The sequence below is a fragment of the Photinus pyralis genome, unplaced genomic scaffold, assembly GCF_008802855.1.
Source record: "Photinus pyralis isolate 1611_PpyrPB1 unplaced genomic scaffold, Ppyr1.3 Ppyr1.4_LG1, whole genome shotgun sequence".
Lineage (NCBI taxonomy): Eukaryota > Metazoa > Arthropoda > Insecta > Coleoptera > Lampyridae > Photinus > Photinus pyralis.
In genome coordinates, this window is record NW_022170249.1 from 66,490,193 (window position 1) to 66,611,584 (window position 121,392).

Sequence of the window (121,392 nt, forward strand, 5' to 3'; positions counted from 1 at the left end):
CACTACAAATTACTTGTTCGATTTCTCTGTACTGCTTCTACCAATCCAAAGGTAAAAGCACGACTATGAAATGTATACTTGAAAACGTTTCAAATTGACAAGGTTCTTCATTTTCTTAAGACATACTTGAATTAAATTTCAAATCACTTAGAAGCAGATTCAGGATATTTTGTCATTCTTTTTATGCCAGTAAAAATTCAATGTGTTCAAAATTCGTTAATCTTATCTCTGATGCAAACGATCTTCATCCTGGGAATTTATTTATCCGCGGCCTTTGGTTGTTCTTGATTCTATAAGTAGAAATATTTTTCGAAGCGATTTAACCGATTCAACCCCTTGGTGAAAAATTTTAAAAAAAAATTTTTAAAAGTTTTTTTCCCGGGAAAAAACTTTTTTACCAGCATTATCCATTCTATAAGTGGTTGACGATACGAGTAGATTCAGGTGGAATTGAATTGGATTTCGTACAAGTAACTTGGCATCTTTTTGGAAAATTTGTATTTGAGTGTTGACAATAAAAAATTAAAAGCGGTTTGATTTTTTCGAAAATAAATAATCAACTACTGATGAATTTTCGGTTCAAATCTCAAGGTCCATCCAGCGCCTGCTAGATCAATTAAAAACACACAGGTAGAAACGTTACAGCGAAAGTATATACATAGGTAAGGTAAGTACTCGTAGTCAGTGTTGAATTGTACAAAAATTAGATCCCGTGTGCAAATAAGTGAAGCAATATTATGCGTACATCAAAATACTCGGAAAAACGTGTAGAATACGAATTTCTATGGGGCGCATCTCGCAAAGGTCGCAGAGGGGTGGAAACTACCCTCAAACCGTCCTTTTCAATATATTATTAAATAATTGCATTTTGTGGGTTAAATTGACTAATGGTTACTTCAGATAATAAAAAATACAGTGTTTTACTAAAAAATTAATATTAGGAAGACCCATCACTACCTGAAGGGTTGTAATTTTTAATAGTGTATGTATAATTTTGCTTAAATATAATTTGACGTCAAGTTTGATATTAATGTTAATTTTGTTTATGTTCTGTAATAGTACTTACTACTAAGAAGTATAAGATAGGGGTTGCAACCCCCTTTACCTAAGTACTAGAAAATTGTTTGTAGATTCATAATAATATAAACACCTAATAGGTTTAATATATAAAAAATATAAATTACTTACCCTAAATTACCCGTAACGCGTTCAAAAATAGGTGGGCATTTTCTGGGACAATCGTTATCTTCGCCTTTTGTAAATAGTGGTTTCAGCATCTACCTTTCTGACCTATCTGAGCAGTTTTCAAATAAAATGTTAAAAAAATATGCTTCATATTCAGAAATACACGTTATTTTTAATAATTATGTTATAGGCTCGCTTAACTCATCGGCAAGAACCAGAAGGCAAAATGGTACAGACCCTATAACGTTACCATGTTGACGAAAAACCGATATAAAATACAACCATTAAAAAGCTTTTGTCTCACACCTTCACAAAAGACGATGTAACTCGGTATTTTTCAAAAAATCTTATTGCTTTAGGGAATAGGTGTAATAAAAAGATCGTTTGTTCTTATAAAAATACGGTGCTTTGTACTGTGATATGAGGCGATATGAACCACTTAAAGAGTTCACACTAAGAAGTCGATACCAGAATGATTCTTCGTTCTTTAGATGCATCTGAAAGGGGAGCAAAGGCAGTAAGAACTCTTTCGCCAGATACCGATGTTTTGTTATTGGCTGTAAGACGAGCTCCATGTTTATATGTATTGGTTCTAGCCAGAGCAGTCGTGAAATGCCTTTACAACCAATGTAGGAAGCTCTTGGTCCACTCAAAGCTGCAGCACTTCCAGGTCTTCATGCCCTTTCAGGATCAGATGTAACAGGGGGTTTTAAGGGCAAAGCTAAAATTAGTTTTTGGAAAAAGTTCTTAGAAGAAACTTCATCTACACTTCAGGCATTGGATTCTTTAGGTAAAAACGAAACACTAAGTGACTCTGATTTTGAGCAGATCGAGGCTTTTGTCTGTTCTTTATATTCAGCATCAAAAAAATATTTTAAAAGTCCAGCAGAACTAAGATGGTGGTTGTTTGCACAAAGTCAAGTTTCCACTGATCATAATATGCTTCCAACTCAAGCAGCGTTAAAATCGGCAATACAAAGATGTCACTACCAATGTATTGAATGGAATCGGGATACACAGACTCAGCCCGTTGAGTGAATATTTAATTACTCAATGCTCAGCCGAATTTACCGCCACCAACGGAATACGGTTGGAAATTAGAAAACGAAAAATTTGAACCCATTATGTATACTCTTCCTTGCGCACCCGAAGAACTACTAAATGTTTTAAAATGTTCTTGTAAAAAAAATAATTGTACTCGAAGGTGCAAATGTTTAACCCAAAAAAATGGGTTGTACGGAAATGTGCGAATGTGAGGCTGATCCCGAATTCTGTTCAAACATTGAAATAGATAAAAAAACTACTGATTCTGACGATGCATTGGTTAGCAATTTCGATAACGAGTAATAAATCCATTTTTAGAATAAAAATAGCTGTAAATGGCAACTTTGTTACGTTAAAACTATGCAAATATAATATAAATATAAAGCATTCTTTTCTTCTTTTATCCATCCCTTTCTTCTTTCTCTCTTCAGCCACCCTCTATTGGTACCCCTTATAGACAATCTAGCAGACAAATACATTTTATAAAATAGTTTCGGCTATTTTCCATCATTATTTTTATATAGGGGCTGTTTAAAGTTGTTTAAGGGTAGTTTTCTCCATTCCGCCACTTCTTAGAGGTACGCCCCTTAAGAGATACAATCGAATAAATACATTTTGAAAAATATTTATAAGTAGCAACATTTATTTTTCGATAGGGGTTGTTTAAGGGTAGTTTTCTCCCTTCCGGTACTCCTTACAGGTTTGCTCCACACAGATTCAAGCAAATACATACATTTGGAAAATATTTTTAGCTATTTTTTTTATCGTAACATGTATTTTTGTATAGGGGTTGTTTTCTCCTTTCGGCCAGCCCTGAGAGGTACGCCCCATGGATATCCGTAATCTACACATTTTTACGGATATATTGCATGATATTGCTTCACAAAGTTGCACACGGAATACCAATTGAAGACTGACTATCGCGACTTGTCCTATATTAATGACGAATATAATGTTATTTTGGTATAAACTTCTCACGATTATTACCTAAGCAATTCACTAATTTACTCGACTTATTTTATCTGCTTACATGGCGTAGTGGAGTGGCTGCTTGACTACGACAGTGAGGGTCTCTGGTTCGAATCCCGGCTCGGACTGTGTAAGTGTATTAGCAGACTTAAAAAATTAAGGGCGAAGTAAAATGAAATCAAAAAAAGTAAGTAAGTGTTGTCACAAACTTAAACCATTTTAATATTTTATTGATGTATGTCTCCATTGTAATTACTTTTCTTAATTGGATTGATAGGTATGAAATAAGTAATTAAAGTTTTTCCTAAGGGTATCGATTTCGCTACATTTATTATAGCATTTTCGGACCTTTGCTGTAATATAAGTACATATGAATCATATATAGGTACTTATATTACAGCAAAGGTCCGAAGATGCTATAATAAATGTAGCTAAACCGATAACCTCAAGAAAAAACTTTAATTACTTATTTCATACCTATCAATCCAACCATTTTAATACTCCCCAGGATACTCCCGAATTAATATGTATAGAACAAAATTATTTCATATACGTAATTTGAGTTGACTGGCGTCGAAAATTTAGTTGAATATTTGTTACAAAGTTGTTTTATCGTCACTAGCCTAACGTTAACCTGACTAATTAAGTTTGACCATTGAATAAAAGTGTTTTTATTCAATGGTTTGACTTAGTAGCTAACTATTTCTCTAACATCGAAAAGTGTTTGGGAAGCATTGTTTGTCGCTTTTTATAACATTAAATAATTATAATATGGAGAAGTAAGTAGTGAACAAGTTCTAGATAATAGTTTCTGGATTCTCTACGGGCATTCACATTTAGCAGTTCCTAATGTACCTAAACATGCACGCAAATGTGTTTTTAGATAATTATCATGTTACTTTTATATTTGATGCTGTAAATAACAATTTTGACGAACTGTGTCTAAACAAACAACATGGACAATCCATCACGTTTGTGTTTACATCACACTTTTGTGTTTGACACAGTTTAAAAAGAAATTGATCTGTACCTCACTCACCTTGAAGACCTGCCTGCATAAGAAGTTCTCTCTAACAGGAAGTAATCTAAAAACGTGAACAATTATAAAAAATCACTTATTTAAGGATATAGTCAGTACTTGGCCATTTCTGAAAGCTGAAGTCTGCCATCTTTATTCGAGTCAAATACTTGAAGCTATAACACATTAAAAGTTAAGTGAACTTTTCTGTACTACGACACTTAATTACCATAGTATCTGTGTACTCAATTAGTTTATCTTCGGAAACGTCGTTAATCTTCTTGGCTTCTTTAAGTAAATCTCGCAAAAAGTTCTATAAATAAATTTTCAATTAAACAAAGGCGACGTGAAGAAACGGCTGCCTTTAAACTTACCTTCAACTCATCAGCCTCTATGTACCCACTCCCATCAGTATCGTATTCTCTCCAAATCTGAAATTAATAAGTAATATAGCCAACTTCGTTTAATTGCACTGTTACTTTCATGAACTCAACGCTCGATTCCAATGGATTATCAAATCGGAAAAGGAGTAAGAAGTTCTCTTCCATCGGTAACAACTGGGCAAGCTGTAATTATAACAATATAAGTAAAACAATACAAAACAGCAACAGATACTTCACCTCCCTTATATCTATCTTTCCATCTTGATTGTCATCGTACGCTTCCATAAAGCAAGCTTTCAGTTCAGTTAGCATTTCATCAGATACGGCCTGGAAACATTCATTATAAGACGCAGTCATTTGGCAAAAAGTGGTACTATTACACCAATAGCTATTGATGCAATCTGTCTCAACCTTCAGTGTTCATTCAAGGAGTCTCATTTCCGTAATTACATATATAAGGTGCAATCAACAAATATCGATGAATATCCCCATATATTTCAAGACAAAATAAGGGAAGTAGGGGTGGGATCTTGCATATTGTGACCTAATCTATCTACCTTGAAATGGTAAAATGACCTCAAGTGGTTCATATTCATTGGTTGTTTTTCATCGTGTATCTCATCATGAGCATTACGGGTTTACTTACTTGAAAATGGTAGAATACTAGGTATATGATCCAAGTCTACTAAAGACACCAATACAGTGTTTCCATTTCTTTTTAATTACTTTAAATTAAATCCTTTATAGAAAATTGATAACGGGTTAGACAGAATAATTAACCAAATCTTATTTTTGTTTAGGAAAACTGTTTGAGTTACTTTGAATAACACCTGAAGGGAAACTGGAGATACAAGTTTAATGACAACAATATTGCTACAGTACAAGAAAACGATATAAAATAGGAAAGGTAGAGGAAGCAATAATAAAGCTGAAAAAGAAAATTTCACCGAGATAGTCGCGAAAATGCTGAAAACATAAGAAAACCGGTGGAGAAAGTACCGTTTTTTCTAGGTTTTCCAGCGTTATCGCGACTATGCCTACGGAATTTCCTTTTTGCGTGCTGCGTTGACTTTAATGACAATACTAAAGTTAAGGAAAATACTTATTTCACTTGCGTAAGTAAATAAACACAAACCTCGGGTGCGATATCAGTCATATTTGCACTAGAAACAAACTCTCTCAAAAATCCATCCAATTCCGATCCCTCAATGTATCCATTTCCTGCAATACAGAGAAGCGTTCCTTTTAGAATTAAAGTGCTTTTCACTGTTGCTATGTTAAACGGAAACTATCTAGCATTATTAATATGGGAGATTATTGTTTAGGTGTCCTGAAATAAATTGTATATGACATTTTAAGATCCAAAAAAGTACTCCACTTGTTTTCCTAGAAAGTTACATCTTTCAAAGTCGCCGTGGCGTAAAGGAATTCATCACAAGAATCATTTTTTAGCGCATTTCCACAAAAAAAAAATGCGCTATTGTGGCCACTTTGTCCGTCCGTCCGTCCGTCCGCTAACTTTGCGACGCTACTAGTTTTTTTATCTTAAGAGCTATTGTTCTACTTTTTTCGCTATTTGGTTCGTTATGGTGTCTAGTCTTGTACCAAGGAAGGAATTTTTTCTGTACCGCTTACAAAAAAGTTATTGTAAAAAAAACAAAAAACCGTTTTTTACATGTTCCATAATTTTACACTTTTGCCGTTTATTAACGATCCTAGAGATCGTTTATAAATTTGCATTGCTATCTGTCGCCTGCCGGTTGGTCTCTCCGTCTGTTCCTTTGTCTGTCTGTCCATCTATCTGTCCGTGTGAACGATAACTTTGTTTAGAAATGTTCGATCGCTTTTACATCTCCGTTAGTTATGAAACTGAATTGCATGAAATTCAATATGGGCATAGATTTAGCCATATAATACGCAATGCCAAAAGTTGGATCGAATCGATTCAAAATTCACAGTGCCCTTTTCGCATCTCGACCATTTTATAAACCGAATTGCAAACTTTTTTACTTATAAAAGTATTTGAATGAAATTTGATACATAGGCACTTGGAATAAAGGAAAATCAAACGCCAATTTCAAAATTTGGATTTGCGCATGCGCAGTGCCAACTTTTTTATTTATGGAAGAATTTAAACGAAATTTGATACATAGGCACTTGGGATAAAGGAAAATCAAAAGCCAATTTCAAAATTTGGTTTTGCGCATGCGCAGTGCCAACTTTTTTATTTATGGAAGAATTTAAACGAAATTTGATACAGAAGCACTTCGAATAAAGGAAAATCAAACGCCAATTTCAAAATTTTATTTTGCGCATGCGCCGTGCCAACTTTTTTATCTATGGAACTATTTAAGTGAAATTTGATACTTAGGCGCTTGGAACAAAGGAAAATCTTAGGTTTGCGCATGCGCAGTTCCAACTTTCTTATTTAGAAAAGCATTGAAATGAAATTCTTCTCATAAACTGAAATTGAAGTAGCACGTCAACAATGGATTGCCCATGTGCAACGCTATCTTTCCTATTTGTGGCCGGATTTTTACGATTTTAACAGAAGTTGCATCTTACAAATGGGAAATGAATGCAAGTGGAAATGCGCTTTATGTAAATCGTTTACGATTACTTTTTAACTTGTTAATAAATATCTCCTGCTCAAAATGTCATGGGAAATTCAACGATGTTTTTCAACCTACCAGGAAATTGTGAAAAAATCATTGAACTCTCATGATATTTTGTTTTGTTATATATATAGATATTAAAAAATAGGTGGAAATGGCAGGGATGCAGTCTGACTGCTTTTGAAATCGGCTTAGGTATATTGTTCAAGGTTTCGACGTTCATCAGTATAACATTTAAATGAATAAGAAGTAATTAATTAATTTTAACTTATTACTATGGAAAATTTGGGAAAAATAGCTTAAAAAATCAAAGTTAGAGATGTAATTGTGTCTCTAAGAATCGAAGGATGTGTACAGGGCTAGTACACAGGTAATAAAGAAAAACATTACCTTGTTTGTAGAACCGTTAAGCAAACTGGTATCTCTCAGGGAGGGAGTGTTTCCAAATAAGCTAAAAATTCCAGTGGTTACGCCATTATATAAGAGCGGTGACAGGGATGGTCCCAAAAATTATAGGGCGATCTCTATATTACCTATATTCAAGTTTCAAGTTTTTCAACTAGTCATGTTTAGGAAAATTTCTATTTTGAACAAAGACAGATCTTTGATGAAAGCTAATTTGGGTTTAGAAAAAACAAAAGTACCATGGATGCAGTTATTAGCTTTGTAAATTACTCTTTGAAGTGCTATGAAAATGGTCAATACTCCATATTTGAAAAATCCCGCCGTTAAACTTTTAAATGAACAAGTGGGAGATTGTCCGCCGTTATTGGCTAGCGTTCGTTTTATAGTAGGTAAGTTAATTAATGTTAGTTACTTATTTTTAATGTAAACCTTTTTAGATTCAGACAACTGCGGCTGTGTGACATGCCTTAAGCGTCAATAGTTTGGCTCATCCCGGCTTTTTGTCCTTAATTATGTTTCAACGTCATTGACTACATGTTAACTTATGGACATGGGTTTCCCTAATGCGGACTAGCAGACATGGTCTTCAGCGTCCTAGTTTTTTGACTTTAACTCCGGCTTTTGCCGTTTAGTTTAATTACTATTGTTAATTTGTCGTCGTTTAATAAGTAATTAATTTTCCAATTTTATAATAACCGTTTAATTATTGTATTCTTGTAGTTTTTGCTTTGATAATGGTCTGCTGATAATCAAACCGAAACATATGTCAGCCATTGTACATCTTAATCTGCAACAACTGTAATACCATAGCAGAAATATAAATTTAATTGGGGAAGACAGCATCGTGTGTTCTTACTCCGTAGCCATTTGTATAGGGCTCACTCGAGCTTTTGATAACGTGGCACACGATATATTAATACAAAAATTAGTAGCTATTTATAATTTCAACACAATCAGTGTGTTAATTAAATCATATTTGGGTAACATGATGCAGGCTGTAAAAGTAAATGAGGCTCAATTCAAATTTCTCACATTCCAAAAAGATGTACCGCAGGGATCCATTCTGGGACCTTTACTATTTTTAATTTTCATAACAATTTGATAACAAGTAATTATGGTCTTCTACATATTTATTATGTATGCATGTATAATGGGTAGTATGTTTTGTAAGCTATGTGTATGCAGAATAATCGCACCGCAATATATTGCAATTTGCAAATTAAAAGAGGCCTGAAAGATCGCGTTACTTCTCATTCTAGCGATATTAGAAGTAATAATGTACTTTGCTCGTTTGCTATATTTGTTACAGACGGACAGAAGGACAGGAGCTCGTGTGTCACTGTCAGGAGTTCGCGAGTTTTCATGTACACCGACGGACAGACTCTTCCTTTCTATGTATATTACGAACGGTTTCGAATTTTCCAATTCTCTTTTCAGTAATAGGTCAACGGACTAAGTGATTAAATTTTGGTCATTTGGACTTTCTGTCCGCCCGTCTGTGTACAGGGTATTCTAAATTGCAGGTTTTAGATGTTTTTCGGTGATATTTTGAGAAATAAAAGTGATGCGGACAATGTCAACTTATCAAGAAATATAGAAGGATCCTCAGTATTATAGTATGAACCGGGTATACTTGGGTAAATAAATTCATGTGAAAAAGATAATTTTGGATACATTTTGTTCTGAAACTTGTGATCTAGACCACAGAGAGGAGTTATATTGAATTGTTACACATATAAGAGTCATGGGGAATAATCTATCGAAAGTCCTAACTCGATACATGACCTAGGGAATGAAATATGTTGATTTCTATTATTTTGAGCCCACAGTTTTTCCTGTTTCCGAGTCACTCGAAGTCCATTTGTTCTTATTGAGCCAGTTTCCTGAAAATCAATAGCGTCTTATCTTAATGCCCAAAGTACCCGTACGCCAAATTTCGACTTTTAAAAAGAGTTATAGCGCATACGGACGGACGGACAACAATACAAAACTATAAAGGCTCTGAGGACCCTTAATAAAGTATATTTTGTAATTATAACGCAATTCAGTGGAATACTACAGGAAGAACATTTCAATTTAGCGTCAGTACGATACTTAAGTATATGATTAATTGAAAGAGAAATGCATTGCAATATTAGGAACATCTACTTACCATCCCTATCATAGTGACTCCACACCTCCATGAATTGATTGGCTGACAACTTCTTCAACTCCTTAGACTCAGGATCGCGATACTGTTTCATAAAGTTCGTTGCCTTTTCTAAATTTAGTCTTTTGTTTTGATGATCCGAATCCATGGACATGATGAGGTAGATATTCTGAAATTAAAGAACGCTGTTACTTTCTTGTAAGACAAAATGTTCTGAGTTTTATTAGTCATCGCTAAAGGCGTTCAGATACATAAAAGGTCCCGATCAGAAGGTACTTGCACCTTATTTTCTGTAATAATATCACAAGAGAGTGAGCATAAGTTGAAAATAATTTAACAGGTTTTAGAAAACTTGTTGCCAGGCAATAGTCACGAGAGCCCGAAGGGGTCAACGAAAGGAATTAATTTCTACCAACCATAGCACTCCTCCTCGACCTCTTATTCTAATGCACAATTTATACTTGTTTATGTCTTACTATCGGCCCTCGAGCTTTTTAACTCGTCTCCGTCGAGAATATAAACATCACTTTATGCCCTTAATACATATACATTTAATTTTATTTAACATAATTGATTCCCCACCGAAGGGAATGGAGTGCAAGATGTATTCGTGGAGTTTTTTTTTTTAATTTCTTTCCAATAAAGAGAGTTTACAGGTTTGCGAAAATGTAGGCGTTTGTAACAAACAACTACCTGCTAAAATGTCACGAGTTTGGGACATCCATGGCATGGCATTCTCCTAGTTTATAGTACTGGTATTTTTGCGAGCGGTCTTGCTTATTGCATTATTGGTTTCGCACCTTGCGATTCTTCGTGGGATTGATTCCACTATTTGAGGTATTGTGTACCAAACGACCTGCAATTCATATCAGACTAATAACAGCACATGATAGTTAATTGGTTCCGGTGATTTGCGATTTGCAATATTCTAAAATGAAAAAGCCATCTTCTAGCAAGCTAAAAATTTGAGCTCTCTTGTTACTATAGTGGGTTTTATCACAAAACTTTAAAGTGAATGAATGTTGTCCCCATTGGAAGTTGTGGCCCGGTAGTAATTCTAAACAGCAGGACCTACGATGAGCAGGACATAGCTCAGTTGAACGGGAACCACGCGATTATTAAAAATTTATGATTTTATGAATTATGATTACATGAGTAATAGCAAATACAATAGTGATTCGTATTCAATTCCTTATTATTTGTTTTAAATAAACAAAAAGTGTACGTATAATCTGAGAAAAATATGTCTCTGTGTTATCGATGGTTAAAAACTAATAGAAATATACTAATACAACAGTTAACATTCAACGTAGGTATCTACTTATTATACTAATTGATCATACTTCCTTCATTATACTAATTATTGGCACAACATAGGTTTACGTAATTTATTAATTTAAATTCAAACAATTATTTCGTTATGTATTATTATTGTAAATTACAGGTACGTGAACAGGCAATGAATTTGGGCAATATATTTAAAAAAAATCCTTGGACGGTAATTAGATAGGCAATTTAACATATTCGGCTTGACATTTTTGTTTAATTAAGCGTTTCGTTTACTTATACTTTTTACGGGCGTAAAGTTATCGTTTCGAGAAAACGAAAACGTACCTACCTTACTTTCAAATAGCGGGTTTTGATAAATGTTTCATATTCCCGCGAGTATTCCCGCAAATCAAAGCGTTCGTGAAGTATCAGAAACGTCAAACTTAACATTTAGGCACAGAATAAGACCTTCACAGAACAGAAACATAAATGGCGCTAAATTGTCACTGATTACAGCGTTTCCCGTGGTTGTACGGAGAACTATTTATCTCAGACTCAAATCTCGTTACAGGAAATATTTTTACCGTCGATTTTATACGTACACAGGTTTTCCACATGTCAATTTTGACTTTTGAAAGATTTAAAATATGAACAAGTTATGTGACCGTAAAAAGTGTTGTGTGGCGGATTGTAACAATAAAATATCAAAAAGGCATCGTTTCCCACATTTTGAAACAGGTTGTTTTGTGCTTGAAACGCGAAGAGGGTTGAAATGTGCTGTTATTTCTTTCCTATTTATGCAAGGTAAGTAACAGGTACAAATTGACGCAGAATTATTACCAACTGTACCTATAGGCGCAAAAGGGTGTAGACTTGAGTTTTATATTCATATAGATGTAGATACTTATATTGTAATTCGTTTTAGATAATTCAACAACTTCCACTCTCGCTTCTCAAGTAACCAGTAAGCACCACGATCAAGTTAACATTTGTTGTCGAAAACTTGTGTGACAATTTGCTGAAACGGTTTTATCACCTCTTGGAACAAAAAATTTAGTTCTAAAGATATTTTTTAACAAACATTTAGTCCAAACAGCAATTAAAACCAAATATTTCGTAGGACAACTAGTTACGTAAGGATCTTTTTGCAAAGTGTTCACTTCTACAAAGCGTAAGTTGCACTTACTTCTGAGTTTTATATGTAATTTGTAAACATGTAATTTAAGATGTCTGTGTTAAATAATGTAATGTGATTGTATCTAAATATACTTGCAATTTAACAACTGTGTATTCTTTATCTATATTTGTGATTTAGATCGAATTGGGGAAATTATGGATTTAGAAGCTGGTCACCAGATGGCGCTACTCTGATTTTGATGCTTTAGTTCACAGTACACCCACCAGGGTACGCCAAAATACCATACAAATTTGTAACATTGCTGTTTCTATTCTGAGAAGGCCGTATTCTGTGCATTTAGGTTATCTGCCGAAAAACGTTATTTTGCGTTATTTAGTATGACGTTTTTGTGCTAAACTTTTGAGAAACGAAAAACATGTACTTTTTTTGGTTTGCACCTCGGTTTGACCATATGACTCGGCAACGGAGCGGTACCGCCACATCCTGCAAGTATTATTGCATCGGGTATTTTGCTAAGAGCGATATCCCAATTGTAAATCGAGACGATCCAAAAATCCAAGTAAACTCAAAAATTTCTTAAATGCACACATAGGTATAGAAAGTATGATTCCATAAACTTGCTTTTTTAGCCAAAAGGACTTCACGTTTCAGCTTGTTCTGCAGTGTGTATTTAAGCGGCAGTGTCGTTGCTGTAGCGCAGTTGCCCTGTATCAAAGTACAGAACTGCCTATGTTCCCTAAATCATATACGGTGTCTAATATACGATAGGTATTCTTATTGCAAAGATATATTGGTGATCGGAATTGCATGCAATAGTCCGTAGTCGTCCATGTTGCATCACAGACTGAAGAATCAATGTATTCTGTCAGAGAGTTCTTTAGTCCCAATTGTCGACATTATCAAAGAAAAAATGTAATTAGAAAAATTAATTTAGCATACATAACAACAATATATTACAGCAAATAAATTTAGCTAGATGATCACATAAAATTAGCCTATAATTTAATCACGCAACAGTAACGGGTAATAAAAATTGTGATTACCTTGCACTTAATTTTCATACCTAATTGTGTATTAAATTTAAATTGAATTCCATTTCCGGTAAAATCTGTGTTAAATCCCTATATATAGGGCGAATCTCATTTCATTCCAGTTGTATTCTACGTGAACAGCACAATGAAGTACGTTATCATAGTATGTTCCTGCTTAATATCGATGTCACAACAAATCGTAAGTACACTAATCCATGGTAAAATGAACACTTTTCATTGCAAAACTTAATCATTAAAGACGGATCAAGACGCGAATCCGGAGTTTTTTCAGAAAGTGGTGGAAAGTGCCGATGAGTGTGTCAAACTCAACAATCTCCAAAGCGACGACTTGGAAGATATATTCAGCGACAGTTCAGAGATCAGCGATGATATAAAATGCTATGTAAAATGTATCCTGGAAAAAACTGGAATCATGAATGCCGATGGTGAAATTGACGATGTTGCTTTAAAGGTCTCGTTGCCGCTTACTTACGCCGATAGCAAAAAAGACCAGATCGTGGAGAAGTGTGCAAAGCAGACAACTGATGATCTTTGCGAAGCAGCTTTTAATTTAGCAAAATGCTGTGAAGACTTCCAATAACCTTGTAAACTGGATATTCGCTCTTATTAAAAAAAACCCAATGTACTAATTGTCAAAGATTGAATAAATAAGCAAATAAAAAGACATGCACCTAGGGACTTGAAATAGATTTTTATAGCTCCAAGTAATAAATAAACTAAACAAATATAGAAATCGAGCTCCTGGGTATAGCTATAGCATGTGCAAAACCAAATTTTAAACCTGACGTTAGTTGTACCATTATTTAAAGTGTACATGCATGAAATTTCATTTAATTGCTTGCATAAATAAGAAAGTTGGCACTGCACATCCTGCACAAAACCAAATTTGGAAAATGGCGCTACATTTGCTTTTATTCCAAGTGGCTATGTATCAAATTTCATTTAAATCCCTCTATAAATAAGAAAGTTGGCACTGCGCATGCGCAAAACGAAATTTTGAAACTGGCGTTATATTTGCTTTTATTCCAAGTGGCTATGCATCAAATTTCATTTAAATACCTTCATAAATAAGAAAGTTTGCAATCCGGTTTGTAAATGGTCGAGATGCGAACAAGGCACTGTGAATGTTGATCGATTAGGTGCAATTTTTGGAATTTCGATTTATATGGCTAAAGCTATACACATTTTGAATTTCATGCAATTCGATTCATAACTCGCGGAGATGTCAAAAGGGCCTTCCTTACTTTTTGGGCTACATTGCCAATTCACGAACTCCGATCTACAAATTTGATAAAGAATCCGCCTACATCATCCTAATCGATCCATTCGTTTGAGTTATCGTGATAACGGACGGACAGACGGACAGACACCACAAAATTAAACTCGCTAGGAGCTCGTTAATAATGCGTTCAGTAATTTGTAAAATGCCAAGGTCCATAGTTTTTAATGTAGCATGCCGATGATTCTTTCATGTTGCCGCTCTGTTATTATTTATTATTCAATAGAAAAATCCGCAACGTTTTCAATTAACATTTCCGCACAGTCGTTTTACTCAAGAGTCTTAATTATTGTTATAGATTTTACCGCAAAAATGTTTACTACATAAAACAAAATTCATTTAAATTTGGCCTTAAAATTGAAATTGATGCTGAGTACCGGAGTACAAAAATAGTGTAGGTACTCAACTTCGTTTCAGGTAACAAACTGACGCCTTGGTGTTAAACGTACTTATCTACGTTTACTGTGTTTGTTATAAAAAAACAAAACTTTTAGTAGGGGCAATCAACCTTATATGAAACCAAAAAGGACGCGTGCAATTTGCTTTCGTACGCATATCTCCACTAAATGAAAGTCCGAATTTACGCGTCGACTTCCGCCAGTGAAGCTTAACACATTTTTACAGCTTTTATTTCAGTAACACCGTTACATTTAAACCCGACTTTTGGGGTATTCGTACTGCTAAAGCTGTTTCAGAAAGAAAGTATACCTAGTAAGTGAATAAAGAATGTGCTTTTTATTATTACTAGGATATACAGAATGCTGCTATGCGAAATCATTTCAAAATCACTATATTAATGTTCCCACAAATCTTCCCTACCCCGAACGCCGCCACCGTCTCGCAAGGATCTCCTGCGCGAATCTCCCTTACATTTTTCGATATGAGCGCTAGCCTTCGCTTGATCAAATCCGGAGGGAATTTGCTCTTTTATTCCGTTTTCCTGAATTTCACCCCCGTCATCTCTATTACACCCAATGTTATGTAGATACATTTGAGAACACATTTCGCCTCTCGACTGCCACTAAGTTCTCCTTAATTAAGCATCTTAATTACATCATCTTCTTTCGCCTTGGATTCTATTAAGCAATCATCCGTAATTGATTCGATTTTATCCAATAATGCCGGATTTAAAACCTTAACGCTCTTTAAGAAGACTTTAAATCCATCTTTTTTTTAAATAATTGCAATAAAGACTATTAGGTACCTGTTGCTTGGAAAAGACGACTAAACAGAGGAAAATGATTAAGAGATCATATTGCACTTATGATACAAATACATACAGGGTGACAATTTGAAAACTTACCACCCCCCATATCTTAGTAAATAAACGAGATATTTAAAAAAATCAAAATCCGTTTCGGTAATTCGGAAGGGGAATCACAATGACATAGTTGGCGACGCACACCCCCTGCGCCCTAGCCACCCCAACTTTTAAATCTTAAATAGTGACTCCCCATGTGTGATACGTCGTTGGAAAGCTCTGAAAAAATGCTTTCCAACCATACCAAATAGTATTACATTTAGGTTAGTAATTATCGTGCAAATCAAAAAATAAACATGGAAAATCGTATTTAACTTGAACTTCCAAAGCCGACTCGACAGCAACTCATTTTTGATCGCCAGTTATAATCTATTCTCAAACTCTTGGCGAACCTTTTGGTATGGTTGCAAAGCATTTTGTCAGAGCTTTCCAACGACGTATCACACATGGGGGGTCACTATTTAAGATTTAAAAGTGGGGGTGGCTGGGGCGCAGGGGGTTGGAGGGGGTGCGTCGCCAACTATGTCATTGTGATTCCCCCTCCGAATTACCGAAACGGATTTTGATTTTTTTTAATATCTCGTTTATTTACTAAGATATGAGGGATGGTAAGTTTTCAAATTGTCACCCTGTATATTTTGTCCTGTTTCCTATGTTAAAACAATATCTTTCAAAACCATCTCCACACACTTGATCAACTTTGAGAAGCAGTCACTGATGGACTTGGAAGAATTATATCTAAAATGCTAGAACAAGTGTTGGATAATATGAAGCGCAGAGCGAAATGTTGTCGTTAAAATAATGGTGGACGTTTTGAGCATTTTTTACAATACATAGTTTTCATTCTCATACTTTACCTGTTCAGGTGTTATACAAGGTTATTTTAACTTAGGGTTTATTATACAATATATACATACAATGGTTCACATTATTACAAAATGAAGGTGACTACGTAACACAAATTTTTAATTGCCCAGTCGATTGATTATTGTTATCTTTTTAATAAAAATTACGTTACAGTTACTATAATGATAACAAATCCCATTTCGTATGCATGTTGGTCAATTAGGTACTTGTAGCCATATTTATAAGGCATGTCCAGAGTGCTTGAGATTGGATAACATAATCTTGTAAAACGTTATCTAAATTTGTTTCAGCATATAATAATATTCATCATTAATGCGTTGGTACATCACAGTACTTTCAACTCAGAACTAGGTAAAGTGGTTCGTGTTATCTCTCTTCCCTCCAATTTGTTGGAAACCTATTCTTTTAATTATTTACTACAGACTCCACGGGGGAAAGTGATTCACTCTTATATAAGTCTTAATTTTAATAAATAACTAAGGATACGACTAGTGGCGTAGCGTAGCTCGTTGGCGCCCTGGGCGCGATTAAGGTTTGCCGCCCTATACTTTAGGAGCTGGTGAACAGTTTGAGTTCCCCTATAGTTGATTTAAAAAAAGAGTTCAAATTCTTATTCTATCCTAGATTTCAGTACTTTTAAAACGAGCGATTGTTTAGAGGTTCACCTTTTGACATTATGTCTATAAGCTTTCGTTTGATACCTATATGATCAATGTACCAGATGAACAACACACCCTACAATAAAGACAGACAGCCGGAAAACAGCGCACTTTTTCAAGTTTTTTGTAATACGGTAAAAAGGTTATACCCAACACTGATTGTAGTATTGAGAACAGAAGTTTAAACTTTTGTGTGTATGCCTACCAGAAGTCTCTTTGTCATGTAGGTATTTCCGCCTCAGTTTTTGTCAGCTAAAGCATCTTCAAGTCCGTCGTCGATGGTCATCGTCGTTGCTTACAAAATCACAATTTAAATGTATTTTCAAAAGCGCCCCAGGATATTATTGGCTGGTATGACGCTGCCGCCCCTACTAAAGTGGCGCCCGCACAGTGGAACGGTTTAGTGTAAGGTCAGAGACATGAGGATAAAATTCTGTTTACATTTTTACTACCTAACTCGCAGAAATATTTAGAAAAAAGACCAATTATTATTATCTTATTGTAATTTTTGAGATTTTAGTAGATATCCTAAATCGTAAAATGTTTGCTACAAGTGCAGCTATTACAAATTTCAGTGCAGTGATTTAAACAATTAAAACTAAAAAAAAGAGAACCAAATTTGTCACTAAACTTTGCTACAGATTGCAATTTATAGTGATTAGGGTCCTAGAAAAATTGATATAGATAAATTATGAAACCTACCAAATTAGTTAATATTATATATTATATGTATACATACTTTTCTACTATTAATGTTTCCATGCTATTAATTTAAGTTTTAAGTAATAATATTTAATGTAAACATATAAATATTTTGTAAAATATTGCAATGTCTCGGTGTCTTCATATAGCCGTTCCACTGCGGCCCGGGGCGAATCGCCCCTCCGCCCCTCTACGCTACGCCACTGGATACGACGTTTACACTGAATGTGATTATTATATAAAATCCTAGTGGATGGCATTAATTGTATTTCAACACAAACGCTGCTGCATTTTTTTAGTTATTCTTTGCTTTTAGGTGAAGAGTATAAAATCAATAAGTTTCTATTAGTAATAAATTAATAACGTTCCATAGTCTTTGTCGATCATCAGGGACGTAAATAAATTAACAAGACCCTTATTACAACTTTATCGACGGCTTATAGGTACTATGTTTAATCCCAGATATAACAAGGTAAACTCTTTAGCCACTACGTTTTGCAAACAGCCAAGTGTTTCTACTAGAAATGCCTAATTGTTTTCCCTACACAACATTCAGATCTCGGAGTTCTTTAGTAACGGATAAATGTTAAATCGGAAATAGGAAAAATGTGCTAATGTGGGGCGCCCCAGCCTACTATTAACGAAAAACGGAATAACACTACATTTAGAAAATTAAAACGAAACGAAACTAGCAAGGTGTATTCAACAAGTTGAGATCGGACTTATGATAGGGGACACAAAACTGAAAAGGAAATTTACTTAATAGCACGCGAACTGCCTACTAATTTCATATGACCAAGACCACTGCACAATTCGTTCCACTATGCTATGCCATTCTAATTTAAAGGTCAAGTTTTGTCACTGCGAACGCCCTTTAATCTCTATCGACACTCAATGCTTTTCATATACCACGAAACATATTATTTCAGTCCAATAAAAGGGATTTACTAACACAGATAGTAGATGATATGCAAACTTAGCATTAGTATTACAAAAAGACCAAAAACTCAACTATTACATACAATTACACTAATTGTAAGAGTATCGACCAACGTGTTATGTATAAACATTTCATAGTTCATTGTCCCAGTATTGATTGATTGTTTAAAGTAAGGGCACACGAAATATCTAATATAAATCACCAAATAAATATTCAGTAAATTCAAGACCACTAGGTTGCAGAGGAGACGATTTGTTATAGTGCGTGAAACATTCAATTTCATCTAACATGTTTAAAACATTTGTCAAGTGTAATGTGTCACCATAATTAAGTGTACATTGGTAATACATAGATAGTATCTTTAAACGATTAATTTGTGTCGCATCACAGATTGATCAAGAGCAGCGTTCCATATTTACCATACTTAGGACATTTACTATAACTAGGCATACATCGTAATATCAGTATTTATATAAAGGCATAAGCAATGGCAGTATCAAATCATAAAGAAATAGTTTCTGGATGAAACCAAACGGTTCAATTACTCGTGAGACCCTAGTGACGGCGTATCCTTGCGGCTCAAGATTGAATTCCAATCAAATCAACGTACAATTAGAAGAATTACAACATCCATCGAAATGCTTTACAGAAGTCTAAGAGCTTTCCAAAGTAAAATATCGGGATAAGATAATATGAATCCTCTGCCAACCCGCTTTTCTGTGGGAGAAGGGAAAGATTTACTATAGGCTTAGGTACAGATGAAGTTTCGTTTTATATTTCTAATGACAATACGCCTAGGTACCTGCTATGTTTTCTATTCGGTATCTATCTATTAATTTTGAAATTTCCATTAGAGAAAAACACAAAAATGTATTGCAACTGAAACACTATAAAAAATAAATGAGCTATGAAACAATCAAAAAAGCATATAAATAAAGCAGGGCGGATTCAGAACCAAACTTCATACCCATAACGTCAATTACTTTTATATACTTACCTATGTAGAGAGAATGGCTTTCAATGGTTAGGTATTTGCTATAAAAATACAATAATATCCTTGGAACTGCTCTCATAATATAAAAAGATTGCATGAAATGGTAAGTTACTGGGAATTGCACCCGGTAATTATACATTGTGTAAGATAAAGTTGAATTAAATTCGTCTATAATAACCATTGCATATGAATTACAAATAGAAGAACCGTGTAAACTAAATTGGAGCAGTTCACGTCCGTTTTATTATCTGTAATCACTTGACAGAGACATATAGAAAATAAGTATCCATCGCTTGACAGTGATCGAAATTTACGGGTAACCAAAGATACAGTAGGAAATGAATTAAAGTTGGATGTGCACAGGTTACTATTATTATTGTCATCATTTCTTTAGCAACTATCTTCGCAAATATAAATATTAAAATGTAGGATTGATCTAAAGCTGGCCGATACAAGAATCAAGCTCATATTTTACACACAAAACTTACATGGGATGACCCGGATTTCTCGGTCAACGAAAATACAGCGCGTAGGTTAGCGTAAAAACGACGCACTAAAGCTCAGAAAGCGTCCTCAACCTGGCGAACTGAAGCCAATGTGGCGCTTGCGTGAGCTTATGTGAAAAAGGTGTGTTCGATTGCGTACTGTAATAATAGAGACATCTTTTAATAAAAAATACTAATTCTAGGAAGCCATGTTTTCATGGAACTAACAATTTATATTAGGGCATCATATACCTACGAATTTCTATAGGCAAAAGAAGCTTGCAGAAGCTTTTTCAGTTATGCTCAATCAATACTGAATTGTGTCGATTTACATTTCGTGCACCGCATATACTGAATATACCTGAATGCTGCGTTAATAGGGGGTCAGTGAATGTCATATCCAACTATACCTACAAGTTGTTAAAAATGCTTGCGATACTAATTACCTTATCTAATAGTATACCTAGTATAAGCATTGAAGTTATAAATTCAATGGTATAAGTATAAGATAATCTGTGATACAGAGCTTTTATTTCGAAACGAACAACCAATTAGTTATAATTATTATTAGTTTAAAAAAGCCAAAAATTACAAAAATACGTTCATTGAAATAGCTAGGTAGAAATTTAACGGAATGTTTACCTTAGTCCTTAGTTCAGTTCGTTTTAAAATGAAATCTCTGCATGTAATGTTATGCACTGCATGCAGTTTTTAATCTTCATTATGCTATGGGGATCTCGTAAACCTAATATGTAGATACAAAGTCGCTTAAATGGACAACGATATACAGAATTTTATCCTGATTAATTTTCCTTTTCAAAGTTTCTTGTAGCTCTACAAATAACAAAGTTATGGCCCAAAAATCGAAAAATGTCATTTTTTAAAATGCGCTGGCATTTATATATTTTCAAAGATATTAAGAAATAATTGTAGCAAACCATTAGTCACTTTTTCTCGGCTTTTTGGTGGTGGTACATTAAAATTGTTACGACTCGTGGGTTTCGAGTAAATCATATCAATTTTTTATTTCTTATGGATGCCATATTGGATTTTTACGTCACTCGTTAATGAAAAAAATTACATCGGCGATAATAAACACATTGTATTTGTGAATAAAGATTTTACTCTACCAACATAATCTCGGCCAAAAAGAGATGACATAAAATTGACGTTGAGTGAGAAATTTGTTATTCAATGGTTCTAGTCTAGGCGATAAAGACATCTAACTGGACATTTTGGGGTGGACAAGAAAAATGGTGGAATATGTTCAGTTAGGTGTCAGAAACAACATATTAAAAATCCCACCCCCCAAACCCTGTGCTAAAGGCGCCAGCCACCCCACCACCCCCAGAGACCGTGTTTTCGCCCTTTTTGGCTGATATCTCGCGATTTATGAGGTCTAAGTAGATGAAATTTTTTTGCTGAAAATATTTCTCGTGAAATTTCATACAAGGTAGATACTGAGAAGTTAGCCTAGGTCTTACCTCTTAGCCTAGAAAATTCATAACAGGAGGCGAAAATCATCAATTTTCATGTTTTTTTGGGTTTTTTTGCAAATATATCGCGACCTTTAGGGCTGCATAATCATCGTCACAAAGTAACTTGCAAATTTCAATAATCCGCCGGTCACTATAGTTTTGCCCAAGACCTTTATTTCTCTGTGTTATTCCTGTAAATAGTTTCCGTAATCAGTGAACTTGACATCAGTTGATAACCGTGTACGCAGAAAATTTTGTCAGTAGTAATGACGTAGGTTGGGTAATAATAAATAATTAAATATAGTGAAGAATATAAATCTAGATTTTAACGCATTTTCCTAAATAGGCGGAGGAACTGTTTTGGGACACCCTGTTCGTTCACACATACGTCGGTTCTCCAAAGTACTGGACAGCGCTATCGATCAACATTTTTGCTAAGGATTTTGTACCAGGCTTCGGTCAATTTATACTGGAAAATGCTAATAAACTGAAACGTTAGTAGGTAATAGCACAGATTAGTATTTTACTTTTTTATTACTCATTTATGCTTACAATCTGTCCGTTCGGACAATAAGTAATTGATGTGTTAATTTAAATATACATTAAGGAGATAACTTCCAATGAAATTGTGATCGAAAAGTAGTGCGGACAATTTGAATTTTCCGTAAAACTAAACATTTATAACGTTGGTAACATACCAAATGTCATTTATGTAAAAGTAGTGGTGGATGAATTTAATCACTAATGCATACATAAACTACCTTCTAAACATGTTTGCCAATTCCTTAAGTAAAAAATATTAAAAACTTAAAGCGCCCAATTTAAACTGTCTGCAGTTCTTTTTGATCACCCGATATAGAAAATACGCTAGGCCAAAAATATACATTTACTTTATCATTTTATTCTTAAAAATTAATTTCACGTCGGAAATTAAGGTAAAAGTTCCACTTTATCTTGATTCTGTGCATATAGAAAGGAAAATTTGTCAGATTTAACAAAATTCCCGTAGCGTAAAAATGCAAAAAGGTATTGTACAACACAAAATACAAATAATATTACGCAGATAACAGTTACAATTGTTAACATAATACTTAGCCTATTCACATCTTGCATCATATTGGTATTTACACTCATTTCACTATCGTTGGTGAGGTGATCATCAAAAATGTCTTCAATAATTGGATCTTGTGAAATTATGCTTAAAAAGTTTTCAAACGACAGGTTATCGTAAGAGTCCAATTCTTGTCGAGAACACGCAACTCCATGCAGATTTGGAACGTCGAAGTATCTGGACGGATAACTAAAAGTCATTCGTTTTCGATTTATTAGCTTATACATTTGTAACAAATTTGAGCAAGTCCAAAAGTTATCATTAATGACTAAAGTGTATAATCCAAAGTGATGATCCATTATTTGTTTTAAGTTGAACTTGTGAAGCCTTGTGTCACTAACGTCCAATGAGGACAGCTTTCCTAACGGCAATAAATGCGAGTCCTCGATTGTTTGGAAGTAGTTGTGCGATATATTTAATTTTGTTAGGCTGCTCAAACCAGTAAATGTACTTCTTGATAAGGTCGTTAAACGATTTTGGGATAGATCTAACTGTTCAAGTGATCTTGTGTTGCCGAATATTCCATATGGTATATCCATTAAAAGATTATTCGCAATGTTCAAAACACGTAAGCTTGACAATCCCCTAAATGAATCCCTGTATAACTGTGAAATAGAATTTCGCTCCAAAGATAAATGCCAAAGATAATTTAACTGCGCAAAAGTGTCGTTTTCTATGACCGTCAACATATTTTTTTGCAAATGCAAGATGCGTAGAGTATTATCCTCCTTTGAGAACTTAAACGTGTTTGGTTTAATCAAAGTTAAGAAATTATTAGATAAGTCCAGCGATTGTTTATTGGGGGACCATTGTCTACCTGTCCAAATTACGACTCCGTCTAAAGCACTCACTTCAAGTTCTTTAATTCCATTTGATGATAAATTTAACATGGAGACTTTTAGCCCGTTTAACATGGAGGTAAGGTCTGTGACATGATTTTGGGATAAATCTAATAAAGTCACATTAGTTTTATCAAACACTCCCGCAACCAGCCTTGATATTTTATTATTCCTAAGATTAATTTCGTCAAGCTGTGAAAAATTGCTAAAGACCTTTTTGCCTATGTAATTAATCTCATTATTATCAAAGATAAATTTATGAGTAGTGTTTGTAAACGATTTAAAAGCGTCCTCTTGGATTTTCTTCACGTGGCTGTAGCTTAAATTAAACGTCGCTCCCCGAAAATTTGAAGGGATAAAGTTACCATCTAACACGGGAATGTTGCATTTCAAACAAGTAATGCTGTTGATGTTTGCTTTTGAAGTTGGAAAATGGTCTGTAATATCCTCACATACCCAATTCACTGAACCATAAAGGGGGTACATAGGACGAGCCCCGTCACTACACGACTGTGAATAGCATACAGTGATTAAACACGCGCACGCACAAAAACAAAACCAAACCTTAAACCACATAATTGACGTGTTGTCTTCGCAGGGAACTATTATCTTCTACTAACAAGGCTATTCGCTCATCGCGGGTTATTAATGAAACTGATAAGCATATCAATAAATATTTATTTTCGTGACGAGTTAAATTAGTGGCAACTGAAAAATAATTTATAATTGCTATTATTTCTAATCTAATCCATTTTACCAACATTTCGTCCATTCTCAAGATATCTCGTGTTAACGGAGGGTGGACAAGCAAACAGACGCAGGAAACACGATTTCATTTTTGTTCCGCGTTAATCGCTCTGTATCGTACCAAAGCTTGTTAGTTTCACTGTACTTTACTTACAGGTAATAAATTTTGTTATTATTATTGTTTATAATCAATTTTGGTTTGTAGTTTAAACAGCAGATTAGAATTGACTTTCTTTCGTTTTTAAGAATAGGTATTCCTTGTTATTTTGTAGCAAGTGGGGAACATATTTTTCTATGTGAAACTGAACAAAAAACGTTGACTTCCAGGAAAGTTCAAATTCACAATGTACGCGTCCCCCAAGGAAAATTCACCCACGGGAACTATACCACACCGTCACGTGCTACCAGGAGGTATGAGGTATAGTCACTAGTCACTACTACTATGTCATCGACATCGTTACCATGCCGACTTTCTTAATAACTATTTCAAGAGTTTTCTTAAAATCAATCCCTTGCTTCTAATTTTACAATCAAATATTTTCGCGGGAAATAATTTTTCAGGGACAAATCGTGCAGGAGATGAATTTAGACTTGGGAGTGGGGTTTCTTTGTAACGAATAATGCATTTCAACATTTCAATTTCTATAGCTAATTACTGGAGTAAAATCATGACGTGTGTATAAATACATCATAACTACTATACGTCGTAAGTGAAATTTAAAACGTCAAAGTTTCTGTAAGTATGTTTGTAGGACATGTAATTTTGCTGTGCATTTTTCTGTCAAAAGGCGATTGTGTGAATAACTATCCATATATGATGGCGATCTACCAACGGGTCAAGGAAGTGGAGATTATGGTCTGTGGTGGGACTTTAATTAAACCAAAATGGGTTTTGACATCCAACACGTGTTACAAAAAATTAAGTGTTTATGCTAATGGTAGTTGGCCCTTTATGGTCGCAAGAGTCCATAATTTGGCAGCCGTTTCTGTATCGCCCAAAAGAGAGATAAATATGGTAATATCACACTCGGAATACAAAGATGTGAACTACACCGTCGCAAATGATATCGCTTTAATGGCCACCGATACAGAGTTTCTAGTCAACTCTTACATCTTTCCAATAACATTAGCTAGCACCCATTTAATTTCAGACAGTAACTGTTCATTCGTCTACTGGAACGTGTCTATGCCGTACCGGTTCAACCGTGAAGCTGCACCCTTAGTAAAGGTTCGTGTGCTTGTTAAAGATATAAACAATTGTAAGCAATGGTTTAATTACACCCTGGTTTACTCGTACGGGCAAATCTGTGCACAGCTATCGCATGGTGTAATACCAAAGCAACACTCCGGGGGACCCTTGGTATGCAATAACACTCAAGTTGGTTTATTTTCTTCTCAACAAGAAAGCAATGGAGAAACATTCTTGATATTCACTGAACTTCAGCCTTACCGCAAATTCATCTCCGACGTGATTCCTGCTTTGAGACTTTCTGAAATGGAAGAGGGCGCTACCAAGAGGAAATTTTCTGTAATGTTCAATCCAGCAAATTCATGCTGGGCTTTACATGAAACCATTTTGCTAACTCTTGTAATTTCGCTTTCTAACAACCTGCAACATGCGTAGAAGTGCTACTTATTATAATTCTATTAAGATGTAGAAGAACAAGGTATATTCAGTAAATATTCTCAAAAACTATTTCTTTACTGGACGGAGAAGCTAAGAGTCAGTGTCTGATTGCTCTACTCCCATAGAGATCGATTTAGGCTCGTCTATGACCTTTCACGCAATGCTACCAGTTGACTATGTAACTACTGCTCCGATGCTCAGCTTAAGTAACAAAGTTTCGTAGCATTTATGAAAAATTCACGTAGCATTTATTTCGTAGTCCGTCTCCGCCCTAGAGAAACACTACACTTAGTTAATTTATTCCTGATTTATTTTTTATTATATATAATTAATGTAGGAAGAACGATTTACATCTAAAGGATCGACTGCCACAAAAAGGTATTAAGGCAGCTTTGAAAATACAAATCACAGAAAACCACACATTACACACACACACTCCACACCCACACATAATTTTTATTATTGTATGACTGTAGAATGGACACGACTAAGTCCGTGATTTGATTTTGGTATTAATTAACGTAGTCGCTGGTGATAAAAAGACCCTAGTTCGATCTTTCCAAAACTACCAACTATGGATAACCACAATGCATTAAAAACATATAGGTAGGTACCTACACCGGTCGCACTTGAGGAAGAGACGAAGTTGGAATCAGTACCTATACATCTACTATTACTGCAAACTCAAATTTATAGAAGCACCTTGACAAAAAAATCAATTTATGAAAAATGCGCATACCAATCTATTCATGTCATACAAACCCTTCAACATGTTAGTCTATGACCACCTGTGACCAAAATAATTCTCAACTGCGAATATACACCAACAGAGAATTTTGATTAACAAACTAACTTTATGTTAAAGAATCATAATTTGAGATTCTCATGAAAATATCGAATGAATACAAAATAATCTTGACATATCCGCCCCTTGCCAGTGGTAACTGCCCTGCAGCATATTAACGTTACTGACCCTGGCCTCTTTGGTAAATGGTCACATATTTTTCTTTCGCTTCACACGTTAGCACAATAAAAAAAAATAATAAAATAAATAAATAAATAAATACTCTTAAAGGGTACCCCATATTTGTTTATTGGGTATATCCATTCTCTTGTGATGCTCGAAATGAGGTAAAATGATAAACCGGAGCGAAAGTTCACAAAACCTTCCCTATATAAAGTTTGAATTTAGTAACAGACAATGACGTATATTAAAGACGACATGTTGCGGCTACAAGTCATCAGGCCCTAAAATGTAAGGTTTTAAACAATTTGAATTAACCTATGCCGACGAAACTCACGCACGAATGAGTCGACCGAAAACTGTATAAAATCGAACCCAAAAACATACAAGCTACCTACTTCTGTAACCTTTTAACTTGTATGTTTTTGAGTGCTACTTTGTACCGTTTTCGGTCGATCCTTCCGTTTATGAGTAATATTTAAATCAATATTTTCATTTCAGATTCGATGCAAAATAGTACTTTCTTCTATGTAGGCGACCTGATTGGTGCAGTGGTAGAAAAATATATACCTATATCTACGACACACTCGAAAAACAAATCATATATTTTTGCATACACGATATACACAGTTAAGAGAAAAACAACTATTAGAATAATTATACATCTCATTATATACTCATTACAGTAAAAGTTCACCGGAACCAAACTATTTGCAATACTGGAATACACTAATAAAATTTCTAAACTGCTATAACATTACAACTGTAAAATACTTGTAGTTATCAATATCAGGCTTAAAATAATTCGGTTACTGTTGCTTGAGCTTTCCGATGATTTGGTAGTTGCTGAAGGAGTGGTTGACACTTCATTAGGACCAGGCAGGATGGGTTTAATGGTACTATTGACCTCGAAAGATGTAAACTTGATATACTTCGGATAATTTTCAATAGCTAATCCATACAATAAGCTCTTGCAAAATAAGGGGCTTCCTAAATTGTAGGTGGTCTTGCTCGATTTAATAGCGGTAAAGGTTACTTTGTCCACATGGGCATCAGTTATGTTTTCAACGAATAGGCCACCTCCAGGCAATTTGGATACGTATGTGCAATTGGTCAACCTGGATAGATTTTGAGTCGAAGAAATGTTGACCAACTTCCCAAGAAACGGAGTAGCGCTGTATATGTGCGCAACTTCTCTTGAATAGTGATTGGAGGAGACTGCAATTCTCTTCACTTGATATTTATTCAAAGGATTTGCTACACTCTCTAAAAATAATTGGGAGTAATTTCCTAGAAAATCACTGGCGTTTCTTAAGAAAGAATCTACAGTAATCGCTCTCTTCACAGTTATAGCCACTTGTCTCGCTACAAAGACTCCTAAAGCTTCCTCCTTATTGAGCGATTTATATATATCATCCACAATATCGGCAAACTGTTGACGTTTTAAGAAAGTAGTAAGTGATATATTAAATTGTTTGAAGAAACTAATTGATTTGTTACTTGTAATTCCAGCATCGATAACGAAATTTTGCAGTTTCGTGGAGTTTACTTTACTCAAGTTCTGTAAAATCTTGTTCAGCGGTATACAGCTTATTATTTCGGTAAAATTTTTTCTTGTTATATTCAAAATTGCATTGACATTATTTAAAGAGTAGTTACCCTTAGATAAAATTGTAAGGCGGTTCTTATCGTTTCCATAAGCCACAGCTGCCATAAAGTCGGGTAGACTGACATTAATCGCTTTTAAGGAACTTTGCACCATTTCTTCTGGAGCCGTCAGACTGTTTACAAACTTGTTGTAAATTTCAGAAAAAGTCATATCAAATAATTGAAAGTAGTATAAGGTAGACTTCACTGTCATGTTACATTTCATAACAGCTTCGTACAGGCGAGTGTCATTTAAATTGAGACTTTCGCTGCCCTTTGCTAAAACATTGGTAGACAGCTTGGATAATTCAGCTGCATCCGTTACATCAGCTAACGTCACAGAACAATTACTTATTGGGCAGATAGTTTCATTCAGGGCCAGTTTTGTGAAAAATTCCATAAGCAATTCCGTTTTCAAGTAAAACTTTAAACTGGCGACGCATGCGTATTCGTCGAGCGGTGATAATAGCTGCCGTTCCATTATTTGAAGATGCGCTACTCTCTCGATTGTAAGAAAAAGTATCAAAAAGCGGTTGATCATCCTGACAATCATCTAAAAATAAATGTAATGTTAAGAGTCAATGAGGATAACTTATTCAGCACAGATAAAACAAAAAATTATTTAATTCATGCTGATTTTAACTAAATGTACCTACACTAGTAGAAAATCAACTAAACTGCATTTGTGAAAACAAGGTAAGTGAACACAGCATGGTAAAATGGCACTTCTGAATTGATATTAAAATTTTTAATGATGTAAATAGATACGCAGAAAAATAAAGGGGTTCTTTTAGTCTGATGTAGGTACCCCACTTTTTATCATTTTCTTACATCATAATTCTAATATTCCGCGATTACTTAAATAATATTTAAGCGCATCAGAAGTTTCTTAAATAACAAAACTGCAACAATTGGTCGTTTTTCCAAAGAAATTGATTATAAAACCTGACCACTGGGAAATAATTTTATTGTAGTAATTTTTTTAATTTACAAGAAAACTACAAACATTTGGGATCTGAACGATGACATTTTTAACACTTTTTAAAGATAAAGTAGGTATTTTCTGAATAGTAAATATGATTTTAACACAGCTTTCAATTTAACGGCAAAATGCCGTGCAACTTATTTTTCTTATGCATAAAAATGGCTGGGACTATTCAGTCGCTGTACCATTACGTATCATTATTAACAATCGACGTTTGACAGCAACTATCATGTTTTTTCTAAGGCATTCTGTTTCAAATTCAAATTTTAGTCGAAACAAATTAAAAAACCATAGTTGTCCAGTAAAATTTATTAATTATGACAGTCAAATGAGCTGACGTTGAACTATCATAGTACAACTGGCCCTATTTCGTATAAACGTGACAGTCTTTGGGCTCTAAGACCGGTATTACACTATCAGAGATTGGATAAAATATGTTTTATAAAAGATTAACAAATTAATATTTTATCAAATGTAATCGTCTGTTATTACTTCTTGTAAAATATATTTTGATATGTATATATAAAAGAAGTAATATTACACTGTCAAATATTATATAAAATATATCTTATAAAAGATCTTTGTCAAATATCTTTTATAGTCTAATACCGGCCTAATTAAAATTAGTTAACAAAGATAACGCGGTCCATTTTAATACTGGCGGGGTGGCGGTCTAAAATCTGCAAAGGATTTGCTGAACACAACATAAAAACCGCATTTCTATATGAATTGTTACAGAGAAAATGCATGTACGAACGAAAAAATTGCTGTTAATAATTGTTTGTGGGTTTTTCTGGTCTCTGTTAAACCTCTCTATATCTGATAGGTAACCTACTATATGAGGCATTTGCTTGCAGGTATGTGTCGGACAAGAAAAATCGGTTCCAAACGCTGCAACAGCAGATGAACTTTACACATAATACACACACAGGAGACAAAAATTGGGTGGGACCGATTTGCAAAAATGTTACCAAAATTCTTGCACAACTAAACGTGGATGTGAAACAAAATTCCGGTCTGTACGAAATTGAACTTTTACATCCTGCTTACGTGGTAGAAAAAACCAAAAAATCGTATAGCAATTACAATTGTGGCCAAACACACATTTCTTCGCTGCTAGTGGTTACTTGAATTTTGAATTTGGGATTATACCAACGCAAATAATTTCATTTTAGGTCACACTATTTGAGCAAGTGTAGTTAAGTTTCTAATGCAACGACAAAAGAACAAGTAATAGATGTATTAGTCTTTCCCAAACTTTATTTGTCTACATCCCAAATACGAGATGAGTCCATCTCTACACTTCTACAGAAAGATGGCTAAAAATAGATTAATTATTTACTAAGAAATGATAATGTAACCAGTGCAAATAGGTACGTTCACTGTTTTTTTTACTATCTTTAGAAAAGACTATTTTAACAAGTGCTTTCGCATTTATTAACAATGACAATAATCAATATTACTACGAACATTGTACATACCTTAAATAAGCGATCGCCTTTTTTATTATATGCCAACCGATATAGACACGTAGAACCACTTGCTACATGCGGAGATACACGAATGATATTTAGATTTTGATTAAGGTGTACTTTGTACTAATTTACAATTTTATGATCTGTAAACATTCATCCTGCTTGGTAGCAAACAATGTTATTGTTAGTTTATCTACATACATTATCCATTTTTTTTCTTTTTTAGGAAAGAGATGACACGCCCTATTCATTTCAGCATGTAAATTTTGCACTGAAAGCATATAAAAATTTGAATGGTATAGAGAATCAAACAAGTTAAAAAGTAATCGTAAACGATTTACATAAAGCGCATTTCCACTTGCATTCATTTCCCATTTGTAAGATGCAACTTCTGTTAAAATCGTAAAAATCCGCCCACAAATATGAAAGATAGCGTTGCACATGGGCAATCCATTGTTGACGTGCTACTTCAATTTCAGTTTATGAGAAGAATTTCATTTCAATGCTTTCTAAATAAGAAAGTTGGAACTGCGCATGCGCAAACCTAAATTTTAAAACTAATGTTAGATTTTCCTTTGTTCCAAGCGCCTAAGTATCAAATTTCACTTAAATAGTTCCATAGATAAAAAAGTTGGCACGGCGCATGCGCAAAATAAAATTTTGAAATTGGCGTTTGATTTTCCTTTATCCCAAGTGCCTATGTATCAAATTTCGTTTAAATTCTTCCATAAATAAAAAAGTTGGCACTGCGCATGCGCAAAACCAAATTTTGAAATTGGCGTTTGATTTTCCTTTATTCAAGTGCCTATGTATCAAATTTCGTTTAAATTCTTCCATAAATAAAAAAGTTGGCACTGCGCATGCGCAAAACCAAATTTTGAAATTGGCGTTTGATTTTCCTTTATCCCAAGTGCCTATGTATCAAATTTCGTTTAAATTCTTCCATAAATAAAAAAGTTGGCACTGCGCATGCGCAAAACCAAATTTTGAAATTGGCGTTTGATTTTCCTTTATTCGAAGTGCTTCTGTATCAAATTTCGTTTAAATTCTTCCATAAATAAAAAAGTTGGCACTGCGCATGCGCAAAACCAAATTTTGAAATTGGCGTTTGATTTTCCTTTATTCCAAGTGCCTATGTATCAAATTTCATTCAAATACTTTTATAAGTAAAAAAGTTTGCAATTCGGTTTATAAATGGTCGAGATGCGAAAAGGGCACTGTGAATTTTGAATCGATTCGATTCAACTTTTGGCATTGCGTATTATATGGTTAAAGCTATGCCCATATTGAATTTCATGCAATTCAGTTCATAACTAACGGAGATGTAAAAGCGATCGAACATTTCTAAACAAAGTTATCGTTCACACGGACAGATCGATGGACAGACAGACAAAGGAACAGACGGAGAGACCAACCGGCAGGCGACAGATAGCAATGCAAAATTATAAACGATCTCTAGGATCGTTAATAAACGGCAAAAGTGTAAAATTATGGAACATGTAAAAAACGGTTTTTTTTTTTTTTTACAATAACTTTTTTTGTAAGCGGTACAGAAAAAATTCCTTCCTTGGTACAAGACTCGACACCATAACGAACCAAATAGCGAAAAAAGTAGAACAATAGCTCTTAAGATAAAAAACTAGTAGCGTCGCAAAGTTAGCGGACGGACGGACGGACGGACAAAGTGGCCACAATAGCGCATTTTTTTTTTATTTTTGTGGAAATGCGCTAAAAAAGATTCTAATAAATCGATGGCCCAAAACGTGGTTTTCAATTTCCATGCCAATATTATTATTAAAATCAATTCGATTCTTGAAATGAATACAAAATCACTAAAACGAAGAATTAGAAGAGGGGATGACGAAAGGTCCGGCAGCACGACGGGCGCTAAAACCTATTTTCACTTCGCTTCCAGAGCCAATCATTCAACTCGGTCTCGATTTTAGATATAGGTATAAACTCAAGAGCTTTATACATACAGTGCAACTCCGACTCATTAAATCTAGTGGTAAATAGTTCTGCTAAATGCTGTTTTGGTGCTATACTGCTTTCTTTCGCACGTTTTCTTCCCCTTACAACACAACGATAGGCAGTGCTGCGCCATTTACCATTCATACGGCAAAACCCCGGAGTGACACAAGAAGTTTAAATTTTGCTTTTATTTTGCAATATTAGACACTACTGCAACAGAGCTGAGCAGAATACTTTCAAAAAGTATTTGAATACTAAGTACTTTAACGTCCAGCACAAGCGAATACTAGATACAAATACATTGAAAAGTATTCAAATACTTTAGAATGTATTCGAATACTTTGAAAAGTATTTCATTAACTTACTTTGAAAAGTGTTCGAATACAGTAAAAAGTATTCAAATAGTTGTCACTCAAATAAGTACATTAAAAATTTAAAATAGTATACTAGATAAAAGTCTGAATACTACTTAAAAAATCCAGTTATACTTTGTATGGGGTTAGCTTTTTTCTATTTCTATTGTTATATACAAATTTAAGGGGAGTAAAAGCGTATTATTATTATTATATAGGAGGTACCTACCAGGACCTTTCTTATACCAGTTATATCCTTAAGAATACGTGTACCAGTTTTCAAAGCGTCGTGCACATGATACGTACGCCTTTCTGAAATTAATCCTAGCGATTTTGATATCCTTTTTGTCCATCCGTCTGTCCGTGTGCATGATAGTTTGTTTAGAAAGGTGCGATCGCTTTGAAAATTGGTACACATGGTCTTAAGGATATAAGGTAGGTCCCTATTGTTTTTAAGTTACGTAGACTATCGAGTCAAAACTCCAGGATCGTTCGGTATTCAGTTGTATCGGATTTTTATATTTAATTTTGTGACAATGGAAACTTTCCCTAAACATTTCTAAATTGTCCTCAAATATTTGAATAACTTAAAAGTACTGCCTTTTTTTGAGGCCGGAAAAAAATTGTCTGAGATCAACCGGGAAAAAAACATTTTCTTATAGAATTTGACCCGTAGAATCAATAATTTCAAACAGTTTGAAGATTGGGCTACTAGATCAAAAGTTACAGCCCTTTGAATTTTTTTTCGAAATTTGTTTTTTGTCTTTGTCGTTTATATTGAGAGGTGTAATCGAAAAAGTACGAATTGTTTTGGATTCTACGCATCCACATTAATAAGAAAAAGTGTTTTCCCGAGTAATTTTGGTGTAGTCGATTTTTGGTAAAAAAGGAAGGTTACACACTGCATTTTTTTGAGGCCCGAAAAAAAATTGTTTCAGATCGAACCAAAAAAAAAATTTTCTTATTGAATGTCGCCTGTAGAATCCACAATTTCACACAGTTCCAAGATTGGGCTACTAGTTCAAAAGTTACGGCCCTTTGAATTTTCGTTCGAAATTGGTTTCTAGTCTATAACTTTTTATTGAGAAGTCTGATCGAAAAAGTACTAATTGAAGTGTTTTCGCGAGAAATTTTGGAGTAGTCGATTTTTGGTAAAATGGGAAAGTTAAGTATTCAAATATTATGCGATGTATTCGAATACTTTACGAAGTATCCAAATGCTTTGCGAAGTATTCAAATACTAAATATTTGTGATAGTATTAGTGTTACAAATCCAAATACTGCTTCCATAAAAGTATTTAATTACAAAGTATTTGAATACTAAAAAGTGTTTACAAAATCGCCCAGCTCTGTACTGCAATCACCTCGGATGAAAGTGATTTGGTCAGCTCGTTGGGTTTCTATACAACATTTATGCATTAGAACCCAAAGCAACCCAAATATTGACCATTGTGTGAATATTGGAGAACCTTTAACCCATAATCAGTGTAAAAACATTGATGGAGTAGACGATATCCAGGAAATTTAAGAAACAGTCAACACCAAAGGACGTTCTCGATTTCATTTTAGAATCAGACTTGGAAGAAGCGTTACCTAATTTGTAGATTGCTTTACGGACCTTTCTACCGCTGATAGTAGTAGGATGTCTCAAGAGAAACAAGCTTTTCAAAGCTTAATAATAATAATATCACAACCCATTAGTATTCAACCTAAACGCAAAAACCTAAACAGCACTTTTGACTCACAACATGACCCACGACATACTGTAATATCTCCAGTTCCACCTTTAACCCAAGCAACCACACAAATACAACTGCTTGAACCAAGAAACAGAATAAATACAAGTAACGCAACATACGCCCAATAAAGTTACACGTCGTAGCACACCTAAAAAACACAAAACTCTTTCTTCTCATAAACACACCACGTTATCACAACCTACTCGTATTCAACCCAAACGTAAAGCCAAACAAACCCAATAAACAACGCCACTTACTTAAATTGCTAATTTTGCAGGATTTTTTTTTGTTAGCGTTGGCTGTTGTGGCCATCAATTTTGGTAAGTATGAATTACATAGTACTATTCCTATATTTCCTTAATGTGTTTTATTATTATTATTATTATTATTTGATTTTCTCGGTCTTGCCGGTTCTAATCCTAGTCAATTATTATTATTGTAACGGAAATGCTCCAGAATTCTCTGGAATTTTCTACGCGTATTCGAGAATGTACTGGACTTACATTGCTTGCGTGTATAAATGGTTGCGGACCGAACATCGCGGCAGTCTACTACCGAACGAGTACGTAAACATCGAGCACGAAAAGATAAATTGCGAAGTGTGAGTGATATAAATAATCGATATAAATTTGTGAGTGATATAAATAATCGATATAAATTGTACGGATTTTATAGTGTTTTAGTTCTGTTTAATAAATATTGATATAAATCGAACCCGAATTTATAAATAACGTTACATTGGTGTCAGGTGTGGAATTAATTAAATTAATTAAAAGTAAGATTAAATTAAGTGCTTCTGCTTGTGTATGCCTGTAACAAGATCTGCTGCAGCTAAAATGGAAGAAACGATGCTCAATTTGCTCCAGCAAATCCAAAATGGTCAACAGGTGTTGCAACGAGAAAATGAAGAAAATTCTAGAAATATTCAAGAGAAGTTCGAGAAGTTGGAAGAAAATTCTAGAAAGATTAATGAAGAAAATTCTAGAAATTTTGCAGAGAAGTTCGAGAAAATGGAAGAAAATTCTAGAAAGATTAATGAAGAAAATTCTAGAAATATTCAAGAGAAGTTCGAGAAAATGGAAGAAAATTCTAGAAAGATTATCGAAGAAGTCTCTAAATCAATTGAAGAAAAAGTTGAAGATAGAATTACGGAAGTTTCCAAAACATTTAAAGCAACATTCGTTGAGATTGAGCACAAGTATGAAGAGCTGCGCGAGCAATTCTTGCGACTGACTACGGAAGAGCGTACTAGTAGTGCCCCAGATGAATTACTGATGGACCGTCTTCTTGAGGTGCCACAGCCTACTCATTACAAGAAGGTTGACCCAGAAACAAATACAAGAGTAGAAGGCGACGTTCAGCAAGCCCGAGTAAAGCCACCTACTTTTGATGGTAAGATTCCTTGGACCACGTACGTTCGACAGTTGGAAGCAGCGGCTGCGGCAAATAAATGGACTCTTCAAGACAAAACTACAGCCCTGATTCTTGCGCTGAGAGGAGATGCTCTGGATGTGTTGCGGACCATCCCCGAGGATCAACAGAACTTCCAACAAATAGTAGCGCGACTCGAAATGCGATATGGCGATAGACACCTTCAGCAAGTTTACTATGCCCAAGTCAAGAACCGAATGCAGAAACCTGGAGAAAGTTTGCAGGAACTTGAAGCGGACATCGCTAGACTGATTCGATTGGCATACCCTACGGCACCGGAGAGCTTTCTTGATCAACTGGCTGTACAAACATTTATCGATGCCGTTCGTGATGGAGATGCCCAGCAGGCTTTGAGACTGGCTAGGCACGACAAAATAGAGAAAGCTTTGGCCCATGCGTTAGAATTCGAAGCCGCCAAGAAAGCTAGTCATGGAAGTGCGCGAGTACGTATGGTGGAACCTCGCAGTGACAGCCGGGTAAGAACAATCGAAGAGGAAGGTGGCTCTGGAAGTTTTGAAGAAAAGGTCAGTAAAGAAGTGGAAGAAAAGGTCAGTAAAGTAATGGAAGAAAAGATCAATAAAGCAATACAGTCACTGGCAAAGAAACGTGAACCACGGCGAGATTGGACACGTTCGCCGCAACTGCCAAAAACCATTGCAGCAGTCGGAAAATTAAGAAAGGTCGACAGGAAGGGGCTATCCCCGACCTGCAGAAACAAAGCCCCGATCTTCACTGTAAACATTTCGTCGTCTGGAAAAGTTCACAATAATGCAGACGCTTTGTCAAGAAGACCGTGCAAGGACAACTGCACACATTGTTCTAAAATAGAAGACAAGATTGGCCATCTGCGACGAACAACTGTAGAGAGTGAGGAATGGAAGCCAAGCGAAATCAAAACGGCCCAAGAAAACGACCCAAGTATAAAAACTGTTCTGAATTGGATGCGCCACGGACAAAGACCAGGCTGGCAAGACATTAGTGCCACAAGTCCTGAAGTAAAGAGTTATTGGGGCCAATGGAATAGCCTGACTCTGAAAGACAACCTGTTGTATAGGACCCTTGAAAGTGAAGATGGCACCGAATCGACGCTGCAATTAGTAGTACCTAGAAGCAAAGTGTCGGAAGTATTGCGAAAATTGCATGACGGCGCTTCCGGAGGACACTTTGGTATTACGAAAACGTTGCAAAGGGTACGTGAGCGATTCTATTGGGTCAACCGTAAAGAAGATGTCCGGCGATGGTGTCAAAAATGCGAGTTATGTGCTACTGGAAACGGACCAGTTTCCAAGAAGAAGGCACCCATGAGGCAGTATAACGTTGGTAGTCCGATGGAACGAGTTGCTATCGATATCGCAGGACCGTTTCCCGAGACAGATGGCGGAAATAAATATATCCTAGTGGCTATGGATTATTTCACAAAGTGGACTGAAGCTTACGCCATTCCAAACCAAGAGGCAGCAACAGTTGCAGAAGTGTTGGTAAAGGAGTTCTTTACACGTTTTGGTGTTCCTATAGAAATCCATTCAGACCAAGGAAGGAACTTTGAATCGGCTTTGTTCCAAGATGTTTGTCGATTGGTAGGAGCCAATAAAACCAGAACAACACCTTTGCATCCTCAGTCAGATGGAATGGTGGAGAGAATGAATCGAACGATGGGTAAATATCTTTCAAAAGTCGTGGCAGAACATCAGAAAAATTGGGACCAGTACCTCCACTGTTCCTTATGGCATATCGATCAGCCGTCAACGAGACCACGGGTCAGACTCCTGCCTGCCTTATGTTGGGTCGTGAACTACGCCTTCCATGTGATCTCGAGTTTGGGCGTAAACCCCATGAAGAATATGTCGCAGGTGAAAATTATGTTGACCAACTAAAGGCCAAGATGAACGATATTCACGACTTGGCTAGAAGTCATATTCAGATTGCCAGCGATCGCATGAAAAATCAATACAACCTCCGCTCGGTCAATGAAACTTTTGAAGCTGGAGAGCTGGTATGGCTGCACAATCCACAGAGACGAAGGGGTCTTTCTCCCAAGCTACAAAGACAATGGGAAGGTCCGTATGAGGTGATCAAGAAAATAAATGACGTGATATATCGTATCAGAATGAACCACCGAAAACCGAAAGTTGTCCACATTAATCGACTCGCACGATATGCCGGATCCAACAACAACGAAGAAGTTACAGGTATTCGAGAAGAGGAACGCAGCTTTGGGATCAAGCCAAACTTTAACGATTTTATGTCAAATTACGCCCAGCGGAAGAAAGCTCGATTTGGCGTTACTCAGTAAATTTGTCAAAATATTTTTGAGCTTCCGGTTAACGTTTCCATCGCCCATTGTGTCGCCGAAGACCTTCGCATGGGTAGAGGTATAGCTTCCGTATTCCGGAAAAGATTTGGAAGAATAGACGAGTTGATAAAGCAAAGACCACGAGTGGGTAAAGTACTGCGCTTGGAAGATAGTCAACGCTCTTTGTTCTACTTGATGGTTTCAAAGAAAACGTCAGAAGGCAAACCCACCTATGAAAACCTCTGGTCTGCTTTAAAAAACTTGAAGAAACTCATGGCATACTATGACATAAATAGCTTGGCGATCCCGAAGATTGGATGTGGTTTAGATGGGTTGGACTGGAAGATAGTGCGAACCATGATCGAAGTGATTTTTAGAAACACTAGCGTTCGAATTACAGTATGCTGCTTCAACCCACAGGGACGACCCTCCGCAAAACTGTGGACTGTTACTTTTTCAAGAAAGGTGTTTGTCGAGCAGGCTCTGACTGCAGATTCCGACACGAGGCATTAAAAAGTAATACTAACGCAGTTTCTGAACGAGACGTCCAGAATTAAGAAGGGGGCAGTGTAACGGAAATGCTCCAGAATTCTCTGGAATTTTCTACGCGTATTCGAGAATGTACTGGACTTACATTGCTTGCGTGTATAAATGGTTGCGGACCGAACATCGCGGCAGTCTACTACGGAACGAGTACGTATGAAACATCGAGCGCGAAAATCTGAAATAAATTGCGAAGTGTGTGTGATATAATAATCGATATAAATTGTACGGTTTTTATAGTGTTTTAGTTTTGTTTAATAAATATTGATATAAATCGAACCCGAATTTATAAATAACGTTACATTATTATTATTATTTTTTTTTTTTTTTGGACAGATGGGGAAATGCATTACGCACACTCCAGATGGAGGTCTGGAGTAGTGTGGGACTCTCCCATTATTTGGGCATACCCACTAAAACCCCACCTGAGGCTTCGGCTTCTAAGGCCATTTGCCGATCTATCTCCTACTTATAGCAGCTAAGATATCACAGTTTTAAGATGCATACCTACTAGTTACATATATATCACAGATTTTCAGCTCAAACGTACAGTCACAGGACATATTACAAACATTTTATCACAGTTTACTTATCACATTTATGGTGCTTAGAAATCGCAGTACTTCTGAGCATTTATGTACAGTGCTAAAATTTTCTTCCCATATGTCACTTATTTGATAGAAGTTACGCGCATCTTGGTATTCTGGACAAACACAAACTATATGTTCCGGTGTTAGGTTTACATCACACCTTACGCAATGAGGACGATCTTCACCGGCCAACAAAAAACCATGTGTCAAGGCAGTATGGCCAAGCCGGAGCCTATATAGTTTTATCAAAGCGGAACGATTCGTATTAATAAGAAACAGTGGTCCTAGGCTGGGCTTGACCCTCTTCAAGAATGTGTCAGATGTCCTCCACTGGTCACTCCAACGGTCATTTATTTGAGCTTTTACAAGCCTGCCTCGAACTATTTTAGACAAATCTGCAAAATTTGCTTCATGGAGTTCTAAGTGTCTCAGTTCTTCTCTAGCTCATTCTCCTATCGTTCTACATCTATTTAGACGAGCATTTGTGATCTCATTTGTAAGCAAGTGATGGTTCGGGTGACTGTTATCTAGTGAGACTTTAAGATAATAGTTTACCAGAATCTGCTTTCGGCGAAGAGTTAAAGGAAGAATGTTTGCTTCCACGTGAAGTGAGGCGACAGGAGTTGTTGGGTATGCTCCAAGAGAATACCTTATTGCAAGGTTCTGGATTTTATCTAGTGCTCCTAATAAAGTGTTGTTACCGCATGTGAGGTAGGCAGGGCTACCATAATCAATTTTTGATAGAATCAATGCTCTATATATGTTAAGTAGAGTCTTAGCATACGCACCCCATTTATTATGAGCTAAAACCCTGATTATGTTCAGCAACCTCCTACTTGTGGTAACAATGTTTTGCAGGTGTATTATTATTATACATATATACAAACGACGTACAGACAAACACTAATCGTTACTTGATTTTAATCCGTGCGATTAGTTAACCAGGCTAGACCTGAGTTCTCACAAGAAATACCGACCATAATAATAATAATAATAATAATATGAGTGTGTGAATTTTTATTTTTATTATATTTATTTTATTTTTTTAGGACCCTACATAACTTCACCAGACACAGACACAGACACTGATCGTTACTTGATTTTAATCCGTGCGATTAGTTAACCAGGCTAGACCTGAGTTCTCACAAGAAACACCGACCATAATAATAGTTTATTGCCATGAATAAATTCCTTTACATTGGCATTGTCATGAATGTAGAATATGTAGAAAAAAAGACAAACTAAAAACATAAAAAGGACAAACGTTATACATTGAGGAAAATAAGTTATTATTGTATTCTATCTGAAAGGCCCTTTTCTTAAGAACTCCCGACTGTCTTGAATTAGATTGAACATGAAATTGCTACATTTTCTAATTACAAATAAAGATCACAATTTATCATTCAATTTCTAGCGCACTCATACAACTCGCACACATTTCCTTGCGTCGATTATTCTTTAAAACAGCCTTACTATTTGTAGAATAATTACACTAACCACAAATTAAACAATTAGGTAGGTACCTATTTTTCGATGTGTCGTGCTTTAATAACTAATGATTTAAGTTTTTTTCCTGTTTGTGACATACCTAATCGCACAAACTGCGCGTATCATCCTTGAATGTGGCATGTTTTAAGATATGTCGCTATTTAAGTTAGGCTTATCGTCAGTAGGTATTTATAGGCACTGATCATTCATTTTGAGAAGACCGTGTGTTAATACGTAACACTTTAAGCGAACGCTATTTTAATTGTAGCATAATTACACTGATAACAGCTGAAGTTATTCAAAGCGAAGTGTGTCAAAGAATGACGTAGGTACCTATAATACACTCACAGAGGATAGATGCTTGAACAGTTGGTTGGGATAATTACGTCACGCGCGCCGATTAGCGTTTAATATCATGTGACAAATGGGGTTTTTCTCTAATTTTATTTTTATTAAAATATAATAGTTTCTCATGTAAATTAACAAATAATGTTATTTTGCGGAATCCTGGCACCTTACTCTATTTCATGAAACAGAAATGTATTTATTCTTTTTCCACTGTCATGTACCCTTTCTTTCTTGTGTAGGCCACTACTGCCAATGCCAAATCAACTAATTACTTGACGTCGCTCAAAATACTACGAAATTGTAAAGGTGTCTGAGGCAGTAATAGTGCACATTTTTGTATGTGCGCTTTTGAATGCACATACATAAATAAACGCGACCAAAAAACGTCCATCTGTAGCAGCCCATAGACAATTAGCCTATAACCCATATGTAACCATCTTTAGAAATATATTTTGTGGGAAATTCATCAGTTATGATCACCTAGTATATTTTAGAAGAAATAAATACCCCTGAGGAATATGCAACTCATAATACGCTGTTGCAATAGTGATATTTCTGCGCATCAAATCTGTTTATTTTCCTGTTTATAAATATTCAAACCTTTATTAAACGCATCATAATTTTGACTTTTATTTAATGTATATTAAATTTAAAATTCTAGTGAGGAATATCGTTAGGTAGATTTGCCACTGGGAGCGCTTCCTTGGCTGCTGCGCACACCCACGTAGTAGGTTGGCAGAGAACAACTGTCAACGTATGTAAATGTCATCCACCCCCTTCAATATCTTTCCTTTGCAATAATAATTTAAAGTACAGATTAAAATGAGCACTAAAAGTGAAAAAGATAAAAGTAAACAAATACAAGAAAAGTGTCAGTCAGTAATAAACGCGTTATTAAAAGACGAGGACAACAAATACTGCGTGGATTGTGATTCAAAAGGTGATTGATTTTTACATTTCTTTAAACAATTCGTCACCCCTTTTTCTTATTTATATTTTCTTTGTAGGTCCGAGATGGGCGTCATGGAATTTGGGTGTATTTCTATGTATACGTTGTGCCGGAATTCACAGAAATCTAGGAGTCCATATTTCAAAAGTGAAATCGGTTAATTTAGATTCATGGACACCCGAGCAGGTTGTTTCGTTACAACAAATGGGAAATTCTCGAGCGAGAGCCGTCTATGAAGCTAATTTGCCCGACAATTTTCGAAGACCTCAAACTGATTCAAGCCTAGAATCGTTTATACGGGCAAAATACGAACATAAAAAGTACATTGCTCGCGAATGGGTGCCTCCACCACTACCGAAAGTGAATTGGGAAAAAGAGATTGATGAAGAAATTGAGAGACAAAAACGAAAAAAGAAAACTTCTTTAGAAAAGAAACAATCAAACATGGTTGAAGTACCTCAGTTACCCAAACCAAAAGCTGTGAGTCCTAAACCAACACGTCAATCAAACGCCAACACTGAATCTAAAGATTCGGACATATTTAGTTTGCAGAATGGAGAAGACTCCTTTAGTGGATTTGTTTCTGCCGCAACTAATGAAGAACCTAAAAAACCAGAAGCTGACACTTTGAAAAGCGAAGAGGAAAGCTTCTTCAACCAAACAGCACCTTCAGAGAAAGAAAGAGCAAAGTTGACTAAAGATAATATTTTGGCTTTGTATGGTAATGCGCCATCTCTTAATAATTTTCCTTCAACCTATCAAAATCAAACAAATTTTGGTAATAATCCAAATTTTCAGAATTATACAGGGTATCAGCAAACACCAGTACAACCACAGAACAGTTTACAGCAATTTCCGGGTAACAATCAGTTTCCTGGGCCAATGTATCAATCACCACGTGGGCAGTTCATATCCAATAGCCAATTTACAACTGCTCCTTTACAACCCCAACCAAATATGCAATTCGCGTCATTGCCTAATAATTTTTATTCACAGAATGGTGCACAATTTTATCCTAATTCTAACAATACACAGCCTCAAAGAGTTCCTATTAATCAATTTCCATCACATAATCCTGGATTTGTCCCACAAAATTCTGTAGCAAATCCCTTTTTTAATAATCAAGGAATAAGTATGCAACAACAATTTTCAAGCCTTTCACTTAATAACAAAACAGGTAATTCAGGTACAACTGTAGCTACAAATATATGGCAGTAAACTAAATTTGCGCTCTTAAATAGTTGATATTATATGCTAGCTGTGTCCAGTTTTGTTTGGCATAATAAGGAACTGAGTTGTTCAAAAATCTTATTTGCAAACTTGGTGTGTACAAGTGACTATGAAATTGTAACTTGAACTTTTTTGTTATAGATGGGTGTTGCAATTAGTGTAAATTTACAAAATTTTGTAGTTAGCTTAATAAATTTCTTAAACTGTTTAGCATTATGGTTTTTAGTTATTTCTAAGATAAAATCTATACATTTAGAGCAGATCTCTTCATCTTATAGGTTAATGAAAACACCACCGCTAAATTATTTACTTTTCATAGTTAAGGATTAATTTTTTAAATAAATTTAAATGTGGCATGCAATTTAGAATCATCTACTGTATTTTATCTATAGAATGAGTTAGCTGGTACTGATTGAAAATAGGCAACATAGGTGAATTAAATGTACATCTGAAGTAAACAAAAAGTAATTGTATTTTATCATATTGTGCGCTTTATTTTGATAAAAATATGTAAATTATATGCGTAACCTCAGTGTATCATCTGCCAATGTTGGCAGTAAGTAAGTGATACTTCAATATAATCTATTTCAAAATGTTTTACCTGGTTAATGAATTTATTTGAAAAATTCTATAAGGTACCAGATTTTGTTAAAATAAGAACAAAATTGCATTTTTCTTTATTCTTGCATTTATTAAAAAATAAACATTATGCAGTAAATTATCTCTCTTGATAATGTGGCACTCTGAAGAACTACCTACTTCCCAAGGGATAAGTACTAGAGTAAATGTAACGTTTCATCTTACGAAAAAACGTTACATAAACTTTTTCAAGCCCATTCAGAGTTTGTTGATTCTTTGCAATTCGCATAAAAGTGGTATTTTGGCAAAAGCTGTTCATTTTTTTATGTAGTAATGAGAATTAAACAATTTATAATTCATAATACAAGTTCATTGTAGAATAGACAAAATTGACTATTTATGTTATTTATAGAGCAGGTATACAGTTTTAAGCATTTATTGTGGGTTATAATGATTTCTTTGTTTATTTGCTGTAGATTATGTGCAAAAATTTGACTACATTTGTAAATAATGCTAACGGATAATCTACAACCATGAACAATATTACACAAAACTCGTTTCTTGCTCTGCTACTTTATAGACCAAATATCAATATCAACAAATAAGATTTTTTTTTGGAAATTTATTTGAAATATACAACAAAGATTACCTTTAAATAAATACATTTCTGATCAATCTCGTAAAATGAGATGTGTTGTAACTACTTTCCACACTCGACCTGGCAATTGCTAAATCTTGAAGACCTGAAGTTTTCCTGGTGAGAATATCAATATGCAAAACATTTACCTATTACAATTCACAATTATAACAAACACTTGAAATAATCTGTAATCAGCAAAGGACTGTCTGAGAAGCAATGGGGTGAATAAACGTGATCTTATTTTACTATATACGTCTCCGTTTGATTCCAGAATTTCCTACAGAAATAGGACTAGACTTTCCACTGTTATTTCCATCGTCAGGTTTTAAACTCCCTCTAGTTGACCTTTTAGCAGATCTCCCTCTTTCCTCACCTTTCAATTTTCCACTTTTTGACGTCTCATCCTTAGACATAGAAGTACTTCTACCTTTATTACTTTTTTGCGGTTTATCAGATTTTGATTCTTTTCGAGAAGATGAAGAACTTCTACTATCTTTACTATCTCTTCTTTGATGTACCTCTTTTACGCTACCAGTTGGGGTTCTGTCATCCCTCTTGAAATCTTTCACATTTTTAGATGGTTCGCACCCCTTCTGCACATTTTTTGTTTCTTCTACTTTCATTTCTATCAGTGTAGCAAAATCACAGTCGGGTAATTCAAAGTCGATATTGGAATTTGGAAAAGGTACGATGTCACTTTCATCTAATGCTTCCAGGTTATACATTGTTTCCAAATGCGACCATATTACCTTGCCCATGATTTCTTTGTCTACTTTTTCTTGAAATTTATCGAAAATTGCCAGCATTTGGAAAAATTTATTCACACCTAAAAAAACATTGAAACTTTCACATTTTACTGCCATAGGTACTACCTGTTGGTTTATGCCCTATCATAGACTCTAATAAACTACACTCATTTTGAACATTCCAATCAAATTCTTCCATTAATGTAATTTAATATTAAAATAAAAGTTTATAACCTCAATGTCCTTGATAACAAATATTTCTGCTCTTCCTGGTGGAAGTTCCCACACTTGCAGATGTGTTCCACACTGACTCCCTGTACTGCGCAAACGCAAGCGCGCTAAAATTTGAATTTGCCACCGTTTGTTTGGTTTATAATACCAGTTCCTGCTGACTTCCATATTACAAACCAAATGTCGCTGTATTTTCGGAAAGAATATGTTCTTCTTCTCGAATTAAAGCCTTCGGTCACTACTGTGAATTCCAGTTAAATACATTATAGCGCCAACTTGAAAGCAAACCTCTACTTTATCTATCAGTCATGATCCTTGTAGTCTGGTTTTTGTGATTCGTTCAGCACCGGACTCTCTCTTTACCATAGGTCATTACAGGGCCGTACGCAGGGGCACGCCAGGGCAGGCTGAGCCTGCCCTGAAAAGTTGTAAGCCTGCCCTAGCCAGATTTCCGAATTTCTCATTGGAGTTTACGAGTCTGCTAAAAATATATAATAACACAGAAAATTATTACTATTGACGATGTTGCGGTTATCAATTAAACGAACATATCTATGTATAACATGTTTTTTAAAACCTGCAACGCTGCAATGTCTATTGGTATAGAATTGCGATATATCAACATCTCAAATGGCCGAGGGTGTCTCGTGAAGTCGGTGGTTTATTACAAATATTTGGTGAAGCTTTGATCTTTTAGCGCATTTTCCAACGAAGGCAAACGTATCTCATATTGTAAACACTAGATGTGCGCATGCGCATTCTGTGCAGTCCCAACTTCATTATTTATGAAAATATTTCTTCGAAATTTTAACCATAGATGCTTCTAGTAAAGAAAAACATATCACATGTTGTAAAAATCGAAAACTACAAATGTCATTTACAAAGGCAAACTGCAAAATGACATTTTTTTTCTGATGAAAATCTCTGAAAAATTTTAACCATAGACGCTTCGATTAAAAACAAACATATCGCATATATTAAATGTGTGCATGCGCGAACTGCATATACGAGGACGATTGAGAAAAGTTAATCTGGTGATTAAAAATTTTTTTTTAATTTAAAAAAACCCAATGCAAAGTACTAAGTACTTTATTTTGTCGTATTTTTTTCAAGCATGATATTAAATATAAAACGTAGAGGATTGGGATTGCTTACCTTGGTAGAACAAGTGTTTAAAAATAAGTGACATTTGATACCTATTATCGTCTGTGCTGTTTGATGAGCACTAAATTGGTTTCAGGGTACATTTAATGTAGTAGTAGGTCAGTTTGAGAAATTTAGGTTTCATTTTAGATGATTATTGTAATTGTTTTTTAAAAAAATTGCCACGTGTGTTCACAAACGTAGTAAATTTTGAATTTTTTGTTAATTTAGGTCAGCCGAGTGGTTATTTGCAAAATAAAAATTTGAAAAAGTGCTTATGAAAATAAAGCCAGTATTTTTTTTAGTTATTGTGGCCTGTAAGTCATTTTCAGGGACAAATAACAGGGCGACAGTCTCGTTTATTTTTATATTTTTTATTTTATTTATTGCCCCTCTTGTTCTGGGCCCTCAACAGGCTTTCGCCCAAATGTCAAAATGTGGAACATTGCTTACATTTTAGATTTCAGTCTGGGGGCATATTCTCGATATCATTGGAACAAGTTTGTATACGCTTGTAACGCAATTTTGACGTAATCTTGAACCAGTGCCATAGTAATCACACGTTTATTCCAAAAATGGTATAAATGTATGCTTCTTTTGTCATCGTTCAGGAATAGGCCGCCTGTCCTGAATGTTTGTGAGCCTGTCCTGATTATACAGTCTGGCTACGGCCCTGTAGGTCAATGTTGGTCTGTAACGTTATTGCTGTAAGTAAATGTCATTAACTCTTTCTAATTAACTATTACAGTACTTACCGAAGCAGTTTCCTAATATCGCCTTTGGCATATTCTATGACCATGCACTCCAAATGTAGATAACAACAAAATTCATCTTGATAACATGGCATTTTCATATACCTACTACATATAATAGGTAAGCTAAATTATCTTCAATTATAACGTTTGGCGGTTATGTGTATATTATTTACCCCTTACACTTGACAGCTGTACACAAATTCAAATTTTAGCGCGCTTGCGTTTGCGCAGTACAGGGAGTCAGTGTGGAACACATCTGCAAGTAAGTTCCCACAGCCGCCACTTGATAGTCATCGACTTCGAATCGGTGTATCATTATTTATACAGTGCAACAATTCTACATTTATTACTAATATATACTCGACTATTTTTTATACATCATGCGAATAATTCACAGATTCAGACCATATAGAAAAGATATGATCTTTGCTTTGTATGTAGATATTAAGACACCACAGACTCGCGGCTTTTAAATTGAAAGTAAAAATCAGTGATGTTTCATTTAAAAAATCATAAACTAGAAGGTACCCCACATATAACAATACAATTCTGTAAGTAGGTACTTCCCGTCAATTTTCCACCGTCATGCCATGGAATGTCTGCTATAAAACAAATCAAATTCTATCAAAAAGTATTAGATATATTTAGAACAACAATTCAACATAAAGAAAGGCCAAATTACTAAAACCGGTTTCCTAATATAACAAATTACAATAACTGTTCGAATAAGTCACCATTAACTGCAGGACAGTACCCAAGTCGATCATAATAGTTATTTATGTATTAAGGGCATAATAGAAAATTCCATGGCATCGCAGATTATTGAAAAAGATGCGGGTTTTATTTTTCCAATTTTCCGTCTTTATATGAAAAAAATTGAAAACTAATACGGTTGATTGGCGTAAAAAATTTTTTTCTACAAAAAACTTTAATACATTTTTGCTCTAAAATAATTTGGGGAGCCAATAATTGCATGTTATGAATTTTATTGAAATCCCTACGATGCGTTACGCAAGTCACCACCCTGTATACGTCGCTGTAATAACCAAGTTTTGCATCATTTTCTTTTTTTTATATTTACTTTCCCGGTATCGTCCAACAGAATGACCACTACCGCCGCTATATTTTTTTTCGAGATAGTTGATACTGCCATGGCACCGCACGAATGAAAATCGTTCCCTAAACTACCAATTGCAACGACTGATTGATGTTCACATCGTTCATGTTTGTGGAACTACTAACCAATTGATTGCACAGATTGTTTGTCCAATCTGCAGTACAACTTGTCGTACGACAGGTTGCATAGTGTGTGGGCCTAAGCCCAGTGAGTGCGTTTATATCTGGCACCGAAAGCTGGGACACAGAGGCAGCGATGCTATATGAGTTCAGGGATTTTGAGGTGTGTATTAATAATAATAATAATATTAAATGCCTTTATTTCATTACCTTGCATAAATATATAAATTAAAATAAGCTGAAAATGTAAAACAAAAATTTTAATTATAGTATATTAAGTATGGAGAACGGTAAGGGATTTTTACCGTTCGAAGACAATTGTTTGGAGGAGGAGCGAAGCGACGACTCCAATTATTGTCTGAGAACGGTAACCCTTAACGTTCGACGTGCTTATAACATTTTTTGCGCGATCGAAATTAAATTTATGCAACCAATATAAATATTCACTATAGTTATTAACGTCATAAGGCCGATATGTAGCAAATAACGGACGTGGTTGAAGTTTGTAAACCGAGGCGTCAGCCGAGGTTTATATTCAACCCAGTCCGTTATTTGCGTATCGGCCGTGTGTCGTTCAAGATTTTTCGTCATCCCATCATCTGGAAATTATATATTTTGACTTCCATAAAGATCCATCTTTTCGTAATAGTTAAATATAATAATTATCTTGATCATGGTATGCTTATGGTCACATGTTAGCGGTTGTCATGGACGCAACTACTTAAAAGTAAACAATTCATTAAAAACGCGTGCTGAGAAGCTGTATGACGTTTTTCCAAAAATATGCGCGAAATTGAAGGAAATATCAATATTCCTCCAGACGTATTAGCAGATTCCATGGCTGCAAGTGTCGATTTGCTACCAGAAAAAAGAGGGAGCGATATCATAAAGAATATGAAGATTTCAAGTAATGGCTTAAGATTATTAAGAGGATCCATTTAGTAAATGAAGACATGTTATTAGCGTACGTAAAGGGAAAATCGGAAATGTAATCGCCCAATTCATAATGGACCAAAGTTTCGAAGCGATTAAAAATCACCAAACAACTATTTCAAAGTTCCGATGAAAACGCTAAAATTACAACATCCATAGCCACAGGATCCTTCATAAAGTGTAATATTCACAGGTGCTATGGTCCTCAAGTTTCCTACGATGGTCTACAGATTTCTAGCAATAACTGTCACTTTAATTTTCATATCCATTATAATAAGTAGTTATATTTCTATAAAGCATTGTTCCTTAACGGCCGCATATGCGTCCGTTATTTTTTAACGGACGCCGTCCGTTACGAATGACATTTCACTTGTCAAATGAGTTGAGTTAAATTGAAATAACAGTATGGGATGACGAAAAGAAATTAACGAGCAGAATAAATCGAAATGATCGAAGTGGTATGGTGTATATCACTAGGTAACCAGTTTATTTGTCAAAATTGAAGTTAATAATTTCATAAAAATGTGCATGTGTCTGATGTAGTTTACTAGCTTTGAACTTCCTTTATGACTTTATGAGCGTCTTGCTATAGGAAACAACAGCACAAATTGTACGTTTAATGCATGATACTATAATAATCAGATATGCTCATGCGCACGCGAGCGCATCTATAATGACGTCACTGGGTGACAAACGAATTACTGGTAACATGATAATAGTATCATGCCATAATGACAGCTTGACAGTAGCGATTTGCGTGTCGTTCTATTTGAAAGTAAGCGACATGGTGTATTGTGCGGTGATGAGTTGTACAAATAATTCCAACAGAAACAGCTATACTTTTAATTTAAATTGTCGGTATTTTCGTTTTCCTAGACTGACACATATTTGTGATGAATGGGTGCGTGTTTGCAACAAAAAACGTAAATTTAAAGTCGAAAATTCTAGAATTTGTTCTGAACATTTTGTGGAAAGTGATTATCGTTTAAAAGAAAAGCTACAAAATTACCCACGGCATTTATGGTGTTTAAAAAATGATGCCATTCCTTCTGTAAATTTACCAAAATTAAATGAAAGTGAAGATGAAAGCTTGGATACATGCAAGTATCAGGATGAACGGTCTCAAGACTCGTCTCAAGATCAAATAGCTTCAGAAAGTAAGATTTCTACAATGGAAGAAAGGTAATGAAATTCTTGCTCTAATATATCCCTACTTATAAAATTTCTCGTATATATTTTTAGTTCCCAACATTCTTGCAAAGATTGTATTACATTTAAAAGTGCCATTTTAAAACAAAACGTAGAATTAGAGCTGATTAAGAAGAAACTAACAAAAGTTGAAGAAGAATCTGAAGCATTAAAGAGTAGGCTTGCCCAAAAAACTGCAGAATTACAATTAATGGACAACAATTTTCTAAATCAAAACAAAGAATTGGAAATGGTCAATGCAAAACTAATTAAAGCTGAACGCGAATCGGAAACTGATAGACGTATGCTTGCAAAGAAAACCGCAGAATTGCAATTAGTGGAAAAAATTTTTACGAATGGTCAACTACGAAAACTAAAATCCACAAGTAGTCGCATATTATGGAGAGTAGAAGACATTGCTTCTTCAATATCCTTATTCTCAGCAGGACCACGCTCTTATCGTTTATTGAGAAAAAGAGGTTATCCACTCCCAGGGCTTTCTACATTAAGGCGGTGGGCAGAGAAAATTGACGTCAAGCCAGGTATTTTATAGCAATTGTAAAATTTAGTACATGGTTTTATAACTAAATATTCTAAACATTGAAATAATCTCTTTTAGGTATCTTAACTATAATACTAAGGCTAATGGAAAATAATTCTCTATCCAAAATGGACAAAGCTTGCGTTGTGCTGTTTGATGAAATGAAAATTCAAGCTGGTTTCGAGTACGAAAGAAAAAGTGATACAACATTAAGCCCATCAAAATATGTTCAAGTAATTATGGCTCGAGGTCTATTTGGAAACTGGAAGCAACCGATATTTTATGATTTCGACTGCAAGATAACTAAAGAACTACTATTCGAAATTATTAAAAATCTTGAGCACATTGGTTATCCAGTGTATGCGATAAACTCAGATCTAGGAGGTAGCAACAGGGGTCTTTGGACATCGCTAAATATTTCAGAAAATAAGACGTGGTTTGAAAATCCAGCAACGAAAAAAAATATTTATGTATTTGCGGACGCGCCTCATATGATAAAACTTTTAAGGAATCATTTCATTGATACAGGTTTCCTGTTGAATGGCAAAATTGTTAACACAAAACCTATTGTAGAACTTTTGGAAAACAACAAAAATTTAGACTTACGCATTTCTCATAAAATCGATGAGAGTTTTTTAACAGTCAAAGGTCCACAACGGCAAAAGGTAAAATTAGCAACGAAATTGTTTTCACACACCATAGCAAAAGCCGTTGAAAGATTAGGTTCTTTAGGTTTAAGTCGAAGTGATAGCTTTTTAGAATGCTCACACTTACTCAAAATTACAAATGATTGGTTTGATGTGTTTAATTCAAAAGTTCCCGAATGTGATTCTCGAAATAGAATGAAGGCTTATGGTTTGTCCTTGTATGATCAAAACAAAATTATAGATGACATGTCGAATACAATGCTTAGCTTAAGAAAAATTGATTCTAAAGCATTATTGCCTTTTCAAAAAGGTATTATAATAGGGAATACGTCATTAAAATTATTGCTTAATGATCTTAAGACAGATTTCAATGCAAAATATTTATTAACTTACCGCTTAAACCAAGATCCGTTAGAAGGTTTTTTTTCAATAGTTAGATCAATTGGTGGTCTCTACGACCATCCCACTGCTTTACAATTTAAATATCGATTAAGGAATTACGTTTTAGGACGAAATGATGAAATCATTTCTAACTCTTCAAATGTAGAACAGGCAGTAGATGCACCAAATATTATAATTGAGAACCTACATACATTAAAAAATATTTGTGACGATATAGATAATGTAAAAACAGTTACTGGGCAAATGTTAAGTACATTAAAAGTAAATGTAGATAGGTACGACGAAGGTACAACAGATGAAATTTCTTCAGTAGATGAGCTGACTCAACTGCAATGTGACGGATTAGAAAACTTAGCGGGATATGTAGTTTTCAAATTAAGAAAAAAGGAGACTCTGGGATTCATTCCAGATTCCAGCGATTGTTCATCTTCGTGGCTTAACCACGTGTCTGAAGGCGGTTTAATGAAACCCACAAATAACTTTCTTGAAAATTGTAGGCAGCTAAATGCGATTTTTGATGCAATAAATGGAAATTCTTTAAAAATTCAAATTAATTATATAAAAAACTTAATAGAACATTCTGAAAATGTAGATGTTAGTCTTGATGCCAAAAAACTGTTTTTTAGGTGTAAATTGTATTTTAGAATTCGAAAATTAAATCGTTATATTAAAGAACAGTCAAATACGAGGAAAAGAAAGTTTGTAAAAATTGTTAAATAATGTTGTTACTAGTCTGGCCCCTCTAGATTACATAAGCAACTAAAATGTACGTATTTTACAACCCTCGATATTAAAGGCTAAGTTATGACCTCCTCGTGTATGCATTTTATGGTCTTCGTTAAGGATAATTTAATTTGAATTGTAATAAAGTATAATTTATGATAATTTGTTATTATTCTTTGCCAAGTCTCATCGCTCAATAACTTACACTTCTCACTTGGAATGGTCATCTTGGAGAAATTAGTCATAAGAGCTACCTCTAAAGTGTGCACTAAAACGAACTATCCAAAACGTTTATAGTAAAGTAACATGAAAAACAGCACATCAAATAAAGACAGTGAATATTCGAAGTGCATTTGAAGGAAACGAAGTGAGTTATTGAATGAGATAATGTGGTAGAAAGAGAAAAAACAAAAACGAATAACCAATGCGTTTTGTAAACCGTATGAATTTGAACTCTCATTTGACTAACATAGTTCTTCCGTATATTTGTTTGACAGTTGTGATTTTTAATCGTTTACCTGTCACGCACTTTTAAATCATCGGTTACGCACTTTTCAATCAGTTCTTTTCAGAACTAATCCGTCACTTACGTGTATCCTATTAATCACTTTAATCACTCTCTACGAATTCCCATGTCTGCAAAGGATAAAACTTTGCATACACAAGCATAACAGCTTGTGATAAACTTAGTGCAATATTATGAGAAGGAGAAAGAAAACGGTGGTCCATTGATACCCGTATCTGCTGTTCAAGAAGTAAGTGTGATTATATATACTTATATTTTCATTTAGTACAAACACAAAATTATAGCGAGTGGCCAACGCTTTGGGTATATCTGAGATGACGGTGCGAAGCATCAAGACAAGAGCGGCATCTAACCCTGTTTTGGAAAGCCCGGGTAAGAAACGGCCCCGCAAGAGAGCCAAATCTGATGATTTACCAGAAACGTGTAAAATTGGTATTAGAAATACGTTAAACAATAATGTATGCACAAAGTGAGTACATCTGAATATATATCTCTTTTGCATGTCTTGACATACATTTTATTACAGAAAAACATGTCACAGTTGCATCTTTAAATGCTCAAATTCGTAATAGTCATATATTACTGAGTTATAGAAGTCTTCATCGTGCAATCTTGTCGCTAGGATTCAAGTTCAAAAAAGACTCTCATCGTAGAGCTTTATTGGAAGATAGCAACATAGCCGAAATTCGAATTAAATAAACCAAAATCGACTAACGATACTTTCTGCGATTTGACAGTTTTGCGCCTTCAAATAAACATCAAATAAATGACAGCTGTCGCCATCTCGAAGTATATTTTCTAATCAAGTTGACATTATTACGGAAGTAATTTGACTCATATTTTTCATATTAAACCATACGATTGTGAACTATGACGTACCGGCAATCTCTAATGGCGAGGATAGTAGTGGCGATGTTCAGCATTGGGAGACAGTTCCTCTTGATATTCATGAGAAGATGCATCGAATTCCGTTCCCAAAGATTTCTGGAAGCAAATCGACAAAGGGTGATGGATCTCGTCCACACGGACATATGTGGTTCGATGCGAACTGTAACACTTGGCGGAAGGTGCTACTTTCTGACGTTTATAGATAACTTCAGCAAGTATACAGTCGTTACTCGTTTACATCCTGAAGCGAAAGTTAGAAACTTAACACGTTAGCGAATACGTCGAGATGGTCAACATCAAATTCGGTAAGAAACCGAAAAAACTTCGTTCAGGTAACCGAGGTGAGTACAGTGAGGAAAATTGTAAACGATTTTTTAAAGAAAATGGAATTGTCAGTCAGTTCAACGCGCTGTATTCACCACAAAAAAATGGCATTGCAGAATGTAAAAACCGGTAGGTATCTACTAGGAGTAAAGATGGCTCGGCATATGTTAATCTAGGCCGGACTCGATGACCGGTTCTCGCCTCTGGGGTGAATAATAATGTATTTATTTGTCCAACAGACAAAAAATCCCAATAATAGGACAAAGAAAGATAATGTTCATCGTGCTCACCAAAAACTTTTAGTCGGGTCCATAACATTGTTTTTGCTTATCTAAGTTGAATCTTCATTGAAAGTTTAATGGATTTTGGTAAAAAGTGATTGCCGATCTCTATATTTTCTCCATGAAAGGTTGGAATTTCGTGTGATTCGTTTGGGGTTTTGCTGTTCCCTGGTGATAGGTCGCTTCAGGACCATGCTGCTTAATCGCAGTCCTTAATCGATATCAGGAAGGTGCCCTGCTGCCACTTTCTTGGTCAAGTGACGTAGAGGTTGGCACCTTCAGAACACCTTAAGTAAATAGGGTTAAGTAGTGTTCTTTGGTTTCACGGTTTGCCAAATTTTCTTCAAAAAGTTACGGCCTCGGTCTGAAATAAAATGTCGCGGTGCTAAATTGCGGTGCCTATTTGTTGCAGGGTCGGTAGCTTTGGCGGCCACACAGGTAACGTACCTACATTTTTTTAGAAAATTTTTAATCCTCAATATAACGTCCGAGGTGGTAAAAAAGTTGTAACTCCTTGTCAATATTTGCCGTTATCATAGTGTAAGAATTACATTCTTATGGTAAAGCTATAGGTACAATAATTATGCAGATACTCAAAGGTCGAGAACATAAGGAATTTACTACAACCTACAACCTCATAGCATTGAATACAATTGAAAACGTTGCAAATGAAGCGATCGCCGAGTTACTTAGTTCGAATAAAAGTAAGAAAATCATATATCGTGGCATAATGGTTCAAGAAAATATGTTACATAAAGAACGCAAATGAAATGAAGCACAGAAGCACTTATTTTATTGCTTTATATACAGCAGAAAAAGAAGCAAATTATAGGTGTGCAACATTTTCAAAAACCGCACACCTCAGAGTGGGAGATGGTAGAAAAATATTTTAATTATTTAAGAAGGTCATGCAAAACCTTTTTGATACAAAGGCAGCACCTGTATATACGGGAACTAATCGCGTCACAAGAATCTCTATAATAAAATTATGTTGACTTGTTTGCAATTGTTATTCGATGCACAGATACTATGGAACACGGGTATATGGAACAGCAATGGATATTTAGGAACCGCTTCATGGCAGAGCCATTTGAGATCCGAAATCGGCTATGCATTTACCACTCACTACCACTCATTCAAAAGGGCTATCCTATGATACCCATATTATTATGCATCAGTAAGACAATTTTGACCTTAGTGTTTATTCGAGCCTTTGAACCCGTATCAGGCATGCGATCCAGATCAAAATAGGAGGTGCACATTCTTGATCGTATGCTATACTACAAGATGGCGAAAAAAGCCAAGCCGTTTTCTTGTAGCTGGCGGACATGGATGGGACGGACCGCCAGATCAGAGTGACATAACGGAATAATGTTATAAAATACTACCCATAACCTAATAAATAGTAACACATTTTTTATTGCTTACGAATTCGTCATATTGTTCGTATCTCAGACATTGAATATGGGATTCATGTGGGCTAACCTTAAGGGTGCATGTGCAATGTGTGCATGTTTGCCTACGTGACCGCCAACAACGGTGCTGAAGATTTGCGAAAACAATGTCACGTGTAATTAATTCTCTGGTTCAGGTAGTCCCAAAGCTGGGGCGACATCTTCTAATTCCACCAATGGTATTTATTGCAACAGGCTGCTGGGTACATTTTTACCATTTCTGTATGTTATGAAAAATTTGTTTCATATGAGATGCAAAATATTAATTTTTTTATAAATCCATAAGCAGTTTATTGCTTATGTTCTCTCTTGCTTTTGTGATTTTGATAAATTCTCCTTGGTCCCTTCGTTGTGATCTCCGTAGGTCTAGCAGGGTCAAAAATACCTTTACATGAAAGTGTAATTAAATTGAGAATTCAAGACATGCTATACTTTAATAATTACTTACCTAAAAAAATCAACATTCTTGTGACTCATTTCTTTAAAAGAACGAATCCCCACATAGCATTCGATATCTTATGTATATACATTTTAAATCCACAATGTACACGGAATATCCTGTCCATCTTATGTATATACTATGTATATTCATTATAGGATAGGCATATGTATTTTATGTTCAGTATGGATATTCTGTAAATATACATTTTGGACGTGCTATGTATATACATGGGATTATATGTTATGTATATGCGTTTGGGATTTGATATATGCGTGTTCTGTATTACCGACGTTACAAACGTTAGCGTCTCATTTTCTGTGAATTACGGCGATGAAGATAGTAATGTGCTATTGCAAATACAGCTCATTTTTCTAAAATCAGGAGTGTTATTCTGCGAGTTATTAATGAGTTTGTTTGTCTAATTTTGACAGTGAAAGTAATGATTTTTATTTCGTGTGTGCATGATCTAAAGTTGCAAATATGTGTTAGTGAGATGTAAAGACTGGATAGGAATTAAATATAAGGACAGGAATGGCAGGTATGTTAGCAACCTATTTGTTATGAACTCGCGCTATTATAGTGTTGAACGAGAACACAATCAAAATGACTCAAGACTACAGTGTTAAATAAAACAATAATAATTTCTTAAGCACATTTTCCATTGTATGCTAAGAGACTTAATAAACAAAAAGCTCCATTCCGTGAAAAGGATTTATTTATGAAGGTATAGACCAGAGCTGGGCAGAACACTTTCAAAAAGTATTTGAATACTAAATACTTTTACGTCCAGCACAAGCGAATACTAGATACAGATACATTGAAAAGTATTCAAATACTTAAAAAAATAAGTATTCAAATACTTTAGAATGCATTCGAATACTATAAAAAGTATTCGAATACTTTGAAAAGTACTTATTCAAATACTTGTCACTCAAATACATTAAAAATGTAAAATAGTATACTAGATAAAAGACTTAATACTACTTAAAAAATCAAGTCATACTTTGTATGGGGTTAGCTTTTTTATATTTCTATTGTTATATACAAATTTAAGGGGAGTAAAAGTAATAATTTCAAATAGTTCCAAGATTGGGCTACTAGTTCAAAAGTTACAGCCCTTTGAATTTTCTTTCGAAATTGGTTTCTAGTCTATAACTTTTGATTGAGAAGTCTGATCGAAAAAGTACGAATTGTTTTGGATTCTACGCACCAAAATTAATATGAAAAAGTGTTTTCCCGAGAAATTTTGGTGTAGTCGATTTTTGGTAAAAAAGGAAGGTTATACACTGCCTTTTTTGAGCCCCGAAAAAAAAATTGTCTCAGAACGACCCGGAAAAAAAAATTTCTTATAGAACATGGCCTGTAGAATCCATAATTTCAAACAGTTCCAAGATTGGGCTACTAGTTCAAAAGTTACCGCCCTTTGAATTTTCTTTCGAAATTGGTTTCTATTCTATAACTTTTGATTGAGAAGTCTGATCGAAAAAGTACGAATTGATTTGGATTCTACGCACCAAAATTAAAAAGAAAAAGTGTTTTCTCCAGAAATTTTGGAGTAGTCGATTTTTGGTAAAAAGGGAAGGTTAAGTATTCAAATACTATGCGAAGTATTCGAATAATAAATATTTGTGAAAGTATTTGAGTTACACATACAAATACTGCTTCCATAAAGGTATTTAATTACAAAGTATTTGAATACTTTAAAGGATTTGAATACTAAAAAGTATTTACAAAATCGATTACTGCCCAGCTCTGGTATAGACCCTAGTAAACTTCCCGAATGTTAGAGGAATCTCTATAGAACATCCATTCTGAATGTATACAACATACATAGAATATCCTATTAAACATCTTTTGCATATTACAGGAATATTCATGGTATATCCAGTTGTCAGTATACCAATATACATAGCATGTCTGATGCATATACATGCATATACATAAGACATCCAAAACGTATGTACTATTTATTATGTGAAGTCTGCCAAACTTATATCCCATGCACATACATCGGACATTTGCGACATACTTTTCCACATTCTATGGATATACAATATCCCACGTGGAATGTACATGGTATATGCAATGTATATAGGTCTGCTATGTGGGTTTCTGCCTTTGAAAAAATTTACTTGACCTAAGTATATCCTTTAGATTTTCGCTTCGAAAGAGTCACCACTTTGACGATACTGCGACTAATATCATTTATTGATCGATATTATTAGTACCGTGAAGCGCTCCTTCAACATCTAAATATCAGTGCAAAACTATAGCTGTAAGAAAAGTATATAACATGCACGATATTTTTATGGTAATATCCCCTGTAATATCCTTACCTATTGTAAAATTTTGCCTTACAATAGACATACTTTTATCGTAAATACCTATTTATTTAATATACCCGCTAAATTAATCAATCGTGACGTTACCATGTTTCATAACGGTGTGGGAGATTTTAGATTTTGGAATTTTCCTAATTATACCTAGTTGTAAAACACAACGCCTAAAAATCAACATAATTAGAACAAATCTTATTGCACTGTTTCCATTTAAAATTATTATTTTTCAAAATTGGTACGTAACATGTTACGAAATTGTTTAGTTTGAGTATTTGTCAGTCTCAGGTAAATATTCATTATTTTTGCACGTCGCATGCTCACTAATAATTTTACTTTGATTGTTAAATTTCTTGATCGCAAAAATTTGCAAAAAATGGAATCATTTTCCTGGAAATTACGTAAGCATTTATACTAAATTTGATCTGCTGCATAAAGAATCTTGAATTTTAATTTTAAGTGGAATTGGGGCAATGGGATTAAGCAATGATAAGTCACAGGTGGAAAAGTTCATGACATGCTAAGAAAAAGTTTTACCAGATAAATTCGCTTCCTTTTTTTCTGTATTTGTAAACCAATCATTTACTTTTTCGAAGAATGTACATTTTTGGCGACTTTTGTATGTACCCAAAAAAAATATTGCCCCACGCTTCTGTTACAATATAAAATTCATGGTTATGTATCAAATATTAACAATATCCGATTTCTCAGTCAACAAGGATTACCTGTAGCACGACCCATTAATCTAGGCACCCATTACCGATTTGTACGCGCTTTTAGTTGAAGGAAGCAAAAAAACCACGTTTGCGAAATTATTTTATTTAAAATGAGTTAATTCTTTGAAAAACCCCGAATTGACATTTAACGATAATAATTATTGTTAATTTTTCAATACAATAATGCAGTAGACATTAATATTAGCCGTAAATATTAAGATTTCATTCCAGTTTTAAGATTCATTTTACTCGTAAATCGAATAATTCCGCCGAGATATTTTTCATTACAGCAGAGTGTGCATAAATATTGTATTTCTGCGAGTGCCTATATAATTATAGCAGGACCTAAGTATATTTTAATTTAAATTTCCTGTTTCCTCAAGTTTGACATTACCTGTAGCTGTACCGTTTCATCAAGTTATACTTTAGTGTTCTTTTTATGAAAGAACTCCCGTTTACATAACTTAAAGTGGCAAGGCAAGGCTGACGGAGCTCGAAAGAAGAAGTATCTGACAAGATACTACTTTGCTTTGTGGTAGGCAATGACCGGACCATCGTCGTACATTGAACCAAACACTTCGCCATTTCACCGGAGCGGACAAATTTAGTTCCGGGTTCCATTATCTTATATTATTTCTCTTTTAAACACATTTTTCCCTATTTTATTTACCTACCATTAATTGTTATTTATAGAAATGTACAGTTCTAGTAGTACTCATTATTAAAAATTCGTTTGCAATGGGTCATAATGAGAATATAGTTGTAAGGTCCCAATTTATCATTGCCTACTCATGCACTTACTGTTTGGTTACTTTCTTTCCTAAAAAGTAAAATGATTATAGAAACGCACAAAGTATAAATCCCTTCCAGACTCCAGTTCCGTTATTTTTGTAATTTTCATTGTTATTACTCAAGAAGTATTGTAATTTGCCATTGAGTAACTAAACAACCATAGTACCTACATTTAGAAAATTCATAGTCACGGTACAATTCTTTCACCCATTCTTATTCCTATGTAGATCAGGTTTCTTCTGCTTTTTGCATAGTACATTTTTTTTCTAAATGGAATCCCTTCGATTGTCAAATGAGCCAAATCGTTTTAAACAGAAAACAATTTTTACATTTTATGCCGGTTCATCGAAAACAAAACAGAGCTATTTTCAAAAATTGAATTTTCGAATAAGGTTCGGGTATACCAATATTACTTTCAAATGGACATTGTTTACAATAACATCCCTTTGACAATCTTTAATTTTTTTAGATGTTGTATATGGTGCTTGTGTCGATGAAAACAAAAATTCAAAGCGTACAAAATCCGTGTTTGAGGTTTATACCGCGTGATCCAAAAATCTAGCTGTATTCAAATATCTATTCTAACGTTGCTGCTAATTAAAGGATCACCACAAAAACTCATTCCAGTTGCCACGTCCGATAGTTTGGACTATCACCTATTCTCATTGCTTCGTCATCGAAACTATTAATATGAAAACATTCCGATATCTTTTTTTGCCACGTATTATAAGGTAAGTATGCGATAAGTCTGTAATAATAACAAATAGAGATGAGACCGACAGACAGACAGCCCCCCTTCCTCGAGATTTTGTTTGATTCGGATTCCTGTTGCTTCAAAACGTGTATTTCCGTCAAAGAAGTGGAGGGTCATTTTATACCCCAATGCAATACCTCCCTTACTAACGTGTGGGTGGTATAAAGAAGTCTTCCTGCTCTTTATCAAGATGGTAGTTTTTGGTCACTTGGGCGCACTCATTTTAAGTAAAGCTAATGAGGTGGTCGACTTGGAAAATCGCCGCGAGTGACGGTTTGGCCACCTCCGCTTAAGGTGCTAACTTAAATCCGTTTTCCGGCAGAACTATAAGCGGGTAGAAACTCTAATGTTGTAGGTACAAACGGGTACAAATTATGGGCATATTTTTACTTGACGTGGGCAAAGTGAGGGTGCCAACTTTATCGACCCCGGTTTGTGATCCATTTCATGTTCGAGTGGATTTATATACAGGAGGGTGCATCTAAAACGATTCACCCTCAATAATTGAGAAATGGGAAGTTTTTTGTTTCCTGACTTTTTTCATTGAAATGTGTACGTGTATAAGGTACGTGGACACAAATGTTAATTGGAAACTTTTTGAAAAAGAATGAAATTTTCGATTAATTAGATCACAAATGAAAATACTAGGTAGATGCATAAAATAAACGACTAAAAAAGACTCGTCTTTTGCTCAGTAAGCATATCACATTTGTTTTCCACCAAAACCACCTCCACTCCACGTAAATTTGAAATATCCCATAGTGTAATATTGTAAGAACGTTTTTTAAGAACAATTTACAAATTTAAGGTAGCCACCTTATTTCTATCGCTAAACGGCAATTTCTCATCCTCTTCCCAGAAACTGCACCCTTACGTAATTTGAAGGAGACCTCTTTAAAAAGCATAAATTTGATAAATTTGAAACAACCTGATGCCTCAGTATCATTTATAATAATTGTTTTATTACAATGATTTAATAATTCAGTTAAGCTTGGCCCAAATTTTTGAAACCGATACGCTGGTCGCATGGGAAGAAAGACGGACCTTCTGCGTTGATACATATTAAATTGGCTTGAGGTAGTAATTACTTAATTAGGAATTTAATACAGATAATTATTAACATAAAACCAAACGATTTACGTTGGGCTTGAGGTAAAAAAACCATATAATATATCTAAGTATAATTATTGTCTCTTTTAAAAAGTTCGTTAAATATTTTTCTAATATTTCAATATGCTATACCTAATTCCAAATCAGTTTGCGGCACGTGTCGATAGTATAAGAGGTTCCTCAATAAGCTTAATAATTGTGGAAAAACGCAAATAATTTTCGATCACTGCTTAACACTTAATTTTGTTTGTTGTGGTTTTAACATACACAAGCGCGGTTGATTCCCTATACCTTGTGTATCCTGCAGCTTGCTGACCCTCTTCCGCAATACTTTAAAATGCACAAATAATTATTTAATTAGAAAAATTACTCAAATTAGCTATAACTGGAAGGGAATGTATAAAACCGTAGGTACATCAAGTTTTGCGAAGGCCACTAAACCAGATATCGCGTAATAAATAATTTCAATTATACTAATGAGTCCTATTTACGGTTTGCCATACTTTAGTTATATATTAATTTCGTATTAAAAGATGGAAGCTTATATACTCAACAGTAAATTATACATATATAGAATTAATACAGAAAAGAAAATTAAATATTTTCCAGTTATATGACGTTAATGCTCGTTTTCCGTCAATGATAATACCTTGTGTACCTAATGGTATGTAATTGTCACTTTGACGCCAGAATGTTTAAAATTCATGATTATACATTCAAATTGCTTTTCTTAGCGTCTGTATAATTAAAGACATAAAAAACTCCTTTAACCCGTTAAGTTCACAGTCGCAATGGAAACACATTACAATTAAAGTTTAAAAACTGTAACGTATATCTTAGCAAGTAATTGCAACTTCTCGTGGTGAAAAATACCTACATAAAAAATCAGTTGAAGGTCTGCATCTACTAGGTACCTTATTAGGTACATACATACATACATAGTTCCAGTACTCATGCATTGTCTCATAGCAAATTTAAGTATTATGTTCTTAGGTTAATTATATATATTTTTTTGTTTTTCTTTTGTTTTCGTTTGTCCATACCACTTATATTTATTTACTTCACTATTGACTAATAAGGTATGAATTGAGAGGAAATGCAAGTTATATCTGAGTCCAGATTCGATCCATATTATTAGTTCCTTGGGTATACTCCAGAAAATGAAAATTTAAAAAATAGAAAAACGTGCTACCTTTCAACAAGATGGGTTTATTTCAAATTTTGATATTCGCTAAAAAATGCATACTCAAAGTGTACCCTTGTTGCGTTTGCCTCTTTCGGATAATATTCTTTGATGGCACCTCTAATCTCTATATACATTCCATGAACGATACATACATATAAGAAACCAGAGGTTGATGTTATTATACTTATACTATTTTCGAACACCGTTCATAAGAAATACGGCAAGCCAAATAAAGTAACCGCGGTGGCATATATTTCTATAGGTGGGGCTTAAGAAAAGGGAAGACCGTCGGATCAGGTTATTATTATATCTATCTATAAAATTATTAATCTACGAATCATTTTTTATTGTTCAGTTTTTATTTGTTTCTACGTACTTTTGAAAATACTTGGTAATTGTCTAATAATAATCAATAAATAACCTACACTTTTACATAACGATTTGCTATTTGTGAGACCTGTAATTTGTTTGTGCTTCAAATATTTGTTTCATTTTGTTCGCAGAACGCATATAAGATACTATTTAAAAGTGCACATAAAAGTAAAATCCATTCCCATTAAAAAAAGTTTGAAGGAAATGAACTTTTTCATAACAATTCGTATCTTGCGAGTCCACCCGTCACCCATTAAGTGCACATACAAATATATAGTCCCTCTCACGTTCAAAAATTACAAGAGTTTTTTTTTGTCAAAACTCACTTTTAGATAAACAATTCGTCTATTGTAGGCGCTGTAATTTTTGTGGCACTTCTTGCAATAAAAATAAACTCACCTTTACATAACAACCCGTTTATTGAGATGGGTGTAATTTCTATGCACTTCAAATATTTTTGTTTCCTTGTTTTAATAATAGTAATAATAATAATAATAATAATCTTTATTAAGGGTTAGGCGAAGCCAATTAAGGCCAATTTAACCCCCCTCTACATATTAATTCAGTCGCTACATAATATTGTTTGATTTTGTTTACAGTCTTTGTAATTATGTATGTACATATAGTATGTTAGGTAGATTTATGTTTTGTATTTTGTAAAGAAACTATTAAAATTAATAACCATACTTTACAGAAATACAGAAGTGGCAATATCACGTTCTAGGTGGCGTTGAACCCCCCTAGCTACCCCCTGGCTACGGGCCTGAAGTACGAGGCATTAAATAGACCAACAAATAGAGTTTTTGGCAAAAATTCATCTATCGACACTTTTTAAAATTTCATTTAGCTCAATTAAGAGAGATAGAATACATATCTATTTTGCAAAAATATCTATTCCGATTTAAGCGATAGAGAAACAAGTAGGTAAAAAGGTTTTCGCGAATAACTTCAGCGCATTTTCCATGAAGTCCTTCCTAAAAGGCCATAGCTATGTGCGCTGTGATTTTCTTTACTAGATGCATATATGGTTAAAATTTCAAAGAAATATCTTGATAAATAAAGAAGTTGGCACTGACTACTGCGCACATTTAATTTTTGCAATATCAGTTATGTTTGCCTTTAACAGAAGCATCTGTGATTAAAATTTCAAAAAGATATCTCGATAAATAACAGTTGATATTGCGCACTCTGTGCATGTGCAAAACTGATTTTTACTATATGCGATATATTTGCCTTCACCAGAAGTATCTGTGGTTAAAATGCCAACGAAATATATTAATAAATAAGGAAGTTGCCATTATGCGCAGTTTAATTGTCAAGATTTTCCTTGGCTCAAGTGCTAGAGCTATACGCTACCGAATGCAAAAAGAACGAACTTAATATCTTGAAAACTGTAGGAGCAGTTAACGCCTCGGACAGACGCACAGACGGACGAACAGAGAAAGTGGCTGCAATAACGCACCCAACTTTGTTGGATAATGCGGTAAAAATACGACGCACACAAATAGACTGACCCGTAGATGCAAATGATAAGAAAATAAAGGAGCTTGTTTCAAAAATAAATTTAAAGGAAAACGTATGTAATCTATGCACTAGTTATCGGTACAGACACTCATCACACACGACCCTCACCTATTCAACTGATAGCATTGTCCACATTAGCATGAAGAATAAATACATCGCTCTTATTAGGCTATTACTAATCCCATTGTTGCTACGTACTATTCATTTAGATAAATCAGCTGCACTTTTGCCGCAAAGTAGTTTGAGTAGTTTTTTCCCAAAAACTAGTAGTTTTGTGACCGTATAATAAAAGGGGTGGGTTAGATTTTTAAGTGGTCGATCGATGACGAGCAATCAATCAATGACATTACTTCCAAAATCGACTTGTACCTAAGTGATGTAAAATGACATCACTTGACTCGGAAATTAAAGTACTCGGCCCCAGAGGGGCCTTGTAGTTCAATATTTCCTCGCCAGTAATGTGTAATTTTCCTGACTTTTATGTAAATAACTATTACAATTGACAGTGTATGTGTTGATACTTTTAATTTATCTTTATGAAGAATAAATACGTAGTACAACTTGTGTGAATCAGACTTCAATGATATGATTCTGAAAAAGAATAGAGCAAGGATCTCGTACCTTCCCGGCTCTAGCGTTAACATTATAAGGAGTAAAATACTCTCGTCATTTTTGTTTGCATAATAACATAATAAGGGTATTGTAGGTATTAGGACAGTGTCTAGAAAACCAAATGTTTCCTGAATTGTTGGCTCATAGTTTAAAAAAAAACATATTAAATTTACCTCGCTAGCCCGTCGAGTGAGATCGATTGCATTTCGCATGAGGTATTAGCTACAAAAATTGAAAGAGGCATACCATCATTTTGGTAAACAACAAGGACAACAAGACTCAATCTTGAACCGCATTAAGTTTTAACATTGGAAATGTTTATTTTCGCGTATATGATGGGTACAAAGGTACATGTTTCGTTCAAGGCTAAAAGGCAACGGTGTCGCATCAAGTGACGATTGTATCTATCGTACTCGGCCGGGATCGGTAGGTTAAGGAAAAATCGCGGGTACCTACTGTCGATATGGTACTTAATACTTAATAGGGCTGAATTGTTTTGTTAATTCCAATCTAAAATTCTCGTACATCTCCTTTGATAGTATTACCATTACGAGCATGTTTTGACGCTTATTATTCAGTTACGTTTGAGACACGAGCGAGATTAGCGAACGTGTGAAGCAAGTGATTCGGGTGAATAGAGTTAAGTATGTATTTGTGTTTTACATACGGGGTGTCGGTTTTAAAACTTGCAGTCGGCCATATTTACCAAACTAAAGAAGATATTAAAAATCGCGCAAAACCGTTTCGGGGGTATCGAGGGGAACCAGAATGACGTCATGAGTGACAACCCCCCACCCCCTTAACCTCCAGCCCCCCCCTCTTCAAAAATCTAAATGACAACTCCATACTTGTGACACATCGTTGGAAAGCTACTGAAAAATGCTTTCCAGTGGTACCAATAAAGTCAATATCCATTAAGACAATTTAACAAAAATTTAATAATTAACAAAAAAAAAACTAAATGTTGACATTGAGGGATTTATGGCAAATTGGCCAAAAACTTCAACCTGAGCTGCTTCATTAAGCAATCTTGGTTGCTTTCTTACTTCTTAGTAGGCAATTAACATGGTAAAAACGTTTTTTTTCAGATCGTTGCTCCCCATGCTTATATAGGGTTTATAATGACACCAATCAGAAGATTTTTTTTCCCATCTAATGATATACGAATTAGTTCATTTTCAGGTGTATTTCTCACTATTTTATCAAAAATTCGACAATAAATGCAATTAGCAAAATCATGTTAAGCCATGGAAATTTCCTAAAGAATTGAAATAGTTTTTCACACAGACGGAATGGGACGCTCATTAAAATGCACGGAAATCAAATAGCGCGTACTAGAGTAAATATTTCCGCTGTAAACGTTGTTAATTATAAATACTTTTTCCTCAGTGAACCGCCTTACTAGTCTAGTCATAGCTTAACATGATTTTGGTAAGTGGATTTATTGCGGAATTTTTTATAAAATTGTGGGAAATACACTTGAAAATGAACTAATTCCTATACCATCAGACGAAGAAAAAATCTTCTTTCGATTGGTGTCATTATAAACCCTCTAAGTTAACATGGGGAGCAACTATCTCCAAAAAAACCTTTTTCACATGTTAATTCCCTATGTTCGGTTTGGGAATATTCACACGGTATATAGGTATATAATTTTATAATGATAATATATAAACAAGTTTCAGTTGCCCATTGGGATTTCCCTTTGGTAGTAGTAGTGGAATTATTTATTGCACACTGTATATTTTGTTAATTCATCTCATAAAATATGAGAAAAACCTCTCAAATATTTTTGTATATTGTTTCCATCGTAATCTTGGAGTGTCCTCAGAATCCTATCGCCGGCGTTGGATTGTCGCAACTTCCTGCGTTTTCCTCTGATCCTGCGATATTCGGCGTCCATAGATTTTTGTACTATTTGGATCATATTGATGAACCTTCATCGTAGGGTGAGCGACGGCGGAACAACACTGCATTTTCCTATGTGCGGGCGTTCAACGTAATATTCCGTGGACCAGTCCAAGATAGTTTCGAGCTCCGCTAGTAAGTGGTTCTCCAGCTCTTCCATGCATCAAACGACGTCCCCCTCCGGAACAAAGGCGATCGACGTTATCATTCGCGCTTGCAGAGCGAATTTACTGTCTGATGTGCTGTATCGATTCAGCAGATGCCCTGAAGATAAGTGCTTCCTGAGATTCAGCACCAAGTGGATAGTTGCGTCAAGAAATTCCTCACGTATGGCGTTGTGGACACCCACTTCGTAGTCGACGTTTAATGTCTGTGTGTTACAGTTGGGCCATATCTCCTTAAGCAGATGGAACGCCCTCTTGTACGTCCCCGCGTTGTTTTGTTCAGCAGCAGACTGAAACCTCCGAAAAGACAAAGCTTGCTCCTGTTCGAGCGAGGAGGACGAACACTGAAGTAGTGATGGACGATAGTGCCGTCCATGTACACATGCTATGCTATATCTCCGAAGCCCAGCGCTCATGATTTGTTCTATAATTGTTCCGACTACTATAAAAGAAAAATCCCAATAGTGGGCACCCGAATCTGTATATAATCATATTATCTATGAGGCCGAAATTTTGTCGACCACCACCGAAAAGTCCCGCCGACGAAATGCCTCCTCCACCAAAACGCCTCGCCGCCGAAACGCGCTCCGCCGAAACGTCCGTGTCCGTCGTTTTATTGACATAGGTACCTACTTGATTTGTTTTGTGAGAGAAAGGTAACGGACAATAAAAATGTCAAATGTTATTAGTTTTATGATGCTTTCATATTCCTAAACTATATCTCGACCAGACTATAAAAATTCGGTTTTTAGGATAATCCATTTAAAAAGACGTGTCACTCGAGGAGCCGCATATTATAATTTTTAACTGGAAGTGAGTTAGGTAATGGTACAAAAGGGAGGTCTGCCTAAATCGGCGTATTTCTGCAATTTTTTCTTATCAAATTTTGTATCTGTGGGAAGTAAACATGTTACACAGGAAATTTATGGAGAGGATAGATTGGAGTGTGTACCTACAGCTTTGCGCAGTGGCGATATTATATTGTAACCAATGAAGGAATACCTACTGAGATGCAATTATTGCTGAGTGTAGCTAAATGAAAGGGACGCCATGACGCGTAATAAACGCGAGCTTGCTAAATGCACCTGTCTATTGGCTTCGTCATATGATTTTTACTTCCGTATTTGTACCTTTTTCAGCTTTTAGGCGTCTATGATGTAGAGACAGGCATAAGTATAAATATTAATTGAGAGGGATTATTAGATATAAAACAGTGGCGAATTCGCTTATCCTTTTTTATCATCAGTTCAGGTGCATGACGACAGCGAGAGGCATAGTGCGTGTAAAAGAAAAGCAAGAAGGAAAATTTAGCGAATGTTCACACTACGCGCAGCAAAAGTAATAAAGTTACGGCTTGCCAGAATCAAGTTCGCAACCAATCAGATTTAACCGTAATAGAAATGATTATCCAATGGTGATTTAGAGATTGTTGTTTTTTATTAGCTATACAAGAGGACATGAAGCGAAGAGTTTCAGCTATTTATAACCTCTCGGGAAGGTACCGTTTTGTAAACTTGAAGCATTTCGTGATCTATAATGAATGAAAACATTCTTTACCTTCACCTTTTGGCTAACGTATCAAAGCACCATCTATTGAGGTACTACGATAGAATGATTCGCGGTATTCCCTGATTGAATTGCACGACAGCTTCCATAAAGGGTAATGAGGAAGCGCCAAAAGCATTTTTCAATAGTAGGTACTTCGAATAGGTAACATGCAACATGTGGCAACCGACGATAGTCTTTTTAATTATATAACGTACCGATTTCGAAGGTAAGTATAGAATATGCGCGTTGATTACAGTTACGTTGCGTTAGACTGTACTTACCCTTCTCCCCGATTGGTGTTTTACCTGGCAGGTAGAACCAGTCGACGCGGCCCCTTCTACGAGTGTACGACAAAAATTGAGGCTATCTGACAGCCTGAATGTAAAAATGAAAACAATTCCCATTAATTATTTTTAAAACCAAATATTTTGTAATGACCGGTAGGCTGTGAACATATATTTTTAAAGAAACGTGCAGTCGTTAAAACAATAAGTGCCTTAGTACCTACTCGGATTAACCTGTTGATTCCTGCGCACATCCTATTATTTGGTGAAAAATAAACGTTAATGTGTTTCAAAATTACAAAAAGGACGTACCTATCTTTCTAAACGTGATGCTGCCCCGAAAAAAGTACCTGAATTAGAAAATAACGCAAAACCGACGTCGAACGCTTTTACCAAATTTTAAATGTTAAACTTGTTTTAGTGTACCTATTATAAAATTGAGAAATACTCTTCGTTTTAAGTCATATTTATCGTTGTGATATCCTTCGTTAATTTATTTACTTAAATAATATAATTTAAAAGACCTACCGTCATACGTTATAGGTTAGATTAGGTACTAAATAATACTTCTGTGATTCTCTGATAAGCAATTTCAAAGTGATAAGAACATTTCTTGTACCTATATCTACCTACTGATATAACTACGGCCGTAAAAAACTGAGTGCTTACCTACTATTTTACATTCTAATGCAAAACTTTAAAAATACGGGGAGAATCAACAAGTGGTCGCGTGGCAGCATGGCGGATTGTGTACTATAGAAGAATATTATTCCATCATTCGAATTTTTCCATATTCACCAAATGAGTATTAAAGGCCTCAATATGATTGGACCTCACCACGTCTGCATACTTTATGTGGCTACAGCTGGCCTACAAGGACCGCTGATGGGATCAGACGAACAAGAAATTGTCCTTTTGATTTATGTTATCATCGATGTTATGCAAAACAAGGTGAGTTTTATTTATGATACTTTTGTGTGTATAAAACTTGCGACGTACCTATACACCTTAAAATTCTTTGTAGCTTAGTAAAATTAACTTAGGTACCTATACAGATACTTCATACTTATACCTACCCAGTGGATTTCCAACATTTAATAATAATTGGTTAGAAAGTTGCATACTTCAGAAATGCGATCATGAAATGAAACGCGATATATAATTAGCGGAAATCTATTTTTAAATTAAATAACTTTTGTATTATGGTAGGTATCAATTAAAAAATCCAGTCGGTAGGCAGGTATATCAACTGCAGTTTCTTATATTGGTGTACAATAACCTTTAAATAAAGGGACTCTTGCCCTCTGATGGGATACTAGAGCCACCTTATCTAAGATGCACCAAAGATGATTGAAAATAGTGTACCTAAGTAGGTATAGTATCTATCGAATCTCTCTATTGATTAAATAGGTATAGAAATCTAATTGCGTTTATACGTATACAATTCATTAAGTTTATTCGTAAGGTTCACTGAATATATACGAGTAGATACAGTTTTAGATTTCTAATACGTACCTCCAAGTTCTGAAAAACGTACCTATTTTGGAAGTACTTATTAGAAATCTAAAACTGTATATAGGTATTTAGTGAACCTTACGATTTCGCTTACGAACAAACTTTACAAACGCCTATATTTGCTTACCTAAAAGATAGATAGTAACCATTAATTAAAGAAATCGACCTGTATAATATTCTTACTCGTAGGTAGGTATATGAACAAATCGAATATAAATTCATCTATATTGCACTAGGTACAAGTGGTTTAGAGAAATTGTAGCGGTTACTAGAGTTCATACACAGATTCTCCTCGGACTCCGATATCTGAATAAATAAATAAAACAATCGTCCTCCTAACGCATCCTGTCTATTTCGGATTTCCTACCTCGTTTCCTACAAAAGAAACTAACAATGTCAAGCTTTTATTTATGAAACGTAAGAAAAACCGAATCTTGGACCAAAAATAGTGAAAAGGAAAAGTTATTCACATTTATGGGTTATTGCCGTTGCATTCCGAAAATGTAGATCATCCTCAGGATAAACTATCAAAGTCACATTTTCTATACTTAGATTTCAATATAGATCAAATTACGAGTATTTTATCAATGAGAGCAAGTATAAGCATACGCGGTACTTTTTCCAATTATATATCGAGGGCTCGAAATTTTTCAAAAGTTCCAATATTCAAACACCTAGGCAAAATTGTTAGTTCCGCTATTATCTCCAAGGAAAACTTTTTAAGTTCTTAGCGAGGTTCTTAGCGACTATTCGATTGGGGAGGGGACCAGACGTAAATATAAAATCGTACTTTAAACAAATCATGATGATGATCACACTATAAAAACCAATGATAAAATATTTACATTTTGCGGAACTCCATACGCATGCACTAAAAAAATTGCGTGAATCATAGTTATTTGTAGCTAAAGTTTGGTCGTTTTTAACAACATAATGAGAAATTCAGAACCGCAGCGCAATGGAAGCTACACTTTGATTCTATATAACAATAAATATACATCAACAGTTCATTTTAATTTTGGGACATCTGATGCATATAATAATAATTACCCTACTTACTTTACAACAGATGCATTTAAGAAATGTTCCCCTTTTCCCATATTCTATAAACCTTAGTAGGTAAGTCATCCCGTTCAAGTTGCGAATCCCCTATATTTTGTATTTTCGTGAACATTTTAACAGCGTGTATATCAGCCCAAGGGATCAACGAGGGGATCAGGAAAAAGTGCTGCACGAAACAGCTATATTCTTAGTTGGTAATAACTAATAAGTATGGCACATTGTACACGAAATATGCCTATACATTTTGATTGAATGATATACAGGGCGTCGCGTTTAAAAAAATAAAATTTGTAGGTACCTACCTATGTCACTATCACGGAATCGAAAATTTGCTGACATAAAGTAAGCACCTGAAAATGGTTTCATGACGATTTCGGGTAAAATTTATTACAGTTAAAATTCTCAGCTAGCCGTTTTTAATCCGGGAATTTTCAAGAATAACCACTCCAACCTGGGAAAAATTAACGGCTATAACTAGAGCACTCGTGCTAGACAAAAGGTATTCCTATATGGTTAATGTATATTGCAATACTTTATTGCCCTTGTCGAGTTCATTGTATCATAAACTCAATAGGTACAATTAAGAAATTACAACTGTGTGGCTTGGTACAAGTATTCAGCATGTTGAGTCGAAAAACTAATTGCACTAGATTTCTAAAAATTTGAACCTAAATTTATTAAAAAATCTCATTTCAGATAGGTACAGTAATCGGCAGCTAAGAAGGCGAGCTATATCCGCAGACGACAGATGAGCAATTTAGGGTCTGCATGCTGGAGGAACCGGTGTATCTCAGTGACACACCAATAGAGAATATGAATAGTGGGAGCGTGTGATCTCTTGCCTTCTTAGCTGCCGGATCATTTATATAATACTACTTACCAGTTTACCAGGCTTCCAGTTGTACTGGAAATTGACTCCCACTGGATTATTTTAGATGAGCCTTGCTATATATTGATTATTTAAATCTGCACGTCACTGTATAGGTATACCTAAACCCAATTCTCCTTTTTCTCTACAATTCAATTCATTCGATAATAAAAAAACACAGATAGCTTGTAATTAAATCCCTATATTTATTATATTAAACATCAGACTGGCCGTTGAAGAAAGTGGAACGGAACGGAAATTTACTCGGAAATGTATGCAGTAGCAATTAATTTTTAATTATATCAACTTCACTTTAATAAAATCACCAAGAAATAAGGTTGTGTCAAAGCAAATCATAAAAAAATGTGCCCAATCATTGACAGAGGTACAGAACAGCTTCGTAGCTCAAAGCAAAAATAACGCTTTTAGAAGAGTGTCTTCAAAAATTAGTAAGTGTAGGGAAAAAACGTTTCCTACGAAAGTTTATTATTTTCCGATGTAGCGTAAGAATATTTCATAGAAACTGTAGTTGGCACTAATTGAAAAAATTAAGTTGCCCTACACTTGACTCTTAAGGGACAGTTATGTGAAATTGCGCATAGCATCATTAAATGACCCCTCCATATGAAGACGATTTTATATAAATCATTTTTGATATTCCCGCTAGTTTCCGCAATAAGACACCCTGTACCTATATAAATTAATTAAATAACTGTAGTGTACTTAACCCTCAGGTTCTACGCTAACTGCACACTATAAGAACACGGAAACCAACCCCGCAACGTTTAAAAATGAGCACCAGAATGGTTATTCCCTTCAAAAGTTAAACAGATCCCGCTTAAATTTAAAATCGAAAAGTAGCACGTGATCAACATCTAAGGTAGGGCTCCCTTAGGTTAGCTAGGACCTGAAGTAGGTACAGTACGAAAGGAACGTAAAATAAAACACTGAAATTATGCAAAGTTAGTTTAATAATGATTGTTATTATTATGAAGATTCAGATTGTGAATTCAGATTAGCAAAATAGTTTGTGGATATATCAAGCTTAAGCAGTGACTCGAGCAGTGATTACGAAAAATAGTAAATGCATCTACACACAATTGGTTACACTCAAGGTTAAACACAAATTTTTGGAACAATGGACCAGGTAAGCAGCTACCTAAGTTCTGAGAAAGGGTGAAGCGTGCAGGATGTCACTCATCTTTGGTCCAATCCAATTTTTTCTGAGAAACTGGATGGAAAAGGAGGACCTGCAGATAAAGGACGAGAAAAGATCGCTCGAATTACAAGCTGAATTCCAACGATTTTCATACTGATCCTTAGAAACTTTTTCATGTTCAGTCTAACCAAAGAGTAATTATTAAGTATTCTTTGGTCTAACTAACCTTTCACCGCACATTGAATTTTAGCGTATAGGCGGTACAACTGAATATCGAGGTAAACGCTGTACTTTGTGACAAAAGCATGAAACTCGGTACACATGTTTATTAGGTCCAAATAAAACTTTTGACCCGCAGCACCCACCGAAATTTTCGTGTGGGTTCAAAATTTGAACACTTGTTCAAAAGGATGTTCAAGATTTTAAACCTGTAAAAATTGACGAATTTCGGCATTCTAGGGGTCGTTTTTGAATGATTTAGGGTCGCTGGTGCCAATGGCGGCATTAAAAAAGTTGCATATCTGACCCTTAGGCCCCAAATTTGGAGTATTTTCAAAATAATGGTTAAATTTTGAATTTGATAGTTTTAACCCTGCGTGATGTTTCGGATGTCGATTCCAGCTAATTTGGACGTGCACTACTAGCTAGAAATATAATATTGAAGTTAAAACAGTTTCTGGTGTGTAAATAGGCCGTTAGGTAATTAATAATTTATTCAAAATTTGGAAATTCCATACTTGAAGGATTTTGCCGTTCTTGGTGTCGTTTCTATATAATGTGTGGTTGCTGATGCTGATTTTGTATTCAGAAAACAGATGCGACTCATAGTTAGGCCCTTTTCATACTATTTTACCTATTAAGAGGGAATGTTCAGCGTAGTCATACCCTTGTTGCCCCGGATTACAACAACTATTGAATGACAAAGAAAGACGAAAGAGACGGGGCCGGGGCCGCCTATGCTTCCATTAATGCCCTCCCGTCATCGTTTGTTGGGAAATCTGTACTGCACAAAATGCAGCGAAAAAATTTGTACCGCCACGCTATTTTGGTGTTTCAATTCAAGCTATAATGTAGTAAAGGCACAGCATACCCAGAACAGCATGAAAACTCACTAGCGCGGGAAAATTTTGCGCAACTAATCGCGCATCCTGCCATCTTACTAAAAAAATAGTATAGATTTATCATGGGCGTAGTCAATTTGTTGTTTGCGCGATTCATTATTTCGTTCCTAGCAGTGGCGTAGTAATTTTATTTACATACTTTCCACCTCTCCACAAGTGAAATATTCACACCCTTGCAAACACTTTCCATTGCAATATGTTTTAAAACTTTACATTCGGACCAGATTGTTTTATACACTAAAAATTATAAATAGGAATTTTAAAACAAATAACACTCAAAAACTTATTATCTGGCGCCACCAATAAAGTTTATTCTATCTCACATTGTTACTTTTTCTACCTTAAAAAAACAGTGCATCGATATACAAATCTACTACTTGATACGGTCCTGTTGATACCTATACCAAGCTGTCACCATTTATATTAAATTTTCTGAATACGGCTCTGCCTTTTATACCAATGCAAATGGCGCAAGGTCAAATTTAGAGAACAAAATTTTACAGGAGTAAGTTTTCATGCTGTTCTGGGTATGCTGTGGTAAAGGGGAATGCTGTAAGCGATTAGCATTTATCTCGGCATTTATATAATGTCGAACAGTACAAGGCGCTTACTGGAATTCAACAGGTTGCAACGCTTTTAATTTAAATAAGTATATTAAGCGCTTTTATTTATTGATATACTTACAATTAACTAGTTCGAGTTATCGTTCCGACATGGAGAATTTGAAACTTTGTGTGACCACTATTAGGTATAGGTTAGGTCTGCAGGAATAAATAAGGTTTTCACAAACTAAATAAACTATTTTGTATGATCGGCAGCAAATGGCGCTTTTTAACAATGGAATTATAAATACACAATATACGCATTCAACGAGAAATTTCTTTTTACCTAAAACTTATTTAAAAAAATGGGAATTATGTAGGTACTTTCTCATTAATTTCATACAGCATACGGTAACTTTAACGGAGCCTCCATTCAAAGTATATGGAGTATGGACTATTATTAGCATTGTAAATTTAACGAACCTTTCATAGTATTCATTTTACTCAATAGATAAAGAAAGAGATTTATAAATCTTGGCATAGCTGCAACAAATACCTACCTACTGCATAGAACGGTTAATATTGAATATAGGATTTGATGATTTGTAAGTAGCTGGTATTAAAAAGAGAATAAGTATCCAACTAACAATTTGAGTTTTTGTACGTTCTACCTAAAATACTTAGCCATTACAAAATTATTTAAAGTAACCACTATTTAGAAAAAAATGTAGCCAGGTTCTTGAAATAATTAACTTGTTGCATGCTTGCTTAATCAAATTCGGCTTATATCCTTTACAATACCTTTGAATACCAAATCTTGACATCAGTTAGTATCGAGGTTAGTATTCATGTATGTATGTTAATTAATAATGTGCTATTGTTCACTCTGAGGGTTGGAACAGTTCGTGAGAGTTCCGGTATAGGGCGCCGTTCCGTCCAAAATTATTGTAGGTACATACATATCTTAATAGTATATGTAAATCTATTTGTTACATTTTTGTGGTAGGTATTGATACCTACATAGGCTATATAGCACATTTTGATCAAAGAGTTTTTCAAGAACAGTAGAGTTGTTTCATACGGAAAGATTTCCCAGTTTGACATAGTGATAGTACTTTAAACGTAATTTGTATACTATATAAATAAAGATCTGAGTCCGAGATACCTTGCTTTGAAGGATCAACTGTTAGAATTGACTCATCATTTCTTTACCAAAATTTTAGATCGGTATAGAACCAGCAAAAAGAAAATATAGAATTAAGCACTGTTTTCTGACCCTATTTTCCTCCGGTAAGAATGAAATGGCAAGTTTTGTTGTACAGCCTTTACTATAAGATATCTTCGAAAAAGTGTCCACAATAGTAAGTACCTACGTTAGATATTATTCATTGACTTCTTCCTCAATGAAACAAGTCTTCACCACCCAAAAACGTATCATTAGATGCATGTGCGGAGCAAAAAGTCTACAGTCATGCAAACCACTTTTCACCCTGTTACGGATGTTACCTCTACCGTGTCCCTATATACTCGAGGTGTGTAAATTTGTATTCCTGCGTAAAGACAACCTTAAACGTAACTGTGACATACACGAACACGAAACGAGAGCTACAAGTAACCTCAGGATACCGTTTGCAAGAAGGAATATTAACAAAGCCCAAAACAAAGCCAGCCCACATAGGGGCAAAAATGTTCAATAAACTCCCGTCCAAAATCAAGAACGCGCAGAAACTGTATACCTTCATACGGCAACTCAAATTTTTTTTATTCCGTGGAAGATTTCATCAGTTAAATGTTAAATGTCAAATGTTTGTCTTATTTGTGTTTAATTGACTTGTCCTATACACTTTGTTTGTCTTACAGGATGAATATATGTTTATTATTTATTATATTTTGGTTTTTAACAGTTTGAGATTAAGTCTTTTTTCTCTTTACAACGATGCGAGCAACGATGTATTGCACGTGGTGGTCTATGCTTCTAAAAATACATTTTTTTGGTTTTTTTGCGAAGAGTGCTTAGGAAATACAAAACGTTCTTTTATTGCGAAGAAAACTTTGACAGGTTGATCCATCTGTCTGGTTGCTGCATTGCCATACAACTAGTTGTGTTCAGAAAATTCTGTTTTCAACAGAATAAACCTTAGTTTTCCAAAAAATATAATCTGCCCCATCATTGTTCCGACTGAACGCTACGTTTTCCGTCCGGACCCACTTCTGCGGTTTTGAACTACTTTTAGGGGAATGGTCGTAGAGTCCTGGAATTTTTTGCAATATATTATGTGGCCTATACCTTGAAGGTGTGCCACACGGCCTTCAAATTTCGCAGTCTTAAGGGAGGTGGCCTCCATGAATTATTTCCTGAGATGCTCTTCGGCCCCTTACCATGATATACAGGGAGTCTATAAAAGAACTCCGGGGTTTAAAAAATTAATATTTTTTAAACTATAAAAGATAGCAAAATTTGATCAATTCCTTTGAAACAAGCAGCTCAAAGAGTTTTACTCATACGAATTGGGAATGTTTCTCTCAACAGTTGGCAGCGCTGCGGAGCGTTGACCGTGAAATGACGTAACGGCTGCGGCAGGCAGTCAGTGTCGTCTGGACTAACTAACTAACGGACCTCACATTGAACTTTACTAAGTTGTTAAAAAATCTTGAAAATTTAAGCTTTCTAATCATGTATAAAACATGTATGTACGTTTTTTACTGTATTAAAATATTTTGTCTTAAAACCCCGGAGTTCTTTTATAGATACCCTGTATATTCTCCAGAACAGATTGTCGGAAAAGACTACTCACAAAAATCACAAAGGGCGATTGGGACGTCTTAAAGAATTATATCCATTGGGGATTATCGGAGGAACGTACTCTCAAAGACAAAATCAATCGGGGGTGTCGGAGGATTTTGAATATCCTCCCCATTAATCATATACTAAGAAAGTAAATATCGATAACATGCTACTACCTTCTAACCCAACCATCTACTAAGCTATTTCGGTTTAAAAAATTGCCCTTTATCTTTATCTGCACAGGAGTTGTCCACCATTTATGCTTGTTAAGATTTTATAAGATTTTCTTATCAAATTTCCGTTATATGCAGTTATACCGTTGAATGAAAATACTTCCTATTAATGTAATGGGTCCTGTTAAAATATAACGTTTATTAACAGATTGGATATCTGGCTTTTTATACCATATAAAGGTATCCAATTCTTCTTTTAAAAATTTCATTTCAACCAACAAAATAAGCGGGAAAATATTGCTTAGGTCTTGTAAAAGGTATGAATCATGGTGTGATGAGACTTGTAAAAGGTACCTATTGTAACATATTACCAGACTGAACACAATAAGTACTTCCCCCGCAACTCTTAATCCTTTTACAACAGGTTGCATTTTTAGGGGATTATTTTCAAGAATTATGTTAATGGTGTCGTTTGTGGGATAGTATTGACTTCGGGATTGAGATAGTCGTAAATAACTCAATGGCTTAGCCAGGAACTTGATTTGGGAGGGGCTGATGTACTAAGTTGTGGAGGGTGCTGAAATTTTAAGGAAAAGAAAAACCGCTATCCACTTCCACGTGACAAATTTTTCGTCTGTCGACTTTATTTTAATATACCTAATGTTATTTATCTACCTGAACCGCCACTGAACCTGATGGTAATAAAGGAAAGGATTTATTAAATTTTTAAAAAGGAAACAATTTACGATCTTTGTACACATAAATACGACGCAATGACTATCAGTACGTCTTACGAGTCGCTGTCTCATCAGAACGTCTGTCGCCTGTGTAACTGTCCTTTTGTTTTGCAGAAATGGGCATAGTTAGTCATTCATAAATAAATGCCATACTTTTGCCGATAAACAATTTACCTTTCAGTTTTATTTCGCAGAAAGTTATTTAATTTTACATAGTGGTTACAACCGTGAATTGATCTACCGTACGATTTTTGTTCACGGGATTTGATTATAAACTTCGCCACAACTTCATGCATTTTTCCAATAGTTCGCTTCAACTTCACAACTTTACCAATACTTCATGGACTTCAACAATACTTCACGAACTTCACCAATTGACTTCATCAAAACTTCATATGAACTTCATTTCATCACACTTGTACACCATACTTCACCAGTGGTTCACCCCTCGGTTTCTACCAACTATGAGAACTATTGATATCTTGCTTTAAAGCATATAAATTTTCCTGGCAAATTTTTTGCATGAGAAGTTTCTGTTCTGATGCGCATTTCCCTTACAGTAATCTAAATTCTTCCATCTGTGAACGCCATCTTTTCAATTCTCTTCATTGTCTCATGTGTTCTTGTCTCATTTTACAGATTTTGGATCATTTGGTATGGATTTTTGACTTCAACGAAATTAGACCAGAATTTTACTTGGAGATAAGATCGAACATTCTCACTATACACGGCAATAATTCGTTCATGGATATAATTTGTGGGTCTGTACCCATCTTAGTAAAAATTTTATAGGAAATGCTTCTGTGCTCAGTTTTATATCGCCCATTTTTCAGCATTTAAACCGCTGCCGAAATTACAAAAATCTTCCAATTTGTACTGGCAAGCTACTCAGGACATTTATAAGTGCCGAAGCCGTTTTATAATCGTTTTCATCGCTAAGGCTCGGTTGTTCAATCATGGTTTAAACCGTAGATTAGCTTTAAACTCAGTTTAAAACGGGAAGGGCGACCGTTTAAAGCTCCTAAACCATCAAACATAACTTCACACACCTACAGAATGAATCAAAAGCGAAAATATTCTTGTTTCGGCTATTGCTCTCATGGTTTGATCCATAAGATTTTGCTAAGTCAATCAACGTTGATGAGCTTTTTGTTGGAGCCAATGCAGCTGTTTTTGGATGATGAAGAAGAACCTCTGGTTCCCAAAAATATAGGAAAGAGACCTGATCATTTCAATATGTTAACTGAAAAGGAGTTCGTTGAAAGGATTTGCTTAACAACATTTTCTTTGCTGGTTTTCCACCAGTAGTAGTTAAATATCTCTTTTCATTTGCGAACTTTTTCTTTAATCTCTTTTTCATATTAGTTTCATAGTACTTTCACATGCCCTTTTTGATCACCGATAGCATTAAACTCATCAGCCAGTTGGTCCCATGCAGCGTCTTTGATAGGGTTAATTATGTCCGTTTTTTTTTGCACTAATGCACTTTATTGTTGCTCGAAACTTCCTGACGAGCTACAGAATCATCGTCTCTTCAGTTGAGCTAAAGTTTACAGCTTGCGGTCGCTTCCTTTTTACATCGTCATCATCCATTTTCAAAACGGCGTCGGAATATGATAGGAAACAAAAACTGTTTCTGTCAAGAACAAAACTAATCGTGCGAGGAACGTGCACGCGTGTCAACCAACAAAATTTGAACCTCAAAATATTGAATGGATATTAAACGAAGTTTAGTTAAACTCTCCCAAACTGCAAATGAGCAACGCAATGAAAAATAAACTGTGGATTATCTTAAGCTACAGACTACCATGCAGTTTAAACCATGATTGAACAACCGGATACATAAAAATGTCTCCTCTTAGTTAGTCGGGGTTAGCCAACCTTTTGCAGGCGGCCGATTGGTAAATGAATTAGATTGCATAAAGTGTACTAACTACTTTTTCGTTCATTACAACCATTTGGGCGCTATCGGTTGCCCACAAAATCTTGACTTTTAATCACTCTGATGGTATAGCAATTGGTCGACGGCAGTAATTAGAATCAATCCTTACGGAAATAATTCGCCTTGAGCGTCCCAATTTTAATGGAACTCATATTTCCATATTTTCCTAATTCCTCATCGTCAGTAGGTCTCGTTTAGACGGTAAAAAGGATAACGACATCGAATGGACGGCCGCAATAGTAAATGTGGTAAATATTTGCAAGGGCGGACTGGGTACTTACGGGTCAGGTGGAATTGCATAGGTTACGGGCCATTAAAGTATCAGTGTAGTAATGAATGGTGCGGGGGGGGGGGGGGGGGGGGTGCTCTGCGGTGCACCACAAAACCACAAAAACATTTTTTGCTTCATTTTAGTACTCCATTTTCGGAAATCAATTACAATACAGTTTTTTTTAAATTGCAGCTGATAATTAAAAGTAACAAAATATACAATCCAAACGAGGCGCGTCACCTATCAGGTATTCGCTAAAATGCATGAAATAAGATTGTTAGAAAATCAGATAAAATACAAAAATGTGACAAGGGTGACCGAAAATTGATGCATTGATTTCCAAGCGAATGTGCATCAACACCAGCCCTTTGTTTGGCAATAAATTCAAACATTCTAGAAAAACCAACTAACTCTCTGTTGAAGAATTCTTACGGGGATGAATTGTCCTGGTGAGCGAATTTTCCGGGAGCGAATCTGGGAGCGAATTTTCCGAGGAATTTTCCTTGTGCGAACTCTTCGGGGGCGAATAATAATTATGTCCGCACACCTTAGTAAATATCGGTATGTGGGTGATAAATGTTACAAAATACAGGGTTATATAAATGATTCATCGGGTTTCAAAATGTAATATCTTCTAAAGTATTGCACTTACAATAATTAAGGCTCTAAAGATTTTCAAACCTAATGAATCATTTATAATGTTAGTCAACGTAAACGTGGTCCACAAGGTTTTATAAGGAGTCACTCCGACGACGACGAGAGGTCCGCGCTCGAATTCTTCTTGCCGTAGGTATGTGTTAAAACTGTATTTTTCCACATTAGGTACTTGTTATTGAATGAAAAGTATAGGTATGTATAGTTAGTTGTTTTTGTTTCTTAAGAAGTGAACATTGAAATCTTACCCAAGATTAATATTGTTGTTGGTCTTTCGGAACTACTCTTTCTTACTTTTCTAAGTTAATATTATTACTTTACTATCAATTATAGGTATTAAGTTAAAGGGCTATTGCGTAATTGTTTATTGATTGGCGTATGGTTACAAGCAAATGTAGAAACACATACTACACAAGTTTGTACTTTTATGCCTATTTAGTATGCAATGTATTTAATATACATACCTAATGCATTACGATAAAGGGAAAAACGGTACCACCGTGTTTGCATGACATGTGGGCTACAGGTGTATGCGTACATTCATCGATCAGTGTGTCTAAAGTTTCTATTCCCTATCCCTTTTCAACCATGGTCGTATTCAGTGTATTTTGAAAGTCCTGGCAGATCTCTTGGCTACAAGTTACCGTGGCTAAATGGGCAATGATCCCGAAAAAAAGTTTGTATTCTATGAATGGTGATAAGGTTTTTTTTAACTTCTTAACATCCAATATGATGCATTCGTAATAAGAATTTCAAACGTACTCGTAATTCAGTAGATATACCTCAGTGTATACGGATGGAATTGCATAAGTTTGGACCATACTATTTAATCCGTTACTTTCTTTTGTAAATTACGGATAAGTACAACAACACAAACATGTTTTATAGTCTGTGTCGTCTCCAATTTATGCTTTTACTATACCTAATCGTAAACTTAAGAAGTCGACGTACTTATACTTCATATATTTCGCTATAGCGCGGAAACCAATGTCATTTACATATTCTACATTTCCCTCATTGGATTTCTGGAAGAATTGAAAGTTTCAATCACCCTCATTATTTTGTGCTCTGTAGACCATGTAGTTTACATGCTTCGTTTAATATTGAGCGTACCCTTATTGGATGTACTTTTTCGGATTTTAGTTAATATTTATACAGGAACTAGAATTAATTAGTTGCAATAAAAAAGTGATTACTGTGCAGAAGCAATTCGGGTTATACGTTAAAAACCCACGAACCAAACCAAATTGCTTGTTTTATATAGAAATATAGCCTTGATGAGAATGGACGCATACTTGCACATAGATAGGTACTAATTGAAGTATTACATTTATATAAATTAAAAAAAATCATATTTAGTCTTGACTCGTCGAAGGTAGCCACTTCAGACAATCCTTTCGCCCAAAAAAAAAGTATCAAGTTCGGATACCAGTGTAATCGTCGGTTTGATTTTGTCTCTTGCCATGTAAGCAAGGCAGCCTCACGATTTTTATGATTTGTATTTGTATATAAATAAACTACATGTTGGACATGTTCTTACGAAAAACTGTTTATTTCATCAATGACAAATGGAGGATTACAGGTTCAGGCAACCCAAAACCGATGCAATCAGGGTATAACAGGAATAAACCTAGATTGAAATAATAAAGATTATTGTAATCTAGGACTCGGCCATGTAACCAAAAATTTTGTTTAATCTCAGATTTCGTCTTGGATTTTGATTATAATTCACTTTCTTGCAACCGGCTGCCTATATGTTTCGCAATTTATTTCTCTTTCTCTTACCTATAATAAAATTGAATGTTATAAACGTTTGTGGGACATTTAATGCACCTTAACGTGCTTTAAATAGTTTTTGTTATTGTGATGTACACTAATCTTCAGCATTCCAAAATTCATTAAAAACCGTCTTGTCACTGAAACGTTACTTTTGCCCAAATTGGCTGGTCAATTTCGTGGTTCGGTTAAATCAAAGTCAATGTCTAGGTATATAATTAAAATCGCAAAAAACTATTCATTTTAGATAGAGTTGTAAACAGCTCTCACTTTTTAGTGCAGAATCCACTGTTGAATACAAGTAAATTCGCTCTAAGGTGAATAACTTCAGTGCATTTTATATGTATTGATGTTTTTCTTAGTAGAGACATCCCGCATCTATGGGTAAAATTTCAAAGAAATATCTATCGATTAATGAGATTCACATGCTACTTTAGGTGTAGATTCTTTTTTCTCGTTTATTAGACTAACCTATTTTTTTCTAAAATATAGGACAGACGTTTTTAGAAAGAATGTTATCACATTAATATAATACCATAGCTTTAGCGTTTTACATTCTTTTTATTTGATGATAATTTTTGTGCTTACTTTTATGGTAGTCAATTAAGTTCACGCAGACATTTGCTGGATTATAGTGTACAAGTAATGCATTTTTATAGGTACTAGGGTAGGTAGCTGTAAAATGACAATTTCATTCAAATGTGCATGGATTTGAATCATACTCTGAATCAAGTATAATTCGCAGACCGCATGCAGTTATTAATTCAGTTGTTAGGCATTATTTGTCCAAGATAGGCCGTCAGAACGCTTCTAATAGGACTAAAAATTATTTCCAGTATAGACCACAATGTGTGTATCCACAGAAACTAACTTTCAATTCATTTTTAAAGGAATTGAATTCACCTTTAAGCTTGAAACTCCCATTTTAAGGCAAATATCTTCATCGCTATCCTTCAATTTAATACAGAAAAGGCTACAATTCTATAATAAAATTTGTTAAGGTCTGCAATTTACATAATAACATACACGGTGTCCAAGATAAGGATGTTTATGATGGGAAGAAACTACGAAGATGGTCAAATTATGAAAAAGTTGCGCAACTTTTATGTCTTACTAATCCTATCATAGCACATTTTATATCTGTGATACGCGGGCATAAAGTATCACTTTATGCCCTAGGGCATTAGTATCACCAGAGTAACTCATTTAGTGTTTTTATTCAATGTTTATACTTAATGACAAAACAAACAAATATTTGCAGGTCATTGAAAATTAGAAACGTCAATTATTAATTGTCAATAGGTACCTACTAAATCACAGATTGGCCTTATTTCGTATAGTTTCTGGAACTTCTTGCTCATTCACGATGAATTGAATTATTTAAAATTACGTTTGACGTTTGGATGGTTTCAATCACATTAACAAATTCGAACCACGCATACTTGATCAAACATAATGAATTATTTTGTAAACGAATTTTGACGAAGAAAACTATATTTGTAAAACATAAAATTGTGTATGTACCACGGACATAAACTGATGTTTATACTCTCGGGCGACTAAAAAGCTCTCGGGTCATAGGCCCTCGAGCTTTTTAACTCGTTACCTTCGAGAATATAAACATCACTATTATGCCCTTAATACATAAATAACTATTATTCACCTCATAATTATATGTAATATGTCAATTGCCAACTGTTTTGAAGTTTGGAAGTGAGCAATTGTTTCACATACTTTGCGAACCTCGTCGAGGCCGGCAAAGTACTTCCCGACCTGCACGGCGATGTTGATTAGATTTCAATGCTACGCTGACACTGGTGGAATTTGTCCTACTACCTCTTTAAGTCAGATTGTGAATAAAATAGTATACAAACCTCGCTGGTGGGTGGTTTCCATTTTTTTACCAAATTTGAGATTTGAGCAGTAGAAGGTAGTACAATTTAGTTGACAGTCACCTCACGATAGAACGCTATACAACAGAGAGCAACGTGTTAAAATTGTCGAGGTATATTACCAAAATTCTAAATCGCCGCCTGGCCGCCTAATTTTTCGAAATCATCAGCCAGCTTGGCCGCCTCGCTCATGCGATTTAACACCGCCAGATTGTTTTCTTTGGGGCTACGAGAAGGAGAAAGTCCATGCTAACAATCCGCAAACAATTGAAGACCTTTGTGTTAAACTTTTGTATTGGAATGCCTCGTATAAGGCATTCTTCCGTTTCCATAACTTTCTTTCCTGAATACAGTCAGGGAAATTTTTCTAAACCAGGATTATTTGTTTAAGTTACCCCTTTTCACCTTTTTAACGGCCGAATTTACGCAAATAAGTGAAGGAGTGTGGCGCGGAATATTCATTTTTGGGTCTGAATTTAATGCTGCAACTTTCAAAGTTGGGAATTTAATGTGAACTAAACCGTGTTAGTTGCGTTTTTCTGAAAATTTACTATATAATCAGGTAAATTACGTATAACACAATGCAAGTTTGGTGTTTGGGGTAATGATATAGTGAGGATGAAGGTAGTTTTTGTACCAATTTCATTTGGGAAATGGCAAATCACAATTCCGCGATGGGTAAGATAGATGGGGATAGATAGGGAAAGGGATGATAGTGTTAAATGCAAAGTACCATTTCGATAGATATATACAAAATCAATTATAAAAAAACAAATAAAGCACTTATTAAGCTTCGTTAAATTCTACAAGAATAAAACCAGTATCTATCGGTAAAATACCTGCAACATTTCGTTATGGTTGTAGTTGACTGGTCAGGTATCAAACCTGGATTATTATGTGGCTATAGGCATAAAGTGTCATTAACTTTTACTGTTATCTCTCTCGAGCTTGAGGCGCTGTGACGTTAGTTTATGTAATTATAAACACGTTTTGTGTCAAGTTTTTTATACATCATTTTCGTAATATCGGGCTGTTGCAAGGAGTCGAAATGTTGGAGATTTTTTGTTACTTCTATAGAATTAGGTCATTTCCAGAAGTTGACAATTAATTTTGTATGTCGAAATGATACCTACCTTTATTGGTTGCTTATGCTTACCGTTATAAGGTTGCCACTTAACCTCGATTGTGCCTCATAGAGGACGTAGAATTACATTTCTTGCACGAAATATAACAAAAAAGCTACCTATACTTACCGTCGCCGTCGTTGACCTGGTTGGTGCGTATTATACAGGGTGAGACTTTTCAGGTGTTTAATGCGGTACGAACTAGCGGATATAGAAAGAAGATTAAGTGCAATTATACTATCTTTTGTGTTTTTTAGGAAAAACTCCATGTAGCTAACTGTATATTTCGCAAAAAGGTTTTTTTTTAAATATCTCTTTCGACGCCGGTAATTTTGTTTTAGTGGACATGCATGACTTCATTTAATACTGTGATGCTTTGTTTCAATAAGATAAGAGTGCGAAGCACTTGTGAAATATCATTGTTACAATGGAAATATGGTGCAGTACACATGAAAAATGTAAATTTGCGAATCTGAATAAAGTTTTTGAATCAAATCTTAATAAAATTAATTTAATTTTGTATTAATGAGATTAAAGTTTTGTATTTTCGTTACATTGAAAATATAGGCAAATGCTAAAAGTCTATATCCTAGGAGGCGACTTAACCGCCCGGTGAGTTTTCGCCGCAACTTGCCGATTTACGGGTATATTTTTGTATTTAGTCTCTAATGGCCGTTTGCACTGACAAATTAAAGTGGAGCTTAGCTTAAGCGTAGCTTAAAAGCCATGACAATTGGCAACGATTATTGAGACAATGGTTGCTATGTCACGCTACGCTTAAGCTAAGCTCCACTCCCACTTAAATTTGTCGGTGCAAACGGCCATTAGTGGTTGTCCTCATAGCACATTGTTTTTGAAAAGCTTATAGGAAGCAACTAAACTAAAACTAATATGTTCTGGTAAAAGCGTAGTAACTCCTATTCATATCCTTCTACTAGGGCGTTAGAAAGATTTTTTTAAATTATGAAGCATCGATTTTTGATCCAAATGGAAATTACTCTTTAGGCAATTGAATTGAGTATTTGATTATCCTTTGAGAAAATTTTCTTCACTTCACAAACCCAGCCCAAAAAATTGTATATTTTTTATTTTCCTATATAGGTACATCGCCAACTCAATCGCCAACGAATTTCACTCTTTTGCTAACTCTTTAGTTTAGACTTTTAGAGGATCAAAAAAGACAAACGCTTTTTAAAATATCGCCCTGTATATACTCAAGTTAAAGCGTTTTTTCGTGTTCCACGCTCGAAGACTAAGTATACACATATACAATGTAATACTGTTCTATACCGTGTTTGAATGTAAAATATAATCAGCACGGTAACAGTGCGAAAGTCACATACATTTAATGCAATAAATATAAACAACACAAGATAGCAATTTCCGTGGAGATTTTAATTATCTTCATTGTAATAATACGGAAAGCAAAACAAAAGAATTTCACAATGTTGTAAACTTTTCTAATAGTTTCAACCTACATATTCTGAATATGCAAATAGTAGTGGTAAATATGAGAGATGCATCAATGGTGTAATTCTTCGATTGGACGCGGACACCTTGTAACGAAATAAATTAATTTTATAATTACGCATCGGATTTTCCTGGAACATTAGAAATTACAAGCTGACAAAAAATAAACATATATAATTCTTTATTTTTTAAATTTCATAAATTCCACGAAAAAGATTAAATTCCTTCCTAAATTCTATGGCCATTGTTTACCCAATCTTTGCACGCTGAAATGTTTCTGAAATAAACAATTAAAAAAATCAGCATTCTGATCATTTTTCCACACTTTCGAAAAACGAATATTTTTAGCATACTCTCTTCTGTTCTTCTGGATGGAAAATTCTAATCCTAATGAAAATTGAAACACGTGTGATAGGTAAATACTACAGTTAATCTGCGGTACTACTAAATGCGTGTGTTTTTAAAATGAAATATATCCGGAATTATTAGTTATTAGTGTTATTACCTACAAATGATGCCCCCGATTTCAATTGAAAATATTACTGGATTAAAGGCTGAGTCTCACATAAGCGACGCGTCTACGTCGCAGCGCAGCATTTGCTGCTTCCAGAAATTTGCGTGCTTTTAAATGGGGTAATTCTCACTATAGCAGCGGCAGAGCGTTCAGTGGCGTAACTACAATGCCTCAAAGGTACGCAATGAAGACGGGCCCCGACTTAAAAAGGGCCCCGGCAAGAAATGTACAAAAATTTAATTCGTTTATAAAAAATTCTGAAAAAATTGAAAAAAAAAACGAAGCTGCATGCTTCCTTTTACAGTTTACAGTTACAGTCCGAAGAAAATTCTGAATCATTGCTCACGGAGGGTAAATGTAGGTGAACAATCTCCTTGCCCATTTGTGAAATATAACATTCCGATGTCTCTTACATAAAATACATGAAATACTTTGTTAATTATAGCGGGACCGAGAGCGGGACCTTCTCCAATTCAGAAGGTATCTGGAGGTCTTGGATACGGTAACCTTAGACTGAAGTTGTATTTCGAGATGAATGCCGCTAAGTAATTTTAACACTCCAGCATTTACCTCTGCACGGAGTAACAGACATTTAAAAAAGGGCAGATACATACACAAAGAGTTTAAACATCGAAGGAACTGGCCAATATTAAACAAATCAAATCAATACAAGAGTTATAATTAAAATTAAGTACATTACTACCTTTTGTTATGGCACAAATACTACACAAATCTTGACAATTAAAGTTCAAACAAAATCAACTGGATTCTGACTGAACGAGGTGACGCTAAATTTTACAATGGACCTGTGAACCAATGAATTCTAAAATGCAAAATCAGCAAAGCTAAATCAAGACACTATTTTCTACATATAGGTACAGATTAACATCGTTTAAAAATTGCTGATATAAGGAAAGGGCCCCCAAATATTTTTGAAGACGGGCCTCTAAAATGAAATTACGCCACTGAGAGCGTTGTATGCGATCCAGCAACGGATCTGTTGCGTCCCTTGGTAAACAGTCTGACGATGTTAGTTGCGTCTCTCGGTCATAAATAATATAGGCCTATTGCGTCCCCCACATTGTTTACAGCTGTTAAATGTTATGAATTGTATTTTTCACTAGCATTTTGTTTTATAAATCTAGAAATGTAATATAATATACAGGGCGACTATTAAAGATGGAACCAAAGTTCTCACCCTCAGACCGTTCGAGATATAGACATGAAATACTTCAGAAAATGTCCTTTAGGTGTATGATTTGTATTCTTTTGAAAGACCAAGAGATTGAATTTTTCTATACCAACTTTGGCCAAGGCGAATCTTTTATACTGGATCTTGTCAATATTAATTGTGCTGCTAAGTGTGTTGACTTTTCAAAATCCATAAAAATTTGAGATGGAGAAAACGTAAGATCAGCCGGACGCAATTGAGTTATAGTAAAATTTGCGCACGCAAATAACAGTAAATTAAGAGGGTAATTAGAGATCTAGGGACGCACCAGGCATCTGCTCTCCGAAATCTATTTTTGTGTAAAAACACTGTCTCGAAAATTGAATAATTAAGCCTTATATTCAATATGTAATATCATTGTATATACATCTTAAAGTACGGCCACGCAATGTTAAAATCATGCGACGCTTATTTGGGGGCAAGGAGATTGGTTCTGGGAGCCTACCAGAAAAGTACAGAATGCGCGCTGCGATCGCTCGGTTGGGTAACTGTATAACGACAGTAAAATTACAGAAACCTTTATCTAACTTCGTAAACGATACAATTTCAATAGTCTTGTTACATGTGGTATATACAGAGTGGCCCAACGAGAAGTATACAGAGGGCTTTTAGGGTATTAAATTTAGAAATTTCGAAAAATCCTCGAACACGTCAATTTTGTATTCGAGGGGGACAACTTTTGGAATACAAATCACGAACCCAAGTCTTCACCCCTCTACGTAGTGAGCTTAACCCCTAAAATTTTAAATGGAATCCTATGGCAAATGGCACATTATTTGAAAGCCAATTTAATCGTGATTACTAATCTGCTTTGCTTTTTAAATTCTATTGATTCGTTTCGGAGATATTCGCATTTGAAATGGCTTTTTCCCCTGATTTAAGTCCTTTAGATTACTTCTTGTGGGGATATTTAAAGAATAAAGTTTATGCTACTCCGCCCGGAACATTACAAGGGTTGCGAGCACGTATAACCATAGTGTAAGAATAGAATACACTATGGTATAACTCAACAATTTCGAGCGATTACCCCTGAAATCTTGCAACATGTACGGCAGCGTTTTGAAGCAAATCTTTATTATTGCATGGAAGCAGGCGGAAGGCAATTCCAGCATTTATTGAAATAAATGTTGTGTGTTTAAAGTTATTTGTTATTTTTTGCACAATTTAAACCTTTTTTAATACAAGGTGACTTACATCGCATTTGTTTTGGTTCAATTCAAATGCAAATATCTCCGAAACGAATCAATAGAATTTAAAAAGCAAAGCAGATTAGTAATCACGATTAAATTGGCTTTCAAATAATGTGCCATTTGCCATAGGATTCCATTTAAAATTTTAGGGGTAAAGCTCCCTACGTAGAGGGGTGAAGACTTGGGTTCGTGATTTGTATTCCAAAAGTTGTCCCCCTCGAATACAAAATTGACGTGTTCGAAGATTTTTCGAAATTTCTAAATTTAATACCCTAAAAGCCCTCTGTATACTTCTCGTTGGGCCACTCTGTACATATTTATAAATCAATTTTGCAAAGTTTAAATCGAATGGACCCAAGCGTTTGGCAGTTATCTTGTTTACAGATGGACAGACGTACACCATTCACTCCTCCCAGGAAGCTTCCATCGCTTTGTAAAATGCACTTTTTAAATTTTAAATTTGACACGCATAGAAGAAAACGATAATAATTTATAAAGTCAGGGACAATAAATTGTGACATGTTATCATAACTAAACGTACAAGCACTTATTGTAAGTAGGTATCTATACTTCATTTTTGTATGGAAATGCGTTTTACTCAAGGTAATTCTTGAAGCCCATTATTATTTGTAATAAATAAAATAATTGAAGTGGTTATTTACGTATTATCGCAACATGGATAACAAGTCTAATGCAATGTATGAGCCAAGTATGTTTTTTTGCTATGGAAACGCATGTACGTATAGCTAATTAGTACTTACTTGGACTAATAGGTCAGGTCCTTGATCGAAGGGGCTAAAAGTACAAAAGTGTAAATAAAATTATGCAAATCACGTCAAACTGCTTGTTATTATTTAAATATGTGCATCACAATTATAGATGTACATTGTAATAATTACATTATTTTGTTTCAGGTTGTGGGAATCCAACAATATCCAGTTCGTCCATTAGCGGCAGACGTAAACGAAAATATTTTATCCGACCAACTAACATCCGAATCCGTATTAACCGACGAATTAATTAAATCCGCTGGAAGACTGCTAGAAAACGCTTTAACGGAATTCGAGATCTACTGCGCTAGCATTCACGTTGATCCTCACAACCCCGGTTTTCAGTTTGTAACGGACGGACAGTTACCATTAAGACAATGTTTGCACCCAGAGGCCTGTAGAAAAGACATAGACTTACCTTATTACTATTCAACTTTCCATGACCTAAGGAAGGAAGTAGCGAAATTTATTGGAAAAACTGACGACTTACCTCAAAGTGTTCCTGATATGGTGACGTGTATCCTTTTTTTAATTATCAATTAAAGCGCCATGAAAACCAAAATACTTTAAAAATACGCTTTTTAAGAGGAATAATTTTGGTTTTAATTAATTACCACGCTTCTCTTTGTATTAATCTTTTAAATAATTAATTCTTGTTGATAATAAGCTATTGCTAAATTTTCTCACAATAACGTTAATTTTGCCTTAAAAAACTCGTTTGTCGAGAGTTGTATTGCCGAAATTTATGACGTAACTACACAATAATTAAACATAATTAAAACTATGAATCTATATATAAAACAACTCAGATATAATAACAAACCATGGTTCTATTTGCTTTAGGTAGATATACCGATGAAAATATTGCAGTCTTTATTATACGTTTTATTATTATTTAAACTCATATTTTACCCTTCTCTTTACAAAAGTAAACAATCTTCCTGAAGGAGCTTTTTGAAGCATACCTGGGCGCGCCTTGATGTATTGTATACCTACGTCTCGCACAGTGGCGCAGTATGTGCAAAGATGTGTCTTCCCCCTTTTGCACCCCCCACAGAGACGGTCTACTTCAAAGCTCATTTTGTGTAGGTGTATTTATATATTTTATATTCCCGCTGAATTTCAGGTCTAGAAAAGCCTTGGCTTGTCTACGACCAGAGTTACTCTGAATTGCAGTATTTTTCTTTTCCTTTTCCACTGTTACATGTGAGATGCTACAAGCCGGTTGAGGTCCTATAGAAGGCAACTGCCAACCTTCCTTGGCTAATCGGCCGGTCATTTCGTTACCCGTAACAAGAGAATGTCCTGTAGTTCAGCGGAGAGCCGGCGCTAACTCGCTTATTTGAGGTAGTTTTTTTTTTCGGAGTAGAAAGAATTGGGACCCACACCATTTTGTTCAGAAATGTTTGAACCTTCAGAATCTCGCTTTACGACATTTTCCCGTGGTCCTGACAAAAGTTATAGGCCGCTAAAGTTGAACTTTACTCATTTTCGCGCGCGCGACTAGACCACCGAAAGTATTTATTTTCTCCGCAACTAAGCGATATACATCAATAATTCCTTTTGTAAAATGAAAGTACATTTATAGCAGAATCTTAAAGCATTCATATTTACCTACCGTGTTATGCACAGTTTTTAGAAAAATGACCGTCAACTTCCAAAATTCGTGTAGCAGATGAAAAGTGCGCACTTTGAACTCTCATAACTTTTTATTTCACGATATCGATTTCCAATATGTATAGCTCATTCGATGCTCCAAAGCATTGTGATTATTTTATTTTCTATAACATTACCGTGAATTTTTCATAATAAAAAAGTTACGGTCATTTAAGTAAGAACCTACCCACCTCGCCGAGTCGTGAGTCGCGAGTGAGACGGAGAGGGAAGGATAGTCAGCAGCGTTCGCGCAACAAGGAACGATGCGTAAGAGGTTCTACTTTACTAAGAAATGTCTCTCCGAATACCAAAACTAGCTATTTAGGCCGTTTACAAATGCATTCCGCCGAGTTGCATTGTAAAATCTCAAACAATTCATTAACTCCATGTATTCGTTTAGGAGCCACCCTCAAAAAAGTGGTAAAGTTTCCATTTCTCCTTTAATTTTTTTCTCAGCGACAGTTACAGAGACTGATGGTAAGTCTTCGAATAGGTTTGCTGTATACCCTTTCCGGTTTTGCAAATAATTTTTCAAAATTCCTACCACAAAAAGACACACCCCTCACTAGGGGTGCGAAAAAATGTTGATTTCGACGAAATTTGGTATCTGGTGGTTTTTGAATATAAAAATCACGAATCTGGAATTAGTTTTTGTAAATTCGAAAAAAATAATTCCACTGCAATTCTTGGCCGGACAACGAAAATTGACAAAATTCCACGAAGTTTGTTGTGCAGGTACATACAGAACAAAATTGTCGAACAGTTTTTCTTAAGGTCATTTTTCAAACAAAAGTTACACTCATTTGCAAATTGATCTTTCGGGTTAGAAAATGTTCTCCGACAGTGGCATAACAAGTACAGTAAACGTCAATATTACATGTTCTGCTAAGGGTGTCTACCTACATTTCACAAAAATTTGTCAAATAAAAAATGATAATTTTATCACAGCGAGCAACTTCGACATCAATGAGGAAACAGTCACAGATTAAGAATAAGTAGGCCATATTCTGTGGAAACAGACGAAGAAAATTCAACGCACAGCCCTTTTTCAAAAGCGAGATACATCGGCAGAAGAAATCCAAATTCCTCGTTTACCTATCACTAGATAACGACCAGATAACTGACTTTAACAGCCTAAGTTTATGCTGATAATCCTAAGTAAGTTCCGGTATCTACCATTCAATATACCTATGTATGCCGTTTTTGAATTCTCCACCAACGAGCTACAATACTGTCCTAACCATCGTCTAGTGAAATCAAAAAACAAGCCTGAATCTTTGGGACAAAATCATACCGTTGTCACTGCTGATCTTGCAATATACAGCACAGCACAAGAGATACCTAATGTGGAGTAACCCCTAAAATTTACAGGGAAAGGTACCTATTTGTACCTATATATTTCACCAAAGAACTGAGATACATGGAGGTAATGAATAAAATTGTTTGAGATTTTACAATGCAATTCGGCGGAATGCATTTCTAAACGCTAAACGGCCTAAATAGCTAGTTTTGGTATTCGGAGAGAAATTTCTTCTCCTTGTTTAGCGAACGCTGCTGACTATCCCTCCCTCTCCGTCTCACTCGAGACTCCCGACTCGGCGAGGTGGGTAGGTTTTTACTTAAATGGCCGTAACTTTTTTATTATGAAAAATTCACGGTAATGTTATAGGAAATAAAATAATCACAATGCTTTGGAACATCGAATGAGCTATGAATAGATATTGGAAATCGATGTCGTGAAATAAAAAGTTACGCACTTTTCATCTGCTACACGAATTTTGGAAGTTGACGGTCATTTTTCTAAAAACTGTGCATAACAAGGTAGGTAAATATGAATGCTTTAGATTCGCTATAAATGTACTTTCATTTTACAAAAGGACTTATTGATGTATATCGCTTACTAAGTTGCTGAGAAAATAAATACTTTCGGTGGTCTAGAACAAAATGGCGTGGGTCCCAATTCTTTCTACTCCGAAAAAATTTTTTGAACGATTTCGCGGCTCTCTCCGCTGCACTACTGGTATCCATTACAGTGTGACATTATCTTCCGACAGCGGGCTCAGGGTTGGAATGCAAGAAAATTTATTTCTAGCTTGTATGAAAAGATATCAATGATGCGGTTGATTTTACATTTAAAAGTGATTTAAAAGGGTAGTTAGGTAGAGGTTAGCGTTCGTCACAATCACGACGAGGACAATTAAGGGTCTTAATTAGAGATTGTGTTGTGTGTGTGTCTTGGGTCAACTGTAAATACGTAAAATTCAATCCCTTTACATGGAATGCCCGATAGAAGTAGGTATACGTTTTGAAGCACAACGAATCCGAATCAAACAAATTCTCGATGATGTCGGTCGGTCTGTCTTTTCTCTCATTTCCGGCTAAACGGCCGAACTGATTGGAACCAAATTGTGTACACATATTCTTAGACAAAAAATTCACAGATTTCGCAATCCTTGCAACCATCGGAGACAATGGAAATAATAACCGTACAACGCCATATATGTATGTAAAACACAAGTAGCCCTTATTCATACGTAGACTTTCTATAACATGCGTGTAATACCATCACGGGCGATATGCGATAAAATTAGATTCGAATGAACAAAATCCTTGCGCACTGTTAAGTAAGTACCGCATCGACAGTATCCGCGACTTTTCCTGAATTTACCGATTGAGTACCGGACAATCATTACTTGATGCGACACCAATTGTCTTCTTTTCTGCTCGACTAACCAGTAACTTCATACCCATACAAAACATAAGCCTTTTCAATGGTAAAAGGCAGAGCTAAAAAGCTTTTGGACAGAATCTCACGCGCAGCTGTGTGGATGGTATCTGTGCTGGCCACAGCAAAAATTTTTAAGACACTTCTGACTCCTTCACGGGATTTATACAAAAAAAGACATTATAAAATGAATACATGCTGGGGAAATTCTATCGACAATTATATTCAAGGGAGGATGATATTGGCAAATACATATTGATTCAAAGGAAAGGCCCACTTTTCATATTTTGTTCTCAGCTGGATTTTTTACGAAGAAAGTTTCATGGCTAAGAAGAAGTTCTTTCATTCACTTTTAAAGAAAATTGTGTTCTTTTCTTTTACATTAGATTGTAGCGTTGAGTGAAGGATCTAGGCTTCACTCAACGATTGTAGTGTTGAAGTGAAAAAAGACCGTTTCTGAGATAATTTTATTTGAATCTGTGGATTGCCATCTAGCATAACTCGGTGAAAACGTATTCAAATGCACAAACTATGTATGTACATTATACTGTAGCATTGTATTTATAAACGAAAAACGACTGTAGTTGCAAGTTGCAATAAAAGTTCCGTTTTATGCAATATCTGATAGAGGGTACTGAAAGCACCAAAAGTGGTTTTTCAGCTTACTCGAGCTATAACTGACGTACGTTATTAACGAATGAACTGCAAAACTTATAAATCTTAGAAGCACGTAGGGTATATGGTAAATGATTAATTGAAAAGTAAGCACCTGTGTGAGTCTTGAACCCGTTCCGTTCTTATCTTTAAATATGTTTGCATTGCGTTTCGGATGTGACTGTTGAATGTTGTGAATGTGATTTTTCACCTCTAAAATTGGTATGGTTGTTTATTTCCTATTAGTTTTACATTTTTTACATTGTTCAATATTTACTTAATATCCCAATAGATATAGATTTAAAACCAGAATCCGAAAATGAATTTTACAAAAAAGAGGCTAAAGATATGATAAACATTGTACATAGGTTAATAAGGGACGGTAAGTTTTGTCTAATTGCTTTTTTTTTCATAATTTTCAACAGTTTTTTTAAAAATTTAATTACGAAACTCATTTGCGAAACAAATTGTGTAAATCGTGCAAGTTATTGTTTCTTCTTTTGCAAATATTCATTAATCATCATTATTTGTATCTACACTGAACTATAATTAATTAATCAAACATGCTTAATTGCACTTTTTTTTCAGGGCATCGATTCGAAATTCCGGAAACGATTAGTCTAATACTGGAACCTGGAATCTGGTAAGTTCCCATTACGCCGCTTACGATTTTGATTTTGAATCATATAAGTAATGTAAAGGTTGTAAAAATATTGTTTTTTCGTGTAGGTACTTAATAGAAATATGCGCCATTGTTTCATCAAAATCGATAAAGAAAAGTGCAACTTTTTTCGTTAGCAGCACTTTTCCCCATCAAATTCTCAAAATGAAATGTCACATTAGTTTTTTAAATTTTTATTTACCAAAAAAATTAAACGTGTAATTATTATTAGAAAATGTAAAGGCTAGGCGACTGCTGCAACTTATCGTAAGATCCTGGTGTACAAGTCTTATCTGAAAAGGTAGCTTGCAAAGTAACATTTCGCAGGAAACATCACAATAATATTATTGCTTGATATTATTCCGGATGTCGATGGCAAATTAGAGTCAATGAACTGATACTGGTGGAAATTGTTGAGCATTATGAAAATTGAAAATCCGATGTGATGTTTCCATTTTATTTTCGATACTTTCTTCAACATATACTTCCGCAACGGTACCTACTTGAGTGCCACCCACCATGCCTTATTAACGTTTCAATACTCACTACAGAACATAGTATGTTGTCATTTTGACGTTTTAAAAAAGCAATAGGCTTCTTATATTTACATGTCAACGTTTTGTCATCTTCATGAATAGATAGAAGGCATTTGATCATGGAGTAGGTACATCAACCACAACGTTGACGCTTTTATAGATTTTGACTACAAACCAGGCAAATTTAGATTATGACTGTTTGGACAAAAGGTAGGTATCATAAAATATCATAAAAATATGCAATCAAAACTTCCTCGTTGGCTCGTTTTCGAAACATTTTTCATATTTCCCCTTGGATTTTAAAGGTAGGTACTAAATTTTCAATTAACTACCTCTTTGGTTTTGATAGAATTTCTTATATTTGCTTATTTTTATATAGAAATCCCTGTCAATTTACTACAAGTAGGTAATACATAATACAAAATAATACAAAATTTTAATCTTATGGAGACAGAATTTCATTTCGCCGTTATTAAAAATGGGGTATTTTAACTCTTGTGGCCGGTTGCACCAAAACAGTGCAACTTTGGTTCACTTCACTGATGTAGTTTCGCCAATCCCATTTAAGGCCTGGACACGCATGTCCGTGCCGTAGCACGTCCAATAGATAAAAAAAATTATCAAAGTCCTCGTGTGGGACCGAAGGGACACTATTCTATTAGCCACTTTTGACTCAACCATGAATAAAAGATCTTGTCGAAGGCTACCACATTCCCTTTAACGGTACCCACTTCCGACGTCCCGTTCACCCGCAATTCGCGTTTGAAGATTTGACTCCACCATCAGTAAGATCGTGTCGGGGGCTACCACATTCCCTTTGACGGTCCCGTTCGCGTAAAGACATTGTTTACTACGGTGCAACGCAGTACCAGATTGCACTGCAGTAAGGTATGACAAAATGTACGCTGCGTTTGCTTTGGCAATCCTTACTGCTTTACAACGCTGCTGTAAGCTGTAGTGTAGTAAGCTTTGACCGCTAAGAAGGCGATGTTTTGTAGGACATTATTTACCACGCTGTAAACAATGTGCTTGATTTATTGTAACCTTATACAAGTGACGACTGAAGTGAAGAGTAAACAATGAGAATAAGAAAAATTAATTACCTTTAATAACTGAATGCATTCACAAATTTAAAACACAAAAAATGTTAATGCCATTTTGCATTTGGTCTATTATGTGTTATGTTCAGCCCCAGATTGTGGCGTCGTTTTTTTGTTTGATTGTTTTCAAGCGCAGAAGGACGTAATTTTCTTCGGCTGAATGCAGTGGCCTGAACTCCGATTTTACGGGTTCCTTGGGATTGTTTAACGCTGTGAATGTACCTAATTTAATATTTGCATCGGAATCGAAATTTGTCTAAGGACTTTGCCATCTCGGGTGTTCTGCAATTTTTTGCAACGTCTCTAAGTTTTTCGAAATGTTTAAATAACTCTTCAACTGGGGATGAATGAACTTCCATGTAGGTGCTGAATCGGTTCGGTCAAGCTATAGTTGTAGGTAATATTGGAAATACAAGAGCCAATTAAAGTAGGTATATATGCTACCTACTAATAGCTATAAAATAAATCAAAAGAACCATATTGGTACCTCGATTGGTACCTTCCCTCCACCGTGTAGGAGATAGATGCGTAAATAATTTTTTCCAAAAAAAACCTGCGCCCCTACAAGTTAACAAGTTAAAACTAAACAATTTTAATTATTTGCGAAATAAGCGCTCGCATCTGCATAGATAAGACTTAATGCATCATTTCTGTTGCAGTGCAGTAAACAATGTCTTACTAACTATCGCCTTCTTTGCGGCCAAAGCTTACTACACTACAGCTAACAGCAGCGTTGTAAAGCAGTAAGGATTGTCAAATCAAACGCCGCTAATATTTTGCCATTACGCAGCTTGGTATGTAATATACTATTGTAACGCAACTTCCGAAATCCGAATTAATAAATGGAAAGGCTTAAGCTACATGACTGAGCACTTTAATTGTAGACCCTTGACTTGCGCATGCGTTTAATTTTAGCAATCGAGCCATTCATGAACCATTTTTACTAAATATATAAGTATTAAATATTGGTGTTATACTTGTCGGATGTTGCATAATATGGAAAATACGCTTTAACCAATGGCGCAGTTTTTCTAACGACGTATTACTTGCCATTTAAACGTATAGGGATTGTGCGCAGAGTTCGACCGTTTTTGAAAAATAGTTTTTATTTCATACTATCTAGTAATCGCCGCTTTCCCAGACTGATTTGAGTCTGGTAAATCGTATTTTACCAGACTGAAAATTTTTACCAGACTGGAAACGTTGCCTAGCAACATCAATTGACATCCATCTAAACCTATGTATTAATGTGTCAAACTACTGTCAGATCAAACAAATCAAGTGATCGACTTTTGCTTTCAATTGAACGCGTACACGTTCCAATCAAAAATTGTATGGCATTTTAATAGAAAAAAGAGCAGTATGAAATAAAATGTTTTACATCATTTGTATGTTAAATCAGTTAACGTTACTCGTTTCGAAATTCCTGCCTCAGCTACGCTTCGGCAGTAAACATCTCACTCGTTAACGTAAACCTTGATTTACCATACTCATATGTAAATAACTATTACCTGAAACCGTCAAAAAAAATCTAAATTTCAGGGCTATTTTGATATTAGAAAGTTGATCTTTACCTGACTAGTACTGTAATATTTTTGCCTGACGCCCATTACAGTCCTAGTACCTACATGCAAAATATAATGAATAAGTTATATTCAATCAACGATTGGATAATTATAATGCAGACTATGTGGATATTTTTAAATATTAGTATACCTACACAAAGGATAATGGTTTTTTATTACTAGCAATTAATGGAATATGTGTGGAAGTAATTATTCCTTTAGTTTTGCGCCAGTCCTTAAAAGGTTTGTACGCCTTTTCGTACCTTTTTTTTGACTTTGTGGGGAGCGAATATTGCACTACGGCGGCCGCAGCTTCGGCTACATTAGGTATAACAACGTCTTGCATAGGTAGTCTTCTTCACTGATACCTGCTTTTGTACCTAGTTATAAAGACTGTATAGTTGAAAAGTACAAAGCATAAACTGCAAACTGCATTAAAAATGACACTGACTGTTTTAATTATTTTGAAATCTCTATGGAAACAATTAAGTGATTTTAGCATGCGTGATTAGGTATCAAAATTTCACACATGAATAATTTAATTGGAAAAGTTTTCTACATGTTGCGGGTTCAGGTAAAATTTTATACATAATACGTCACGAAAGTGAGTCCACCTGACTTGGAGGCATTAAAGAGATACTCGGACGCTGCGCGTCCTCGTACTTTTCAATAAGCCTCCGCGTCATGTAAACGACCACTTTCATGACTTATTATGTAAATAACTATTACCAGACTGAAAATTTTTACCAGACTGGAAATTTTGCCTAGCAACCACAACTGACATCCATCTAAACGTATGCATTGATATTTGTCAAACTACTGTCATCAAACAAATCAAGTGATCGACTTTTGCTTTTATTTTAATGTGTACCTACAACGTTCTAATCAAAATGGTATTTTAATAGAAATAGAGCAGTATGAAATAAAATGTTTTACATTATTTGTATGTCAAATCAGTTTACGTTACTCGTTAACGTAAACCTTGATTTACCATACTCATATGTAAATAACTATTACCTATCAGAGTATAGCTTTGTTTCGTGTTCCCTGCCCTTTATATAAAAACACTCGGATTTCTCCTAGGCCATTGATGAAATGACTGGTCGAATTTGGTAAAAATATAATCGGTTGAAAAGACAAGTCTTTATATAAATAATGGCTCATTACAGACACATGAATACCTATAAACAACTTACATTTAGAACCGAGTAATTAAATCATTTCTTAATCATTTGGGAAAACCGTAAAACAATGCAGATCTGAGAATAGGTTTAAGCATTTATGTTGTTAATTAGTTACTCAACTCAAGTTGTACTCCAGCAGTAACTAATTGATTTAAATGTCAGAATAACCAAATCTACTTCTGGCGGTTGACTCCATTATACAACGTTTGAAAAATTAGCCATCATTATTTAATCACATCGGTGTTCTAGATCTTTGTATACAATGATTTGGATGGTATAAAATCAAAATGGTCGTATCTGTGATTTTTATTTGGTGTATATTCTCGATACATTCCCCACTATAGGGGTCCTGCCACACAGAGCGCGATCTGCGGTTAACGGTCTGCGATATTTGTATTCTATCTACATGTATTGTACCTGTCAGAGAATACTCGCGCGGCCTGAACATAGAATGCAGATATTATAGAGACGCGTTCTGTCTGGCAGGACCTTAAACGATCCCTTGTTGGCTACAGTAGCTTTTCGGAAAGAGGATTTATTGAGGTTCACTCGTGTACTACCGCCTCTCCCTCCTCTCCTGCTCTACGAGCCTCTACTAGACTATAGCAAAGCATTTGATACTATCAATCATAAATTGCTTTTAACCATACTTTCTCATATAGGTATTGGGATGGACGCCGTTGGACTAATTAATAGTTTTCTCAGTGATAGGTGTCAAATGGTTAAGTTAGGACATGATAAGGTTTCGGATTTGATAAATGTAAAAACAGGAGTTCCTCAGGGATCAATTATAGGTCCATTGTTGTATACAATATATACCAGCCAATTACATAAAGTTTTGAAATCTTGTCGCTACCATCTTTATGCTGATGATACTCAGCTATACTTATCGTTCCCTGCAAGTACAATAGACGAATCGCTTAATAAAATTAATGAAGACCTTAATATGTTGTACAAAACCTCTAAAGATCATAACTTATTGATAAACCCAAATAAATCTAGTGCATTAGTCTTTGGTAATTATGAGTGTACTCAGCTAAAACTACATATTAACGATGTGCATATACCAATAAAGCGTGTAGGAAGAAATTTAGGTTTACATATGGATAATGAACTGCGATTTCGTGAGCATATTAATATGTGTATACGTAAAGCATACGGAAACTTAAAAGCCCTATATCCACATAGACATTATTTGTCCTTCAACTCCAAGAAAAAGTTATGCAATGCTTTAGTGTTGTCAAATTTTAACTTTTGCGATACGCTATATGGGCCATGTTTGGATGCCGTAAGCATTCGTCGCATACAAACTGTTCAGAACGACTGCGTTCGATTTATTTTTGGTCTTCGACGTCATGAGCATGTTTCCAAAAAACTGAAACAATTGCAATGGTTAGATATGATGCAGCGAAGAAAACTACATGCACTTTGCATGTATCACTCAATAATCACTACAGGCTTTCCAAAATACCTTCATGAAAAAATTCGCTATCGAACCGATGTTCATAATATTAATATTCGTGGAAAGGGGCTATTATCAATGCCAATATTTAAATATAAAACAAAAAAAATTTACCAAAGATCTTTCTCCTACAATATAACTTCACTATATAATGCCCTCTCTCCCGATTTAAAATTATACCCTTTAAAATCATTTAAATACAAAATACGAAGGTCTATGTCGTGAGATCCTTACCGTATACAACCTCGGTGTGCACCTATCATTATGTAGTGTTTACCATGCTGTAAATTGTTCGGGCTGCAATATGTATGTTTAACAATTTTTGATTATTTAATTATCCTTGTGATTGTTCCTCTTCTCAGCAAGTTTACAATTTTTTGAGGGTTAAGTGGAAGATCGGCGAAGACATATATTCTTAACCGAACTTCGCCTTTGGGTCAGGCTCATTTGAGATTAATTAATTAATAAAACTTTAGCACACTTGCACTAGAATAAAACCAAAAACCAAAAAGGAAAGTTTTTAATTGAAATTATGGAGGATCTTGGCTTTATAGTCTTGAATGGCCGATCTTTTTCAGACAGTACCGGAAATCTTACCTATATGAGCAGTTCTGGAGGAAGTGTAATTGATTTAGTATGGGTAAGCACAAATACCATTTCATTAATCAAAGATTTTAGGATTCATGAAAACGAAATACATTCCGATCACTTCCCTTGTTCCTTGTCACTCACTTTGAACTCTGTTGCAGATAAATCTGGTCACCATCTCACCAATAACATAATAATACCCCGAAAAGAAAATTACCTAAGGTGGAATGACAATAAACGCAACGCATATGTAAATATATCTTCTATGTCATATAGAATTTCTTCCTTGCAAGACTCACAAGACGTTAATGAATTAAGTCAAAATCTAAACTTAGCTATCAATGAAGTAGGGAAATTACTTGGCCTACAACACTGCAGTCAAACTTATCGAACTATACGCGGGAGCAACAAACCTTGGTTTGACACAGTGTGTAAAAATCAAAAAAACGAAGTTAGAATATCGTATAAATTAGCTAAAAGTCATAACTTTGGTCAAGTGTATCTGCAAAATTTTATAAAAGCAAAAAAAACAATTTAAGGCAATTTGTAGAAAAAAGAAACACGATTTTAATCTCCTTTATAGGTCACGTATTACAAATATTATGGATTCTAATACATTCTGGCAGACTTTTAAACGCGAAAAAAATAGAACAAGGATCACAAGTGCCCCAGTCATTGAAATACAGAGGTGGGTCAATTTTTATAAGCATTTTTATTCACACATTCACTCTGATTTAAATTTTAATATGCACGATGTATTACACCCATTTTTAGACAGACCGATAACTTCTTGGGAATTAAATAAAGCATTACAACATGCACCTACAGGTAAAGCGATGGGCTTGGACGGAATATCAAATGAATTTTTGAAAAATTTGAGCATGAATTGGCATACATACATTTTACGTCTTTTCAACAGGATTTTAGACTCAGAACAGATACCATATCAGTGGTCAAAAATTAAAATGATACACTTGCATAAAAAAGGTGACATATCAGTTACTGACAATTACAGAGGGATTGCGATAATGAATCACATAGCCAAAATATTTAACTACATTATTTATAATAGAATATCGAACTTTGTAGAAGAATCTCAAATATTACCAGAAAGTCAGTGTGGTTTTAGAAGAGGAAGGGACTGTCAAGACAATATTTTTGTACTGAATGCAATTATTTTTAATAATATTCGTTTAAAAAAGCAAAGGATGTACGCTCTATTTGTTGATTTTAAAAAGGCATTTGATTCAATTCAACACGATCTTTTATGGCAAAAACTTTCACAAACGGGAATACCTAAGTGCTAAACTCATAAGATTAATAAAAGGTTTTTACTCTAAAGCGACATTGCAGATCGAGCAAGAGGGGCGTCTATCAGAGGTAATTAATATCACCAAAGGTGTGCTACAGGGTGATGTTCTAAGCCCCTTACTCTTTTCGTTGTTCACAGCAGACATGGAAGCGTTTTTTAAAAATTATGGAATAAGTGGAGCTCCTTTAGATGCCGTCACAGATATAAGACTTTTAATGTACGCAGATGATTTGGTCATATTTGCTAAGTCTGCGTCAAACATGAGAAAAGCGTTACGGGCACTAGAAAGTTACTGCTCCCTTAACAGCCTAACTGTTAATGTGGATAAAACAAAAATTATTGTATTTCGCAAAGGTAACCGTATTGCGGCGGACGACCCTTTTCTGTATAATAATGGCGCTATCGAAGTAGTAAACTCTCATTCTTACTTAGGGTTAACTTTTCACTTTAACGGAAGTTTCAAATGCACTGCCAAAGACAGAATACGCAAAGCAAAAATTAGCTCAGCCACTATTTTAAATGTAATAAACACGGCTAAAATGGACACTTGGGATTCTATCCTCAAGTTGTATCAAACAGTGATAGTTGTCACACTAATAATCCAGAAAGCAACTGGTACACACAAATTAAAAAACTCATAGAGAGCATTCGCGAAGATTACTTTAACCCAGAAGGGGTAGATAGCAGTTACATTTTAGACACCCTTGATAAATACACTAAAAAAAATGCTAACGATGATTGGGATAAAGTACTTTTGAGTGTATATTGTAACACGTATAAGTACACTCTGAAACAAAACCCTCTCACAAACACATCAGTCTCCATCATAAGATTGCCGATTCCCTTGAAATATAAAAGAACCTTAATGCAAATTAAAACTCACAATAAAGATATGGTAGTAATGTACGTCAATAAAATCAATTATAAAATAAAAATCACAGATATATGTACTATATGCAACACACATCAATGCGAAACTCTCCAACACCTCTTCTTTGAGTGCCCACTATACCAACCTCTCAGAAAAGAGCTCATTACTATTTTTCCAGAACGTGATATATTTACAACATTACAAAATTTAAACAGAAACAATTTTTTTACCGTGGTGGTTTTTTTAACGGAGGCTATGAAGTTGAGATCATTTCTGTTGAATGAGTGACATAATAACAATAATTACAAAAACAAATAAATTAAGAAAATGACAGTCATTTACTTTCTTTCGTATGGAGTACAGCCGAAGAATAGATATTGATTTTGCTATACTTTTTGTTTTTTTATCTCGTGCTTTTCTTTTAAATTCGAATGTTATGTTAGATGGTTTTCCTTCTTTTTCTTTTTCTTGCTAGTGAAGATTAATTTAATTTGTTCATGATATACATGTCAAGGGAACAATAAAGATTATTATTATTATTATGCACTAGAATAAAATCTTTTTTTTTCTTTTCTCTAATATATTTTACATTTTTTTTTATTAAATTTAAGATAGTATTATTGTGTATGCATGTGTGTGTGTACTTAACAATGTCCTGACGATTCCAATAAAGCAATTTAATAATAATAATAATAAGTCTAAGAAGTCCCGAAAGGAGCAACAAGGTAGCATGAAGTAAAAGCAGTATACAGAGTTGGACTGGGTCAAGCATAGAGTGACCCAGTGACCCGGTGACCCAGTTAGTTTACAGACCCGGTGACCCAGTTGACCCAGCTTGACCCGGTGACCCAGTTTGACCCAGTGACCCAGCTTGACCCGGTGACCCAGTTTGACCCGGTGACCCAGCTTGACCCAGTGACCCATCTTGACCCAGCTTTACTCAGTGACCCGTCTTGACCCGGTGGCCCAGTAATTAAATTATTGTTAGGTATCATCCAAAACAATTTCAAGTAACTTTTAATTTAAAAAAAAAACTTCCTCAATAATATTCGGCAACAAGCACGTAGCCCAATTTCATTCAAGAGAACTAATACCTAAAAAAATCAAATGCATTTGTTTATAGTTTGTAGTCAAGTAGTCAATGAAAGTATTTAGAGAAAAGATTTATTTGGATTAAGCTAACTAGTAGAAAAAAATTAAATGTGAATGAACACCTGTAAGCAAACTGGTAAGCCATGAAGCAAAGAAATAACATTATTCTAATACAATTCGGGACATGGAAAGTGTTTTACGGCAGTATTAAAACAAAAATCACAGAAATGGCAGTTGTCAAGCAATCGAGTATTATTTTCAACAAACCAGCATTTCATTTATTTCATAATCTGTACACTTGAACCGAGGGCACTGACTTAACTGCGTTATTCGATCAAACTAGGTGACTGGGTCGAATTGGGTCCCCGGGTGAAATTGGGTCGCTGGGTCAAACTGGGTCACTGGGTCAAACTGGGTCAAGTTGGGTCACTGGGTCAAACTGGGTCACTGGGTCTAACTGAAAAGAGTATGACGTGACCCAGCGACCCAGTGACCCAGTTTAATTTAGTGACCCAGTTGACCCAGTTCAACTCTGGCAGTATATATAAAGGAAGCACTAAGGAAGGGAAGAAATTGCAGGAATGTTGAGAAAGTGTGAAGTGTATGAAGAAAGATGATAGAGAGGAGAATGAATCATGACAAATGCGTGAAGATACTCAGGAAGCAGGAATGACAAAGATCTGAAGTCGTTTGAAGACGCCGGGTAGCGTGAAAGAAACGGGAAGAAGTTACGAAACAAAAAAGAAATTGTAACTTTTACTATCTAAATGGTTTAGGTTAAGGGGTTGTTATTGTTTTTTGTTTCATTTCTTCAGAAATGTAACTTAACAATACATTTTGGTACCTACTTTTTTACGATGAATATTGATTGTTCGAAACTGTACGTATATCACATGATAAACGAATTCTTGCAAAAAAAATCTTCTAAGAAAATTACCGATTAATAACGACAAACATTTGTTATTGTAAGTCATTTTGAACTAATAAGAGCTATATCTTCGAGCAAGCGAAGTTTTGGTTAATTACACGTTATTTTATCAAATTTTATAAGCAACTAAACAAGCAGATCAGTAGTTCTTATCGATACCGATTATTTTCTATTGACAATCTGGGCTAGCTTATTTACCGATTGCGCTTTACGGTAGTAATAGTAAGTCATCTGCCATGAGTATATTTTATTGAAATGTAATACGCATTAGCGTTTTCCCTTTTTACGAATGAAATATCCTGATTTTCAAATGAATCCAACCCTTCGTGACTCCTTGCATGAATTTCTTAACTGCCCTTTTATCTTTTGTCAGTTGAAAGTTCACTGTGAAGATATACCCAATTCAGTGCGCATGATCTTTGATAAGAAAAACGTTTGATGGATTACCTGTACGTTTATCGGATATAAGTAAGTTCGGCAGGTATTAGATAAAGAAGCTACTGTGAGAATAGACCAAGCTCATTCTAACATTTCATAACTCCCGTCTGAATTTTATCATTTTTTTATCAATTATTGGTTATAAACCAATAGCCTTTCGATATTTCTCATTCCCCACTTCAAGTGCGCTATTAAATTGTAACTTGAAAATATCTCATTTCATTTTCTTTTGTGTAAAGAGGCAGCTTTATGCACATGCTCTGATAAGTTAATACGTGTTGTTATTGAAAGTAAGTTCCAAAATAGTGAGTAGTGCGCTTAAAGGTGTTTCTGTGTCGATTTGTGTTGATTGTTTATCGTATTACTTAATTAGATACTAATACTACGCTACGAGCCATTTCTGGGCACATTTATAGTGAAAATACGTAAATTTTTAAATTTTATGTTACTATGCGATAAGCGAGCGATATGACTCCAGTTTATATCAGAATCACGGCAGTGCGGTATCTTTACAGTTCAATGTGATATTCATATAACCCTTTAAACATCGATTAGAAAATTGCTTTTAGAACGGTATTTTTTAAATACTGTAATTCTGTTTTGGTGACACTAATGACGTGGCAATGAGTTAATGACCATAATAAAAGAAAATGACGTCTTCCAAAAATTGTTATATCCTTACATATTTACTTAATTTTTTTTATTAAAAACCTTTCTTACCCGATAATGAAATACCATTTTTAGTATTATTAATCTGGTTATTGACAAATGAAGTAAAAGATTAAAATGCTCCATATGCTTATATCATTATCACGTATTATAGAATTGTATAACACTAATCAACATTATCTCGAAATAGTTTGAAGATTATTGCTTCGATTTGTTGCAGCTCGAAGGACGATGAGATAGATGGTAATTGTGTGGTGAGAGCAAGAGGTTTACCCTGGCAAAGTAGTGACCAAGATATAGCAAAATTTTTTCGTGGACTGAATGTTGCCAAGTAAGTACAAATTTTAAAATATCTTTTCTTGAAGGCAGGTAGAGGTACCTTTATTATTAAAATAGTGACGGATTGCTCGAATTTCTTTTACTTATGTCGAGAAATGCTGGTCCAAATCAAAACATACACGTGCGTTTTATTGTCCCCTTATTAGCTTAACATAAACAATATGTGTCTATTTTAAATCGAGTTATATTTATTTTTTTAATCGTCATCGACCAATAACCCGCATTCATTTTGAATATTGATGGCCTTTTTCCCCTTGAAGCGATGTAACAGGTAGTAGATGTAGAAACCAAGATTCCTGCGAAGATGCTGAACTGTCAGAAATGTTTTGTTTTCACATTGATACTTTTTAAATTATGTATATGTCCACCCCTCCCCTTCCCCCTCCCACCACTACATCCAATATTTTCCTAAACCATTGCAGTATTGGGCGCCAATAATAAAAATTTAGTGCTTTGGCCACTGACCACAAAAAACTTTATTTTGGTGGGGCTAATTTAACATTAAGCTATACCCCTCAATAGTAAAAAAGTATCGTAGGAAAATAATGAATTGGCACCAAAATTGTTATCTATAATTAAGTGCCAATTTGGTGCTATAGTTACAAAAAAAATATTTCAAAAATACATTTCATAACAACAAAGCAAATCGTCCGATCGAGTGGAAAAGTAAATCAAAATCAATTAGTAACACACGAATCTCTTTAATCAAAGGTTTCTCTCCGACGAAAGTATACTTACCGTTTGGCATCTACCAAAAGACACCGAGACAGCGCCTAATTTTTAAAACGTAGTTTACTATTGGGAAATTCTTCTTTTTGCTGACATTGGTGACATGAATGTCCAAATTGTTCTCAAAGAAGCAATATTGCGTTGTGGGTCATTACGCAAACGTTGCTTCATTTCATGCCACACTGACATTGAGATCTGGATTGCCGGAAGGCCAATCTAAGACACTAATATTGTGGTATTGGAACCATTTCTTAGTCGTTTTTGCTGTGTGACGAGATGCAATTGCGTCTTGTTGAAAAACAATGTTTGCATCAGTCCATCAGGCGATAATGATGGAAGTGAAGGCAAAAAACTGTGTTCTAAAATTATAAAGTGCAATTGTGCCAACCTGCCAACCCATTTGCAGACATACTGCCCCACACCATTACACCTTTGGGGAATTTTACAGAACGTTTTTGTTCTAATAATTCTTTTTCTGTTACCGCCCACACTGATATCAACTTTTGGCGGTCTTCCTGTGCCTTTTCCTGTAACTTTGATTGACGCTGTTTTCATACTTTGTTACAGTAAGTATAGCTGCCACCGTGGACTTTGCAAATTGAATCCCCGACCGATTGTCCTAAAGGATTTTCCCTTATGAGTGCGTTGAATTATTAATTGCATTCCGTGTCGCTTTACCACGTGCAATTTTTTCTTTTAACAAAATGGATGCGTTGCGTTCACCAGACGAAGCGCTTCGTGAGCGCTACCTAAAGGCGAGAATACTCGAGCAAGGTTTGAAATGGTTTAGAAAAAAAATTGTTGTAGTGAGGGAACTAACTTAATGGACTTCTTGATCATCCATTTCATTTTGTATCTTTTGAAGGAAGTAATAAATGAACAGTGATCTTAACATCACTCATTATTGCTTTTGAAGAAAGGCTCGCTTGCATTTTGTTCGCCTACATTTTAAGCTTTTTAGGCATTTCACTAAATGGTTTGCCATTATTCATGGTATAGTAATTTCATCTTAAGTTTTTCATATAAACAGAAAGTATAATACTTTTGAAAAATGGTTTTTAAAATAAAATGGGGGGGGGGGTCACTAGACCCCGTTTCCACATTTAAATTTTAGGGGTTGCCTCTATCCCTGCTAAGGGTTGATGCAATTTAATCTCTAACCGACCAATAAAATATCCCCGTTGAATATAAACTAGACGTGATTTCTGATTTTTTGTAGATATATATTTTGTTGCGGCTCACATATTCAGGGTGGTACTTACGTTTTCAAATTGACACACTGTATAATCGCAATGTTAAATGTTTGCTGGGTATACTGTTTACTCGTACATATAGAGTGTAGATTATGCTAATTTTTATTTGCAGTGTCATATTTCTTTTCACAAGTGATCAATCCATTTTGCTGCCCTTTAAATTCCAAGTTACCACAGTGGCCTCCAGTCTCATATCTCAAAAATTGGTTACATTTTTTCAAGTACCAGTTTGTAATGACAGTCAGTTACTGTTCAATTTAAGTATTTTTTTAAGTATTTAAAATTGAAGGGGCAATATTTTAATCAATAAATTGGCATCGATTATTGTTGAGCTTGGTTTTTGTCATATAGAACAGATCGCCGTGTATTGAATATTAAATTACTTACCTAGGTAGCTATCTTATCGAAGGTGTTTGTAACATAACAAGTTTATAGCAACTTTAACTTAGCACATGCGATAAATGCTAAAAATCATACATATTCGTTTTCCGCCATTTCTCATGCATTTGCTAATATAAACTATATATAATGAATGATATCTTTTTACTAATCCAAATGATATCTGAGTTCCTAGAAACAAATAAACAGTTATATCTTGCGATAGATTTGAAATATCGGCAATGGATAAATAATAAGAGGTTACTGTATTTCTATTAGTTATGATTATGCTTAAAGAGCCCTTTCACACGATCCGTTTTTTTAACGGATCGGTGAGATCCCCGGACGCAAAACCGATAACCATTTACACGTTTCCGATGAATTTGTTTTTAGATCTAGTTGAACAGTTGTCAACTATACCATGGAAGAAGAACGGAAGAAATTCATGATCACCGTCGACAAAGGCGCAAGAAGTGTCGCCATAGAAGATTTTGGGTGCATCCATAATAGTTATTTATATAACAAGAGCGCGAAGTTCAATTTCGCGCATGGAGACTGAAGGTATTTTGACGAGGCGAAGCCGAGTTAAAATATCAGTCAAATGCGCGAAGCGCGCTAGCGTTATATACAATATTTTTTCTACAACTGAACTTTTTCAGAATACGTGAAAAAAATGCAGGGTGTCATTTGAATTTTTGGACCGGGGGTGACTGGGGACGGCGAATATTACGTTGTGGTGGTATCTCATGCTATTAATTTTCCCCCCCCACTTTCTTGATGAGATTTCAAAATTTCAAGTCGATATCTTTTAAAACGCCGAATAGAAGTCAATTTAGTTTTCGCGTGCACACCTGGTATGTACCAAATTTGGTTCTAATCGGTTTGACCGTTTAACCGGAAATGGGAGTACAGACAGATTGATTCCAGTTCCTGGTGCTTCAGAACGTGTATTTCCGTTAAAAAGTAGGGAATCATTTTTTACCCCATTGCAATACCTGCCTCCCTTACTAACGTGGAGGTGGTAAAAAGAGTTACCCTATTTCCATACTAACGATATAAGCATCTATATTCTGCAATTCTCCATTTCTAAAAATTTAAATTATTGGCGCAATCCCAGAATGCCAAAACAGTGTATATGATATGTAACTATTTATTCCCCTTACGTTTTGTTTACGAATATTGTAACAAAGCAAATGAGCACTTAATTCGGTAAATTAGTTACAACACGTTTTGTGAAAAAATACTAGGTAGTCCCTACAGTACATTAACCTGAAATTAAAAAGTTTACTTTAAATATTCGTTACGTGATTGTTTCTATGCACAGTAAAACCAATTTAGCGGTTTCGTGCATATGCAATCGCATTTATAGTAGGTACCCAGATGTAGGTAGGTAATTTAGTAATAGCCTTGATAATAGGTGCAGGTAGGTACGTCCTCTAATGGCGTCATGTTTTGCGGTAATGAATGCTTCTTAAGGGTTTATCACAACATTTTTGCAATTACCTGTAAACTAGGTAGATTTATCGTAACACGTAGCTAACGTGAGATATGTGTGTATGGATTGTGGGTTTCTTTATCTGAAACTATTAAACACAACAAATTTAAAACCGCCAACGTGTAATAATCATGACTGATAAGAAAGACGATGCCTTTATTGCTTCTATGATTTACTGTAGTTTTGAATTGTAGCATTTAAATGTTAATATAATATTGATGTTGGTTTGGTTATTTAATGTTCAAATATTGTACCTAATGATACCTTAAAAAACATTCTTTTAAGACTGTTTTCATGCGTCTTAATATTTAATACTCGTACATATTCACATCGTTTCAAAAGTTTATGTTTGGTAGCATAATGAACATTAGTTGGTGTTGGGTGCTCAAATTAAAAACTACATTCTCTTTAGGGGCGGTGTAGCACTGTGCTTGTCCCCTCAAGGAAGACGGAACGGTGAAGCTTTAATTCGATTCATTAATCAAGAACACAGAGATATGGCACTAAAGAGACATAAACATCACATTGGACCTCGTTATATCGAAGTGTATAGAGCATCTGGAGATGACTTTTTGTCTGTCGCAGGGGGTTCTAACGGAGAAGCACAAGCATTTTTATCTAGAGGTGCCTCGGTTATAGTCCGTATGCGCGGTTTACCATACGACTGCACGGCTAAGCAAGTTGTAAGTTGAGGGGATACTTAATTGTAGTAAAATCATTTAATCCATTTTTAGCTCGACTTTTTCGCTTCTGGGGAACAACCGTGTACAGTCTTAGATGGGCCAGATGGGGTGTTGTTTGTGAAAAAACCCGACGGTAGGGCAACCGGCGATGCGTTTGTTTTATTTGCTCAAGAGTCCGATGCGCCAAAGGCGCTTTCGAAGCACAGAGAGTGCATTGGATCGAGATACATCGAACTTTTTCGATCGACGACTGCCGAAGTACAACAGGTTCTAAATCGTTCCTTAGACCCCAAGACCTATGAACAACCTGCTCCTTTGATTGCTCAAATACCACAAGTGCCTTTATTGCCTCAACACATCATTACCTCTGGTACTCGTAAAGACTGCATTCGACTTAGAGGGCTTCCTTATGAAGCACAAGTAGAACATATATTGGACTTCTTGGGTGACCATGCCAAAAATATTATTTTGCAAGGCGTTCATATGGTATATAATGCTCAGGTAGGGCGTGTTCCTCTCTAATAGGTGTTTGTTATATATGAAAGAACTTACCTGATCACTATTTTAGGGACAACCTAGTGGCGAAGCTTTTATTCAAATGGATTCGGAGCAATCGGCCTTTAATGCGGCTCAACAAAAACATCACCGTTATATGATATTCGGCAAAAAACAACGTTACATAGAAGTTTTCCAGTGTTCAGGAGAAGATATGAATCTCGTTTTAACTGGAGGAATACCGTCACCAGTGTCACCTGCAAAAGCCGCCCCGGCTTTGCTCAGCCCCGGTATGTTACCTCCTTTAGCACCGTTGCCACCCACAAACATTCCGCCACCTCCTCCCCCATCAACAGCTGCTCAGATATCTCAAAGTGTGGTTACGCCAGGGTGGGAAAATTCACCCTTATTAGCGCAGCAACAAGCGCAAATGATCGCGCAACAAAATTTGCTTGTCCGTCAAAGTCAAGCACAAGCACAAGTTCAGGCACAAAATGAACACATACTTTTAATGAATCAAATTGCACATCATAATCTGGCGGTCTTAAACCACGGTGTTCCTTCAATCGGTGCCGCTGCAGCCAACGGTGCATTATTAAAAGCGCCACCCGCCATGCAAATAATGCCGCATATTTTACCCCATCAACAGCCCCTTGTTTTATTACCCCCTCGGATGGCCCCATTGGGAATGCCGAGGGCGCCGGTTGCATATCCGTCACAATTATTACCCAGTGGCGCGCAAGGTGTTCTTCCCTTTGTCCCCCACGTCGCAGTGAAGCGTAGTTACGGCGATGCGTTTAATGAACAAGCGACTTCTGCAAAACGCGCCTATCAGCAAGGAGCCGCCGTTCCCCTACCTTATCAGACTTTTTATCATAATGTATAATTTTGCATTCCAAAATAAAGTATAATCTAGGCTACCTACGTAAGTAACATTCCATTTTTCCACTCAAAAAGACTTATTTATCATTCCAGTTAGTTTTAAGAAAATCTCTTCGATTTAAACATGACAAACTTGTGCCTTATTTTGAGATATCTACAAATAATGCTTTTATCCATTACACGTAATGTGCCTTACACTGACTGTGAAATTTATAGACTTGGTAATCCAGTGATTCTGACTCATTACTATTCATTTTTTTTTAAATCGCGAAAATTATGTTAGTGATAATTATATTGTATTTGTCCCGTTACAATACGAAATTAGCGTTACGTTGTACTCTGTAATGAGGCTTTTGTTGTAACAAAATGTCTGCCACTAATATACGGATGGATTGGGTTTAATATATTGTTTACAGTGGTTTAGGAGTTTAAATTTATTGAAAGACAATTGGAAATCCAACTTGTTAATTTCGGCATTGTCTTTGAATGAATTTTTGACAGTAATTATTTACATTATGGAGAAGGTTATTGACTCCATATGGCAGCTTGAATATATGTGTATATTAATTATGGTTTAGTTATCGTTTTTTGAATTTTATATAATGGGGTACATTTTGTTTTTTTTAGTTAGCGCATAAATCTCACAAGAGGTTTGCAAATTATTGGTAGTAGGTTAGTATAAGCCTTCTGCATTCTCTTGGGCTTCCGCTAGATTTTGATTAAAGTTTTGGTGTTTCTAACAAGCTTCTTGGCATCTAAACTCTCTTATTATTGTGGACGATTAGAACACATGGCTGGGTACTAATTTAGTTTTTCCATGATTTTTGTACTTGTTTTTTAGTAGTTTTTTTTTATTTAATGGAAAAACTAAATTAATTCTATATAACTAACATTGTCGACTGTAAATATGAATTCATTCGTACGATCATTTGAAATATCCTGAGCTAGTCAAAATCTAGCGAAAGTATAAAGTGATCTTCACTTTAGAATCACCTTGTTTATTTCTGTTACTGTATGCAGCTCTTACTTCATACAATATGTTTCTAATTAATTTACACTTTAATAAATGTTTTGTCACAATAATGCTTTTTGGGTTTAATGTTAGATCTCCTTTTGCTGACCTGTTTTGCTCATCTTGGAGACACATGCGTGTTAATTAAATATTAATTTTTGGTATTACAAGATGAGCAAATCGGGAGTTGTGGGCTAGATTTGTTGGTTATCCGGGACATGGCATCGTTCGTGGTGTTCGTGGGCTCCACAAGGTGGAATGGTAATTTCTGCTACACTGTGGTGAGTCTATTTATACTTATTACCAACCTTACAAAAATAACACTTCTTTGTCATAGGCTCATAGAGTAGTTTCAATCATACATTATAGCTTTCTTTTATGTGGGTTATGGTACCATGTTTTGGTTTGCTGTACCAAATACTGATAATTGCTGATCCATGTGCACATCAACAAGTTACACTCATGGCATGTTAATATAATCATGTCTATGCTCTGAAGTTGTTTTTAAGTAAAATCTCTGTAGTTTGCACTAACTGGACTTGTTTATTATGTATCAAGAAAATATAGGACCTTCTTTTTCAGTTTTGTAATCGTTTTTCATCAATCATTTTATTTTAATTTCTCAGGTGGCAATATAATACCAACAGCATTTCATCCCGGAACAAATTTTCCCGGATATGCGCCACTACAAATTGCTGCACCGGGTCTTGGTCCGAGGCAATTTTTTCCGCCGCCAATATTTTATTGGCCTTATCCTAGTCCACCAGTGTCACCTACTAGTTATTACGCACCGCCAATGCCGACTTCTGCCGGTTTGCCACAACAACCTCAACAACCTATGGTAAGAATAAAGACACCATATCCAGCTGTGCAATGACAAAAACTTATTTATGTGTTTTATAGTTGGTGTTCTAGGTTTTAAAATGTACCCAGAACAATTCCCTGTATCTGAGCTTTTGAATAACTACTACAATTTATAATAATAATTAATATTTTATTAGCGTAAATTTCATCATTTCAGCTACCGCACGAATGTTTACAATTGCCACCAATTGCAGCACCAATATCAGCAATTGACGGTAGAATAATACCCGAATCGATGGGCCGCCCAGAACATGAAAAAACTAGACAAACTTTCGGACAGAGTCATTATGTAGAGCTAATCATTTAATTCCTTTATTAATTATAGTAAAATCGACTTTAGTATGTAAGATAACGCACTGTAAAAAATTCCTTAACATCTATATTATATATAACAAAAGAGATACCTTTATAAATAGCTCTATTTAAATTTAATATATATTATATATAGTATATACCTAAAAATGTAATATATTTTATGTTCATCAACATATGAAAATTTTATTACCTATCTATATTATAATTTTATTATCTATTGTTAAATATGTATGCCGAATCGATCCAAGATTGAGAGGTATCAGATCTTTTTATAGTAATTCAAATAGTGTGATTCTGGCTCTTGCAGTAATTCTTTGCACAGCGTAGTCATTGTTTCATAGGTAATATAAAATGTTTTGAACGTTTATAAAATAATTTTCTTTATAAAAGACGAAATCAGATCTTTTGTCTGTGCTTAAATGTCTAAATCCTAAAATATATTTAGTTAGCCTGTGCTGACAGTCGCAACAAATATTACAAAGTCTTCCACACTAGTTAAGGTAATGTGATCCTTTATTATCCTCGCTTAGTTGCTTAGTATCAACCATGTGATTTTATGTCGTTAGACTATAGTCAAATCGTGCAAAACTCGGACCGTCCTCGTATTGGCAATAATTCAAAATTATGATGTGCAATAAGTTGACCTTTTTTTCTATTACATACCTATGTTAATATAATATATGCGCTACAGTTTGTTGCCTTAGTTTAATTAGTTTATTTAATTAGATCTATTACATATATCAATTATATAGAGTTGCAGTATATTCCTGACTTTAAAGTTTATTCGAATTGTATGCCTACAGGGTAATTGATATCGTTCGTATTAATACTGATTAAGTGCTTACTACAAAACCATTTTTAGTAATTGTATGACCTATTTTTATGTTAATTCAAAATTACAATCAATGACATTTAGTAGATAATTAAGAAAGAAACGTTACTTAAATTAAGGTGTGAGCGATTGTTTTAGCGTATGCGTGCATGATAGTACAATAAGTGTACCGTTCAATAATGATGAATTTCGTTTTGTTTTGATAATAAATGATAAAATATTGTTATGTAGTTCGTATTTAGTATTATAATGTACTATGACAGACTCAATTGCTTGTCATTAAAAATATATGTTTAATAAAAAATATTCTGTCTGTTTTTTTTATATTTGTATGTATTATTGACTTATAGTACACAAGCATTTCTAGTTATTTTATTTGTGTAGGTATCTGCACAAAATGAATCGATGGGTTTCTTTTTAACTAACTTGTATAGGTAGGTACAATGTAAAGCATATATACAAGACCTATTTTCTATACATTCGTGTCATCCCTCAAATATCCTGTTGCACTGGTTTCGACATTTGCACAGATGTAATATGAACGAACGTCACTTCTCTTTTGTTCAGAAGACGACATCACTTGTGTTAAAATCCGTCATTTTCGTTCGTGCCATTGCCGGTGAGACATGGAAACCAACACCAAGAAGACTGAATTTTTTTACGAAACTGCC

At 35.0% G+C, this 121,392-nt stretch overlaps 8 protein-coding genes across 11 annotated transcripts; 4 read left to right on the forward strand and 4 right to left on the reverse strand.

Moving 5' to 3' along the window:
- Positions 1-3,611: 3,611 nt before the first annotated feature.
- On the reverse strand, positions 3,612-20,501 carry LOC116159956 (calbindin-32-like). The gene is made up of 9 exons (XM_031473068.1): positions 20,418-20,501; positions 9,772-9,937; positions 5,735-5,820; positions 4,837-4,926; positions 4,696-4,782; positions 4,591-4,647; positions 4,446-4,529; positions 4,337-4,392; positions 3,612-4,283 (listed from the first exon to the last, which is right to left on the reverse strand). The coding sequence occupies exons 2-9, from the start codon at positions 9,920-9,922 to the stop codon at positions 4,178-4,180; spliced, it is 717 nt and encodes a 238-aa protein (XP_031328928.1). The 5' UTR covers positions 9,923-9,937; positions 20,418-20,501; the 3' UTR covers positions 3,612-4,177.
- Positions 13,324-13,902, forward strand: LOC116159961 (general odorant-binding protein 56h-like). Its single transcript, XM_031473072.1, has 2 exons — positions 13,324-13,405; positions 13,466-13,902. The coding sequence occupies exons 1-2, from the start codon at positions 13,352-13,354 to the stop codon at positions 13,805-13,807; spliced, it is 396 nt and encodes a 131-aa protein (XP_031328932.1). The 5' UTR covers positions 13,324-13,351; the 3' UTR covers positions 13,808-13,902.
- Positions 20,502-22,822: 2,321 nt separating the features above from the next.
- LOC116166142 (leucine-rich repeat-containing protein 15-like) lies at positions 22,823-24,418 on the reverse strand. The gene is made up of 2 exons (XM_031480991.1): positions 24,407-24,418; positions 22,823-24,352 (listed from the first exon to the last, which is right to left on the reverse strand). The coding sequence occupies exons 1-2, from the start codon at positions 24,416-24,418 to the stop codon at positions 22,823-22,825; spliced, it is 1,542 nt and encodes a 513-aa protein (XP_031336851.1).
- Positions 24,419-24,608: 190 nt separating this feature from the next.
- LOC116159955 (granzyme K-like) lies at positions 24,609-26,252 on the forward strand. Of its 3 annotated transcripts, none has more exons than XR_004143100.1 (4): positions 24,609-24,745; positions 24,795-25,007; positions 25,151-25,295; positions 25,342-26,252. XR_004143100.1 is itself a non-coding variant. In XM_031473067.1 (3 exons), the coding sequence occupies exon 3, from the start codon at positions 25,404-25,406 to the stop codon at positions 26,211-26,213; it is 810 nt and encodes a 269-aa protein (XP_031328927.1). In that variant the 5' UTR covers positions 24,609-24,745; positions 24,795-25,295; positions 25,342-25,403; the 3' UTR covers positions 26,214-26,252. The 3 variants fall into 3 exon arrangements, 1 of the variants encoding a protein (XP_031328927.1); XR_004143099.1 differs by having other exon boundaries at positions 24,795-25,000; XM_031473067.1 differs by having other exon boundaries at positions 24,795-25,295.
- Positions 26,253-27,757: 1,505 nt separating this feature from the next.
- On the reverse strand, positions 27,758-31,405 carry LOC116159951. The gene is made up of 2 exons (XM_031473063.1): positions 31,294-31,405; positions 27,758-29,380 (listed from the first exon to the last, which is right to left on the reverse strand). Exon 2 carries the CDS (start codon positions 29,378-29,380, stop codon positions 27,938-27,940), a length of 1,443 nt encoding a protein of 480 aa, XP_031328923.1. The 5' UTR covers positions 31,294-31,405; the 3' UTR covers positions 27,758-27,937.
- An 11,351-nt stretch (positions 31,406-42,756) lies between these two features.
- Positions 42,757-44,432, forward strand: LOC116159953 (stromal membrane-associated protein 1-like). The gene is made up of 2 exons (XM_031473066.1): positions 42,757-42,983; positions 43,051-44,432. The coding sequence occupies exons 1-2, from the start codon at positions 42,866-42,868 to the stop codon at positions 44,208-44,210; spliced, it is 1,278 nt and encodes a 425-aa protein (XP_031328926.1). The 5' UTR covers positions 42,757-42,865; the 3' UTR covers positions 44,211-44,432.
- Positions 44,433-45,395: 963 nt separating this feature from the next.
- Positions 45,396-46,687, reverse strand: LOC116159957 (MRG/MORF4L-binding protein). Its single transcript, XM_031473069.1, has 3 exons — positions 46,567-46,687; positions 46,314-46,525; positions 45,396-46,267 (listed from the first exon to the last, which is right to left on the reverse strand). Exons 2-3 carry the CDS (start codon positions 46,384-46,386, stop codon positions 45,687-45,689), a joined length of 654 nt encoding a protein of 217 aa, XP_031328929.1. The 5' UTR covers positions 46,387-46,525; positions 46,567-46,687; the 3' UTR covers positions 45,396-45,686.
- Positions 46,688-71,228: 24,541 nt separating this feature from the next.
- On the forward strand, positions 71,229-121,027 carry LOC116159947 (RNA-binding protein fusilli). Of its 2 annotated transcripts, XM_031473058.1 has the most exons (10): positions 71,232-72,158; positions 94,148-94,520; positions 99,331-99,420; positions 99,627-99,681; positions 111,665-111,775; positions 116,051-116,321; positions 116,373-116,822; positions 116,890-117,106; positions 119,337-119,551; positions 119,732-121,027. In XM_031473058.1, exons 1-10 carry the CDS (start codon positions 72,009-72,011, stop codon positions 119,879-119,881), a joined length of 2,082 nt encoding a protein of 693 aa, XP_031328918.1. In that variant the 5' UTR covers positions 71,232-72,008; the 3' UTR covers positions 119,882-121,027. The 2 variants fall into 2 exon arrangements, with proteins under 2 accessions (XP_031328917.1, XP_031328918.1); XM_031473057.1 differs by lacking the exons at positions 119,337-119,551; positions 119,732-121,027 and having other exon boundaries at positions 71,229-72,158; positions 116,890-119,103.
- The last annotated feature ends 365 nt before the right edge of the window (positions 121,028-121,392 follow it).

Excerpts from the sequence above, each read along its gene's own strand:
- LOC116159947 (XM_031473057.1), top strand. The coding sequence starts at position 72,009 with ATGAGTATTAAAGGCCTCAATATGATTGGACCTCACCACGTCTGCATA. Across the intron at positions 99,682-111,664 it reads ATACTGGAACCTGGAATCTG|CTCGAAGGACGATGAGATAG; the intron begins GTAAGTTCCCAT and ends GATTTGTTGCAG. Across the intron at positions 116,322-116,372 it reads ACTGCACGGCTAAGCAAGTT|CTCGACTTTTTCGCTTCTGG; the intron begins GTAAGTTGAGGG and ends ATCCATTTTTAG.
- LOC116159951 (XM_031473063.1), bottom strand. The coding sequence starts at position 29,380 with ATGATTGTCAGGATGATCAACCGCTTTTTGATACTTTTTCTTACAATC.
- LOC116159955 (XM_031473067.1), top strand. The coding sequence starts at position 25,404 with ATGATGGCGATCTACCAACGGGTCAAGGAAGTGGAGATTATGGTCTGT.
- LOC116159961 (XM_031473072.1), top strand. The coding sequence starts at position 13,352 with ATGAAGTACGTTATCATAGTATGTTCCTGCTTAATATCGATGTCACAA. Across the intron at positions 13,406-13,465 it reads TATCGATGTCACAACAAATC|ACGGATCAAGACGCGAATCC; the intron begins GTAAGTACACTA and ends TAATCATTAAAG.
- LOC116159957 (XM_031473069.1), bottom strand. The coding sequence starts at position 46,386 with ATGGAAGAATTTGATTGGAATGTTCAAAATGAGTGTAGTTTATTAGAG. Across the intron at positions 46,268-46,313 it reads GATAGGGCATAAACCAACAG|GTGTGAATAAATTTTTCCAA; the intron begins GTAGTACCTATG and ends ATGTTTTTTTAG.
- LOC116159956 (XM_031473068.1), bottom strand. The coding sequence starts at position 9,922 with ATGTCCATGGATTCGGATCATCAAAACAAAAGACTAAATTTAGAAAAG. Across the intron at positions 4,648-4,695 it reads CGAGCGTTGAGTTCATGAAA|ATTTGGAGAGAATACGATAC; the intron begins GTAACAGTGCAA and ends TATTAATTTCAG. Across the intron at positions 4,530-4,590 it reads TAGAGGCTGATGAGTTGAAG|AACTTTTTGCGAGATTTACT; the intron begins GTAAGTTTAAAG and ends ATTTATTTATAG.
- LOC116159953 (XM_031473066.1), top strand. The coding sequence starts at position 42,866 with ATGAGCACTAAAAGTGAAAAAGATAAAAGTAAACAAATACAAGAAAAG. Across the intron at positions 42,984-43,050 it reads CGTGGATTGTGATTCAAAAG|GTCCGAGATGGGCGTCATGG; the intron begins GTGATTGATTTT and ends TTTTCTTTGTAG.